Genomic DNA, 121,896 nt, shown 5'->3' on the forward strand with positions numbered 1-121,896 from the left:
GCATACACATAGTGGGACTTATGCCTTTGATGTCAGCAATGGACCATCCAATGACACTTTTGTATTGTCGTAGCACCCTCAAGAGACTTTCTTCCTCTGAATCAGTAAGGTTAGCAGCGACAATGACAGGTAATGCCTCTTTAGCACCAAGATAAGCATATTTCAAATGATCTGGAAGTTGCTTCAACTCTAGCTTTGGTGGAGATTCAATAGAACGAACCACTTTCGGAAGTAAAGGACCGAGAGCTTCAAATGTACGAATCCACCTATGATTCACTGGTTGTTGTGCCTGCAAATATGCACAAAATTCTGCAACTTCACCATCGTCTTCAAATTGCAGTTCAGGAAACGCAAGACAAGTTGCCAAATGGTCAATAGATTGATGCTCCAAAAATGAATCATAAATTGAGCCATCAAAAGCTTCAATGCTAAAACACTCCCCTGTATCAGAAGGGTGTCTAGTAGCTTCAAATAGATTAAATTCCACCGTTTGTCCTTGTACAGTCATGGACAAACAACCCTTTTGTACATCCACAATAGTTCCTGCAGTGGCCAAGAAAGGCCTCCCCAGAATAATTGGTATGTTTCTGTCTTCCTCCATATCAAGGATAATAAAATCTGCTGGAAGCAGAAATGTATCAACTTTGACAAGAACATCTTCTATGATACCGCGTGGAAATTTTATTGATCGATCTGCCAATTGCAAAGTAATTGAAGTTGGTTGTAATTCCTTTTCGAGACCGAGTTGCACAAAAACTGAATATGGCATCAGATTGATGCTAGCACCCAAGTCTAGAAAAGCTTTCTCGAAAGAGACTTGCCCAACAGTACAAGGGATAGTGAAACTCCCTGGATCCTTTAGCTTTGGTGGTAGCTTCTTGTTTAGAACGGCACTGCATTGTTCAGACAACATAATCTTCTCATATGGTGCCAGTTTCTTCTTTCTGGTGCAGACATCTTTGAGAAATTTTGCATAGGGAGGAATTTGTTGAATAGCGTCAAGAAGCGGAATGTTGATCTCAACTTTTCTGAATATATCCATCATTCGCCGCATCTGGTCAGTCTTCTTCTCATTCACCAACCGGCTAGGGAAAGGCACATGAGACTCATTCATCTGATGCTTTGATAAGTCAGTTGGCTTGGGCTGAATTTCATCATTAGGCTTTTTGGCCTTTTCACCATCATTCTCTAAAAATCCCACAGTTGTTCCGCGTCTGGTGGTAATAGCATTGATTTGTTCCTTGCCTTTTGGATTTACTTCTGGTTGACTCGGCAATCTGCCCAGCTCCCTTTCACTTAGTCGCTCAGCAATTTGACCAACTTGAACTTCAAGTTTCTGAATAGATCCATGTATGTTGCTGAATTGTTGGTCGTACCTGTTGTTTTGCTCCGTCGTTTTCTGAATAAAATTGTTGGTGTTGAGCGCTAGAAGAGCCATTTGCTCCTCCAAAGAAAGCTTCTTTGGTTCAATAGGGACTTGTTGTGTCATCTTCTGATTGTATTGCTTATGCTGGCCTTGTCCTCCCCAACTGAAATTTGGGTGATTTCTCCATCCTGGATTGTATGTATTTGAAAATGGATTGTTGTTGGGATGGAAGCCACCTTGTCCCACATAATTGGTATGTTCTTGTTCAGAGTTCGAAGACATAGGACATGTTTCCGTGGTGTGGTTAGATTGAGAACAAATAGCACACATCTCAACTTGGGTTGCTTGTTGGGAAGATGAAATTGCTTTCATTAACATGTCAATCTTCTTCTCCATGGCTTGCAACTGAGGTTGGTTTTCTACTCTGGTGTGGACTTCATATACACCTTTTGGAAGTTTTACCCCTTGCTTTACTCTAGATGAAAATTGTTGAGAATTTTCACTTAAAGTTTCAAATAAGTCAAAAGCCTCTTCGCTGCTTTTCTCCATTAATATGCCTCCACAAGCTGAGTCTACGATGCTTGTGTTTGTTGCGTCGAGTCCTTCATAAAAAGCTTGAACTTGATCATCTTGTGACAAGTTGTGATGTGGACATTTTAGCAGTAGCTGTTTAAAGTTATCCCAAGCTTCATAAAATAAGTCCCCATCTTTTTGCTGCCATGTTTGAATTTCCCTTCTTAATTGCTTCGTCTTCTGGGCTGGAAAAAATTTCTTCAAGAATTTTGTTGCCATTTGTTCCCATGTAGTGATCGATCCTGGGGTCAAAGAGTTGAACCACAGTTTCGCATTGTCTTTGAGAGAAAATGGAAACAACATGAGTCGTACTTCTTCTGACGTCAAGCCCTGAACAGATTGTGTCTTACAGAGTTCAAAGAATTCTCTGATATGTAGGTAAGGGTCATCAAATGTTGTGCCTCGGAAATGTGGGACTGCATTGAGTAGAACTGGAGAGAATGTGGCATTGCCTTGGACATTGGGTTGAAATGCTATGCTGGATGGCTGCTCCATATTCTGAGGTATGAATGAATTCTTCATTGGCCTCCGAGCAGGTGCATCGACTGGTGGATTTGCAATTCTAGCAAGAGCATTCTCAGGATTCCCTTCTGCCATATTTCCTCTTACTTCTCTTCTCAGTTGTGCAAGAGTTCGTTCAATCTCTGGATTGAATTTAAGAAGATTTGGATTTTGAGATCGACGTCCTTGCATAAAAGAAAATGTCAGTGATAATAACCCCTTTTTATTTTATTTTTTTTATTTTTTTATTTTTTTTAACAAAATTAAAAGAGTGGATATACACAAAATAAAAAAAATTAATATATAAAAAATAAAAATAAATAAATAAATAAAATGGGGCATAGAGGCCAACCATAAATACTAACAGAACTAAAAGGTTATCTTAGGCGGCTCAACCGACCATATAAGCATATCTATATATATATACAGGTGGGGCAGTGTAAAGCCAACCACAAATATAAATAATACTGTATAAATAAATAAATAAATAAATAAATGTTACTGTTAGTGGCAGAAATTTAAATGTTAATAAGTTAGTAAGTGTTAGTGACAGTTATTATAAACAGATATGGGCGGTAGCAGTAGAACCAGCCAATAATATATAGTTAGATGGGGCGGTTAAGCCATCCACAAATATAAAACTGAAAAACCTTCCATTAAGGAGGTGTATTATACTAATATTAATATATACATATATACATATATACAAGAGTTAGATAATAATATATTAAATCAGTCCCCGGCAACGGCGCCAAAAACTTGAAGTAGGGTTTATGACCCGCTAAAAGTATAGCGATTCCAAACCCAAATTATACTCGCAAGTGCACGAATCAATTGTAGTATAGAAGTGGCAAATACGAGTGTCGTACCCACAGGGACTGAATATAAAATATATGCAATTCCAACTCTTTGTAATTATCAATGGAAACAAAATAAATAAGGATTAACACAAATAAACAAAACTAGGGATCCAATTTCACCAACTCTATTGTATTTAAATTATTTAGCCGACAATTATCATTTCATTCATGCATGTCAAAAATCAAGTCCCCTAATTTTTGTAATAGTCATGGGCATCTGACTTACCACGCCTATTCTTAATTGCAACCAACCATGGGCATTTGGATTGGCTAAGACAATCAAGAATGCATTAGGATTTATGGTAACTTATGTAGTGATCACAAAGATCCTAGCATATGGCATTTATGTCTAGGTAACTTCGGTATTAATTGCAAGAAGCTTGTCTCAAATTGGACATGGGCATTTGCCTCAATTTGCATCATGGTAATCAAACCTAGATGGTAGCTAAGCATCAAGATTTGATTATCAATAAAGAATAGCTAATTAACACTTGACATAACATAAATAAACTAATAATTAATCAAACCAAATTTATTTAGACACAATAGAGTGGATCCATCATCACCCTAGTAAGAGGATTAGTTCCTCATACTAGGTTTACAAAACCAACAATTAATCTCACAAAATTCTAGAAAGAATATATGAGAGAATTGTTGTAAAAGAGAAAATAAAAACTCAAGAACTCACTCTCTAATTCTTCTTCTCCTCTTGTCTCCTTCTCTCCTCCTTCAATCTTGTTCTCTTTTCTTCCCCTAGCTCTCTATTTATAGGAATTTAGGAGCTATCCATCCATTGAATGACCAACCATGACAAAATAAGTGGAGTCACCATCATTGCATTTAAGTGGAATCTCCATCATTGCATTTAAGTGGAGTCTCCATCATTGCATTTAAGTGGAGTCTCCATCATTGAATGTCCAATTTGTACTATAATGATGGTGATGCATGGAATGATGTCAAATGATTTTGACAAATCATGTGGTGGCTTTCAAATGATAATCAAGAATTTGATCAAGATGGTAGTGGACAAAAGCATATGGGCTCTTCATGAAATGAGCTAGCAAATGTTGAACATTGATTGGTATGAATTGGGCCTGAAAATATAAAAATAAATACAAAGTGAGTGAAAATGATATTTGCATTTTAGTGGTGTAATAATCACTTTAAGCCCTAATTATGTGACAAATGCCTTAATAATTCATTATTAAAAGTGTATATTTTTGGCTCTTATCAGTGAGGGTAGTAAAAGGATTGAGTTTGGAGAATCCATGTTCGATATGTTTGGATGAATTTGAGATTTGGTGGGAAGCAACAAAGATGTCATGCAACCATGTCTTCATATCAAGTGCATTGTGACGTGGCTAGAGAACGGGGGCGGATCTAGGATTTTAAAAAAAGGAGAACAAAATAATATTGTGAGGCTTTAGGGGCAACGTTCGTGAACACCTGTTAAGATTATTTACAAGAATTTTTTTGTTGCGCAATATTGTTTTAACATGATTCATAGTTGATGTGATTTCTTTGCAATTCCCAAATTTGCAATTTCTTCTGTTTTTTTTTTCCCCTATTTAATACGTACCTTATTATAATCCCTTTTGTTAAAAAGACCCATGTGAAACAATATAAATATTGATGTTGACCGTGACAGTGATAGCTCTAGATTTGCTGTAGGATGTGTGGCTCGCGATTCTGGTGATCGGCTCATAGCTGCTTCGGCAGCACCAGTGGGGCTTTTTAAATTCCATTGAGAGCGCTGCGTTTTATACCATACATGAAGGGATCAAGCTAACATCTTATTGTAGCCTTACAAACGTGACGATTATTAGTGATTCCAAGGGAGCTGTGGATAAGATTCATTTAAAGAAGATCGGGCTAAATGAGGATGATAGTGTGATACGAGAAATTCAGAACTCCAGCGGGGTGTTACATAACCTCAGGTAGTCAGATTTTTGTTTCACCTAAGGAGCTCCAACAAGGTAGCTCAGTGTCTTGCTAAGTTTGCTTTAAGTTGTTCATGTCCATATGCATGCATCAAATGAGTCTTTTTGACTCTTCAGAAAGTTGTAATGGCAGATCTACTGTTGCATGATTCTTAATAAAATGTAGACTTTCCTTCAAAAAAATAAACGTAAAACAAATGGGCTGGGCTTTCAAAAGAACAAGATGCTCTAGATTGGGCCCAAGCCCAGACGAGACCAGAATCAGCAAGTGCTTTTGTTAGTTTAATAAAAAATTATTATATTTTTTAATGTTCAAAAAGCTATGTCTAATTTAAAAAATTAAAAACTCATTATAATACAAAAGAAAAGAGGGATTTAGAACTTAATAATGCTTTGATTCCTTCAAGATAGGGATCAGACTGGTTATGATGGGAGCGCCCAGTTGTCGTAACCAGGCAGGGCGGACGCCCATCCCGCATAGATACGCAAGAAATGACCACTCATCATATCCCCGTAAAACTTGACTGAAGGATCATAACTATCACTCCCTGTTTTCACCGTTTCTATAGTTAGCACGTCCACTCCAAGTTTCTTCTTAACCGATGTGGGATTATTGACAATGCAGTGTCAAAGCCAAAGGCATCAGCAGCAATACGGGACCCACAACAATGAGGAGAAAGTGCAGGTTGAGGTACAAGGAAAATTAATTATGACTAACGGTGGCAAATTCAGATTAGTTTAAATATAGGCAAATAAATTAGACAATAGCCTAATCTGAACTAGAATCTCTACTCTGAACTAAAATCCTAACAAAATTTATGTATTTAGATCCAAATCAGGTTTAAAACCGAACAAAAATTATGTTTAAACTCAAATTTAAGATATTTAATTTATGTTCAAACTTAATAGTTTGATCTAATCCAGATCAGACAAATTCGCACATTCCGACCAGACATGAATTTTGTCATCCCGAATAATTATGACTCGAAATATCGCGAAATGAATTAAAAGGGGGAAATGAGGTAGTCGACCAGGGTTGCAAAAGTACAGTAGAAATAATAAAAAAATTATCCAACGAAAGACGAGAAAACTGGAAACATAATCCAAAAGGAAAGGAATTCCTCAGTCATGAACCTCCACATGGAGGAATGAGGACAAAACATACAAAGTAATGAAAAGCAATGAGCAAAACCATTTCAAACTTCAAACAACTCAAGCTTTATTTTCCTGTCTCCATCGTAAATTCCACTAGAAGAGAGGAATATAATCTAATCCTACGCCTGAGAGAACACCACAACCTAATTTGCTCCGCAAAACATAAAACACAAACTGACCAAAAAAGCCGGCACTTCCTAGTATTTGTAGTCCGCAACATGTAGGCTTTCGGAGGCACCCTCACCAAGCTTGGCATCACCCTTGTAGGTACCAAGGGTTGCCTCAGAGTTGGCCTTGCACCTGGCAAGGAGCGCAGCTTGAGCCGCCTTCACATTCTCCTCCTTGCCAGCCCAAGCCTTGAGAGTGCTCTGCTGAAGGGCACGTCCAAATGAGAAGGAAAGACTAAATGGCTTCTTCCCCTTAAGCTTGTTCATGGCATTGAGGTTGATGGTAGCCTCTTCCTCACTCTGCCCACCAGACAAGAAAACAATAGCGGGAACTGCAGGAGGGACAGTGCGCTGTAGAGCCCGCACTGTGTGCTCAGCAATCACCTCAGGTGCAACCTTAGGGGCCTCTGATCCAGGGGTAACCATGTTGGGCTTCAACAGAGTACCCTCAAGCAGGACATGGTGATCATTCAAAGCCTTGTAACATGCAGCAAGCACACGCTCAGTCACATCAGCACACTTCTCAATGCTATGAGAACCATCAACCAGGATCTCAGGCTCAACAATAGGGACAAGACCATTCTCCTGGCAGATGATAGCATATCTAGCCAAACCATTGGCGTTCTCATTGATAGCCAACTGAGATGGCTCAGTTAGACCGATCTTCAACACAGCACGCCACTTGGCAAACCGGGCACCAGCTTCATAGTACTTCTGACAACGCTGAGCAAGGCCATCAAGACCTTGAGTTGTGGTCTCGCCATTGGTTCCAGCAAGCTCAACAGTGCCCTTGTCAACCTTAATACCCGGTAGCACTCCACCTTCCGTCAACACATCAACAAAGGGCTTGCCTACACATTATAATCAAGATTTTATCAAACTTAATTGAAGTTATTTAGGGAGAAGAAAAATTCTCTATAGACCATAAAACATTAGGTAAGCCTCCTGCCATCCACAAATAATGGGAAAGTTAAAAACAAAATCCGACAATACAATTCACATCCTATCAAAATACCTGCTGCAGTCTTCTGGTACAGGGTTTCCTCAAAGAGGATGACACCACTGAGGTATTGAAGGGCACCAGGGGCGGTGAATAGGAGCTCACGAAGAGCACGCCTGTTTGTTTCAACATTTTCAACGTTGATACTTGATAGACGCTTTCCGATTGTCCCAGTCGATTCATCAGCAGCAAGAATACCCTTACCAGGAGTGCCAATGTAGGCGGCATTGGCAATGAGCTCATCTTAAGAATGACAAAAATACATCAAACATAATAGGGGAAACAGAGCCCAGAAACAGAAAGATAAATATATTTAATTATTCTTTACGTTGAGAATTCACAAGATCGAGTGCAAAACAAAGGAGATGACAGCTAAAAACGTCACCGAGGGTATCAGATGAAATAAAACCATGATAAACTTCACAATACTCAAGAACTACAACACAAGCTAGAAAGAAAGCAAGGGAAAATAAGATAAAAGAAAAAGATCAACGCTCCGAATCACCCTAGCAACCCACCAAAAAATAAAAGATCTACATAAGAAATTTATCAGCTACTCAACATTCCACATCAATTCAAATTTCAACAAAGTAAAATATCAATAAGATTCTTTCATTATGAATCTAATCGAGCTAAAATGCTGAAAATACAGACAATGGATTTGAAGATAGTTTTACACCCGACGTAATATGATACAATAAGACAATATGAGAAGTGAGATCATTCAACCTAGACAAAATATGTTCAACTCAAGATAAAATAAGAGAATATCTCCGTTTAATTATAAGCATGTGCATTGTATAAAACTACCAGAAACAAAAAAAAACAAAAGAAAAAGAAACAGCAATTAGACAAGTAGTTCATTACCGCAAGAAAATATGAACACTATAAAACTATTTCCAGTCAAATATCTCTCCTTGTGATAATCCATGTCAAATAGACTAATTCCAGAAATGCATCGATCCATTCCAAATATTAAAATCACAATACCATTAAATCTCTTAAAATTGATCTAATAATGCACAAGTAGCATTTGTTTTACTGTAAAGCCGACTAAAATTCATTCAATTCAAGTCAGATCTAGCAAACTACGCTATCCGTTCAGATAGACGGATCTGGTTCAATAGATGGAGACAAACAAAATCGGATGTCAGACATTACATAAAACCGCTCACTGATGATACCAAAAGAAACAAAATCCCCACACATAATTTGATACCTTCAACAATTTACAAGTAAATGTAAAATCTGAAGTGACAAGTAACATCTGCAAGTAGAATAGACCAGTCGTAGCTCCTAGATTACAGATCTCATAAAGTAACATCTATTTGAAAGCAAAACCCCCAAAATTTCACAGATCTAAATACCAAAACCAGTATGCAAATGATAAAATCCAATCCAACAAAGAAGAAGAAGTGCTAAATCAAACACTTGCAAACCGAAATCAATACGATAAAAGACGTCAGGTAAAGAAGATTACCAGCGAATTTCCCCTTGAAGCAAGACATGGTAGACTGATTGAAGAGGAGGAGAGGAAAGTAAATGAGATTTCGAGAGAAAGAGAGACGAATACAGACGTGTTAGAGAGAGGTAGGTGCCTGGGGCTTATATCGTGGGTATTGCCTTGGAAGAACGGTAAGTGACTAGTCAGAGAGAGAGGAGGCTTCGAGATTGTCGCTAACACTTGGCTTTTTCGCACGTAACGTCGTAACGGCGTAATGACGTTGGACTTTGCGTTTCTCTCTGGGTTATTATTTTGACTTCTTTTACTCTTTTACCCCTACCTACCTTCTGTCTTTTAATGGGTCTCCTTCCTTAACGGCCCATTGGGCCTACAATTCATAAGAAATCTTTTAAAACCAAAAAAAACATTGAAATAAACACATTAATTCCTAAACAAATTTAGATCTTAATTCCTAAACACATTGAAATAAGTCTTTAGACTCAAATTCCGAACATACCACTTATGTCCAAACTTACTTTAATCTTAATTGGACAAATTTAATTATCCGGACCAAACAGAGTTTTACCACCTCTATTGACAATGCTCGCCTTTGGACTCCAACATCGTAATTAAAGAAAGGCTAAAATTGGAAATCCATAAATGAGGAGCATTTTCTAAAGCATATACCGTGAAAACGTGGGGCAGGATGGGTCAAATTGTCAATAAAAACTAGGTAAAAAAAGAAAAATATCAAGCAAATCATATCAATGTGGGGAGGAGGGAGACTGAATTTTGGCCCGAGAGCGACCCGACACCAGCGAATTAGGTCAGGGTTTTTAAATGTGCATGTCACAATTTACAGTCAAGGTGGTTGCTGGTGTGGTACACACTACTTTTCGCACACTTTGGTGTCATCTGCCTCTCCTCTCCTCTCCACCTACTCCGACTCATTACTCATGTCCTATTAATAAACTAAAACGTTTTGAGTTTCTACCTTAGGGGCCTGTTTGGTGGGGCGTTAGTTGGGGCTTAACAGTTAACATTGAAAATTAAGACAATCGCTCTGTCAAACAACCACTTGGTGAATTCCGTAGCAAACTGTTTTTTACCACATACACAATGCAAGAAAGAAACTAATAACTATATATAAGATGCTCACGATTTTCTCCTTAAAAGAATTTTCTTAGTTGATAAATTATATCAGTGGGTTATATTTAATTGATGTGATATACCGGAGGTATTAACACTACCCTGAATTTGTGCGTTCGATTATGTAAGACTCAACAAGTGGGCACAAGTAGTGGTATTTTAGGATCGAGTATTCGCATTGATATCATGTTATAAATCGTATACTCATGAAAGCACTGCATAGATTTAACCAAAACAACTTGACGAGGTATAGTCCTCTATGAGAATATTGTTTGCATTGTTTTGTCCTTAAAGGAGCTCTTTTGATCGAGAGCGAACATATAAATCAAGTTGGTGACTTACATAACCGGACGTGGGATACAAATTTTAACACTTACAACATAATTATTAAAAATGCATGCGATAGTAGTATTAGTGAAATCAAGTAAAATCTCCAATAATTAAATATGCATTGATTGAGTGACTCGAAATTGTCAACACGAAGGCAATAACAAAAAAAAGAGTTGAGAAAATATAGAAATACAATTTGTTTATATATTCATCATCATTCATGCTTCCTTCCATGACATCCACTAGCACGCAATATTAGAAGTCAATACTACTTCTTATATCTTTTAATTATTCTATTTACTCCGAACCAACAAACCTTGACTTCACTATCAATGGCATCATACTCGCCACATATTAACATGTATAGATAAATCCAGTTCTTTGCCATCAACAATGCGTTTTTCTGGAGTACAACATTTCGTAGTAACTCTACAATTAAACATGCTTCTGTGACAGCACTATCGGAATGGGTGACCTCCTAAGAAAGCAAAGTCGTGCGGGCTCCCGATGTATCCACGAGAGTCAGACCACCAAAAACGGATAGTATTGTTGATGTGTATATTGGGTTGGAAATTCGAATATGGTATCAGAGTCAGCTCCTCTAGTTTGGGTCTTTCTGATGTCTTTATGGACAGACCACTCACAGGTGAGAGGTATTTGTAGGACCTTTCGGATGTTCAATGGACGGACCACTCACAAATAATCCTAACTTGTACAGTGAACTTATTGGGTCTGGTATACCCAAGTCACAAGTGCGGGAGAGTGTTAGCATATATGAATAAATCAAGTTCCTTACCATCAATAATGCGTTTTCCTAAAATACAACATCCTATCCGTAGTAACTCTGCAGTTAAGCATGTTTCTGCCATAGCACTATTGGGATGAGTAACCTCATGAAAAGGCAAAGCCATGTAGGCTTGATATATCTACGGGAACTAGACAACTCAAAGCAAATAATATTAGGGAAATTTTATCTACACACCATAGAAATACTATCTTTACACCACTTTTTAAACATAATAAATTTACACCAAAAAATTATAAGTCTACCCACAAAATTATAGTGAAAGGACAAATTAGAGATTTATATATAGAGAATCTTTTATATAGACACATTTTACGGTCTTAAAATACAGAATTTCAGCTGTCCGATCTCATCAACAATCTAGATTAGTTAACAGAAAGCCCCTTTCTTCAAGAGCAACAGAGAGGACGACGTGAGACGTTCCAGCGAGGGCGATTGGAGTACGGTCTTGACGCTTGGGCTACGATTGTCGCGAAGATGTTGGCTGTAGTTCGCAAATCATCAGCGAGGGCGACGATCTTGGTTGGAGTTTGCAAATCTTGATTTTGAGCCGTAGTTTGCAAATTTTGATTTTGACCCTAGTTCGCAAATCGTCACCGTAATTCTCAAATCCTCACGCTGTATGGGTTCTAGTTTTGACTTACTATTAATTAAGAATTTTTGGGTTGATTTTACAACTCTATGTGGATTGAAACCTTTTCATTCTTTTTGCGGTGTGGTTAGTAAGAATTTTTTGTTACTTTTGAGCAGAGTTGTAAGGATTGAATGAGTTTGCTTTGTCTACATCATCCCACTCTTTCTCCCTAACAAAAACGTCTACCTGCAATCAATTACTATGGCTATCAAGAATATGCTTCTTATGTTGGCCCTTTGTTTGCTCGATTTCAAATGCAATTGCATCAAGGGAGCTGTATGTGCAGCCAGGAGAATCTGAGAGCGAGGCTGGAAGCAAGTGGTGGACTCGTTGGAAGAATAACAATATAGTCATATAGCATATTCTGGGGATTGGCTTTGAATCTTCAATCATGGATTTGGGGGCTAGGCCGCCTTGGCTATGTGGAAGAACAAGATTGCAAATTCTGTATGAGAGAAATGTTGTTTATATAATATATATATATATATATGATACTCAATTTAATATTTTTTTTTAATTAATGATTTAAAAGATTAAGGGTTAATATGTCATTGTATACAAAAATATTTATGTAAATTACAAAAATTTAAAAAGTGGTGTAAAGATAGTGTTTTTGTGATGTGTAGATAAAATTTCCCATAACATTATTGATGTATATATTAAGCCGTATTCTAAGTTCACAACCACAGACGCACTGCTACTGGCCTGGTAGAATTGGGCCTGTAAAACAATTGTCCCTTCAAAGTGTATCTAAATGGGCTTTAACTATTCTATTGTACGAATATTATATGTGGGCCGAATACGGTCTGGCGAGAAAAATCAATTCTAATCTAACAGGGCTTCCGCTCTCTACTATTGGGCTATTGCAAGTAAATTGTATCTGGGCTAAGAAAAAAGACATATGAAGTTATCAAGGCCCATGTAGTGGAACGCAGGATCTAAATGGCCGAAATTACATTTTCTTTTATTTAATATTTAAATAAAAGAAGAAAATATGTTGGGAGTGGATATAATCTACCAACCAAATACCAGCTGATGGTATTGGTACAAACTAAAGTGATTGAACAAGAAGATGTCTATTGACTTTGGACAATTAATTAATCCTTGTTCCTAATTCATGTATGTATTATTGGTTCCTTTGTATAAAGATTAGATACATACAAGTCACCGACCTATATATAGGGTCCGTTTATCACACAATTTTGAAAGTAATATATAGATGTTGATAGTATATATGCTTTTTGAAATATTGATAGTGTTTGGTTAAATTTTTCCCGATAGTTTAGCGAATTAGTGAACCCTAGGTTTTAAATAGGGTAATTTAGGTAATTCAATAAAAAGTGGAGGATAGTTTATAGATATTAAATGAGTGTTTCACAAGACAATATCATTTATGTTAATTCATATTGACGGGTTTTTTTTTTTTTTTTTCTGAAAAGAAGGTCATAAATCTCATTATATTAAGTTACCCAATAAATTAAATAACTAAGACCCGTAGGCACTTGAGGCTACCATAAAGGTGAATACATCCTAAGGATTATAAAAAAAGAATAAAATAATAAAACACAAATACTAAATCTGACATCGTCAGACATTGATGGACAACATCAGATTATTCTAGACATTGATGGGTTTTGTCTCCCTCTTAAGTTTATAATAATTACATTGTGTTGCCTAACTAGTGGAGAAGTCAACAGTAAAGAAAATACATGCCAAGACGAAAGAGACTTCAATTGTAGAGTAGAATGTTAACATATATAATTAATTTCAATTCTTAATCATTAACAACGCGTTTTTTTAGAGAAAAAATCACATAATAACTCTATAGTTAAACAGTGCTTATGTTAGAACACTCTTAGCTTTCGAGAACTGGATAACACAAAACGATGAGGGCAGGGCCCAATATATCAATGTGTATGAGTTGAAATTAATTGTATATGTTAGCATAGTAAACGTGCCTTTCTTTCTTTCTTAAAATTGTGGGTGTGATAAAACAATGATATAATCGGATAAGTGGGTGATAAAGACAAGTCTCCTTTTGTTCCATATCTATCACATAGACTTAATTTCCTGACATCGTTAGAAAACTTACACAAATAGGATTAATATAAGACCGAGTGGACGATGATGTTTTATACCAAATCCATTCAACAACCCCAACTCCACCATCTATTACTTATCACCAATCTTCTGAATATTATAAAAGCAAAATTGCAATGTGCATGTAGTCAAAATAGAATTAGATATGTGAAGACTAATATTCCACATCGGATTGAAATAACTCAATCGAGTAATATATATAAGCAAATGTTTTGTATCTCTTACACAAGAACGTGTTTTTTGGGTCTAAGAATCAATGACGACGGTATTATGCTAAAATTATCAATACCCACAAACAATAACACAAAATTGATTGACCAAATCAAATATCCAACCTAAGTTAAGTAGAGAATCAAGCAATCAATGAATAAGAGCGAATCAAAGCGATAAAGAGACAACACACAATGATATATGTGGTTCGACACACAAAGGCTTACGTCCACGAGCAGTAGAGAACCAATTTCACTATATGGAGAAGTTACAAACCACGAAAGACTACCAATACAAGTAGAATAAGCCCACTCTAGATGTTATATTGTTTCTACAAACTCTCTCAATAAGAAAATCAACAAAGGAAACAACAAAGACAAGAAACCCACTTACCCACAAAATAATCGAAACCCCAGGAGCTGCTCTTTCACTTATCTCTTGGATCCCTCCACTGTCTCTCAAGTGTTTTCCCTTTGTAAGTGTTTCTCTCTAAATGGCGCCACAAAACTAAGTTGAGTCGAAAACCCTACAAATCTCCTATTTATATAAGTTGTCAAAACAGTCTGGTCGGACAGACCCAAATCGATAGGCCCAAGGTCTCGATCTATCAGGAAACACCACTGTTTCCAAAATCTGACTCCTGGGCAAGAACCATTCAAACGGATCAGAGGTGTCCGGACAGTTAACCCAAAATCACCAAAAACAAGTCAAACTTCCTCAAACAGTCAAACAGTCTAGAGCGGACAATATTATTAATATGTTTGGGTTTGAATTTCCAATCAAACCAAGAGAGAGAGAGAATTGAAAATTGCAAGGTTCGTGTACTGAAACAAATTAAATGGTTCTATGAATCTAACTAATATTGGAACTCGGGAAAATCATGGAAACACTGTACGGGTGCCGTGGCAGTCAGCAGGGTTGACTACTTGGACACTTTTTGTTAGGCAAGGATGTATAAAGAGACCCCACGGGCTCACCTACTACAGCTAACACACTCACACGCATGCAATCATACGTGAGGCGCATTGCTTTCTCTCATCCTGACAGATCAATGACAACCACGGAGAAATAGTTAGGGGTTGAAAAAAAAAATCGGTTTCGGATCAGCTTCATGTTAGATAATAACACGTGTTTACGAAATATTTATGTGTTAGAACTCTAATTCGGATTGGATTTCAAACATACTTAATTGACCAAACCCGAATTGGTTTAAATCCGGACAATAACCTAATCGGGCTAGGGTCCGAACACGTAAATTGGACAAGATGTCAACGTTTGGATCCGGACTCGATTTTAAATCTGACAAAAATTTTGTGTTTGGATTCAGATTTCGGACATATAACTTATGTTCAAACTTGGTTTAATTCGGGTAGGACAAATTTGGTTATTTGGATCAAAGTTTTGTCACCTCTAGAAATAGTTGAGTTGGTTATATCTCTAAGTTTGAGACGTATGACGTTAATATTGGGAATTCGAACCAGTTGAGAGTATTTCCCTAAGATTTTTCCTGATTTCGTAGGTCTGCTCCAGAGCCGACCCTTGGGCAAAGCAGCCAAAGCTAGGGCTTTGGACACCAGGCCGGCCCAAGGCGACATATTTTTTAAAAAAATTTTACACCTAACTCAACCCAATTCAAAATCAGTCAAAAAAAAAAAAGAATGAGTATTGCTACAAACTCCCAAAATATAACCCCCATTTTATCCCAAAATCTATGTAGCATCTAAATAGTTATAATTATAAACACGTATGTAGAGTCCACTTAACATTCAACCCTTCACATTAACTAGGGGTAAAATATGAGTCATATTTTGGGAGTCTCAATGAGAACTTCAATCAATTCTCTCTTCTCTCTCCTCTCGCTCAGGCCTCAACACTCACGTAAACGACACGTGAGTACCGTCTCACTTTGCGAGATTTTTTTTTTGCGATAGGACACCACTTCACTGTGCCACTTTGGATACCAAAGTGAGTAAGGCATGCCCTGGTGCCCACTTCCGAGGAGGAGTTAGGAGTCCAATTTCTCCCACATGAGCTTCGGTCAAGCCTTAGCTGTAGTTATAGCACGGTGCGAGTTATTCTGAAGGTCCAAGATTTACGCTCACTCAACTATTCGAAAGGTATGCTAGGTTGGATGGTTCTTTTGTCACAAAAAAAAAAAAAAGTGACGGATCAATACCAAAACAATGACAACCGCACTAGTGCTTACTCTACTATCATGCCCATACCATACGCACGAATGCATCTGTGTATGTATTTGTTTTGTGCAATTGAAGACGCAGAAAAGGACAGAAACAATAGGGCGGATCCCACCAACTCTCTGTTGTAAGCTGTAACCGCCCTTCTTTCATTCATGTGTTATTTATACAACAAAACCCCCCAACAACATCCTCCCTCACAAGTATACCCAAAATCAAAGCTGAAGCTATGGAGAAGCAGAGTTCTCATCTGTTCCTAATCTCTCTCTTTCTTTTGCTTCTTGTCTCATCAACCTCTGCTCGTCTTCTGATACAAAAACTAGGTAACTGGTGTTTCTTATTTCTTTTTCTTCACTATTAATGAAGAAACCAGTTTGCAGTTTGCAAGATTGTGAATTTCCATTATTTTGTGCAGATCAGGAGACAAAGGCATATGAGATTAATAATCCCAGAGAGAGAGATATGGAACATCTCATGAATGTAAGAACACAAGTTGTTTAATTCTTGCTCTGGATTTCTTCACTTCAAGCTGTATAGATCATGATGATCTTGCCGATGTTTTATTAATTTTCTTCTTGATGATTTGTGTGGCAGGGGATGGGATCAGAAGAGTGTGGAGACAAAGATGAAGGGTGTCTGGAGAGAAGGATGATTGCAGAGGCTCACTTGGATTACATTTATACCCAACATCACAAGCCTTAAGACTTAGTTGTTCTAGCTCTCATGAAATAAATGTGTATTTCCATGTTAAGGTGTGGAATCATATGTAAATATGTAACTATTACATCATAGAATAAAAAAAAAAATTAACGAGAGTCGGCTTGGTTGACAATGAACAAAATTAACGAGAGTTAGCTTGCTTGACAATGAACTAGGTTCAGACATATGTAAGCCCAAAGTTCAATTCCAACCGCAAACATATTCTGATGTGAGAAAAATATTTGTAACATATACTATATGAATTAACGAAGAAATTATGGTTGTTTCCAAATTGTGGTATTAGTAATCATTTCCCAATTTGACTTTGACTTCCCATCAAAGTTAGACATGAGTAGGCATGAAGTTTCAAGGATTTTTCACTACTTATTTTCGGATATTTTTCTCTAGGTGTTGCAATCATCCAGTTCTCCAAGTCAACATACACTGAACCGTGAACCACTTGAACGAAAGTCTTATGGACTCCGAAGGGAAGTCCTAAATTCTATTCCCACTGGAGCAATATTCTTACGATCACCCGCTAATTTTTGAACCAACTTATCGTCTCACCATAGAGTGGAAAACTTATGTACACACATGCTTGATAACCCGAGTTTAGAGTTTAGACCCGTATCAAATGTTGAAAAGCACAAACTTATATGTTAAATTCTCAGTTTAAAAGAAAGGGTAGTGTTAATGAGTGGCTTAAGAACACTTGTTAAGGATTGACTACAACATATAACAATATATCATGTGTGATGAGCATTCCCTCACCTATTTTCATAAACTTAAAATACATCTTTTTCAAATTACAATACACATTTTTCATTATTATGAGTTATATCTTATACGCACACCTTATAACCAACTAACATGTATGTGATGATGAAGTCTCTTGGATTAAGTCCAATTTTTAACATAAAGGGGATATCCTCCAAGAGTCGAATGATCATCCACAGATTTGTACCCTGAAATAACCTGAAAGGTGTCTTGAGTTCTCTATACTGTGATTGCATAAAAAGCTTACTGTGTAACAACTCAAAACTGAGATGACATGTTTACCGATCACCCAAACATGGAACGTTGGTTATCAAAAAAAAAAAAAACATGGAGCAAGTGAGTTATTAGTTGAACGACAATCACATTGCAAGTAATGGCTCACCCACCCATTAGGTCATGAGTTCGAATCCTACCCCTCCCCAAACCAGTTTCAAAAAAAAATATGGAACGTTCTAACAACTTCAACCGTGCCAATGCAACCAAATGCATACACTGAAAATAAAGAAGTTACAGACGGCCCATATACCAAGCAATTCAAAGAAGAAGAATTAATCTCGGTAAAGCGATACGGCACACGTTGCAACCTCCTAACACCATTCAAGAAAAGGAAGGTAACAACTGATGCATGAAATTTATGCTTACAGGAGGGGGGAAAAAGAATGCGGATGAATAGTTCAAGTTATCTGCAAAACCAGAGGGGAAGGGGGTCCGATCACAAACTAGAAGTGTCAAGCAGAACATCGTATTACTTGCAAAAAACAGAAAAAAGTAAAACATTGTATTCAATAGAAGATTTAATTCCATGTCTATAACTGCAATCCAGAAGATATAGAAGGAAAAAAATGAACAACTGATGAACACAAGGAAACTTCATTACTATCTTAATGATAGATAGGCCTGCCATATGATAACTGTGGAGCCGAAATGGAATGCATCAACATTTCCTATCTTTTTGCAAGCAGCATTGGATGTTGATATCAATCGACCCAGAATTTTATGTTCCAGGATAAAAAGAAAAGATGACCCAAAGTTTTATGTTCCAGGATAAAAAGAAAAGATAACGGAACTCATCAACCAAATTAGCAAGAAAAGATGAAATGAACCGACACACCATATCAGCAACAAAAGTTGAGCTGCAAATTACCTGGCAATGGCATTAATATGTATTTTTCTTGAATACTACTACCATAAACCAAAATCTAAAACCAGCCAAAAAATAAAGGAAGAAACTACAAGAGAGCTGCCCATATCTTGGAGGCACCATAAAATTTGCATGAAGTAACCACTAATTAAGTGATGCACATGCACAGTAAACCTGGATTTCCTCTCTCAGTTTCTACCAATGGCGCCTGTATTATGTAGGATGTCTTGTCGCATTATGAATCTTTTTCCTAGCAAAAAATTAAGTGAGAAAGCAATCACTTATAAGCAAGAGGCAACATTACTCCAAAAAAAGCAGAAAAACAAAAAAAAACAGAGAGAGGAATGAGGGTGGCCCAACAGGTGAACTCAAGAAAAGAAAGATGGAGATAAAGAGCAGAAGGAAGGTGGCTTTGAGGAGGAAAGGGGCGCCGCCGTTCCAGGATGGCAATGAAAGAGTGGCATGTATACAGAGGATAATGCACAAGAGAGAAGGTACAGATATATTGGCAATGGATCAGGCAAAATACGGTAAAAATGAGCAAATAAACAAACTGGATCAAATTCAACTCAACAAAAGCATGTTCCCTGCAGGTTAAGGGCATGGATTTATTTTCATTTTAATTTTTGGGGTTTGGGTCACAAATTAGTGAAAAAGGCCTTACCATTTTGACATCCCTGATCAGTCCCAAGTCATGAACCGAAGTCTCTGACATACAGTCTGCATGCACAATGACGACATTGACATCCCTCTTATGTGCTGTTTCCATCTCATCATCTCCCAATGGACGAGTCAGATACACTGCTCCTTTAAACATCCATCCATTCCTTTCTTGACAAAAAAAATCTTCAAACATCCCACCACACAAAACACATACGCACTGATTTTCATCTGCAGGCACCATTGCTGCATTCCTGTCTGTTCCCTCCTCAGACTCTTTGACGGGAACTGCAGAATCAGAAACCAAGGGAAGTACTACCCGCCCATAAACCCAGTCGTCCACATTTGAATACCACCCCCTTGATACCCAACTTGAACAACTTGGCTCAGGTGCCTTAAGTGAAGCATGCCATACCAAATGTCTATCCAGTTGTTCTCTTAGTTTAAGTCGAAGGCCACATGAGCTGCAACAATGAGGAAGGTCATCGAATAGCCCATTGATCACATCTGGATTCATTTCTCGAATTACATCTGGCTTAAACTGTAAACCTATGATATTTTCTACCCGAATTTTGGAGGATTGAGCCAAGGAATCAGAGCTATTGCCAGTAGGTTCTGAAACAGAAGTTTCATCCACAATGGACAAATGAGAACCAACTAAGGAAGTCGGAACAGAAGTAATTGGAGTGGAGATAGGGGTAGCAGTGATTGAGTCCACAATCTTCAGTTGAGAGGGCATCTGAGATGACATGGTATTTGCAGTCTCTGTCTTTGATGAAGATATCAAACCCTTTGCAACTAAAGAGCTCAACAGATTTGAAATTGGATCGGGGGTCTTACTCACAGCATCAGAAGTTTGTGATAATGATGAAGGTGCTGGACCAAGTGACAATGGTGGCTGTTCCACCTTTGTCTCAGAAATATCTGAGGTAGCAGATGCTGGGGTAGGCCCTCTTGGCAGAGGAGGTTGAATAGTTGATTTTGACAGCAACTGTACAGTATCCAAAGAACCCCTATTAGGGGTCTTAACAGTAATTGCGTTGTTTGAGAAAATTCCACTTTTCATGACTTCTGCCAATAAACTACTCGTGCTCAATTGTCCTAATGTATCGGTAGCAAGAGGATCTGAATGTGGTGCAGAATTTCCAATGGTTGAGGGTGGCCTTTGAGTCTGATCTGAAGGAGATGGACCCCGTAAATCCTGAGGCTGTGACTTTTGCAGGTTACTGCATAGAATATCAGAAGAGAAGACTGTGGAAGGCTCTTTGGTGGATTGGTTACCAGCCAACTGCCCTCTATACTGAGAAGTTCTGAAGTCGGGATGAGGTGCTGGCTGCGCTAGTTGATGGTCTTGCTCAATGATATTTTGCAACTGTTGACGGCCATGGCGTGCTGAAAATGGAGGCGAGGAAGGACGCTGGTGAACGGGTGAGTGTCCAGATGGTGATGCACCTCCAATAGGCTGAAATCGTGGTTGCGCTAAGGTTTCAAGAGACCCAAAGCCTGAGGCTACCATATGAGATGAACCCATTTGCTGCTGATCTCCTACCCTGGATAAAGAACTTGAATTTGTCGGCAACCCACCAAAAGATGCAGAATGGCCTTGAGAATGATGAGAACTAATAATACGAGTCCCAGAACTGATAAGCCCATCCACTGAGTGTAACTCCGGTGATCTCCATGGTGAGAGCGTTTGATGGCCATATGTAGCATGTTCTTTCTGTTCATTAGGCAGTGAATCAGCTGAGTTTTCTCTCTCAAATTTTGACCCAATATCATGTACACTATGTGGTTTCCGGAGGTGGCTTTCATATCCCTGCACATGGATGATGAGTAAGAAGTCCATAAGAATCAATTAAATCTTTGGGAAACTAGATACAGAATTGATCAGCACCAATTCTCAAACTCTTATCCATGAACTTACTATAAGCATTGTTCATATGCATAAAATCAGAAAAGAAAATATTATACCCAATTCAATCCTTTCACAAAAGAACTTAATGAATGAGGAGTTTGGATGAACTTAAAAGAAAATATAACACAAGGGAGCATGTCTGTGAATGTGTAATCCTGTTAAGCTTGATTTTGCACAAAATAAACCAGAACAATAAACAATGGGATTCTGCCTTTTCTGAAAAATCCTGTTTCAAAAATTTTCGCTTCTTCAGTTCACCCAAACTCAGGTAACCACTAGAACACCAAACAGACATTTATAACCCACTCCAAGGCGGAAACAATGGGCTTATCTTACAATTACTTTCCAAGTTAGGGTCGCATCACAACGCACTTCCCAGAAACACAATTTTGGCGTGAGTATGCCACTACATAGAAGCAAAATCTTATTTCAAAATTCAAATACACTAAATCTGCAATCTAAAACAACTTTTAAGGCATCAAAGAAAATGCTGACTATGGAACACATCATAAAGATTGCCAGCAATCGGTCAATGACAAATGAAGAATCAAATAAAAGAATGAAGTACTAAATTTTAAGGGTATCATCCTGCAAGCTTACCAATTTTTCTGAATCATAAGGAGCCCAATGATCTTTCCTCAAGTTCGTGGAGAGACTAGATATGTCATGGTCTGCAACCCTAGAGTGCATTTCCCACATGAACTCCTCTTCCTCAGAATTCTTCCAGCTACTAGACAGTCCACTGCTGGACCTACTCACTATGCTTTGAGCTTGTTTTGGATGCGAATCAATATTTGCAGATTTAAGACTTGAATAACTGGGTAACCCATGCTTGGCATTGAAACCATTCCTTTGACCAGATATTGTCCCTGAAGCACTATTGCCAGATCCATACAAAGATTTGTCATGCCCCTGTTCCGTAACCCTACCATCGGTTCTTCCAATCACCAAACCTGGAGCTCTTGAAAGATCAGAGCCATACTCAAAGTCCCCATATGCAGCACTAATGCTCTTCTCACGAACAGAATCACTTATTGCATCTTTGCGAGAATGCTGGATATTCTGAAAGTGGCCACAGCATGAGAAAAAGAAATGGTAATTAGCATGTAATAAACAAAAACATAAAACAAGCATTCACATACCTGCATTTTGATCCGAGGATCCGCCCAGGGGCGAGAAGTAACAGCGGATGCTCTGTCTGACTTATCCATTCCTTCAGTTGTGCCAGAAATAGCCCCAGTGATGTCATTAGGCATTCCTTTGGCCTTCATCAGATAGAACCAGTCAGGCAGAAAGATAAATAGTACAATATTAAGTTCCAGTTGCGTTGAAAAACAGTGGCAGTCTCTCGAGCACACCATGAAACCCATCCAGCACCCAATTAGAAATTTCAGCCTCACAATTGTTGATACACCACAAGCAAAAAATTAAAAGTCTACCAGAAATCCACGTATGTATTTATGAGAATCAATTTGTGTAAGCTTTTTCCTCCTCAAGGAGAGACTGAGATTACACCATCAGAAAGGATCTTTTTAACTAGTTATTTTTTATGTAAAGATCAGAAAGTGAGGGAGCTACATGGATACACAAAACAATATCTTTACTGGTAAAAATTTGAAAAACCATCCCCTCAATCTCAAACAATTGAATAAGTGACTATGAACAACTTAAACTTCTAAATACAACAAGCACAACCTTATAAACACCTAGCACTTGAGACATTAAGAATTGGTGCAATTGTAAAACACCACTCACCCTGCTAGACTGCTGAAGGCGCTGCCTCTCCAAATACTTGGGATTTACATGAATGCTATGTGGTGGGCGTTGCGACTGTGAATCAGGTCTAGATACAGCTCCTGTAGATGAGCCATTAACTAAAGGAGTAAAGTCAAGTTCTTTCTCAATTATTTGAAGTGTCTGAGGAGGAAAAACCCCTTTCCATGTCCCAAATAAATGCCGCATACTTTGATGAACAGGAGGATCAACATTCCTGTACGCCTTGATGAACACCTAAAAAGGCAAAAAATATTGGCAAGATAGTTCTTGTGACTACAGGAAAAACAAATAGTGGATGATAATAGTATGAATGGAAAACACGACTAGCAAGGAATTATATGCATGTGATATGAAGCAGGTCCTCAATGAATGAAAACTACCAATGAGGATGGTCAAGATCATTGTGGTATGCAATTTACATGAACAAGATCCAATTTGAAACTCTATAGGATAGAATTCTCAAGAGTCTCTGGTGACACACAAAGTATCTATCCATATTTGTATGACTTATCAGATTTGCACAAATTACGAAAGCCCAAAATAAAGAAAGAACCTAACCTCAGGTAGTCTGGCAGCAAAATATTTGATGTAATCTCCCCCAATATTCTTCACAATGCTGTCCAAAAGATACAGGGATGGCAGCTTTTGCTCACTGGGAACCTGTAAATGTACTTCTAGGATCAGAATTCATAGTTAATGGTCAAATTGCTTCAGACATAAATGAAGAGGGATAAGTGATGGCTAATAAGCAGAACCACCTTGTCCCACCAACTCCAATCCATTCCCAAGTGAATGAAAGGATTTCACAGTTTGTATGAAACAATAGCAAATGACATCAAATAGTAACACTTTACAGCTACAAGTAAGCAAGTATGCTTTGATAGACCCATTCATTTTGCAATACACTAGAGCCACATAGGCACACAATCAGCAGAATGTGGTAAAATTACAATACAATAAAACTGAATCAAGTATTTAAGTTGCAGAGACCCATATCAAAGAACCAAAACTAAAGATTCTTCCCACTAACATTAACAATCACATGTTTCCAGCATCAGGAAATACGTCCCAGCCCCATCTCTAGCATATGCATTCTTACTTGGAGATTCTGATTCTTCCTTCTACTCAAGAACTTCCTTTTCAATGGTATCAATAATTTCATCAATGACTCCATTATAGATCGCTAGTTCTTTCATAAATTTCATTAGCTTCATCTCCTTCACGGAAATAAGTATCCACTGATGCTCTTCCAATCCCACCTAAGTCAAACTCTGAAGCATCATCATCATTTACAAGCTGACCTTCAACAATTCTCCAAGCAACCAAAAGCAAGTCCACACCCACAAAGGCGAAAGGAAGAAGAGACAGGCAAAAATGGGAAGGGGGGATCATTAGACACGCACATCACTGCACAACCTCCTGTTTTTAAGAGCTCAAACAACAACTTACAAGAGCATGTTTTGAGAAGCTCTTCTTCCAATTAGATGTTTGTCTTATGCTCAATCAGAGCTGCAACTTTTTTTCCCCGGAAGCACAAAGATTGATCAGAGTTCCCACCAGTATAAGTATAACAATGGCCATTTTAATAAAATACAAAAGTTCATAAAATATACACCGTAACATCACCTAAAATACGAAGAGAATCATCTCTGTAGAGGAATGGCACTGTGAATTCATACTCAAAGCTCCAAAAAATGGTGCCTAGGAACTCCTTGGTCTTCACTTTAACATCATAATAAATATATATTACAAGTTACGAGTAGCGGAAATACAAGTAAGTAGGCTTAGCCACACATATCGTCAAAATAAGTGGAAAGATCGCACAGGTTGGCCCATTGGATGCATTTGCAAGAAATAGTAGCCTCGTGTTTAAAAGATCACACATATCGTCAAAATAAGTGAAAAGATTGCACAGGTTAGCCCAATGGATGCATTTGCAACAAAAAGTAGCCGCATATTTAAACAGATTGAGGAATCCATCAATTTAGAACTGGCTCACATCACTCTCATAGCTTAAACTACTCGTTAAAGATAGATCCACCCATCACTAATCACTTTTAAGCGGCATTGGACCAATAACCACATCGCTATACACATATCAGCATTCCATGAACAAGGAAAATAAGGTGCAGACCATAAAAGACCAGAAATTACTCCAAAAAAAAAAAATTCCATTGCACTCTTACAATTTGAGTATTTGACCACTTTTTTCACGTGACACAAAGGCATAAATTATAACGCTATTTCACACACTCACTAACAAGTTTCATTCTTCTTTCTATAATACAATTACAACTTTTAATTCAAACAAGCAAGAAAAAGTGATACAGTGTAAAACTGGATTCACCTCAATAATATTGGCGCAAATAGTGGCAGCGACGGCCTTGGCTGCAAGGAGATTCTCGCCCGCTATAATAGTCAGGTTAGTAATTATAGGTTTGGAATTGAAAGTGAGTTCCGCAAGCGCAGTCTTGTACTGGGTCACAAGCTCCTGATATTGCTGCTGCTGTGGCCGCGGGTGGTACGCGTCTCCACGGCTCGAATCATTGCCATCCGAGTCTCTATCAGCAGACCTGTACCTAGACGTTGGTCCGGAAGCAGAAGTTACTGGTCTTTGCAAGAAGGGCCGGCCATGACCGTTAGGGTTCGACTCCTCAATTCTGGGTTTTTTGACGCCGAGCTCTCTCGATCTATCAAACGATCTACGTGAACTCTCCATTTCCATCAACGAACCCAACAATCAAAATCCTAACCCTAATTTCTAATCCCCCATCCAAATTATATTACAAAGTAATCATCAAAACAAAAAAAAAAACAACATAATTCAAAGACGGCTCCTAACAGCGGATTAATTCCATTATCCAAACACTAAAAAAATAAAAATAAAAAATCGAAAAGAAACTCGCAAATCCCTAAATCTGAATGTTACAAAATGAATCAGCTCAAGATAAAACCCTAGTCTGACCACCAATATAACAATGGACTATGGAATTGATACAACAATATCCAGCTATTAGGATTCGAGATCTTGAGAGCTGATGCAGAGTGAGGGAAGCTCGTTATGGAGAAATCCGAGACAACCGAGCGTTATTGCAGCGACGAAAAGGCACGTATAAAGGGGAGAAGTTTTAATGGTAATGTTTGAACGGTGAGTCTCGTTTTATAACGGTGGCTTGGTGCATTGTGGAAGTAGGTTCTTTTGATCTGGGCGGGGCCCGCAAAAGGAGTGGGAAAAAGAAAAGTTTAGACTTAGAGACATGGCCCGGCCCAGTTATGTGGTTTTGATATTGGGCGAGGCCCTGGCCTGACTTTAATTGGGTTTGGATTGGCGACAATTAGAGGTACCAATTTATGAAATTTTATCTACACACCACAAAAATACTATCTTTACACCACTTTTTCAACATGATAAGTTTACACAAAAAAATTATAAGTCTACACACAAAATTATAATGAAAAGACTAATTTACCCTTTAGTGGTAGAATATTAGAAAGAGAGGTGTTAAGTTTACACACATTAACAAACTCACATTCTTCATCGATTTTTGCACCCCATAGATATGGTTGATCGCTCAAAAAAGTAGACAAAGATAAAAGAAAAGAGGAGAAGAATCAGCAACAATAACCAGTGTTTTAAATGTCGAAACCGTATCATACCCATAGCCGATCGGCCGGTACACTAAAACTCCTCTTCATCGATTTTCGCATGAGGGAGATCGACGAGATACCAAGTGAGGGTGAGGGAGATCGGGGATGGGTTATTGCAGAGATGAGAGAACTAAGATGGAATTGTAAACTAGGTTTCTGTCTTTTTGATTTTTCATGTTTTATTTCTTTAAGTTTTAAATTTTTAATTGTAGGAGAGGATAGTCTTGTTAAAAGAGATGAGGTATTGTTGTAGGATAATTTTGGTGTAGATTTAGTATTTTTCAATTCAATATATAAATATAAATATATTTTTTATTTTTAGTTAAGCGTTAATATGTCATTTTAAACAATGATATTTATGTAAATTAAAAAAAATTAAAAATGATGTAAACTCAGTACATTAGTGGTGTACAAATAAAATTTTCCATATATAACCCTAAAAGGTCTATTTTTCATGCTTAATTTGATTTTTGTTTGAGTCAAAACAATACATCCTTACACTCATAAACCCGATCAAAACATATTCATACTTATTTTTTTCAATAATCCATATTTATCCTCCAAGTGATAAATGATTGATTACAACTATCTATAATCAGCTCAAGAACTGGTCTCTTTTGAAAATTAACAGGCATCAGAATGCCTTGACGGATGCTTCATCAAATGGGCCACTGTCTTGAGACTTTCAAGTAGCATTCCCAATTTTCGACTCCCAAAGATGTTTTATTGGTTGGATAATGAGTGTGATCCCCTGGATGATTGCTTTGGTCTGTCCTCAATGTAGCTTTGCCATACAAAAAAAAATCTATGATTTATATCCTTTATTTATAAAGGATCGAAAATACCTTGCTTACGAATCATTAAGTGCATTAGCATAAATAGGACAATAAGAAGAGGTACTAATACGAGTGTGTAAACTATAAAAACGAGTCAAAGTGGATTGGCCCAGGCTCACACTAGCACTTCCACGCAATAACTCTACTAAATAGTTTTGGTACACCTTTTACTATTTTTACTGTTCAATAGCCCATTTGGTCCAAGGTAAGAACTAAGGAATAACCGGTAATGCCAAAAGAGGAAAAAAAAATTTGCAGACTGGCTGTGCTGTTAATCTCTAAAGGGACATAGTATAAATGAGATGCCATTTGCTACATAAGATAAGAGCATATACCCTGAGAAACAGAAAGAGTGTCAAATGCTCCAATCCTGCTCTAAAACTCGCAGCCTTCTGTGTACTTGCATGAAGGTTGGCTGATTGAACTATATCAAAGAAGTGATGTTACCAACAAGACGAATCCCGCGCCAAGAAATCACCAGAATCAACACCTGGAATACATAATCTCAAGCAAGATAACTACGGTGCTCAGAATTGGTATTCAACAAATTTTCAGGGAAAAGAAAAGTATATAATGCAGCAATCCAACCAGAAAAGGCAGACTTGTACATGGATTTGCAGAATGCATGCAAAGACGTGAAATTCCTGGGCAATATTCAAATATAAATCACATTTCCCGACGATAACCTTGCTTTTGGGTTTCTTAACTGACCTGAGGTCCTCCTACTTAACAGACAAATCAGATATGATTTATGCTTGTAATGGAAATGGTCCCTCTCCAACCAAGTCAGTGAGATGCATTGATCTGATAAATCTTGAAAGGGATAAATTTGCAGGTGCATTTACATAATGCAAAAGCCACATGGAATCAGAGGCCCAATAGGCAATGGTAAGCCAATGCATTCTGACTCTTAAGAAACCCAAAACAGGATTAATCAATTGTAATATCTTACCAGAAGCTCTTACGATCGAACACATTGTAACATCCCACCGCTAAACTTTATCACTGAGCACCCAATGCGTCGGAACCCGAGTAGTATAATCCTTTTGTCTGATTGGGTACACCTGCAAGGATCACGACTTAAGAAGTATTTGTTAGCAAGAAAACTTTGCAACACTCGTTCAATTTGAACCTCATAAGATAGCATGGTTCACTCAACAACTGAAAGATGGATATATCACAAATTCTGCCAGTGAAAGTAATATGCTTTCAGATTTAGAAACAACACAATTTTATACTCAGAGAATAATCAAGCATATTCAAGCATATATTATAACAAACGTCCAGTTGATTGCTCCCATTAAATTAGAACAACTCAAATCCAAATGGGTCACAAGTGCCAAATTAAATGCTTCCTATGGATCTGTACTCTTGGATCAATCATATTTTTGCTGGCCATTATGGCTCTCAGGTTCATTGAAGGGGTTTTCAACAGCTAGCCATTGGTCAATGCCAGAACCTCCTGCTGGACCTAAATTCCAGATATCTGTTAGTCCACTAGTCAGTCCGAACTCAGGCGTATCGTAGCTGACAAGATTACCCCATAAGTCAGTGCTAGAATTAGACATAGCAGCACTGGTGTCAAAATCCAGTCTTCATACATCCTCTTGTTTAATGATGCTTTCAGTTCCAGGAGATGAGAATTCAGGAAAATGTTTCTCTGTTGCCAATTCCTCCAGAAAATTGACAAAAGACTCGGGAGAAAACTCTTGTTCTGAGCTCATCACATTCTTTCCTTCAAAATGTGGATCTTTAGTTCCAACACTTGACGCCCCTTCTTTGAAAGGTTCTTGGGTTCTCATAAATCCCTGTGGTACCTGCAACTCCCCTGGCAAGGCTAATTTATCTGATGCAATATTCTCAATTTGATATGGAATGTTTGCTAAACCAAAACCCATCCTATCGGTATCTTGTAAGTAAAATTCAGGTGATTCTTTGACAGTAAATGGATTGAAATCTGGGAGCATAGGAGACATGGGAAGGTTTCGCCCCTCAGTCTGCGCTTCCAAGAATGCATCTGATTGGCCTGGTTCATGTGGCTGGTGTTTTACAAGCTTCCTCCTCATTCTAGGAGAACCAAGACTTTCCTGTTCTTTCTTTGGACGAAGGCGGGCTAAGAAAGCTGGGTTCTGAAACAACTTTGCCAAGAATGAAAGCATCTGCTCCTGTCCCTGCTCTGCTGCCTGCAGCCTTTGATTCACTACTTCCGCATGTTGGACTGTCCCTTGGTTTTGCTGTTGCAGTTCTATAACCTCCTGCATCACCATACTCCTCCCCTTTCTCAGTCTCTCTAGATCCCCTTCCAATCCGAGCTTCTCTGCCTCCAAAGAATGCCCAAGATGGCTCCCCGCCTGCTGGGCCTGAGGTGACTTGCTCCTCTGCATGTTCTTCAGAAGATGCCTATTGCCACGTTGAAATGCTTCATTGGCAAACTCCCATCTATCCGTATCAGTCTTGCGGAACCCCTGATTACACAGCAGCCAAAATAATTTCAAAATGAACACTGTAGAAATAAATTATCCACTAACAGAAGACAAAGTTGACCATTAGTGCAATAAATGTGATCGTCGCACAAGGCAAACTCGAAGCCCGGTTTTTATGCGCAATAGGAGCGATCCACCATCTAAATAATCAGTTTAGTTGTAGACTAGATAAAGCAGCTAAATAATATCATGCTGTACTGGAACCTGAAATTCTAACTGCTGGAAATGCATCTCCCCACTCCACTACATAACCAGAGGGGAAGAACAGTTTTTTCTTGGCCGCGTGAAGAACCAAAACCACATTCTTAAATACCAGCAGGCAAACAAAGAAGCTTTTCTTTCTCTTAAGTGAACAGTATTAGATTACAAAAAGATTCAGACATGACCATTCTAGAGATCAATCCAACAAAAGATGAACGCATTACATCCAACAACAGAAAATCAGGACATATGATTAAACATTTAAACATCAACAGGAGCCAGTTAAATGATCACCTGTAAATCAATCCAAAATGAGACCAAAATCTGATAGAACTTCCAATCAAGGTGAGATAAACATTTGAAACAAACCCCTTTCAATACAAAAACCTTGTACAATAGGTTAGCAGCAATTACAGATTACATCAAGGATATGTTTACATTGTCCATTTTCTCAAAACTTGGCTCAGCTACAGATACAGATACAGGGTCAAGTTAATAAATCAATTACATGCCAACCTTCAATAAACAAAAGGAAAATCAATAACAAAAAACATTGCAAATACAAACAAAAATAAGAACAAACAGTATCTACATACAGATGACACAGCAGCCAGATACAGGCCGGCGCTGTGTGGTTACTGCAATACCCACATAAGTATTAAGCTGGCGCACAAAACTGGAAAAATTGTTGTGCTTGAAATTCCTTGGCAGTACAAGCCTAGCGAACTCCACAGAGTCCCAAACCACGAAGCTTTCTCCCGTAGTTCCCCAGGAGATTATCGGGTCCAAGGATCGATCCTCCACCAAATCGAACGTCTTAGACAGAAAACGCGGTATCGGGTTCCCCTGCAAGCATTCCAATGGCTGGGGCACCTCAGTGTTCTCCTCCGCCCCACCTATAGTTACCGGACACCGCTCGCCTCCCAATGGGCTCGTAGCGAACGCCTCGAATTCCATCAACGTAGAGTCAATAAATAGAGAACCCGTTAATGGCGGTGAAGAAAACGGTGCCGTTTTAGGAGGAGATTTGTCTCCAGGATTCATCTCGATTCGAAATGTTACAACAATCGAAATAGAGTTTTGGGTTTTTTGATCGGCAACTAAAAGCATAAGAACTAATCCGGAAGGAACGGTATTGGGGGTTTATATAAGCAGGCCTCGAAGTTTCGCCGACTAACTGTTCGAGGAAAAATCTGGAGACAGAGAGGCGGTGGGTCCTGTCTTCGTCTTCCATGGCCTCGGCAACAACGAGTCGTGGTTCGAGCCATTCGAGTCTGAACGTTCGCTGCAAGAATTACCAGGAAACATCCTAAATGCCTGCGTTTGCTTTGTGGATTGTGGTTCTCGCTAACGAGGAGACAGGTGGGGCAGGATTTCGCGCCAAATGTTTTTCAGTGGGCTTCTGTCTGATCTTTCTGTGGGCTTTAAAAATAGAAAAAAATTGCTATTGGCCTTTGAGTTCGAGTTAGAGCAACTTCAGTAGTGTAAATTTGTTAGCCCAGTAAAAATTTATATTGGGTCCCACTTTTATTACATAAAAAGTCAAAAAAAACACCTCTCTCAATACAACCACACCAACAAAACACATCTCCCGATATAACCACACCAACAAAACACATATTCCTATACATTTTCCTTCCCACCCAACATGGTGACCAACAAATTCTCATGCCCTTCATGTTGTCCCCAATATAACTACATCAAAACACAATCTTTCAATATAAAACACATCTCCCAATATAGCCACATCAGTAAAACATAAAACTCAATACAACCACATCAGCAAAACACAAAACCCCATATATATTTGTTGGTCCAGACAAAATAACACCATTACAAGTGTTCTTACTGTTCTGAGTCTCTTACTTTGACGAGCTTTATTAATAATGAGGGTGGGACGGTCATAATACTTGGTGGTTAAGGTAAGTCATTGTCCAATAAGAAAGCTCGATTTGAATTAGTATATTTGGATTTATTTTTTTTACAATTTGGATAATTAACTACTTGACTAGTAAATTCTAAGTCACATAGAAGTTCTTGCAATCTCCATAAATCAATTGAGACATGGGTCGATACCCAATGCACCCACCGAACAATTGACTAGAAAACTCTGAGCCACATAAAACACCCCGCAATCCCGATAAACCAATTGAGACCTGAGCCAATACTTAAAGCAAAAAGATAATGCAGGGTGACATTTATACACTCTGGGTTGAGTAATGGTCGATCATGCAGATGTAAAATTACAACAATGGAAACATTCATAAGACTTGAACTCACAATCTCCCACTTGAGCTAAGAGTTTCCGTGGTCGAGTTTATCATCTCCGCCAACTACCCATTGATAATCACTCCTGACCTAATACTCAATCGACACGAGGCAATCTTAGCAGATGTCGATGGATTTTTGTTGCAACTTCTAGAGTGTAAAATCTTAGACACAGATTAATAAAATCTTATGCTCCGGCCTAACTTCAACCGTGCTACCCCTAGCTCACATCCTTATCGTGACAATGTTAAAGACTTCTAAAATACGACTTCCAAAAGTTCCTTAAATCTATGTGATATTAAAATAGTCATTGATTAAAGACAAACTTGTAAAACCCACTTCACATCCAACATTTTATATTAAATGAAAGTCTTTTGAAGATATTTTTTTTGAAGTGTCGAGCATTATCCTCCTTATCGTGGCCTTTATTGCTTTAGCTAGAAAGAACTATTTTGTCTAAATCTTCTCCTCTATTTCGATTATATGGCCCTTCATTAATGATTAACTTTCACAATCAATACAATGCTCTGTCTGTTGTATTCTAAGGTTTGAGATGAATATGAGAAATTGAATGAGGTGAAAAACTTGTGTTATTAAAATAAATAAGAGAGGCTATATATATATAGTCATACACGTCCAGGTACATGAAAATGAACTAACACTCCTAATCAGATGGGATACACCCCAAAGACTCGTTCAAACCAACTACTACTTCAAATCCTAACAAACTTCCTAGACAACTAGGATTTATTTAATAATAATAAAGCATGACTTAACACTGTCAGTCCATGCTAAGTTGCGAACAGCCAGTTAGGTCAAGCAACTTCACATTAATCTATATCTTGTTAAAATTTGTACTTAGAGAACCATGGAGGAAGAATTCTATATAGCATTCCCATAATGACATTAAACATTACTTGGGTGTAATATTTCGTGGGCAGCAGGCAAATCAGTTCCTTGGTTTGTTCTGAGAGAATATATATATATACAACTCTCAGTTGGTAATGTCGTACAACAATAAGTCTGCAATGGTCAGATTATAATGAGGATTAGAATTATGAAGGAAAATGTTAATCTTCCATAGATATTTCGGTCCATAAAACTCCATAATCTACCCGGCTGTACACATTGGATGCCAGGTAGATATTTTATCAGACAAAGCCTGGCAGTTTCTTTTACTCCAACTCGTTTCTCCCGCTTCTTCCTCTCGGTACTCCCGCTTCTTTTGTGAGATATGTACGCTTTCTCTCTCTTTCTCCACTTTTCTCTCATGATCTCTCTCACGTTTTTCAAAATATTAACTTTTTTGATTTACTTTTTCTCTTTCATGTTTATCTTTATGTCAAATTTAATTTTCTATCTCATACTTTTTTCAACTCAATTTTACTTTTTTTCCTCTCTCCTACTAACTTATTTACAACTCAAATGTATATTTTTCTCTCTCCTTCATGAGAGTCATGCTAACACATAAATCAATGTGTCAGTATGACCATAATAATGTAATTAAAAATTATCAGTGTGTAATTCCAAATTTAAATAATGTAATTTATCCATTGGTGTTTGATAATCATCCAGATTGTTTATGAGATATAATTAAGGCAATATAATTATAAATTATAAATTTATCAAGTGTAATTGGACTTACAAACAATGTAATTACATATATATCAAGTGTAATTGGACTTGCAAACAATGTAATTACATATATATTGCCAAGTGCATCAAAAGAGAAGACAAATTAAATTCACATTCACATTCATATGTTTTGAACTCAGCCTTTTTTGATGATTCCATAAATTGTTATATAATTTTGAGAAAATAATTTATAACTATGACGTTAGAGCAATATATTGTGAACTATGTAAATATGATCACAATAATATAATTGAAAATATCAATGTGTAATTACGCATTGGAATAATGTCATTATTCATTTGTTTTGTAATTAAAAGTTATCAATATAATTACGCATTGAAATAATGTAACTATTTACTTTGAATAGAGATTTGAACGTTCAAAGAAATAGTTACATATATATTGTCAAGTGCGTCAAAGGATAAAACAAATTGGATTCACATGATATTTGTATGTTTTGAATTCAATATTTTTGATGATTCCATAGATTATTATATAATTTTGAGAAAAAAATTTCTAATTACTATGTTAGAGCAATATATTGTGAACTATGTAAGTATGATTACAATAATGTAATTGAAAATATCAATGTGTAATTATGCATTTGAATAATGTCATTATTCACTTGTTTTGTAATTAAAAGTTATCAGTGTAATTATGCATTGAAATAATGTATTTAAAACTATCAATGTATAACACATTAAAATAATGTAATTATTTAATAGAGATTTGAACGTCCAGTGAAAGAGGAGAACCCTCCAACTAGCTCTGAGGCAAAACCAAAGACAAATTAAACCCACAACATCAAATATTACAAACACCAAAGTCACAACATGAAAGACCCCAAACAAACAAACCCACAACACAGAATATCTCAAACAAACAAACCCATAACCAACGTAGAAAAAACAGCAGCGACCCACCAACCCAAACAAACCAAGCTGTGAAGATATACTGTCTCATTTTACACGGGTCCTAATTACATTGTTTCGGTTGATAATTACACAACATCTAGCCTTGATTACATTGTTTAGGTTGATAATTACACAATATCTGACCTCCAATTTACAAACTGATTCCCTAACAAAATCAAATTTTTGTCACAAAATCAAATTTTTGTCACAAAATCAAGATCTTACTCTACAAAATCAAATGTCTTCACTATTCTCAGTGATAATCCTAAACAAAATCAATTTTTTTGAAAATTTGACTCTCTTCCCTTGCTTTAAAAAGTCTCACCTTTATAGATCTTCAAGACCACCACCAACCTCCACTAGTGCTTCTCCATGGCTTCCTCATCACCATCTAACACTAGTGTCGTCGTCTTCCTCGTCACCAGATCTACAGCATCGTCTACACAAGATGAAGAGAGAGATTGAAGGTGAAGAGTGGTTGGAGAGGGAGAAATGTTGTAGATGGAGATTGGTTGAAAGAGAGAAGGGAAAGAGGGAGAGAAGTGAGAGAGACATGAGAGAAGTGAGAGAAATATATCTCTCTTTTTGATTTTTAGGGATTCTTTTGTATTGGATTTTGGTCCACCGCCTAATTTTTGTTTCAAATTTTTTATATTTTGAATTTGCCATGTCATCTGGCTTATGTGGCATGCCATGTGTATTAGGGATATTTAGGGATGTTTTATTATGTACATTTAGCACTATCGGAATCATGAAACAATGCTTGTAAAAGAAAAAGAATTATGAAACAAACAGACTGAAAATAAGATTAAGAAAATTCTTTTTTGCACAGTTCAGGGCATGTGAATTTAAAATCTGGCTAGCAACCTACGCTATAAACAGTCTTATGTATAATGGGGGCTCAAGGGGAGAAACTAACCATTCAACAGATCCCCAACCCCAACAACCCTAAAAAGGGAAGAATTAAAAGCCGCTTAAAGCTTGATTGGACGAGGCATTGGAAGGTTATTTAAAATTTTAAAGGTTTTTTTAAAGGTAGGCCGCTCACCAGGGTTGGAAGGAAGAAGGTGTTAATGAAGGGTTGTGTAACAAAACCTGTTTCAGAGAATCAAGAATCGAAGAATTTTTAAGAGAAGGGTTTCCCAAAACCTCCTGACACCCTAATTTAAGGTTTTGGAAAAAACATCACCTTCATCCCCCAATCCGGAGGTTTGGAGATTTCTAAGAGGTGTTTAAAGATTTCCCAAACCTGTCACACCTCATTTTGTTTCAAAGAGGCATTCGTTTCCAACCCCACCTCCAGGAATGGAGCGTCTCATAAAACCTTCATCCGATCAGAGCCTGTCCTGTTATATAAACTGCTAATCCGCACATAGAGCCAGTCCCAAAGCATATATGGCAAGATTAAAGTTCCATGTAATTCCATAATCTAGTAAAAATGTGTAAATTCGAACCATAAAGCCAGTTGAATTTGTTAGGCTAAGATTTGAAGTTTCATTTTTTCTATCAACTTTCATTTAAATCTCAAGGAATTTCTTGCCAAAATGAGATTGATGTCATAGTAAACATAGCTATAAGAACTTACCTGATTATTGATCACTTCCAGATATCCAGTCTCAAAAGAATGTCGTATAATGTGCACAAAGAGTAACCCTACGTCGTACCATCCCTTCATGTAAGCAATGGCATGTCTGCACGACCTGGCTGAGGCGTAGGAGGTTTAATTAATGGTCTTAAAGATTCCATGATACTGGCAAAGGAAGGACGTTTCCATGGCTCACTGCATCATAATTAGTTAATTAATTAGTAAAGTACTGAGCCAAGATTGTTGCTATGGAAATTGTCAGTTGTCACGTAAGATGAAACTTAAAACTAACTTAGCCCAGCAGGTCTCAATAATGGCAGAGACTTGGGGGTTCAAATTGCGTGGAATCTCAGGCCTCTTTCCCTTGAAACCAACCGCTGCTACGACCTGCAAAATCATCATAATACATATTTATCAAATTACAGAGCCAGTACATCTTCTTCATGGAGTTTATGTAGACAACAAGGAAAAGAGACTAGCAAAAACCCTGAAACAATAAGGGTGAAACAAATAGAAAATCCAACTTACAGTTATCCTCAAACCAAGGTGTATAAATAAATGCAAAGCAGCTGAATATGCGCATCAGAATTAAATAATTGGGGAGGCATAGACAGTGTATTACATGCACGTAATGTACATGAATACAAGTTCGAATCATTAATAGTTAACCACTGTTTGGGATAAAAGTAGATTGCGACTAATTATAGCAATAAATCTTTTCAAAGCGAAGCATTTTGCTCATAATAGTTCCATCTTCGATATTTCATGCAGATGTCTCTTCGTATCAGTTTTATCATCATCAAGATTAGTTACATTGTCATTCAACCCATTAAGTTAACTTGTTGATTAGTGGCGTTTCACCTCATTTATATATATATTCTAACACTCCCTTCACGTATGGGTTGGACAACTCCAACGACCCAACACGTCCACAACAAATGAGGCCCAACACCAGGGCTACTCTTATAAATGCCCCACACTTGGGGCAACAAGAAATGAGAATTTAAATTATGGAAACTAAGTTTTGAACCCAAGACCTCTTACTCAGATACCATATTAAGATTAGTTACTTTGTCATTCAACCCAATAAGTTAACTTGTTGATTTGTGACGTTTCCCATCATTTATATATATATTGTAACAATCATCATGACGAAAGTATATTCCTTTCATCGTCAGCATCCTTTTATTACCTGAATACATAATGCTTTGATCACAATTTTGCAAATATCAATTGTGTCAAAATTTTGCCACATCCCATTCAATTTTCAAGTACCTTTACCCTTAACAAGAGATGTTCAACAGCAGCAACATGATCATTTCACGTGTAACATACAAGATAGATAACCGACCTGTGCAGGATTTAAATTACCCCAGGGTTGTTGCAGCGTTGCGAGCTCCCACAATATCACACCAAAGCTGTATACATCTGACTTTTCATTGGATGGTTCATCACGGAGAACTTCTGGTGCCATCCATTCAGGCTAATGAATTGACAAAAGGAAAATATCATTAATGGTCAGGTGCAAAGGGTCCCCAACCACTCTAAACTACAAACTGGAGCCAATTGTCTAAGTTTAAAAGAACTCACAGTCCCTGCCGCTGACTTAGATGAAAGAAATGTGTTTGCCTTAAAGCGAGAAAGACCAAAATCGCAAACCTGAATGTACCGAACAATGTGAGCAAGGTTTGCAAAACAATGAGCACAGGAACCAAAGTAAAATGGAAAAATTACAAAGAGAGAGAACAAAAGTTCAAAGCAGCAAAACAATGTGCCCAGCGCACACTTAAAAAAAATCAACCCAAGGAGTCCTGTAAAATTTTCTCAGTAATTCATAAATTTGCTTCTCCAAATGCTAGTTTAAGAAACAACAGCCACGTCCTGCAGCAATTACCATGACAACGTAGCAGCATATATATCATGACATTCACAAAGAAGCCCAACAAATACCAACAATAAGATTTAAAAATTCCGTCTTTGCTATTTTCTTCACCAAGCAGAATGTGACAAGAAGGACAAATTGGCTTTTCGACAAAGAAAACAATGGTGGTGCATACATTGAACAAAAAACAAGGAATAGCAATATCCGTGAAAGAATAAAGCAGTGATAAGATGGTTTAAAGTCTAACAAAACACAGTTTTCAGGTTGAAAATGCAGAATTATCGGTCTGAACATGCCTCGTGTTAGACAAAGTGAACAAATAAACAAAGCCAACGGAAGGGAGCACAGTTTCCCAGTTGACACATTCAAGAACAGCTCAGTTTTACCTTCACTGTATATTTTTTGTCAACCAAAAGATTCGGTGATTTCAAATCTCTATGAACAATTGGGGGATTGCGTCTGTGAAGATAATTCAGGCCTTTAGCCTGTTCAAGAAAAAAATGTCAGTCAGGCTAAACGCATTAAGACTATGTAAAACCTTATGGAAATCCAACGAGTCGACAACAAATTAAAAATAGAAGAGGACAACAAATTTCAAGATAATTTTTTTCTAAATTATCAATGCATACCACATCATAGGCCATACTCAACCTCCGTCTTTCATCTAACACCTCTCTTGCACCAGATTTGTGCAAGAGCCGATACAAGCTACCTCTGCATTGCCAAACAATCATTAAAGATTAGAAGAAAAGAGTACTTTCATTATTTCTACTGTGCTATTTAAGAAAGTTTTTTTTTCCTGCCAGGGGAAAGGAAGGTGGGGTGTGAGATTTAAGACGACATAAAAACCTTGATAAATATTCTGTCACAATGGATAAATTTGGAGGCTGAGTCACGGCACCCATAAAGAGAACAATATTTGGATGCCTTAAGCGTTTCATAATTGCAACCTGACAAACAAAGTGAAAAGGGAGATAAAACCACGAAAAAATCAGATATTTGATTATTTTCTTGAGATTGGAGCACAATTAAAAGCCAAAAATAATGATCCTACCTCCCTTAAGAATTCCTTGAACCGTTCCGCATGGAAGTCTTGTTCCATTAGAATTTTCACAGCAACTTCCTGTAAGCGTACATGTCATTAGTATGAGAAAGTGATGACCCCAAATCCATTAATTCAAATATCATCACAGTAAAACTCTGAAACTCTAGAATTGCTCATGTTCAAAAAAGACTTTTGAGTTTGAGCACACTCATTGATAATTGCAAACACTTCCACAACCACCCAATTGAAGAAAATCAGTGTGCAAAGTGGGGATGCAAGGCATGGTAATTTGGAAGATTCACTTTCAATCAAAAAACAGAATCAAAATAGCATGTTGCAATTTGAAATATTGCCCCCAGAATATGAAATGCGTAAACTAGAAGAACTGCTGTATATATCAGTTGTTGTGACTACAAAATATGCATCAAGATTACAACATAGTCTGAACAGGAGATACTGCCAGAAGGGTCAAACTATTTGTCACTGCCTTATTCTTGTTAATGTAAGATAGAGGGCAAAGTAAAGTTGCAAGGATCACTTGCAACCCAAAATAGAATCAGAGACATGATTGCCATTTAAAAGAAATCTCCCCCTGTAGATGAAATGCTTGAAAACTATATGACCAACTACATATCCCCGCAAAAACAGTGTCCGAGGACTACATCATGTTCTGATAGAGTTCGTGTCTGGAGTCCGGACTATATGTTGCCAAACTATTCTAGCAAAGATGCACGAGTCTTTCACATGTAAAATTAAGTGTTAAATGTTACTTAAGCTGTCTGATTAGCCTATCTAAGTTGACATTGCAGGTTGTCAATAAGTTTTGACAACTCTAGCATTCACAATCAAACATAAATCAGCAATTACAGAGCTGGGTGTGATCTTCACTCTATTTATAACAATATAACCATGAAGAAAGAGATCCAATAGCTTACCGAGCCATGCCAATCGGCACGATGAACAGTTCCGAAAGAACCTGAAAACACAGTAACAAAGTTCAAGTACGTAAGAACCATCACCAGCGAGATCCTCACAAACAGGAAGATTCACTGTTTCTCTACAAACATAATCATGCCTCAGATGAAACTCTTAGAACAAGAGTGGATAAAATACCTGCTCCAATTCTCTCTTTCAAAACAAGATCACTCCATGGGATATCCAAATCCTCCACATCAAATGAAAGTTCTTTGCTGGGTCTACTAGAAACCAGTTGACTGCCTTCAGCAAACTTTAAATCTTTAGTCGCATCTACTCTCTGATCAGATGATGTTAAAATTGGTTGACCATCACAGTGAGCAGTAAGCTGGATAGGCTTTAAAGGGAAATCTTTAATCAGGTTCTTCAAGTTCAAGAGTCGGGAATCTGCAACTTGGTCACCTGGCAGACCAACTCTCACCGGCGGAGTTAGCTGAGAAATTTCATTGCCGTTTCTTGGGATTTGGACAACGTTATTTCTGTCTCTTCCCATCTTATCATACTGCTTAGGATACAAAGAGAATCCAGGATCTTCTTTATTTAGAGCAGTACCTGCAACAATAACCATCAGCAACTTTTGAATTTGAACCTTAAAGCTCAATAAATAACAAAAGTCTCATCAATGGGGGAGTCTAGTAAGAGATATATATGATATAGTAAATAAAAACAACTCCCACACACTAGAGATAAAATCAACTCCCATGCACAAGAAGAGGAAGCTCTCTCAAATATATCCAGTAAGACAAATAATCAAAAGATAAACATCAACCTAGTTAAATTGTATTCTTCATCTTAAATGTTTGCCATTGACTGGATTATCCAACTATATTTGCAAACCAATTAGGCTTCTAGGAAGGAATATCAACATTAATCATCGTAAAAAGTTGCCAGCAGCAGACATATCACACTTACCTGCTGATGCTGATGCTTCATCAAATACAAGGTTAAGTGACTGGCAATCTGAGAAATATGTTCTGGCCAGTGATCTGAAATCAATGGTAGGTTCAACTGATTGGAGTCTTGGAAAGCGCAATGGTGAAGAAATTGAGATGGAAGAAGGACCATTGAGCAAGGAATCAGGCTCCCATAAGTGACCTGGCTTTCCAATTAAATCAACTAGATACTCCCTGACATGTTAGAAATATACTTCATAAGTTTTTTGACACATTACTTATAAAAGATATACCTAACATTCTCCTTGTTAAGATTAGTTACTTTGCCATTCAACCCAATAAGTTAACTTGTTGGGTTTGAGCGTTTCACATCATTTATACCATATTCCAACACCCCCTCACATGTAGACAGGACAATCCAACGGGCCAACATGTGCATAACAAACGAGGCCCAACACCAGGGGCTTTTACAAAGGCCCACACTTGGGACAACAATAAATTGAGGGTTTAAATTGCGGAGGCTAAGGTTTGAACCCAAAACCTCATGCTCCATTACCATGTTAAGATTAGTTACTTTGCCATTCAAACCAATAACTTAACTTGTTGGGTTGGGGTGTTTCACATCATTTATACCATATTCCAACACTCCTAGAGTACATAATGTACATTAACATTTACAGAAACACTACTGAGTCAATTGCGTAACAAGTACAACACCAGAAGATACACAATAGCCAAGTCACAAGCAAAAGATGGCTGTCTTTCTTTTCTTGAATAGAAAACCCACAAAACATACCTGTCAAGCCCAAACCGAACAAGACAAGAGGAAGCATCAGCCCGCTTGCAATATTTGCAGCCCTTAGCGATTCGGCATGGTAAGTCAATTGTATCAGCAAGGACCTATCATATCACATGCAAAACATAAGACTGAATGACCTTTCAACAAACATATAAACTGAAAAAGACATCCTCTAATGAATAAGTAGTTAAGCTTATGTGTCAAAACCAAATTAAAATCAAGAATAACCTAGAAGTTGTGGTAACTGATTAAATAAGATTATTTGACATAAGCAACAAACATAATCATAATTATTGAACCAACTAATTAAAATGCAAAAAATTCGTGCTATATAAATATGGAAGAAAACACCATGAAAGACTGCAACCTTACTTTAAATAGTAAAGCTCGATGCCTGCAGAGTCCAACAGACAGGCTGCCTAAAGGAAGAACAATTGATCGTAGGCGATCTTTTAAATCATCAATGTTCTCTCTCCAGATGGAAATGAAGTCATGTTCTCCAGTTGTAACTGAACCCCTTGTAACAGCAACAAAGTTCAATTAGCTAATAGGAAACAAACAGAGTTATTTTGTTTCTTTGTACAAATAAAAATTGAGAACTCACCCCATATGATTGCAGACAAGTTTTGCCAGTTGATCAGCAACCTCTTGGGTGGTTATGCAGTTAGAAGAAATGCTAAGGACCCTATTTTGGAGTTCCTTCAAGCTTGAATCTGTATGGTGATCCATCAAAACCACTTCAATTGAAGTATCCATTCTAGGATCAATAGACTTTAGTGATTCAAGAGATGGAATACGACCATTCTCTTGCAAGTCAATACAAACCGTCCACACATATGGATCCATTCCATGTATTAGGTAAAATCCATCAGGAATTTTATCAAAGTATGACAAGCAGCCATTCACCTGATGCATAGGGTCAGAAAAAGTGTGATCTTTGGATTCTATGGACAAAAGAGAAAAACAAATGGACACACACACACACATATATGATTATTTTGCAGCAGCAGAAGATATCGCTCCCTCAAGATTTCAAAAATTACTGAAACAAAATGATGAGACCTAGAATATTTTCTAATTAGGTTTTTTCTGATAACCAAAAGGAACCATATGTTACCATTGAGCTTCTAATCACCATAAATGCGTGATAGAACCATAAATCCGTGATAGACGTAAGCTAATCTTTCAGCCAACCCCCTTCTTCTGCAAGCACAACTGAAGCAGGACGACAAACCAACCATTTCAAATGACCCCTACCTACTTTGGGAAACACACGAGGGCAAGACACTGTAATCTGCAATCAATTTGTAATCGTCGGATGAGGCCTATGACAATCCTGCAAGATCAAAGGTGGGATCGACAGTGAAGCTAGGTCATCGATGTGGTGCAGGCAGAAGAAGCTCTGACGGTCAAGTCAGTCAACGGTGGGAGATATTTTAATAAGAGAAGTGAATGGCTTTTAGAGAGAGAGAGTGAGTTACCAGGTAGTTGAGAGAGTAAATGAAGAGGAGTCCTCTATTTATAGTGTTCCAGATCACGTGGTCAGCACATGTTGACCGTACGGACGAGCTTCTTCATTGGGCCATGGTTGGACCTACGGCCCAATCTGGGACTTATTTGGTATTATAAGCCTTGGGCCTTAGGCCCTTCGAATTATGCTCAAGTATTTCAAGCGAACGGCTTTTGGCCCATACAGACACAACAAAGCATTTTTCATTTACAAAAGATGGCAACAAGGTGGCAAGACAGATAGCTGGATTCAAACTGAAACAGACACCAGCAAGTGAGTCTGTGTATGAAGACCGAAATTCTTAATTTCCTATCCCAATATATTTGGCAATTCTCTTAAAAACATAATTATCCAGAGCCAACTTAGATAACACATCAAAGGAGGCTCTGACCGAAGCATCCTTTAAGCAACAGTTGTTCCAATGCTCCTTGCTCTCCTTTACTTTCTCCATTTATTGTTAAGTGCACCTTGATATTATTATCCGGATAACTCATAGCTGATATCTACAGCCACAGAATCCACTTAGGATATCCACTCAACCAATCAGTTGAGAATGAGGAATAAATAACGACATCACCCACATTAAAAAATAATAAATAAAAAAAAGACATTAAAGATAACTGAGAAGTATGAAGAGCTCTTTTGCACAGACTTTCCTCAAAATTATCATAACACCCAGTCCTCTACATCTCCCAAGTCTTTTATTAACAGCCAATATAATACACAAACAGAACTGAACATAGGAACCCTCAAAACTCAAAAGCAAGTCACCTTTTACCACCTTGTTCGATATAAACAGCAGAGCAAAGTATATGACTCCATTGATAAAAAAAATGACATGCTAGGAATCATTTTTTCCTAAAAATAATTTGCAACTCTCTGGCATCCACCATCAGAAAATATGGTCTTCACTGGCAATGCACCTCACCTATTAAGGCTATAACCAGTGCACCAAATAATGAGTTTTTTTATAGAACCACAATAATTAGAGAAAGATAGTACTTTTGACTCTTGAATCTTAAGCTCGTCCATTGGATCTGAATAAGAAAGGAATTTGCTTCCCAAATTTTATCCAACAGCATAAATTAGTTGCAAACTCAAAGAATTCGGTTGTACCAAGAACAAGGAAAGACATAGTTGAATTTCATACCTTGACTATTTTCTATTTATTGCGATTTTGTTAAAAAATGATTACTTGGTGCACCGGTTGTAGGTCCAGACTCCTGATCCATGCTTCACTCACCGACTCAAAGTAAATATGCACCATAGCTTTGTATCCCAATTATGTGGATTAGTCGAGGAATGATCTTTTAGTATCCAGTTCTTCCTAGAACCATCTACTGAACTTTAATTATGAGCGACGAGATCTTTCCTTGGATCACTGATATCATCTTATGCATTTTTCATCACTGTCACCCTATCCACAAGCATACTAACAAAAGTCTCACAGGTGCTACCCTTATTCTTCGGTTCTTCCAGAATTGCTATTTCTATATCCTCAGAAGTACATCTGTTACTCTTCAACTCCAATCAAATCGTTCTTGCTGGTAAAATAAGCAGATTATAAATGCGGAAGACTGTATCAAGTCTGTAGTGCCCGCATCTGACAGCAGCTTACTGCCGTAATGATAAACTTACAATAAGATATCTCATTACAATGGAGAGTCTCATAGGTTTATAGTCGGAATTTCATGTGTATTACCATGGTCAATATGCCTCGAGCTAAATATACTAAAATTATTCAATAGAATATCTAAGCAGCCAGATTGAACTGTTTACAAGTTAGCAGCCTACAACATAGCATGCCATCAAAAAATCAACAGAGCTAGAATTGAAATGAAACCCTACCCAAAACCGATGAGACACAGCTTCGGCTGACCTCAAAGACAAGGATCGCACCGCGGACTCATCAGGCCCAGGATCCAAAAAATTAGGATCATCGGCGCAGGCGACGTCTGAAGATAGCCTCAACGCCAACTCCAACTGTATCTGGTAACTCTCCTCCGTCTGCTGAGCCCAGCTCTTCCCCGAGGATGACACTCCCGTCCCCGCAACCGCCTCTGGGAAGGCTTTTACTCTCAACTCCCCTCCTAGTCCTCCTCCGGCACCAACCCTCAACGCATCTTCATGCAAGTAACCGTACCCATCGATCTCATTAGTCGCTGAAGTTGAAAGAGTGGTCGGGACGTAGTAATCCCCCGAAAGCGAGCTTTCCCCAAAGCTGCTTCCACTTGATTGCCTCTGCAATCCGATCGATGAGTACAGGTTCCGATTCCCCTGCTGATTCACTCGATGATCGCCACTGGAGTCCCAATTGAATCCTCTCTCAACCTTCGGTTTATTGTTGTTGGACTCTCCGGAAAGCGACTCATAGTACGGAGCCGGCGTTCCTCCTCCGGCGCCAGAAAAATGGTCGTCAGGATATTGACTGAGGAGAGTATAGTTGGATCTACTACCGGGCATTTCCATTGGAGAATTAGTAGAACTGATGCCTCAAAAAACCCTAATAAGTATCATTGTCGAAGAAGTGAATTGCCTGTATCGCAAATCTTTCCATAGAATTTTGGATTTCAACTTGTTTTCTCTCAATAATTATTCAATTGTCGAAGAGAGAAAGGAATGGACGGTTTTTCAACCACAACCAGAGCTCTATCAACCATTAGATTTATTCATTCAATCTCAGCCAGAGTATTTAGAGAGAATGTTTGGGAGCGTACTTAAGAGAGTGTTTGAGAGGGAAGAATAGCTAATAGTTTGTGGAGAACCACTTTCTTAGGGATGAGAATTCCTCCCCAACCCGAAGTGCCCAATCTAACCCGCACGCAGGGCGGGGCCAGGATCAGAAAGTGGGTTGGGGTAGGGTTTATAACTGGGTCGAAGTAAATGGTCTCGACTCTCGAGTAGTTACAACGTAACGGCTATAACATTTCTAATGGCTCAATATCACGTACATAACGCCCGATGACCTCTTATATATGACACCTAGATTTAGAGTATATAAGCACTCAGATATCGACCTGATTTGTCTTTTTGTCGGGCTTCGTCGTAGATTTATCAAATTCTTTCTCCTCAAGCTCCGCTAATCCATGAGCAATATCTTTGTAGTTATGTGGATTTTGACTTAATTTATCATATTGTAAAGTGAAAAATTATTTTCCAATGACCTCTTATATATGCCCTAGATTTAAAGTATATCGACAATCATGGACCTTCGGGACCGGGATAGCGACTTGATTTGTCTTCTTGTCGGGCTTCATTGTAGACTTATCGAGTTATTTATCCTCAAGCTCTGCTAATCGACGAGCAATATCTTTGTAGTTATGTTGGATTTTGACTCAATTTATCATATTGTCAAGTGAAAAATTACTGTAAACTCTAATTTTCACCCATAAATCTTTTAATTACAATATTCTCTTATACGGACATCCACAATAAACGGTAAAAAAGAGAGAGCCTGAAATAGTGGGACTCACATGACTTGACTACTAGTTACCCTTGATTTATATGAAATGAGTAGAGTCCATAATATTTACGTATTTACGGATGTCTGCAACAAATGACTAAAACAAAGCGATTGAAACAGTGAGACCCGCATAACTTGACCACTAACCCTTGATACATGTGAAATGAGCGCCATAGTATTTACGGATGTTATGTGAGAAGTGCTCTATCATATATGCTTGTTAAGAGCATCCACAGGGGATAATGTAATCAAGCACTTCAAAATCATTCTCTTTCTTCTCATCTCTCCTATGTGGCACAATTTAATTAGGTGAGTGGGTCCCACAATGAACACTATTCATCAACACTCCATACATTCCAACACTCTATACCCATTTTTTTATATTTTCTCTCTCTTCATTTTCATCATCTCTCTCTTCCTTTCAATTTTATCTCTCTTTCTTTCCATCACCTCTCTCTTAATTTTCATGACCTCTCTCTTCCTATTCATAATCTCTCTCTTCACTATTTATCAAGTACTTGAAATACACTCCATTATACATATTGTGAACATCTAACACTTAACATTTAAAGTTCAAGTACTCTAAAATCATCCCATTGTGGATGCTCTAAGTTCTATCATAAATAAGAATGAAAATCAATAAATTAATAAGATTCAAGAGTAAAATATTTCAATGATAATTTTGAAAAAAATCAAGGGTTGGGGAGGGCAGGCTCGAATCCACACCCTAATGGATGGGTCGGTTTGGAGTCCATTCCAATGATAATTTATCTTTTCCTAATCGTAATTATTATATCAATGTCAATTATAAACTTAACTAAAATGCATGCATGCTCAGAATTCAAATCCACCCGCGCGTACTGAAATCGCCACGGGTGGCGCGTCTATAGGTAACACAATATATTAAAGCAGGACTCAAATTGGGAGGGAAAGAACTAAAGAAGATTTTTGGGTATGGCGGCAAAAGGCAAAAACTCTCTCATTTCCCTTTGTTTTCCCTCGTCTGGTCCTCGCACTCTCTCGCCATGGCCGTCGAACTAAATGAAAGGTGCGTTCTCACTTCTCTGTCTCAAACGTCCGCTTTAATTTCATATTGTTATTCAGTGAATTCGATCGATGATTTGTAGATTGTTTCCTGTGTTTTGGTGTCACATGTGCTGCCGTGGTTTAGACTATATCCAATACCTCTATTGCGATGAACATTTGCGTGAGTTGCTAATTAGTGTTTGTTTTCATGGCGGGAGTTCATAGCTCTGTTGATTTGTAGATCGAAGTGTCTTGCATTTGAATGAACTCACTATTTGGAAGTATTTGGGGATGTATTGAACTTTTTAAGCAGCAAACAAGATCTAATTTATGGATCTCTCTTCTTATAGAACTTTGAGTAGCATATTCCTACATGTTTACGCCATATAAATCTGCTGCACAAGGATGGATCTGGAATATTTGAAGTCATTGCTATGATCTAGAATATTCGAAGTTGTTTTTGCCAACAATAACGCCAATTCGCTTATTGTAGATCTGCCGGTGCAATTGGAAATCTCTCTCACCTACTTGGGAAGGCAAGAGCTTACAGAGACGATGCTTTGCGCAAAACCAATTACCGGAATATAGATCTTTGTGTGTATGTCATTGAAATCTATTTATGTTTATGTTTTCTTATATCAGTCACTGATCTAGAGTGTTTTGGAATTTGAACAATCGTGAGGGAAACGTTGTTATTTCTAAAGTCGTCAATGCAGAATGTAGGAACATTGCAATTTGCATCTTATTTACTGCATGATTGTTCTATGAGCTGACTTCTGAGTTGTCTGGTTCCGCAAAATTGAATTGCAGACACAGCTTTTTGAATTGCCTGATTAGAAAGAGGAGATTGAGGCATATCTCATTTGGAATTTAGGGTCATCTATTCTGATATTGGATTTGAATGATGTCTTTTTAGCGAATTGGATTATATAGTGTATATATGACAAAAAATTAGTTGTTATAGCTGATGACGTGATCAGATTTTGAGTATTTTCTTCGAATGAAAGAAAGTTAGGAATGCATCTTCCATCTCTCCTCTTATTCTGGTTGTATTTATATTTGTGTTTGCAGGCTGAGTTCTTGACATAGTTTTGCTAATGCGGTATTATCTAAATTTGAATGGTCAGCTGTCGTTGAAATCGGATTCCTCACGAACAGGTGACTGTTTTTGTATATCACTGCAATCTGGCTTACACATTTAGTTGCAAAAATGGGTATTGGTGATCTTTACTGAGTGCTTGTCCTGATCATTCAAAGTTGGTCATCTTTATTGTCGCCATTGTTTTAACATATGTGCACACAACATAGCCAGACTCACACTCTGTTCGCTTCACAAAAATGATCTTAGGGAGACTAATCTTTTCTTTAAGTACCCTCCAGATGCCCTAATTCAGATACCAATTTCAGTCGGTCTCTTTCAAATAGGCCAATCCCTCTCTTCTACTTCTCACTTTTGTTTGGGTTCTTATTTTTTTCGTGTGGATTTTTTTTTCCTGTGGATGATTGGCTGAATGGCCTCAGATACCATTTTTCTCAATACCAATTTTCTCAATTATCTGCACATTGAGTTCAGTTTTGCTTTACTATGTGTTACCATCAACGTGATGGAAATATTTTTTACTATTTCATTTGAATATTTAAAATAATCACAGAAATAGATATTCACCAAGAGGGGATTTTAAGCAAAATAAAGGAGTAAGAACGTTAGTTATGTAGCACATTTGCATTTGTCCATAGTGGATTCCTCGTCAAGTCAGTTTTGGGGGGTGGGGACACATGTATGCTGCCTCATTGTTTGGATATTCTCTAAGCCTAGCAGTCTCAGAATTTCTGCTCCGAACTCTTCTAGTTTCATTACTGACTATTTTGCTATGGGTCCTTCTTTCCGTCTGAAAAACTAGACCAACTTGTAGCATATGACGTCATGCTGACAAAATGCTGAGTTAGGAAAACTACACAATTTGAGCATGCATTAAATGGTTATAACCTAGTTAACCACATAATCGTTGATGCCCATGTATTGTGGGCTCATACAAGCATCTCTCACTTTCCTCGCTCAGTTACGCCCAACTCTGCTCTTGATTTGATGAATACCGTGCCACTAGTTGGTGGTGGATTTCTGAAGACTTCTAAGACAGGTTGTGATTATTACCAATGTGTTCTGATCTACCTATCATCCTCATCTGCTTTACCTTTTGCCTTCAACTTGCTGGCCGGAAAATGTAGCCTGGCCATCAGAGGACGGGGTGCTCGTGTTTTCTGGTCGAATCCTCTTACACAAACATATCCTGTAAATCATTTTCAGCAGATTTGTGAGGAGACAGAAAATTATTTACAATGAACTCTTTTAACACATGCAATTTAGTCAGGCACAATGGTTATGTTCCCAAATGTATTTGCTTTAGCAAAAGATCAAACCATGTGTGCTACTTTGCACGGTGGCTTATAGAATGGCCGTAGTTGGTGGCATAAATGGGAGGTCATTATAGGCCAAACAACTCATTGGATGCTGTTGTAGACTTGCATGACTATATGAATTTCATTATTACTTGTGGCAGTCTGCATATCCAAGGTGGTTGTACCTTGTGTAGCATATGTGTATCTTCCCCTCCCCAGTCCTCACACACAAATTTTTTTTTACTTGCCATTTAGAACTTTGAAGCTCCAATATTATTCCCTCTCCCCCTTCCTCCCCAGACACGTATAACTCTGGGCACTTGCTATTTAAACTCCGCAGCTCAATATTAGCAGTCTGCCTTCTACTCAAGGCTATCTCACATTTTTCATTTTCCCAGTTTATTTATTCAAAATTGCGGGTCTTTTTAATGCATGGCCATGTTGTGAAGTTTCTGCATGCTATCTTAGATTTCTCAGTAGAGCTGGGTGGGCGAAAATGATGATTTCCTTTTGCCACTAGACATGCAAATCCTATATTGCCTCTCTTTAGTGATGTATTTCAAGATGCATTGTGGCAAATTATAACCAAATGTATTCTGTAAATCAAGACATTTTTTCATTGTTCAACAAGGACAGGAATTCGAGTGCTTGCCCTTAGCTAGGATGGTTAGAAGTTTGATCACTTGAGCTAATGGTGCTACTCAGTTTCTTTGCAAAATGTACAGGTTACTTTAGGGATAAAATCTTTAGTGTTAAGTGCGGACAATCGTTAACGATGATTAGTCAGGAAAGGTGATAGTTGTGACTCTTGAGTGGTCTGGAATCACTTATGTGGTATGCCTAAAACTTCTCTGAAAGAAATTGAGTCGTAAGGAGTTCATGAAATCGCAGAATGCGCTTTGAGTTATGGTTGAAGTTTTTTCAAGACGAGTCTTAACTGCCATGAAGTAGGTTCTATATGGCATGTTTCTGGGCACAAAAAATTCTAGAGGTCCAAAATTTAGTTGATGCGAACCATTTTGGAATGGATTCTAACCCTTTGGAGTTGGGAAAAGTTTTTATTAGTTCTAGTCGAGTATAATGCACAAAAGAAGACTGGGGATCTAAGATTTTCTAGGTATCGGAATCAATTTCCAGGGTACAATTGCTTAGTGTCATGGAAAAAAGTGTGGCTTCATTGACATACAGAAAAGATATTTGCTGATCCCATGTAGGTAGCAACTGTAGTGTCCTTTTTCTGTTTGTATAGATGCGCATTTAGCATGAATCTTCAAAATGCTAAGAACTGAGTTAAAGATGAACTGATTCTGAAATGTTTCTAGCTTCTCAATCTATCTGGAAACTGGAGTTGGAAGGGGTAGGGCTCCAGGTTTCGATTTATGTATTTGTAGCTAAGGTACGGCCTATTGAGATGGTACTAAAAGGTGACATATTAAAGCAAGGATGACGTAAAACAGTAAATGGATTTTTCATTTACCTCTCCAAAAGCAGTGTTGAATTCCTTCTGTTGTTAGACCTGCCATATAGAAAACACAATGATTGTACTGTTGAACGTTATATTATTTATTATAAACATCATCAATGACAATATTATTACCTTTAAATATTGTTGGTATGGAGGTTCCAAAGTAAACAGTCCGCCTGGGTAGGTTCCATATCCAAGCTCTTGGAACATCAATTGGGTTCAAACTAGAATCATGGTCAGCAAAAACCTGCATAAGATATTTATTAGTAACCAAAAAAGGATTTGGCTTTTTCTTGCGGAAGGGGAGATGATGGGATGAGTTTCAGATAAGAATTTACCTCATTAACTTGAAAGTATGTACCGTTGAGGGGAAAGCTGCCTCTCATTGCTGTTCGACACGGTATCTGTGTATAATTAGTCATGTCAGCCAAGTTTGAGGTGCTTTCTTGTTAGGTATTTTAGATTATAATTGTCATATGCATGTTCTCACCAAAAGTGTTCCTCGAACGATTTGCGCATTGGCTTCTTTTGTGCTGTTGCATGAGAAACATGTATTATCATGGCACAATTGGCCATATTCTTGTGAAATGCACTTACTTTCAGGAGGTTGAAAGGAATTTGCTGTTTCACCTGAGGTAAGCATCCATGCATTTGGCGGAAAACTTGTCAATAAAGAAATTGCACTGTAAAAAAAGAATGAATAACTAGACCAACATGTATCAGCTTATTGCATTTTTGACATTATTGTTGTAAGGGAGAAGCCTCAGGTATTCCCAGCCATGTCATCTTAATATTGGAAAAGGTCTGCTTTCATGTTGTCTTATTACCTGGTGTCCATATGGCAAGAAGGTATGAGCATGGATCATCAGGTTGTCGTTTTTCTAACTGCGATGTAAAGAGTATAAATAATTAGACAAGACATCTGGAAATAGAAGGGCAATAAATTAAGTAGCCAAATAACTCACCCCTTCCAAAAGAGGGTGCAAATCTGGAAGTTCGTAGCTGCATGATAGTGAAAAAGCAGTTAGTACACAGTGCAAGCATTTTGCTTACTAGTGTTATCAACATGAAATTCCTGGAACTCTATATTCTTTCTAGGCTTTTGTGTGTATCTGTTGTTTCGTCTCTATCACATATCTTGTACTCTGGCAAAGCTTTGCAGTTTCTTCGCACACATTCATTGAGGCTCTGCAATTTTTCTTGAATATACAATACAGTTATCACATGCTTCAAAAATCAATGATTTCATTGATGCCTGTGAGTTGCTGCTTTTAATTAAATGTCCATTTTCATACGTGCATATTTATTTGAACCCTAGAAGAAACTACTTAATTTTGAAGGGCTCTAAAGTTAGCAAACATTGTGGTTGAGGATTATTTTAATTGTGCACCATTTTGTTAAAACTAAGTGTTACGACTTTTTGAACTTTTGCAGATGACATAAATGCCTACTTACACTTGGTGCTCTGTTCGTAGCCGATTCACGTTCTTAAGCTTAGGTGTAGGAATGGAAGCAGCCTCTGCAGTTAGAGCAACCAAGGCTTTTGATATATCTCCTTCTTGAAGTTCCATATTCTGTTGCATATAGTTCTGCAAATTTTGTGTGAACTCTTCAATGTTAAGTTTGATCATTGGAATTTCATCGGGATCTTCACAAAGAGTATCCTCGATATCATTTTCTGGATCTTGTGTGCATTCTGGTTCTGGTGTTGCAGGTTCTTCAATAATAGGCTCACAGTTGTTGACTCCAGTTACTGCTCCTGATAGCTGTTTTGATTCTGATTGTTCAGTTGCTTGGGCTAGATGCAGCATTTCCTGATTGATGACCCCGCTGGGAGTTTGGTAGTCTGTTCTGTTTTGAGTTGCAGCTACAATACTTTTCTCATCAGGTCCTGGCAGCGCAAGCCTTGCACTGCATTTCAAATTTTGTCAGTAAGTTGGCTAATCAAATATTGTGCATACTTTGCAACTTTAAGTGTCATTAATTAATTAAAATCTTAGTTAAGAAATGAATTGACCAAAAAAAAATAAATACAAACCTCGCAAAGGCACTTGCAAAATGTCTGCATTCTCCTCTCATGGGGCAGGCATTGCAATTAGGTTTGCTTTTTGTACAAAAGACCTGCATAATCCTCAATCATATTCCCCTATTTTAGTTCATCATGATTATTAAGCTAAGCAAACAGTGGAGTTTACGTGAGAATAAATATGAACACACCTTTCCGAAGGTTATCATTTGGTAATGTAGTTCATACCTGTTAGTGAATACTGAAATTGTTTAATGTAATTTTAAAGGAAAATAATATGCTAAAAATAAAAATTAATTGTGGAATGATTAAAAATGCTTTCATAAGTCAGCTACTAAGAGGATGGAACTTGATCTCACAGTGTTCGTTGATCAAGCTTGCACAAGCGAGGCCACAGATACTTCTGAATGGATTCCTGCACTGGGTACCTATGTATTGATAACTTCATTAGCAATGCCGTAGTAAAGCCCATATGTTTTAAAACAGCCATCTTTTAGTACATTATACTCACAGTTCTAGAAGATGCAATTGAAGTGACTCAGGCAGTGGTTGTAGGGGGACCCATCCTAGTCTAACAGCTATGCGTCCAACATTTGTATCAACCTAATATAATTATAGAAGCTGAGTTCCATTCAATCTGTAATGACATGTAGAAATAATTTTTGACTTACAGGAAATGCAAGATGATGAAGTGTCAGTAGTCGGACACACTCCACACTTTTCAGGCCCAATCCCCTTATGCTTAGCAGATACTCTCTACAAGAATTAATTGTCTGTAAGTATATTTCATTTCACTCTTCATATGAGAACACAAAATACTTTCTCATTTAGCATGTTTTATTATGAAGCAACAAAGGTGCGGTGTGTTTGTATGTGATGCATGCAATGTTTTAACAAATATTCAGCCTCTACTTTAATTGCAAAGAATTGGACTTCTTGTCTCACTTTGCTTTGTCTGGCGGAACATCCCTCAACCATTCTAGATCAATGTTACCATGTTCTCTAACCACTCGGTCAAGGAAGTCCTGCATGAATTTTCCAACAAACAGCCAAATGATAGTAAAAAAGAATTATCTGATGAATACAATTGTAGACACGAAACTTTTGATCTCGGAATGCTATCTTGTACCTTTATTCGTTCTGCAAGGATATTATTCATCCCCCTTTCTTTGATAGTTTGGGCAATCTCGTTCACATCTGCACACCTAACTGCTTCCCAATCCACAGAGTCCATTGTGTCTGCTGTTCTCTCTCTTTTCTTTCCACTAGCTTCCGCCAGTTTTCTCAAGTCGTCCCACTTGAAATCAATATTTATTTCTTTTCCAACCCTTCTACTTTTTGCTTTCATATTTGCAGCATTCTTCTTATCCTCCATACTTGTTGAATCAGCCTGCTTATTCATGTCTGGCTCTGTTGTTATCTGCTGTCTATTTCTCTGGTCACCAAATGTAGCAGTGCTTTCAGTGACATCCAGGGCCTCTGAAATGTTTGGTAAAGCTAGGCTACTTTGAGTATCATAGTTCTGTGCTTGTTCTTGTGCTTGTGCTTGTGCCTCAACAAACATTCTCCCTTCATTAATTAGCTCACTTTGAGGCTCAATAATCGACTTATTGTCTTCTTGAATGTTGTTGCATGATTGATCATGTCTGCCAGTATATTGTGGTGCTTCTGGAACATAAGCGGTCAGGATGGTCTGATTTACAGTTTGACTTGTCGATTCTGCTGTCAATGCACTCTTACTTGTGGTGTCATGTTCATCCTTCTTGGAAAGATCAGAAGACAATGCTCCTTCTTTGATCAACGCAAAGGAATCAACTTCCAACACTCCTGAGTTTGGGGTGAGATGCAAACGGTAACTACTGGATGGGGTCACCAGCATTCTTAAAGAGCTTCTAGGGCTGTCTAGATTCTCCATGTTTTGTCTTTGGTTGTCATGTGCAGCAGTTTTGGGTTGTATATATTCCTTTGAGTTCTCATTAGATATTTGATGACTATAAGTTTCATGTTGTCTTTTAGAGCCAGCCATCTGTAAAAGCTCCACAAAAGACGTAGACCCATTCAAAGACTTGTCGACCATGTTTTCTGCTTCTGTGCTGCTTTCTGCGAACGACTCTTTTCTTTCTGTATTTTGAGCAACTGGATAATCTACAGAATTACAGAATGAAACTGCAGAATCTTGAGACGAATGTATGTCATTTGGTGCAGTTCCATCTAGTCCTTCGTGAGATGTTGTCCTTGGCCCCATAATCTCATTGGTGATTCTGTTCATTGCTGAGTCACAGGGGACCTCTTGACAACTTTTCGAGGAATCAAAATTCTTGCCTTTTGGTTCATTTGTCAAACAAACAAAACTGCAGCTGCTTCCCAAGGACTCATTGCTGTTTGTGGCCTCCTTTTCTTCATTACACCTGTTCTCGTGGTGTGTCATGCAGTGCTTATCAGAAATTGGTTGGTTTGATATCTCATTCCACTGTATAGGTTCTTTAGGACTCAGTATGCATAGTGATGGTTCCTCACTTGCCGAGCTTGTCCCTTCTTCATAGCATGATCTGTAGTGGTCTTTTGGATTTTTGGGAAAATGGGAAGCCATTGACATAAATGCAGAGCTGCATCAAAGATTTACCAGACAGACTAAGAGCATTAATCTGTGCAGTTTATCTATAGCTTCTCTGTTAGATGTCATAGAAACTCTAGTTTACCTCGACAGATGGTCAGAGACATTCTGAGTAAGAAATACTCCAATCACTGAGTCCACGACCGATCCCTTCCATTGAGAAAACCGTCTATCACCTGTTGAAATTACATTGTGTGGTCTCAATTCTAACTTGTGACTTAATTTAATGAGAACAAAATAGAGCAATTTCTAGGCTATAAATATGCTTATATGCAGTTGAAGTCCCCTAACGCCTAAAGTGCAAAGATACATGTCTTAAAAATTAATGCCTTCATATTTCTAGTGAAATGAAAAAAAAAAAATCCTCATTTTCTTAAATATTTTCAGCAGATTATCTTTTAGTCTCCTTTTGAGTTGCATAATCTGAGGTGCACATAATAAGAGTATTTCCCTGTCATTTAGTTTCTCATGTGCTTTTATGACTAGATCACTTGATATTTGGGTTATCTTCAGTTTCATAACACAAAATTATAACATTCTTCCTGTTGCCAGTAGCAATACTGTCAGAGTTTATCTCGGCAGACTTCTACAAAATATTAGAGTGCTCCAGTTCGTTTTAATCCTTTGACGAGGCTTGGATTGTAATTTTTTTTGGTTCATGGATCAGTTGAGGCTTACACAGTATGTATACAGGTAAGAAATTTCTTTGACACAACTATAATCCTACAGGTTCTATGATCCCCCGTGTTCCTCCATAAAATGTGCTTAATGAATGTCTCCATGAAAAGCTTTACAGTTTCCAGTTGGGGAGTGCTCCAATGGTAGAGAGAGGTTTGTGGTTGGATATGAGGTTTCTCTACGGTCTTTGTTTATTGTAATTTGTGAGAGGGCAGAAGTGGATACGCAGTATGTATGTGAGCTAAAACCTAGCTAATACGAGGGCTCAACAGTACTTATGATAGTTAATTGTGAATGAATAGACATTGCCAAATCAAAGATATTTCTTGCCCGAAGTTCTTCCAGCTTCCCCACTCTCTAAACCAACATTCCCAAACTTTCATTGTACTTCTTTTCATTAAAAAAATCATCATAATACTTCTAATGCCTCATACTATATATGGCCTCTCTGTATCATTGTCTTCTCCTGCATCCATTCCTAAAATAAATAGACAGCAGGGAATCTCAAGTGAGAAGTACCCATGGCAAAAATGGAACCTTTTTTGACAATTGAGGTTTGCTACTATTCCAATTAAAAAGAAGACATAAGGGTGCAAATGCTCTTTAATGTGAACCATAAGGCTGATGAAACACTATAAAGATTTTTAAGGCAGGTTTGGTTGCAAAGGGAATCACTCTTACCAATGGGTGGGCTGATTACTAGGAAAGATTCACCGTAGAAGTCAGAATGGCTCTATTTGAGTTCTCTCCAGAAACAAATTTTGTATAGAACATATAACAACTAGATGTGTATATCTATAGAGATTTAGAAATTTCTGTGGTCTAGTGGTAAAGGGTGGTTACCAGTTACTGATGGTTCGTTGAATCCCTCATCCCTGGCATAAAAAACTACTTGGAAATTTCGTTTCCTCCCTGTCTCAGAATCTGGGTGGCGGTTTCGGGATAGCCGATGATTGAGTTATATTACTATCCTAATAGGTCTGCTGCATGTCAATCATGCATTTATGCAACAAAATAATCTGTCATCTATGTATTTCAGTAACGAGAGGTACCAAGCCAATTTTTGGAAAATTGTATTGTACCTTGTACAAGATGCATTCGTGCGATAAATGAGTCTGCACGTCCACGGAACACTCTCCTTTCTTCCTCCCACCATTTTTCCTTATCCTCGTCTGTACCATCAATGCCTTCACTGTTGATATCTTGCAAAAGAAGCTTCCATACTCTATTAGTTTCGTCATCCAGGTTGACCTTAGGCCGTGGCCGTCGTTTCTTGATGGGATCAAATGAACTGTCAAAGGGTACAATGGTTCCATCTCTTCTATAGAGAACAAGTGCATTCTGTTCTTGATTTCTGCGACCATAACTGAATAGGGCATTATGTTCTTGATTTCTGAGGCCATAAGGGACAAGTGCAGTCTGCTGTTGATGCTCAACATAGCTGCCTTCCCTGTTGATGTGTAAATGCCTCAATCGCTCAACAATTGCATCAATAGAAAGCATTTCTCGCCATAGTATAGGAGCACCTGCATAAGGAGGTTTTAATAAATTATATGCTCAAAGAATAAGATGATTCCTCAAACATCTGAGGATATTTAGTAAGTCAAAACTAATATTTCTTGCCTAATGATTGGTGCTGATTATATAAAGCGATCTTCTGGTACGGTTGCAGTTCAGGTGTAATGGAAAATGTTGAATTCAGAAATTTGTTTATCTTCTTTGTTCGCTTCTTTCTTGCCAAAGTTGCATGCATCTCTGCAACTAGGTCTTCTATACATGTACGAGGTCTGTGTGAGTTCACTTGTGGCCCATCGTGAACCATTGTTTCTTCTCTGACTGAGGAAGTTGGATACATCTTGAACTCCATAATTCTGGAAAGTGAAGCCAAGTCCAGGACTTGAGTGGGGCCTCTTGATCTCCCCTTTATTTTTTTCCCCATATGACTTGAAGTCATGATATGTTCAAGAGTATGCAGTTTATTTTGTTGAGCTCCTCCATATTTACCTTCACCCAAAACTTCTTCAGGGGCAATTGTCCAATTGTTGGCTTCTGTTGCAGTAGACATACCTTTGGCATCATTCACAGCCTGTTTCTCCATAGTCATGAAAGATGATGTGCAGGATGTGGTAGAATTTTGCTCCTTCTCACTCCTTTTTTTCTTGTGGATGTTGGGAAAATGCACCCAAAATTCCCTCTGGTATTCGTATACTGAATTACTGTGAATCCCTTCTAGATTTGTGCTACTGGATTCTGCTGGTTCAGTAGTTTTAGAGTACTTTCTTTTTGAGGCCCCTGCACTTCCTTCTTCATTACAAGTTGTCCTGGTGCTCCAGTTGGAGAAATTTGACGTTCCTGGTGGTGAGTGGGCTTGTGTTGGCAACATGGCGTCGGTGATATTTTTTGGTTCCTTGTTAGCCACAACTTGACCTTCTCTATCATTATTAATTGCCTCTGGAGTCCTGACATTTGTTTCTCTCCATGGGGTTTTTGTCTTTGCAGGAAGTGGTGTGCTAGGTGATTGCTTTTCTTGCAATGGTATGTAATCTTTCAGCATTTGAGACACAGAGCAGGTGAGATCGTAAGCAATGCCTGTTTCTGTGGTTCCGAGAACTATTTCAATGCCTTGGCCAAGGTTTACTGTCGATTTTGGTTGATTTCCCTCAGTAGAAACGCCGTGCGTCTGTGTTTCTGATTCTAGATTAACAGTTGACTTGCATGTAGGGCGTTTGCATTGAGGTTGTCCTTCTATGTCAAAATCTAATGATCTTCGGCATGACTTCTTAGTAGACTCCATATCTTTTGCATCAACAGGCTCTTCACACTTCTCTGCTGAGGCTTTGTTCAGTGGCTTCCTTCGCACATATTTTCTCTTACCTGTTGGACTTTCTTTACAGATATCCGGCTTTGGGATCATTGATTTCCGAGCCCTGGGTTTGCCTTCTTTGATTACCCTGGGCCTATGCTTTCTTCTTCTTGATTTCTGCCGCAGTGTTTCGCTCAGGTCAATATCATTGCCGCCTCCCTTGTCAGGGCTGTGATTCTCCTTCAATGGTGTGGAAACAGCAGCAATTGACAAATCTGTAACACTATTTGGGGTTTGCTTGTCACGTTGGACTTCATTATTTCCAACCCTGGCAATTGACATGGCATTCTCCTCATCTTCCTCATTTGTCATTTCCCTTGTGCATAAATTTTGTGCCTCGGGCAGATTCTTTCTTTCTACTCTAATGGCCTTCTCTGGCGTTGCAGGAGCAAATTGTGATGTGCTAATGCTAAACAAAGCATCCTCCATTCTAGCAGCAGGAGCAAAAGAAATATCAAAGCCGCGCTGGAGAGAATAGGGTAGTTTATCTGCACAAGTATTATCAATCGACTCAGATTATCAGTCGCTCAAAATAACATTCACGGGCAAGGTGTATAACTGATTATAAGAACATCTTATTTGTGTGTGTACAGTTACTTTCTAGATTGCCTACAAAAATGCTGGCGATAATTTAAAGTGTTACAAAATGCTGCTAAATCAAACAGGTATATGGTATGGTAAGGTACACACACTAGATATTACCAACTTGGAGGTTAATGTATCATCTTAGTTGCTGTTTCTGTAGTCTCCCGGATATCCGTTACATGTTTCCACACCTAGAGACAGTTAATTTTCTACCGATCCTTTCAACCTTACCTTTCATTATCTTCCATACCAAAAAAAAAAAAACAGTAGAAAGAAGTCCACTGCTTAAGGTAAAAAACAGAATTTTGATGATATGCGTACTCTGAATTCCTTCCTCCATGCTATTGCGATTTGTTGACGAGTTTGCTCCAATTTTGTTTGAGACCAATTTATTTGCTGGGTTGCAGTGTTCCTTATTCCCGACAACAGGAGAATTCAGAATGGAAAATGAACCTGCCGCATTATCTTTTCCTTGATCTGCAAGAGCCAGAAGATCTGTAAAAGAAAAATCATTCCAACTGGCAACTCCATCACTCAAACTCTCTCCTGGTGTTCCACTACCAATGCAGGATTCCTCAGGTAAAACTGCCTCTCTAACTTTAAAACCTCCATTTATTTCTGCTTGACTGGAATCATCAAAACATTGATCTTGTGAGAACCTCCCCAATCCCAACCAACTCCTTTGGGGTATTGGATTTCCTGTAAAGATCACTGGTGGTTTTTGTAGGATAGGCCTTGAAGGGGTTGCTGGTATCCACGAACTCTGATTTTTCAACTGTTTTTCTTCTGGTCTATCAACATCCATTGCTTAGCTTCAGAAACTTGTCAAAAATTTACACCTTTCTTTCCAGACCTGCAAAAATTTCCCAGATTTCATGGCAAATTATAATCTTCCCATTCAAAGAACCATTTCGTGTCAATTGTGGTGCTGAACTTTCACAAAGCCCCATGAAACCATCCTGCCAGAGAGGGGAAATGAGGGATATGCCAAAAAATTATTTCTTCGAACAAATAAAAAAAAAAAAAAAAGGCAAGAGAATCCACTTCAAGCTAGAACAAAAGAGAAATGAGATCTTGTTTCAAATTGCAGATCTCCAATAGGACTCCTCTCTAATCACTTATTGAACCCAGGGGGAGACTTAGAACATGATCATAGAATGAGAAAACTGGATTACCATTGATTTCAGCAGTAATTGAAGTTTTATCTGGATAAGCTAAAGACAGCAACCGCAGGAAATAAAATTTCTTTCAAATTCTCAGTAATCTTCACAGATACCGTAGTTTAGTCCTCTCTTGTTTTTAGACGAATTTGATACAAGGAAAGTGAAATAATATTAAAATACATTATAAATAAAAGAAAACTATGAAGGTTCTTATATACTAGTCACCTGACTACCGAGTCAATGCCGGAGAGGCGGAGATCTGATTCTTGAGAGTCGAGGAGACGATAACAGTCTTTCTCAGATGAGAGAGAAAGCAGAGAGAGAAACCAAACAGGAAACCAGAGCTTCGCTATCTGTACAGCTCTTCTAATTGCTAACTGCTTTTACCAGGTAAATCAGCTTCGTTGCATATATTATCTCGCGGTCGCATATTTGTGAATATTTGTGAGCGTTGTGTTGTTGCATGTGTGTACGTGAGTGTGCAATGCATGCAAAAATGATAAAGATTCCAACAGTTTCGTATTTTAGTTATTTCTGTTGGACTCCTTGTTATTTGAATTGGACACACATGATTAAATAAATTCGTGAATTCTATATGTCTCACATCATACACATGGAATCTTTATACACAACATAGCAGCAATTGAGATTCTCTATCATTACTGGTGATGCATGTGTGAGTTACAGGTGGCATAAAAAAGAAAAAAAAAATATTATTTTTTTAATGTTTCCCAATTGTGTTTTTTCGTTGGATATTATGGGACCCTTTTTAACGTTAAATTTTATACACACCCCCTTATAATTTTGATGATCGTTTGTGATTTAAGTCATTTCTAGATGCATTCTCTATAGTTTAAATTTTTTAATAAATACTTTATGTACTTAGATTTATCTCTTGTGAGGTCTTTTCATTTATCTCTTGTTAAACTAATTAATGTGATACTCTTCCGTCTCATTTTGATTGTCCTTTTTATTATGGATTGTCTCAAAATTAGTCATTTTTCTTCATTGATTAACAATTTTGTTGTTATATTTCAAAATTACTTTTATTATTTTAGTTATCTTTTTTTCAAGGAAAAAAATACCGTCATAAATAAGGATAAATTTGAAATATCATTGTTATTTTGTGTAGTTGAATTGTATTACATCATATCTCATTAAGAAATTGAATTTTCAAAGGGTGACAACAAATTGGGATAGAGAAAGTAAACATTGTTGTTTTTGCTTTGTCTAAAGAAGGTAGTTGGATATTATCAATAGTGAAATTTTAGTTTTTAACGACAATATAATGTTCAAACATGTTGAGTAGACAAGAAAAATCACATCAACAGTGTGTTTGGATTGATGTATTTGGAGGGAATGAAAGAGAAAGGAAAGGGAGTTTCCTTCCAATTTCTTTGTTTGGATAATTTAGAAAAAATTAAGAGGAATGATTTGGAATTAATTAAAAGGAAGATTTCATTAAATTTTTGTCAAAATTCTTCTTCTCCAAAATGGAGTCATTTGGAGGGAATTGATGATTTATTAAGTTATAAATATGTTAAAAACTTATTTTATTCTTGTAAATAACACTCTCATATTAAAAAATAATGATAAATTAGTAAATTAAACTAATTTTCTATTCATTCTTTTTTTATCTATCCAAACATGATAGAGGAAAAACTATTATTTCTTCTCTCCCCTCCCCTCCCCTCTCCTTCTCTTCTCTCCTATCCCCTTCTCTTCTCTCCAAATCTCTTAATCCAAACACACTCTTAAAGAAAGTGAATGAATAGACCCTAAACTACGGGAGACTTACCTAGAAATGACTTAAATTACAGGAATTTTGTTTAGCCATAAAACGGGGCAATGGGGGCGTTATTGTCCACCAGAGCTGGCCAATGACCGCGGCGTGTGAAGCGTCAAGGTAGGACCAAAACACGTGACCAAACTGAAAAACGAATGAGCTTATGTGGCGAACGAGTCTTGACACTTGGCGCGGGTGAGCGTATCAAAAAATTATTAGGGTTAGGTTTAGACGCCGTCTATGGGCAGTTAGGGCCGGCGTTATCACCGATATGTCTGCATCTGTTGATTTCCAAAGTTTTGACGCTTCCGTTAGTGGTCCCCTCAGGGATGAAATTGTACATGATTTACTAATGTAGTGGTCGGTGGTATTAAATGAGATTTGCTGCGTAGATTACAATGGATTTTGTGTTTCTTATGCTTTTTAAAAAAAAATAAAAATTGAATGGGTTTCTGATGGTGTGATGCAATGGAGAATGAACTAATAATCATTCAGTAGTTTGACTATTATATCCCTATGGCGGCATCCGATAAAATTGGAATGATACAATAATTTAACAATGATACCTGGGAGCCCGACAAATCCCGTTGTCAACATCTTCAGAGACCATTTTTTTAAAATCATAAATTTATAGTATTCGGTCTAACAAATTTAAAAATATATCTTTTCTTTGAAATGAAAAATCAAATTCAACACTCTATCCTCTCTTCACCACAGGGTAATTTATTTCTTGTTTACACTTCATCTTTTCTTACACGTAATAAATTACTCTGAAGTGAAAGAACATGTATTTGTTTGATTAATAATTACAAATTTACAATGGTTTATGGAGCTATAAGACTTTTTGGCTCATTAAAAAAAGAGAGTAGATCTGGTGGTTTCACAAGCTAAGCTACAACGGCACATGACCGAATCTTACGTAAAAAAGAAGCGTAACCGGCCCGCGGACGCACTTAAAACGCACCGCTCGTTAAACACATTGACCGTACAGATTTGTCGGCCCCTCGGGACTCTCGCCCCCGAAAGGGAATCTTAAGCCAACCTCTTTTTGCGCTTTGTTCTGTTCTTGGTGTTTGTTACACTCACTGATTGCTTCATTTGTTTTCTATGCTACAAAATTTAGGTTGAGACACGTGTAAGATAGTTGCATGTACTGCATTTGTCTCATTGGGTGTGGTTCACTTGAGATATCTTAAGTGCGAGTTTGTTGAGCCATCGAACCTATTTTATGACTTTTGTCGTGTAAGGAATAAGGAGAGTGATGCACTTTAGAAGGCTACCTTTTGTGTAATTTCTTATAAATTTGAGTTGGTGTGGATTTAGATAGTGTTGAATTGTTTTTTATTTAACGAGAAACTCATCTAAAACATTGTGTCAGATCTCGTTTAGTATAGTAAATAACGGAAACATGTGTCCTCTGTATCACATGTAGTGGGTAATCATATGACTTGTAGCCTACGGAGGTAGCTCCAAAGAAAATTTTTGGGTGTGCGAGTTGAACGTAAAATCTTTTACTTTTGACAAAGTCGATCCTAACAATTTACCATCCAACCAATTTTTCTCGGAGTTCTAATTTTGTATTGTCGTGCCATGTAGATGTACTCTTAGGTACTAAATTACAGCTCATTCAAAAATATTAGGCCCAAGTAGGACTCACTCACGTTGACATACAAAGTAGATGCATTTCTATGTGATCTTCATTGAATTTTTTTTTTCAAAAGTATTGGGCAATTCTTAATGAACTTTGGGAAGTTATTCTCTTGATGCTTATTTGTTTCGAATTCGAAAATATAAGTGGGTCCCATATAGTTGGACCCACTTATTTTTACAGTTATAATCTTTTTACTAAAATATTTATCGAACCTCGAAGTTTGTAATGGTACGAGGTTTTGGGATGGATGCCAACCTCAAAATTTTGTAAGGGTATCCATGTGGCAATGCATAGATTTGTTAAAATGGGGTATGACACTTGAGATTATGTAATGATGGTGGTGGTGGTGACAATATTTACTGTTTAGAAAAGGTGATATTTGTTTGCATTGTAACCTTCCGTGTCATCATCAAAGTTTTTATCCTACCTACATTTTCCCAATCGTAAAGTAGAATCACCGCTCAAGTGGCCCATTTTAGGTTACATACATACATATATATATATATATATATATTTTTTTTTTTTGCATAATGAATCTAACAATATATTTTTTGTCAGTAACAAAAATTACATACATATAGAAAAAGACTGGACAAATTTTGAGTTCAAATCCAACGATTCAGAGTTCTTTTTGTCTTTATTTGTATAAACATTACGACAAAAAATATTTCGTTAAATTCGTTATACAGTACTACGAACCTATATACTTTTGGACATATGATGAGATAGAGGATCATTGCATTCATAATTGGGTGAAATGGTGGGACCACAAATGCACTAAATTGTTGGTGTGGGTGACACACATATCTAGGCGTGTGAAGAGGTCTGAGTTGTTTTTTGTTCATTTGAATTTTGACATATCATTAAGGTTGTCTCCTTGTCTAAGCCACCAATGAGCATCTCGCCATCTCCGACCGTCCCCCAAAATAGGAGATATATCCCCTTTTATTTTAACCAAAAAGTTATTTTACGGAGTTTATATTTTAATACCACTCCAATCAAAAACACACATCAAATCATATCTAATATTTTAATATTTTTAAACAATTACTTTTAGCTAATTTTAATTTTAAATTAGTATTTTTTTAAAAAAAAAAGGAGATATATGAGAGATGATGTTAAATAAATTAATATTTTTATAATTTGAGAGATTTTTAAGCGATCTCCAAATTTGAGGGAAAGATAATGCTCTCCCTCATTCTAGAGTACTATATAGAGTATCCATTGGAGTAATAAAAATAATAAAAAGTGATATCAAAATAAGATTTCTCTCATTTTGGAGATGATTGAAGATGCTCTCAAAGGAGATATTGATATGCGTCAAATTCTACTCATTGGGCTAGATCGACTAACCTAATATTTGGAGAACATTGAGAGATTAAAACATATGAGAGTTTATGTTAAAATAAGAATCCAAAATATTATCATATAAAATTATAAGAAGTCTATATATATATATATATATATATATAATATTTGGAGAACATTGAGAGATTAAAACATATGAGAGTTTATGTTAAAATAAGAATCCAAAATATTATCATATAAAATTATAAGAAGTCTATATATATATATATATATATATATACTCCTCTTGTCTTCACTATTACATTATTTTCATGAGGTGTACACGCTCTAAATGGTATCAAAGTAGACCATGTGCCAAAATCTTAATGTTGGATATTTCATTTTTTAGGTTGTTAATTCACTTGTTGGGTCTCGAATAGTCGAGTCCAGTCTAAGTATGCAAGGGAGAGCATATCCCTTGGCTACTAAGCCTCACTTATGACATTAGAATATTTTCTCGAACGCTACACTAACTTTGAATGGATATTTCTAACTTTCATAGTTAGCCCATGAGCCCATTTATGTTTATTTTCATGATTGTAACACGTAATAATTATCGATGAACTTAAACCTCAAACCTTCTTTTTTTTTTTTTTTTAAAGAGCAATGCTATAGATTCTGAATTTACAACTCACATTGTATCTTCAATACATGTGGCAAATGTGATGGTCATTGATTATAAACACACATGTATAGTTAACAAAAATTGTATGACCCCCATTGGGCCACTTAGTTACAAGCCCAAGTTCAATGTACCCACTTCATAGGCTCGACTGGCACTTAGGCCCATGCTAGGGCCTATGTGAAACCCTCGGAGTTCCATCCGTGAACACCCCGGTCACGTGATCGTGAACAGTTCATCTGACGCCACATCTGACAATAGCGACTAACGTCACATCTGATATCAGCTTTACTGTTGGCAGTGACATCATAGTCTAACAGGATCTCCTACCTTTCCAGTGACACCACGACCACGGAGGCCCCAAGCCGACATACATATACCCTCCTTCTGGAAAGTATATCCAACCCGGTTCACACTTACACCCTTGGACCTGACAGGTAAGTATTTCCATGTATGATCTTTCAGCCTTATGATGTCAATTCATTTATGGTCGCTCACTCCGATCCTCCACTTCGTGGCCAACACGTGTCCAACCCCATCATATGTCCTGACACTCCCATCTTACTTTTTCATCTACCAACCCTAACATACTCACTATGCTTGACTTTATACCTTGGGTTATACCAAAAAAGGACAGAAGTTGGTCACACGACTTTCGAGGCAATCCTCACTCTCATACAAATACTCTTCTCCTACCTTGGAGAAGAGGATTCAGACATAAAAAACCAGAGATAGGCATTTCTCCTACCTTTCACCGAAGATTCAATTAAAAACACTCTAGTCATCGTCGATCTTCCATCTCCGATCACCACTAACTTGATCGTCGGAGCCTCTACGATCGGCACCCCCAATTCGGTCTAAGAGCCTTCACCGTTGTTCTTGTTGCGATATTTGCAAGATTCAAAGGTACAAACGAGCCTCCACGTAATCAAAGTTGACCTTTCAATGATTGTAGAAATTGCACTTACAGAGGGTAAAATGGAGATTATAAATTGAGATTCTCAATTATTTTTATTTTGTAAAGCATCATTCCTCTTAGACGCACAAATATTGATCAAGGCACTCTTCTATATTTTTTTTCATAAAAAGGTAGGGAAAACATCAACAATGTTGAACTTCACAATAATTGAACGTCCAACATTTGTTTGAACTGTTTGATGTTAGACTAATATTTGTTGTTAGATGCTTTCGCAAGAAATGTAATATAATAGTATATTTGCAATGGTGTAACTTAGAAATCGCATGTTCAATTTCTGAAAACAACCACTTTACATATTATGTGAGGATAAAATTTTCGTACATGTATGTCCTCGATCCTGTTCATTACGGGAGTCTTGTGCAAGAGAGTTGTGCTTTCGCAAAGAAATAAAAATTGAAGGAATCAATTCTTAGCCTTATGGTTAGGGGGAGCCATTTTTCCAAACATTAAATCTTCAATACATGCATAAATGTGAGAAGAATCACAATGGTATGGTTTGTTGGGGTCAACAAAATGTATTGGGGGATGTGATTTGCTGATGTGGTTGGGCTAACAAAATATATTAGTACAATGGTGTAGATTTGTTGGCTTGATTTTTGGTTTGATAGAGGCGGAGCTCATCATTGATTTTTGTGTAATTGTGAGTGTGGTACTTGAGTGGGTCCCATATGAAGTCGTACAATGGTGTGGATTTATTGGCTTGATTTTTGGTGTAATAGATATGGGGCCCAACATTGATTTTTGTGTAATTGTGAATATAGTAATTGAGTGGGCCTTGTATGAAGCCAACAAGAGAGCAAGCCAAAGATCACGCGCCTTTGCTTGATCGATTAAAAAAGGGCCAACAAACTTGTATTGTTGTAGCCAAAATAAAAATCATGGCCCAACAAATTAATCACTTTTACCATCGATGGATCAATAGATTTCTACCATTGCAATTGCTCCTGCCTCCGAGGGTCATGTTTTGAATTGGGTTGCGCTTGATAGGTTTACGTTCTCCACTGGACTTTAAAAAAGTCATATTTTGACTTTTGATTGTAGTCCACAAATTTTTTTTACATGAGAATTTGAAGTCATCATTTCTTTTTAGATGCGTACTAGATAAATTTATGAGTTTGTGTGAATTATTCGCATCAAAAAAATAATAAAATATTCATTTACGTCTTGATAAAAATCAAACCTATAATTTTCAAAGAGGAAAAACTCTCTTGATCGTTAGGTTTGATTTTGTCAAAGTTCATTTTTATTTGATGATTAAAAGAATAAATTTTATTTTCTTGATTATTTAGGCTGGGCTCGTGGAGTGATAGGTTGGGCGTGGGCCTCCCCTTCTCCTCACAAGGTTTGGACCCTTAATATGGATTCATACGTAAAAATGCGTTAGGACTTTGTGATGTGATGTTGTTGGTATCCCACATCGGTTAGAATAGTTATTTTTTGTAACCTTATAAGGTTAGCAAATAATTCCAATTAATCGGCCCGTTTTCAATTGCGAGCCCACTAATTTATACTGTCTCCATCATTGGTGTTTTCATTTAGAATATTCGTCTTCAGTTGCGAGCCCACTAATTTATATTATCTCCATCGTTGGTGTTTTCATTTAGAATATCCTTAGGAACATTGTAGAGGGGTGATCTCAACCATCCACATGGATTAATCTCCACACTTGGATAGTGTGAGACTTGTATATAAGGAGGGTGTTCCTCCCTCATTTGTATCCATCAAGTTATCTTCCTTTCATCAGATTGGAATGCAGGCCGAAGCTATTTTTTTTTCACTCGGCTCATCTTTTCGGTCATATCAAATTCCCCTTCTACCCTTTCATAGAAGAGTAAAGACGGGTGAAAGCTTGCAGTCTCTCTCTCTCTCCAGTGGGGTTCATCATAGTTGCCTTGGAAATTAAGTATATATATGCTCTCCATCGTGAATCTTCTGTCATTTTTTTGACAACTGAGAATGATTCGGTCCAGTGTGCTCGTCAGACAGTTGGATAGGCCTAAATTCAAGCCGTCAAACCAACGCAAAACACGTTGATGACAGTTTAGATTGGGCCGAAACCCATGTGCATAAGCCCCAAAATTGAGACAAGCCCACTATATGAATACCACTAAGAAAATATCCAATATCGAATGTCAGTTATGACTGGACCAAAATCCATGCGCGCTGTAAACCCCAAAGATGAGATAAACCCATGATAGAAAAATATCCCAAGAGAATTTCAAACGCCATACGCCTGCACATACGAAACGCCTAATAACGAGATAACCAACCAGAACACTTCAATTTCCATTGGACAGTGAAGTATGTGAGTAATCCAAGTTAGTAATTATTTGGAGAAGGAGCAAGTTGCAGGCCACAATCAATGACTCCACATGAAAATGAAACCCATCAATCCATCCAATCTTTTAGTTTAAAATGGTACAAGTGAATGGGGCCACTCAATACATTGAACCATGACCAGCTACCAAAACCTGCTGGATGCCTTATTCCCTCTCTCTCTTATCTCTAATGCATACACGTCTACATATAGTGCAAAAGCATTATAGGAAAAAAGAGAGGTTGAATGATAAAAGACAAGAAAAGCATTGATAAGAGTGAGGAACACAGAGCACAAGGACCACCATCTCTCCTCTCTGCTTTTTTTCTTCATTGTGTTGGGGTCCATTTGACTATAACTGAGCAAGACAATGCACTAATTTTAAGGTTTTCTCACCCACCGATCTACCACCACAACTAGAAAAAGAAAGTTGGTAAGAGACTAGGAAGAGAGTGCTTGGTAGTTGGTATTCAGCTAACTTTTTATTACTTCCATTGATTAATGAGTTGGTAAGGATATTAAAACCAACGTAACTCCAAAGTGAAACTTACCTCTATACTTGAAGAGGTGAAAAAAAACTTACATGTATAAGGCTTAATTAAAGGGTTTTTGGGATTGCATGTAAGTTTATGGGTCTTATATTCAAATTTCTCGTTAATATTTTGGGACCATACCTCTTCGTAAAAATGCATGCGATTTGCAATGCAGTATTAATAAGGATCTTAACAGTTGGTATCTTAATTATCCAACTAATTAGTTGTACACATAGGATTTCATGTGCGATATGTGAAACCTACGAATTCATTTAAATCTTATCTGTCCAACTCAATAGTTGAGATAATTAGAACATCAATTGCGGGAATCTTTATCATTTTCGTTTACGATGATTCCGTGTAAGGAAACTTCTGAGAATACGATGTATGGATCTGACACAATCTTCTGAGAGTACGATGTATGATCCGTCGGAGTGGGTCTAAAAGACCATGCCTTAAAGAGATTTACACCATGCACCCAAATACAAAGGCCACCTTGGAAGTGCAAATATTTGAGTAACCTTCTTGTCTCATCTAGTATACTTATCCACTTTGGACTGAATCTGAATCACAAAAAATCTATAAAGATCAAAAGATTTCAAAATTTTGAGTTTGGATTTTTGGAAAAAGTTCACTAGAAGGTCCACAAAACAACATACCACAGAATGTTGTTATATTGTAAGGCCCAACTGTGTTGAGTTATTGGTCCTGCTGCCATTGTAGGGAGCTAGTTTTGAAGTTGGGTGGTTTGGAGAGGAGACAAGGAAAGAAACTAGGATCTTTAATTCTTTATGGGACTGGAAGAGGAACTTAAGCAGATTAGATAACATTTTCCCATTTGAATCCTTCATAATTCTGGCACCCAACACTGTATCTTGCATAAGTCACTAGCTGTTCAGGCTACCAAGACAAAACAAATTAAAAATAAAGCTTTTAAGGGCTTAAATTAGTTGTAGATTGAAAGAATTCAAGAATGTCATGGCAGTGTATTCCAGAAGATCTGGAGCTAATATAAGTATGGTACTATTCTCCATGGAACAAGTCTGCAGTAATCTGCCCATATTTCTTTGTATTTCTGGGCACAACGAGCTTCGTCCCTTCTTTCCCTCCATATTAGCAGAATAAGAAGATAAATGGGGTAGAAGTATGGAATAGGAGAACTGCAGCATGAAACATCAGAGTGGAAGTTAATGTATTTATGAATGATGAATAGTTACCATATATAGAACAGAAGGTGTTGGAAAATTACCTTATTCCACATGGTAGACTAAAGGAAAGTGCTAGCAGCAAGTCCCCAAGGTAATTACAATGTCTAGCTGTTCCCCTGCAACAAAATAATCATACTTGTATGTATGAGAGAGACAATTAGAACAGATTGCCAATTGACACAAGTTAATCCAGCATCACTTTCTCATTGAGCAAACCAAAATGAAAGTAATATCATCATGATCAAAGCCATTATCGAGAACAACGTCAGGGTATGCTCCATGAATACAAGTGAGAAAGTAGTGATGATCATTACTTGAATCTCCTTCACCATTCAATCTTATCCAAAGCTATATCTTGATTAATCCTATAGAGTCTATATACGTTCTTATTACTTCCATCTATATCTCTTTGGGCCTTCTTCTCCTTTTAGCATCTCCCACATGAATTTCAATACTTCATCCTGCTCTGTGAAGATTCTCTTGTTTTTTCTCAACTAGTAAGTGATAAAAGAATGGCCAGTAACTTCCACGCTATAATCTCGGAAGGCAGATTACGCCTCACAACCCGGCTGATACCAAATTGGCTGTTATAATCTATTTAGTTAATACTTTCCGAAAACAAAGTCAATAACAGGAGCTTTGAAAAGAGAGTGACAGCCATTGCAAATAGTGAAAGGAACATGGGCCTATTTAGACAGTGCAGTCATCAATTCATACCTAGACCTTTTGGGCTGATGCTCAAAAACAGAGTTGATACATAGGAATGTAACCTCAGAAAATGCGATATCGGTGTTCATGTCAGTTCTAAATGGTTCTCATATTTAAATCACGCATCCAAAATTCATCTACTCCACATCCATGTCTCCATTTTCACGTTTTGATTGGCCCTTGTTAATTGCAAAGTAACTGTTTAGAATTTAGATCTTCTCATGAATTTCCCAAGTACATGATGTAATAGAAATATAGTATAGAAATAACAATGACCAGATCAGAAATCAACAGAACAAAGAATATGTTCAAATGGAAATCTTACCAATAACCAGAAGCAAGTAGCTTTCCACCAATAACCTTCGGTGGCCTACCCCATATATGTGCTTTAGGATTTTTTTTGAACATATGCTTCTGCTTATTAGCTCCTCGAAAAACCATATACCTGCCGAGTTTTATTTTGCAAAGCTTTCAATTTTAGTCGCTTCCCATAAAGAACTCATACTATTGATGGCTGGTGACATCTATAAATAGCTAGAAATTACCCAATCAGAAAAACAAAGCAATTTGCTATAGTAGCAGCTGTTGTTATCTCCACCTTGTTACCCAAGAGCCACCAACCCTAAAAAAGAGTTTTACAATGATCAATCAGCATGAATGAAAAAACATAATGGTATCCTGTGCAGGAAGAGGGGTATTTAAAAAACGATCGTAGGACATATATGTGTAAGTGTGCTTAGACCATATATTTTATTCCCATTTTCAAGCTTCTCAGCAAAATTGAACCAGCCATCAGAAGCACAAAGAAAAAAAAAACTGCTTATGAGTCTGAGTGATAGTTACAACCAAGGAAAAATTATACTGATAGCAAATCATATTTTCTAGAAACCCAAATATGCAGCCATAAAAGGTCCCTTAAGTTTAAATTTCACCTTTGTCACCAAGCATCAGTGGAACAAACCGAAATCTATGCTTATTGAAACTCAAGAGCTTGAGGAGTGTGGGTGCCCTCATTTAGAAACATTTCACATTATGATTGTATTAAGAACTAGGCCAGGTGCGCGCCCCATACACACACCCAGCAGACCCATACATTCCTTAACCAACCACACAAGCCCAACCATTACCTACATATGGGCTGGTTGTAACCAACAAGCCCAATAGACCACGACCTAGAAAACTAGTTGGCTGATTGAGGAAGGCATTTGCCCTCCTTATCAATAGATCACAAGTCCCCTATCTAAGCAATGTGGGACATTCGTATCAATACCCCCGCTTGTCCCCAATCTAAGCAATGTGGGACATTCGTATCATATTGTATACAAGAATAACAATTCCAACATTTGGTGCAAGTTCTTGTGCATTGTGCCACAGAACAGAGACTCTTTTGCCATCTTTTTAAAGCTACAGTTCATGATTACTTACCTGGATACTGAAAGTGAAAGGGATCCATACTAGATCTCCAAAAACCAACATGAAACCCAATCTCTCTGCTATTATGTCCCATCTGTAAGAGAATGCAGGACATATATATATATATGAACTACTCAACCAATCTTTTTAAAGTTCAGTTTGAAATTGAGCTTAAAAATTTGAGATGTTCGAAGGAAAGATAATAGAAATAACAATCACAGATAACTTTAAGGAAATGAACACTCAACTACAGATGAATGAGAAAATATAAATACTACTAATGTGCAAGACCAAATTACAAATAAGCAGACAGAACATACAAGTTTGCCTATATATGCCATCTTAGTTCTAAAATTGTAGCACAATTAGGTCAGAACCAAAGTAATAGAAGAAGTTGCGGTCATGGTTGAAGTGACTGAACAAACAATTAACTATCCGAGACAAGCAGTTATCAGCTCAAGCTTTGCTGAGCTTGCACCTGATCTTGAACTAAGGGATTATGTTTGAACTCAGCCTGTATTCATCTAAGGAAGAGTTACATTTAGCAATTAGCATCCATTATATTAGCTGTGAGCCCGTGAACATTGTGACATTTCAAAGTTATGCCATACCTTGAAAATTTGGCTAAAGATTCTTGCCTCTACAAGGATTAGGCAAAATCAGGAGAGCCTGCCCTATCTATACGTAACCAAGTTTCAAACAAAATTTTCAAAACATATGAACCATTCAATGCATCATATCATATCATTTTTAAGTAGCATTACTTATACTGGATCCTACCTATAAGACACTGGTGAATCAGCCATTTTCGACTTCAAAGTTGCTACCTATTTGCACTGCCCATGTCAAACAATACCACCTAGGAAATGCAGTTTACAGCTTATCTCCAAGCAACTATCAAGCTAATGATACAATATTCGAAGAGTGGTTCAGAGGAAGACTGTAAAATAGTTCTCATGGGATATAGAAGAAATCCACTTAAGTAGAAGTCATATATTCCTCATGGTAAAAGTAGTCCAGGATGTATAACTGCAACAAAGATGTGACATAGATAGTATTCACAAATTTTGTACAAAAGAAGAAAAATCAGAAAAACTCAAACCTGTATCAGTCAGCATCACCAGATTACCGCACAGAACAGCTGGTAGAGGATCATTGAACAGCTCAGCATTTGAAAGCTTTTTGCTAGGATTGAAAGATTGATAATTAACCATCCCATCATTCCAGCTCTAATGAAGAACCTATAGAAGAGAACTCAATGATCTTTATACACACCATAACAAGCCACGTTCAAGGAATGAAGTTTCAAAATCATTGCTCAAATGCACTGGTTAACAATAACATATATCAAATGGCTTCTTGAGAAGCATGCCAAATAATTACAGACCATGTCACTTACTTGAGGTCAATGCCTGCAAACTGAGGATTCAGTTGTATTCCAAACCACCTATTTGAGAGACAAACAAGGTAACCACATCAAACTGTATCTAGAAGACTAGAAGAAAAACCATTCAGCAAGAAAATTAATCACACAACATAGGTAATAAGCATTTTGTTTTCATAAGCAACGTTCAACCGTATTCTTAGATGTCATCAGAGGTACATTGAATAGTCATTGATTGTGATGCTGCAGTGAAGGTGAAGGCAAGGCTAAGTTTTGGGCTTCTTGTCTAGCCAAAGAGAAGGGTTTGTTTACGCAAATCGCCCATCCATGTTCCTCTAAGAAGATAAAAAAAAACCCCTAGGTTATGGCCAGACCTAGACATCAATCTCATCCATCTCAAAGATGAAGCATAGATTTTCCTTTATAATGGCCAAAAATGAAGCCAACAGTTCATTTCAATTCAAAAGAACTAGGGCGCAACTATATGTATCTATAGGGATTATGCTTGAATTCAAAAGAAAATACAGTTTGGGCGAGTGTGCCAGACTGCCAGTTTAAGCACTTAAGGGCTAGCATGCATGTGTCTAAAAGTTATTGCATGCCCATTGAGTACTAAACTGAAAGGAAAACTTCATTTAATGGTGCATGGATTTGAAAAGCGTGGGCAGGAACATGCTTTTATAATAACTTGCAGAAACATCAGCTCTAAATACTTCTAATTTATCTAGTCACTTTTCATGCTATGGCAAAATTTCACCAAAAGAGGCTCTGGTGGAAGTATGTTAGGGATATTTGATGACGCTACCAGTCGCTAATTAGGTTTCCTGTGATATGAACCTTTAGGGAAGAACTCTGACTGCTTGAATTGCAACCAGCAGCATAGAGAAAAAATGTCACCTGGAAAGAAGATATAACAAACATGAAGAGACAGAATGTCAAATCAGAAAACAAGAAACATAATAGCTAATGAACTAAAAGAAAATATTTTCCGAAAAGACACTAAGAACAATGACAAACTGCTAGTATATTGCACAACATGCAAACTGGGTAACAAAAATAATATACTATTTTTTATCTCATAGAGTAGTGTAGCCGACCCCAAACGTTTGGGATAAAGGCTCGGATGATGATGATCAAGCACCAGATAAGAGAGATGTTTTCAACAAGTTATTAATTGTGTGACTGCTCTAATTATTGATTGTATGCTCACGCTGTATTACTTTAATTGTAGCGAGAATTTTCGAAACACTATCAATTCAGTAGTCTGATGTTTCATTTACATTCATGAAGTAAGGATATAGACAGGTAAGATCATGCATGATTGAGATTTGAGAGGGTCTAACATTTAGGTCTGTAAGGAGAATCACGTGGATGAAGCGGAAACAATAACAAAAAACCAGAGACTTAAAAAAACCACATCAGAATCTCTTTACAATGCTGGCTGCAATGAGGGACATTGTTATAAAGATGCACTCCAAGATAGAGGCATGCTTCCACTGATACAATTTCACCAAGTTCGTATATGAAAAAAGTTCATCAAGGCAGAATTTAATTTCAACTTACTAGAAAACTGAATATAAAAGTTGCAGAAAGTAGCTCTAGTCCTCTGTCTGATATGACCTGCAGAAATTATTGAAATAACAATATTTGTAAGCTTGCCCCACTATACACATTAGATACACACACCTGCATGTGCAAGCAACCTGTGAAAGTGGTTAGAACTAGTTTAAATATTTATATACCTCTCAAGAGTCAAGATGTTATCCATTCGTGATCATATCATATAACTGCAATGCCAGAGGGGCCTCGGCTAGGAAATACTTAAAATTTATCCCTAGATTCATATCAACAAAACTGCTAAACAACAAAGAGCAAAACTGATAAACCTCCACTTATTCTCCGTGGACCAAGTTGAAATCTTTAATTTCCAGGATGGGTTTTGGGCGAAGGTGCAATCTAAATGGGTTTTGACAGTAGTCTGTATTTAATCTTCTTGAAAATTTCACACAGCTCTCTCTCTCCTTCTTCAAGTTCTATGTTACTCTAGCCCAACAGCATACACGTTAAAGACTTTGCCTTTCCAGCATAGACAATCATTCAGCTTCATTCTTTGGAGCTTAAAATAACAAGTAATCTTAAGGATTTATGTTAAATACCAAGAAAGCTTCACGAGCTGAAATGGTCAAAGTATCAATATTTGCAAACTAATAAGTTCAATATGCAGAGGTGAAGGAACAATCAGATTTTAAAGAACATTTAGCAATAAGAAAAGGCAAATACAATCGAATCATACAGTGGGCGATAGGAGATTCATCTTAGCACCAAACCCAAGTAGCGAAACCAGCAAAAGAAGCAATAACATCCCTATCGGAAGGCAAAGAGAAACAAATAGTACATATAAGCACAAAAACATATTGAACCCGAAAATATTGAATTAAACGAAATGCTGTGAAAAATAATATCAGAAGAAAACAGCACCATTGCAGCGATAATGGAGTCGACTGCCATCTTGTAAGATTACCCCGGGAACAACTTTACCAGGTAGAATGGATCCAGCAATCGCCAAATAAATGAAAAATACCACCAGTATAATAGCCTAACAAATTCCCCAAAAAACTGAAATTAACAAGCCATTCCAGAAAATAAAAGTAGTAGGGTGCGAGAGTACTGACGGAGGTCCATGAAGAAGGAATCAGGGAATGTAGAAGAAATTCCAAATCCATTCAAATGAAGAAGCAGATTCGGATCAGTTATTCACTGCCCCTGTATATGTTCTCGACTCTCTCCGACCCCCCACACTCTGCTCTGCCCACTAGGATCCCATTGGAGACGGGCTGTAAAACACTGCCGCTCAATTTATTTTTGTTCTTTATTTATTCTGATTTATCATTTGTGGGGTATTTTAAATTAAAATTTTCTTAACTGCGGGATTCGATTGGACAATTATTTATTAATTCGAATTCCTACTGAATTTCTTTTAACCGACAATCATTGCTCTTGATAATCACACGGCATAAATGATAAATTAGGTCAATGCGTGACAACAAGAGTAATATTCTCAATTAACAACAAAACTTATGATCTTCTGAATTCATGCTAAATCAAATTCAAAATCTTCTGAATAATATTCTCAATGAACAACGAATAACAACGAAACTCATGATCTTCTAAATTCAAGCTAAATCAAATTCAAAATCTTCCGAATCCATACGATACGTCCTGAATTATAACCCAACCATTGGTGTTATCACATTCAAAATTTCAAATGATGGATTGGAGGTGTGGATTTGAGTTTTGGCCCAGTGGGCCTGCTCAATTTATTTATTCGAATGGACTTCAAGTATTTAGCCCAATATCTAATCCGTCAATTACCTATTGAGCACTCTATGTTTAGTGATTAATTGAATTACAGATTGAAAATCAATTCCAGACAAGCTGCATATTTAATTTAAAACCTCATAGTAGCAAGGATAGAATTAACACATCCAAATAGAAAAAAAACATAGAGAGTGCAGTTCCTGACAAAAGGGGTAAGGGGGAGTAGTAGGGGAAAAAAGTCTTCCAAACCAACAGAGTTGAATTGCTGGCTGCTTTTCAGTACTCTTTATCTGAACGATTTCACCAAGTTAAGTGTTCTTCAGCTAATTTCCCTGTCGGAGCTTCCTCAACATTTCCACTACATTACATCAAAGTCCTGCAAATATGCTCTGCATACGATATCCAACCTGTATATAAATATCAAGGTGAGCAGACATAAAAAGTTGAGGCCCGATCCATGAAAGCAATAAAGCCTGAACCTGCAAAACTCGTGAAGTCCGTAAGATCACAACTACCAAAGAAAATTGACCAAGAATAACCTCTCCATATCTACCAGGAGACAGAAAAGGTGCTCCATCTCAATGAAAATTCCTCAACATTTCATGCAAACTAAGAGACAAGAATGCTAGTAACAAATTCACAATGGAAACAGCCTTTTTGCATGGTAAATTTTTTGTTAAAGTACCAACAAGGTGCAAACATAGACTACAAATAGGCTAAACTAAGCTAAGAGCCCCAAAATGATTGTTACAAGAAAGAGGGAGACAAAGCTGAAGCCAACTAAAAGAAGAAAAATTCGAAGGAAGCATCTCTGCCATAGGAAATTCACTAAAATTCCAACAATGAAGAATTTTCATAAGACAAAAAATTCCTATAGGATTAAATATTGGTGAAAAGACTGGTGAAATAATGTAATTTAATAGTCGTAAAAGCACATATTCAAGGACCTACCATAGTACAATACAAAAGGCACCAATTTTGGGAGTTCTCTTTCCTTGGCTTCAATAGCCAATGAAACAGGTGAAGTATGCCCCTGAGGTAACCATTTTTACGAAGTGGACCACTATATATGCCTAATATGGTTTTTCACAAAGCAATAGATATCACCTATCAATTACCACAAATAATTTCTAAAAAAAGACAACAATGAGGAAAACTCGCAGTCTACTAAGGAAAAGAAAGCATTATAGCAGCCAAATCCTAAATGCTTTCCCCTTAATTAAGGGAATGATGGAGAAATAAGAGGCATAAAACAGAGTTTTACTATCAATAACACGACAGTGGACCTGTACTCCACCTGCACAGTGGAAATCCCCAGTAAGCTATGCATTCTAAATGGGCTGTCTTAGCAAATTTAAAGATGTATCATCTTTAATTCCAGGAAAAACAAATTCCAGTATCAGTTCAGTAGAGGAATCAGGAACAAACCATAGAATTCTGATCATGCCAGTACGAGTATCGCAATGCTGCTATTGCTGCGTAGGATTATCAACAAAACCACCATTCCTTGCAAACTCGCTGCCATTCGGGTCATTATCATCGTAAGTATCGTCAATTTTATCAGCAGGTTCTGGTTGCTCCCTTTCCCTGTTCCATTGCTCAATCTTGGCCCTTCTTTCCTCACTATTCTCCCTAATTGGACTCCTATTCCTCCTTGCCCCAGGGCTTCTGCTTCGTCTACCCCTATGTCCTGGACTCCGGCTTCTTGGCCTCCTACCTTTCTCATGGTACCTATTATCTCTGTAATCATCTCTTCGACCATATCCACGGCCACCACGGCCACGGTCCATATAACCACGGTGCCTATGTGGACTATTGCTTCTACTACGAGACCTGCTGCGTCTTCGCCTGTTTCTCCCAAATAACTGTGTCCTCAGTTCCCTAAAAGCCACCAAAAAAGGAACTGCTTAAGCCACAGAATGATAAGAAATTATTCGGACATAACATAGGGTGTTGAGAAAAATCAGCTCACCTGCTAATCTTCTTCAGATGCATGAAGTTGCATAGGCCACCACGATTGCATACATTCTCCTCGTATTGTCTACATGTGGCTTCACGAAAATCTGTAACTGGAGAGAAGTCCACAATGATTGGACGCCCTACCCATTTAATAGGTGACAAAAATGTCAGTGTAACAGAAATGCATGACCAATGCTATAACTACAACTACTACTATTAGGAAGCACGATGAAAAAGTTTTGTAGCTAAAATCACACAAGATCATTGTCAACCTGTCATTACGGGAGCCTTACACAATGGCCAACCAACAACTATACAAGAAAGTACAAAATTTTCACTTCAAATATATAATCACAGCTGTTAAAGACAGAACATGTATGCTTCCATTGCATGGCTAGCCCAATGAAATTTATATAACTAATTTCAACTGAAGGAAACAATTTTTAAATTAAAGCAAGAACTTTGCCCAAACTTCACGGGCAATAAAATCTAGTTCGAAATGGAGCCAGGAGAATTAAAACCCATGTTTGTGACTAATGAAATGGGAGGGAATTCAAATAGGGAAAGAGTGAACGAGGTCAATAGTAACCCCTACTATAATTCATCACTGCCAGCCTCAAAGAAGATTTCTTCCATTAACATTTAAAAATCAAAAGGAAAAGAACATAGTGTTGTGTCTTGAGTTTCTACAGCCTCCACATACTTGAAATTTTCCATAAAACTAGTCAAGAATAAAGACATGGACTGATGAAAGTTAAAGCAACAGCACATAAAGTTTAGAGACTTCAAATAGGAGATGCCCAGTAAAGAGAGAAACTATGAAAGACACCGATGGAACTCCCAAGAAATTGGACAGGACACACAAGGAGTGGCGGAGTGTGTAACTCTATATCAAAGCGAAAGAAGGATTAGAACCACGTAATGAAACTCCAAACTAGCTTTGACAGCAAATTAATCTAGCAGGCCTAAATATTTGGCACTCGCTAATCTATCATCCAACAACAAGCAGCTTGTCTGAGGGAAAATAATATTAAAAACCAAACAATTACCTGCATAGAACCTTCCACTCAAATTTTGAAGAGCGCTTGCAGCATGGTCTTCCTCACGAAACTGGACATAAACATTCCCAACCTTCTCAAGCAGAAACATAAACAACACAATTAGTGAGAGATAAAAAATAAAAATAAAAAAAACTGTAAATTAGGTTTAAAATTTATAAACAAATTCTAGTACCATGTGGTCAGACAAATTATCACAGATGTTCAAACTCTCAATGTCACCATACTTTCTCAGCTCCTCAAACAAATCCTCATAGAAATCCTGTACCCAAATAATCAAAAAGAGTTGAAAAATAGTTTAATAAAATCAGGGGAAAAAAAAAGAACAAACACGTGTATGAGCTTAGATCCGGTGCTAGGGTTAGGGACTGGACCTCGAAGTGATCCTGGATCTTGCGGGGATCGAGGTTGGTCTGTGCCTGGGGATCGATTGTGCCAGATGCAAGCATATCGGGACGCTGATACATGTTGGAGAGGAGAAGGGTGGGGCTGATGGTAGGTTTCGTGTGAAGCCGTGAGCAGCGATCGCCATGCCTGCAGGCCCCGATCTTGAAGTAGAAAGGGCAATTGACTCTGTCCTTCTCTGTACCGAATATAGATGCCAAGTGTTCCGCCATGGATTCTCTTTTGCCTTGCCGTCACCGACTGACTGGATTAGATCAAATCTAGGGTTTTGTAATAATTATATAGTTCAGAAGTAGTAGAGGTAAGCCTGGTTTATGATTTATAATCCATATCGAAGTGGATGACCAGTGTAGTTTGATGAGCCCAAAACCAGCGTATTTTATTTTTGGGCTCGGCCAGAGTTTTTCCAGATTTTGGGCCAATTGAATTTGTAATGGGCTCTGCTTGAGTTCTGGAAAAGCAAAATAGACAATTTTATAATTGGGGCCAGGTGCCATTTTTGGTTTGGGGGTGCCGGGTAACTGCCATAAGAGTAACCACAATAGTGTAGTTTTGTTGTGATCAATAAAATGCATTGGAGAATATGTTTTGTTGATCTATTTAAGTATTTTGATGATCTGGTTGGGTCAACAAAATATATTGATACAATAATGTAAATTTGTTGGCTTTATCAAATATTACTTTTTGTGCATTCATGCCCCCTTAAAATACAACCATTGCAATTGCTCTAATAAGGTCCCGTTGTAATCCCCCTTTTAGACATCAAAATTTTTTATTTTTTTTAAATCATAAATTTGTTGTATTGATCATAACGAATCCGACAATATCTTTTTTATCCGAAATAAAAATCAATTCATCGCGATCAAACATATTGAATATTTTGAGTTTATATCCGACGGTTTAAAATTGTCATTTTTTTTATATTGAATTTGATTTTTGTTTCGCACAAAGATTATATCGTTGGATTCGTTAAGATAAATATTATACATTTGTCTTTTTAAAATAAAAGTAAAAATTTTTGGTGATTAAATATTAGTGGTCATATTAATTATGTTTTTAACTTCAAATTACGTAATTCTCGATTCATGACCCTTATTTTATCCCCATCCATGATTATAATTTATAGACACACAAGTATGATCCTCTTAGAGTAGAAAATAAATAACTAGTAAGTTGTGACTCTTCAACCTCTCTCTCGTTTCAAAATTCATACAACTTCTCAAAACTCCTCTGGATCTGTTTGGAGGAGGAGGTGGAGATCCATGTTCTCCACTTCTTCCTCCTCTATTACTGTTTCTGATCTCTTTCTTTATGCACTTTTTTCATGTTTTGAGTTTGAATAAGGTTTGATTCTAGTGTATTCCGATTATATATATTTGAATCATATGACTCCCAAATTTGAGAGAGATCGACTTCTAAAGGAGAAGTCAAGATCCTTGATCTAGAACCATGATATAGTTTGTTTGATTATTTATTTTCTGTTTAATTTATATAACCCAACATAGTACGGTGTTGTCGGATACTCTCAACGATGACCATTATTTTTATTTTTTTATTTAATTCTCTTGTAATTCAACTAAATGGTGATTCGAGTGTTTAGGACCTCAAATTCTCTTACCCTTTGGATAAATGAATACAATCCAGCTCATAACATTTTTCAAAAAGTAGGAACTTAACTTAGGTAAAAATAATTGGGGTCTTAAACATTGTTCTTATGTAAACCATAATCATCCAACCCTGTAATATCGCACTAACAAAATTGGCAAATCCTGTTTATGGCGGCCTAGCATTCCAAACATTTTCATCCTGTTTATGATGGTATTCCACTTCACAATAATCACACTAAGCAAAATATTTTGTCACAAATGAGTCCAGTTAAATCGACAACCCCCTATCATGGCATCATTGTTCCAACCTCTCTACTCTACTGCCTCATCCCAAACAGAACAGAATAGTAAGCTCAACAAAGGAAACTATTGATAAAATGTTCTTGAAGAGTCTTACAATGCTATTCTAACTCCCAGAATACAAAATTTATTATTGAAAAGTTGTATTGGGTAAGAACCCTATTTAGGCAAAAAGGAATCCCAACCTGCACACAAAGTCCGGCAAATATGCTGTGGCATAGGACATCCAACCTGTATACAAATATCAAGGTGAGCTGACATAAAAGGTCGAGGCCCGATCCATGAAGGTAATAAATCCTGAACCTGCAAAACTCGCAAAGTCCACAAGATCAAAACTACCAAAGGAAATTGACAAAAAGAAAAAGAAAATTATAAATTCCTGTGACTTCATTCATCCTCGCTGCCCTCGTCATGAACACATGAAAATATGAGTTCGTAAAGCCTCTCCATCTCTGCTGGGAAAAGCTGTATAATACTATAATCTTTAATTCCAGAAAAAAAAAATATTCCAGTATCAGTTCAATAAAAGAATCAGAAATGGACCATAGAATTCTGATCATGCCGGTAGATGTACAGCAACACCACTATTGCTGCGGAGGATTATCAACAAAACCCCCATTCATTGCAAATTCGCTGCCATTCGCGTCATTGTCATCGTAAGTACTATCAATTTGATCAGCAGATTCTGGTTGCTCCGTTTCCCTGTTCCATTAAAGCCACGAAAAAAGGAACTGCTTAAGCCACCAAGCCACCAAATGAAAACAAATGATCAGACGTAACATATGGTGCTGAGAAAAATCAGCTCACCTGCTAACTTTCTTCAGATGGATAAGTTGCAGTAGCCACCACGACTGCATGCGTTCTCCTCATATTTTCTACACATAGCTTCATGAAAATCCGTAATTGGAGAGAAGTCTACAATGATTGGACGCCCTACCCATTTAATAGGTGACAAAAATGTCAGTGCAAGAGAAATGCATGACCAATGCTACAACTACAACTGCTACTATTAGGAAGCACGATGAAAAAGCTTGTGGCTAAAATCACACAAGATCATTATCAACCTGTCATTACGGGAGCCCACACAATGACCAACCAACAACTATAGAAGAAAGTACGAATTTTTCACTTCAAATATATAATCACAGCTGTTAAAGCTGTTAAAGACAGAAGATGTAATCTTCCATGGCATGCGTACCTCAATGAAATGTATTAAACAACTAATTAAGCCATGAGGAACATTTCAACAGAAGGCAACAATTTTTAAATTAAAGCAAGAACTTTGCCCACACTCCACGGGCATTGAAATCTAGCTCGAAATGGAGGCAGGCGAATTACAACCCATGTTTTTGACTGATGAAATGAGAGGGAGTTCAAATAGGGAAAGAGTGAGCGAAGTCGACAGTGATCCCAAATTCATCACTGACAAGCCTCAAAGAAGATTTCTTTCATTTTAACGTTTAAAAATCAAAAAGAAAAGAACATGGTGTCGTATCTTGAGTTCCTACATCCTCCACATACTTAAAATTTTCGATAAAACTAGTCAAGAATGAAGACATGAAAGTTACAGCAACAGCAAATATATTTTAGAGACTTCAAAAGAGAAACTATGAATAACACGGATGGAACTCACAAGAAATAGGACTGGACACACAAGGAGTGGCAGAGTGTGTAACTTTGTTAAATCTAAAGAAGGATAAGAACCACATAGCGAAACACCAAATTAATCTAGCTGGCCCAAATACTTTGGCAATCTCTTATCTATAAATTAATTGAAATAAGTCCCATCCACCAACAAGAAGCTTGCCTGAGGGAAAATTTTGATCAGTCAGAGTGATAAATAAATAATATAAAAAAACAAAACAATTACCTGCATAGAACCTTCCACTCAAATTTTGAAGAGCGTATGCAGCATGGTCTTCCTCACGAAACTGGACATAAACATTCCCAACCTTCTCACACAGAAACATAAACAACAAAATTAGTGAGAGATGAAAACTGTAAACTAGGTTTAAAATTCATAAACAAATTCTAGCAGGCAAAGAAAATACCATGTGGTCAGCCAAATTATCACAGATATTCAAACTCTCAATGTCACCATACTGGCTCAGCTCCTCAAACAAATCCTCATAGAAATCCTGTACCCAAGTAATCAAAAATAGTTGACAAATAGTTTAATAAAATCAGGGGGGGGGGGGAACAAACATGTGTATGAGCTTAAGATCAGGGGCTAGGGTTACCTCGAAGTGATCCTGCATCTCGCGGGGGTCGAGGTTGCTCTGGGGATCGATTGTGCCAGAGGCGAGCATGTCGGGACGCTGATACATGTTGGAGAGAAGAAGGGTTGGGCTGATGGTAGGTTTCGTGTGAAGCCGTGTGCAGCGATCGCCATGCCTGCAGGCCCCGATCTTGAAGTAGAAAGGGCAGTTCACTCTGTCCTCTGTACCGAATATAGATACCAAGTGTTCCGCCATGGATTCTCTATTGCCTTGCCTTCACCGACTGACGGGATTAGATCAACTTAAGAGTTTTGACCGATTTTGATTTGTTCTATACAGTTTATATACTAGTAGTGGTAGTAGTAGAGGTAAACCCGGTCTCCTTATCGTAACTGGTTTAGATTTATTCTATCAAAGTTGATTAAGGACTGGTTATTTTTTGGTGGGATTGGCTGATTTACCCATTATACATTCTTTTCTTATATTAACATACGTTAATACAAATAAGCCCTATGCTTAGGTTAGGTTTGGAAAAAAAATCGGTTCCGACTTCGTTCCAAGTAAGATAACATATATATATATATTTACAGATAACATCACATGTTTACGAAATATTTATCTGTTTAAACCCGAATCCCGATTAAATTTCAAAAGTAATTAAATGATCAAACCCAAATTGATTTAAATTTAGATAAAAATCTAATCCGAATTAAGATCAGAACAAGTAAACTAAAGAAAAAATTATGTGTTTAGACCCGAACACAATTTTAAACCAAATAAAAATTTTGCTTCCAGATCTAAATTTCATACATAACTCATTTTCAAACTTCATTTAATTTGAGTCGAACAAGTTCAATCATCCCGAACATGACATAATTTTACCAACCCTACTTACGCTCCTATTTTATTTTTGGGCTCGCCCGAGTTTTTCTGGATTTTGGGCTAATCGGATTTGTATTGAGCTCTCCCTCGTCACAATCAGAGGAATAAGCTCAACAAAGGCCACTTTTGATAAAATGTTCAAGAACTTATTTCACAGAGGCAAAAAAGGGAGATCCGAAATCAGAACAAACTATCATCCAACTCTCAAAATTCTAGTAGAGTTCAACAGGCTTGCAAACTATCATCCAACTCTCAAAACTCTAGTAGGGTTCAACGGGCTTGCGGAAGCTTGCTCCAGCATAAACTGCTTCTGCGCCAAGCTCTTCCTCAATTCGAAGGAGCTACATACAAGTACGTACAGTTATTTAGATAATCACGCCCAAAACGTCTTGTAGACACCAAAAGTATTGTCGGTAACTAATTCATTAGATCCTTGTTCATTTTATTAAAGCTAATGCAGAGAGGTATGATGATAACCTGATTATATTTTGCAAGACGCTCCGACCTGCATGGTGCTCCAGTTTTAATTTGACCCTGGTGAAAAGAAAAACAATGAACTTATGTGAGTATGATTAAATAATAGATAAAAAAAAATGGCTTTAACAATTTACTAGGTTCAGTCCATATTCCAGAGAAGTAAATACCGTGGCCAAACCCACTGAGAGATCAGCAATAAAAGTATCCTCAGTCTCACCACTGCAACCGAAAAGGACGAAATTAGTGATAAAACACACTTTTCTTTGAACGGGTAAATTAGTGACTAGAACTTTCAATCACAATTAAAAAATATTATTTTCACGTCTGATTGCACTTTGAAATCAACTTTCAAACCTGCGATGACTAGCCATGACACCCCATCCTGCTCTCTTGGACATTTTTACGGCCTCAATACTCTCAGTTACTGATCCAATTTGATTAACCTGTTCATGACACAGGCCGGTAAGTTGCAAATTGTCAACAGAAAGAAACACGAGTACAAAAGTTTAGAGAAGCCATGAAAGAAAAATAACCCCACAGAACCTTGAGGAGAAGCGCATTGCAAGATTTCTCTTTGATGGCCTTCTCAACCCTCTGAACAAAAATAGGACACATAGTGATATGTTAGTCAAAACAGAGAATCAAATATCAATCACTGGCTCTCTTTTATCACTCAATAAATCTATAAAGCTAACTATTCAAATTGTAAACTGAGAATATGTACATCATTAAAATATTATATATTTATAAACACACATAACAATGCATGCTAACCTTGGGGTTGGTGACCAAAAGATCATCTCCCACAATTTGTACTTTTTCACCAATTTCAGCAGTTAGCTTGGCATAGTGCTCCCAATCATCTTGGTCGAAAGGATCTTCAATAGAAACAATTGGGTACTCAGAGACAAAAGACTTGTACAAATCCTTGAGAGCATCTCCGGATAACTTTTGCGAACCATCATTGTTCTGCTCCAAAAAAAAAGAAACACAAAAGATATAGGTAAAAACCAGGGGTGGGGTGGGAGTACTTGAATATAGGAAATTAGGACCTCAGATATAGTCCCTAATCTCTCCTTATTTTTGCTTCTCTTTCTAGAAGCTTCACCAAAGTCTAAACTAACATGACCTGAGTGCCAGTTTCAGTTAACTTTACAAGTTCTCATTTTATCTTTTCACAACTTTTGTCTTCTAAACCTTTTTAAAAACAAATTCTCAAGAACTAAACACATGCATTTAAACCCAGCTCCAGTCTTATTGTACTCTTTATTATAAGATGGCCTTCAAACCAATTCACAAAACTGCAATTCATCAAAGTTACCATTCAATGGATAACTCACCTCTTCCTTGAAGTTCAGGTCGTATGTTTTATCTGATCCATAAAATTCAGATGCAGCAACATCCATTCCAATAAAAACCTAACAAATGGGAGCAATTATCAGTCTCTGGTGCCTATTCTGGTGAATAGTATCAAAACACAAAACTTCATAACGAATACGAAGGGTACACTCACTTCGTTAGTGTAACCCGCTTTAGCAATAGCTGTTTTGAGCAATTCAAGTCCTTCCTTGTTCTCCTGGAATCGCATAAAATGACATCACAAAGATGTTAGTCACAACTGATGAGAACTGGAAAATTTATATTATTTCAAGATGATTGAATTCAAACTATCAGTGGAAAAGCAAAAGGTGCCAGATGGTTGATAAAGCTAAGGTCAACCTGAATATTCGGAGCAAAGCCACCTTCGTCACCAACATTTGTTGCATCTTGGCCATACTTCTTTTTAATAACGGCCTGTAATATTAAGTAAAGGTAAAACCCCCCAAAAAGGCAGTGCAGTTAGAATAAGTATAAGAGAGACAAGGAAGCCGAGATTACATAAAATCCAAATAAAATAATTAAACAACATTCACATTACCAAGTAGATAACACACATACAATACCCTGTGAAGGATGAAATAAGTTCCCAAAATAACTTATAAAGGCAAATTATAATGTCTCCAGCAACAAAACTAATACACAAATTCCAAAATGAAAAATGAAAAAACTTCTTTTGCCATGCATTTGATCTCGTATATCACCAGTATAGAATGATTAGTTAATTATAAAAGATATGTTAGGACCATTAGTCATCAACTTATGAAAAACAACAGTTGTAAACTCACTTTCAAATGGTGGTATACTTCTACACCCATCTTCATGGCTTCTTTGAAAGAGGAAGCTCCTACAGGAAGAATCATGAACTCCTGCATGCATAAATGAATCAGAACCTCAATAGAAAGGAACATTCTTGAAAATAGTCACAGAAAACATTGGGAGGCATGCCTGCATGGCAAGTTTGTTTCCTGCATGGGATCCACCATTGATGACATTAAAGGCAGGAACTGGTAGAACCAACTTCTTGTTTCCAGAAATGTTGGCAATGTGCTGCATCAAGAATATTGAGGTATGATCAAACCTCCCAAGAAACGACAAAAAAATCATAAAAGGTATAGCTATCCATCCCATCATTAGAGCCTATACAGATGCCTAAATCAATTTGTGTCAACTGATTACTTTTTACGTCTTCAAGCATCTCTTATATCTAATTTGTTATATAACTCGGTATATGTTTTGTGGCGTCTCACCCATGCATGCATCAATTACTATAATACCTTGTACAGAGGAACTTTCTTGACATGAGCCCCAGCTTTGCAGACAGCAAGAGATACAGCCAGAATAGCATTTGCTCCAAGCTGGGAAAAAAATTGATGCTCCAGTTAACATGAATCATAGTAAATTAATGAAAGTGAATAGGATCAATTAGGTAAGTACCTTTTGTTTACACCAACCCCACTCATTCACAGTTCCATCAAGTTGTTGAACCATGAAATTGTCAATAGCAGTCTGCTCCGTTGGGTCCTGCAGATAGCGAAACAAAACTGTTGTTAAGATGCAGGGAACGATATCAATTTTCAAAACCACATTTCTATGATATCAATCATTGATTCCAGTGAATTCATGGATCAATTAATTATTATTATTAGTGATAATTAGCATTCAGAAAACATGGACGTCTACTTTAGAAAAAACAATCTTTGACCTACCTTGCCAATCAATGCAGGGCCAATAATGTTGTTGACATTTCCAACGGCCTACATACATAAAAACATAGAAACAGCATTACGAGTATTGCCAGATCAAAACAAGGTAAAATTATCAAATTCTTGATAGATGGGATGGAAGGGAAAAAACAAAACCTACCTTTGATACACCTTTGCCAAGGTAGTCTGAGCCTCCATCCCTAAGCTCAAGGGCCTCATAGATGCCTTAAAAAGCAAGCAAATAGTTTAGTACAAATGAAATTTCCCCTAAATGTATGAATAGCATTCAAAGCGTGAGTTAAGAATATACCAGTGGATGCACCACTTGGAACTGCAGCTCTCGCAACATAACCATCTGACACTGTCACTTCAACCTATAACAAAGTAATAAACCACATTTATTGACATAAATCAACACTGGAGCACTCAAAACGAAAATACACATTAGATACAATTGATTTATCGGAGATTAGCGGTATCAATGATTAGTAGTTAATAGAGTTAACGCTCTGTAACACTGTCTATCTTGATAGCTCAATGATTGACAACTCGCCGAGCTTGATTATGCTAGGCGAGCCGCGAGCTATCAATCTGAACGAAAACGAGAGCAAAGGCAACCAGAACCTACAAATCTCAAACTCTAACAGGCAAAAATAGAAATCACCGTTTCCACTGATACTACACACAGAGAGTGACTTCGAGAGTATCGAGAAATTAGAATCAGAGAGAAATCCAGTCTAGATTCAAACCTCGACGGTTGGATTTCCACGGCTGTCAAAGATCTGTCTTCCCTTGACGGCTACGATGGTTGCCATAGCTAGCTGAAAGGCTTAGATCTGGATTTGGAGAAGAGGCAATTGAGGTTTATGAGAAAGTACGAGAAAGATTAGCTGCGAGGCCCAGAAGGAAAGCTCGAGGTTTATGTAGAGGAGCAAGAACGTTTTAATCGTGACCGTACGATTATAAGATATTATTATGATGCCCATTTGGTTTAACCGCAATCAGGTCATATGTAAGGATCACTCACCCATTAAGATGTGAATTCGAATCATATCCCCTACTCAAACTCTTATTTCAAAAAAAAAAAAATGTTATCTCAGCTTTTATACTTTCATGTGCATCATGTGAGATACATCGAACATCTTAAAAATATATCCCACATCAATTAAACAAGTGTACAAGTGTCTATCGAGTGATATATATGTGCAAGCCCACCTACAAACTATCAACGAGACATTTTCCTAAACTTAGTGTGTTAGGGCTTAACTCAATTGCTAGGCCTTGGTTATCATTTTCAAGAATTTTTTAAAAAAATATCATCTTTTGAAATAAAAATCAGTCAATCGCGTTGCATCGTAACTCCTTACAACTTCAACATTGAACTCTTTGAAATAAAAAAATGCTATAAATCACATTGCGTCGAGTGTAAAAGTAACTTACTACTCCTTAGAGCATCCACAATAGTGCTATATTTAACATTGTTAACAATACTTTTTGGATAAATATAGTGTTATACCATCACAATGGGTATAATGGTGTGTATTTCAAGTACTTGAAATGTTTTTTTTTTTGATAAATAAAGCGCTACATGCACACAATGGGTGAAAAATGACACTTGAAAATTTAGTTGTGGAAAAATGATACTTAAGAGTTGAAGTATATATATAGTTGATGAATAGTGAAGAGAGAGATGATGAAAATGAAGAGAGAAGTGATGAAAATGAAGAAAGAGAAGATTAAAAGAAAGAGAGAGTTGATGAAAAAAAAGAGAGAGAAGATGAAAAGAAAAGGAGAGATGATGAAAAGGAAGAGAGAGAAAATAGAGAAAATGAATATAGAGTGTTGAAATTTATGGAGTGTTGATGAATAGTGTTTATTATGGGACCCACTCATCCAATTAAATTGTGCCACATAGGAAAGAGGAGAAGAGAGAATGATTTTGAAGTGCTGTATTATATTACTACTACTGTGGATGCTCTTACAGGTTCAACATTAAACTATTTGAAATAAAAAAATGTGGTCAATCGCATTACATTGAGTGTAAAAAAAAACTCCCTACAACTTCAACATTGCTAAACTCACAGCAGTTAAGTGATAAGGTAGTCGGGTGTGGCCGTAACTCCTTACGACTTGAACATTGAACTCTTTGAAATAAAAAATGCGGTCAATCGCATTGCATCGGGTGTAAAAATAACTCCCTACAGCTTCAACAGTACTGAACTCATAGCAATTAAGTGATAAGATAACATACTGCTCGATCAAACATTTTTTGTCCCAAATCGATGCGTTCAAGCCAAAGATGGTGTGTTTGGCAGGTAAAAACACACTATCTTGGAATAGAAGTTATTTTAGACTGCCAAACATAGCATAAGGTACACAGAAACAATTAAAACAGAATTCTCATGGCAAGTAAAATAGACAAACAAAAACTGTTTAAATTTGGCAGAAACATTTTAACTATCCATAATTATATGTCAATCATCCAGATCAGTGCCTTGGCTTAAGAATGTCTAATGCCATGGTAAAAAAGAATTAACAGCGTCTAACTATCAGGCAGAAGTGCAAGAATATCTCAGTAAATAGATTCTAAAGGCTACAACAACAATGCAATAAAATAATGTTGATCAGTAGTAGTCCTGTCAGCCTTCAAATAACCTGAAATGAAAATTGGACTGTTATTGAAGCAATAAATTTTCTCCAAACCATAAACAAATAAAGAGCCAAGTAGCATACCTTGTACATCTAATTCCCTAATCACTGGGCAAAGACACATTGATGTCAGGAGATGGCCTCTGGCTTGGCAAGGGCTCTACACCATTCCAGCCCGCGCTATAGGAAGACGCCACATTGGGTATAAGCTTATCACTAGCTTTATCATCCGCTTCAACATGTCTTTGTTCTGATAATAGAGATGTTGCAAAGGATTCGTAAACTGGTTTTGCTTGTGAGATTTGTGTTGCTGCAGTTGCTGTATCTCCTGGGGAAATGGTTGTAGCCGCCGTTGCATTCTCACGATAGTGCCTCCTCTTATGAGCCTTGTAACCATTCGGCGTGAAGCTTCCAAGAACAATCTAGCAAATAATGTGAAGTGAACGTATATCACACAAAAGAAGTGGTTAATGATCTTGAAATCGGGTTTGCTTCCCTTTCCAATGGACTATAATCAACGAGAGTTTAATTACCGAAAAATCAGTTCAAAATTTTTTGGATTAAACCCATTTTACTTGCTGATTTGACGAGTCTTATCAGCATCGAACCCAGAAACAGCTACAAAGGTTCCATCAATGTGTTTTGAGGTAAAATAAAAGACTACAGATTTGGAATTGAGTCACTGTGTTAAAACAGAAATGAGCAGTGTCATGGTAAACAGTAACACTATAGAGAAATCTGTAATCATGAATTTGCCAGTAACTTAAACGGGCCAAAATGCAAAGAGAGGACTTACTTGGATAGGGCTAGCAGCCATCAGTGAACCAGCAATACCACCTCCAACCACGCGGCCATCAGGACCAGCCAATGAAACACTCAATCCACCCGTCCTACTTTTCACATTGCTGGAATCAGTGATTGTGTATGACCCTGATAAGGACAAAATCTCAAAGCGTCCCTGCAAAGAGAGTTCGATTTCATATTCAAGACAATTCCAACAAAAATAAACAATGTCTTTATGACATCATCAACCCTACTATTAAGTTTAAGATCACTGTAAGCAAAAACTTCATACAGCATTTACATGCTTCATTATAGGCCTGTTTTAGAATGCAATTGGATAACCTACACTCTGATTTTAACATATTTTGCAGCTAAAAGAAATGTTCAACAAGTGTCAATCTCTATGAATCATAAACGAAAGGAAGGAAACTAACACCCAAGTCACAATGGCAAGAGAGATCGTGCGGTCAAGAGGACAAATTTATGCCTTTTTCTTGGTTTGATGTGTTGCCTAAATGGTGGATTGAGGACAAATTTATGCCAATGATTGGAAAATCATCATTACCACCGCATAAAAGAGTACCAAAAGTACATCCAACCACTACGGTGTCTGCTGAATCTACTCATACACATCAAGGGAGAGGAGAAATCCAAGCGCAGCGCACTCAAAACAAAAACGAAATGTAGACAGAAAATGAAGAGAAATCAAACTAAACAAAGTAACAAACATAAGAACGTGCCTCATATGTCAAGATACCGCCTGAGGAACCAGGTTGGCGAATAGTAACATTGGAAACAGCTCCATTGGCAGAGAGAACACAGATTCCTCGAGGACCTCTCTTCGCAAATGATAGGATATTCCCAGCAACATCCTGCAAGCAACCCCCATCAAGCACTTCTCAGTTACAAACAATCCATTAGAATAAGGTTTCAGTGCATATAACTAATTATCAGTTTCTCAAGCAGAATGAGATGCATATAAATTACCTCCCCGGTATTTACGGTCACCACATTAGCCGTGAAGTCCGCTCCTGCAGTACTGGTGAACAATTCTCCTTCACAGACAAAAATTCACATCTAAGAAAATTACAGCTAAACACAAAGAAAACTAGCACAAATGTTCAAATCAAAGAGAAATGCAGATGCCATCTTTCATAATTCATCCTACGACATTAAATTATCACGCAATTTTCTAGGTCATGTCCAGTCTAGATCATAGATGTTAGCTGTTTTGTTGATGAGAAAACTACGGAGAAATTTTCTGCCTAAAGAAATAATTACAGATTCTCTTTTCACAGTTAGTTGGGTGAATTCAATCCATGATTATAGCTAAAGACCGAGACTAGTTTTCCTATCATTTTCTCACCAACCAAACAGTGAACATAAAAAGTCCTAAACAGTCCCCTATTTCTATTTTGAGTGGGTAATTCCTTCCTAACTCACCTAAAGACGCTAAAACCTGCCAGGTACCAGAGCCAGAAGGCCTGCCTCGCCCTCGCTTGGAAGCTAACTCCGGAGCCGAAGATGGAGACAAAGAAAAACCCGATGGCGGCGAAACAGGTGGCGCTGCCGCCTTGTAGGGCACTCTCAGGTTCCCATCCGCGTCGTACTTTCTCGGCCTCCCTCTCTTCTTCCTCCCAAACAAATCAACACTGCCGGTACCACTCCCTTGCAAAGCCCCTCCTCCTCCTGACGTTGTTGTTGTTGTGGTGGTGGTGGTGTTCAATTGTGGCGGAGGCTGCAGCAGTGGTGTGGTGGTGTTGGTTGTCACACCGCCAAGGCAACTCTCCATGCTCATATTCATATTCATGTCCAAGTTCATGTGTGGCGGTGGCACTACGCCGCTGCTCACCGGCGGTGGTGACTCGGACTCCGAGTTTAGCGGCGACAAAGAAACCGTGCTTTCTTTCTCCTCCATGCCCAACTCAGCAAGGCAAAGCGACGAATACACTGTTCTGTCTTGTTTCTAGAAAAATTTTGAACTGAGAAGATCGAGTGCAAATGGCGCCAGAAGTAGAAACTGTGATGCGTAGCTTTTTTAACTTTGGTTGCTGAGAGAGACTTTTACAAACTTCCCTCCATTAATGGTGTTTAGAAAGAAAAAAAATACAGAAACTTTTTCTCTACTCTACTGCAAACTTCGAAGTCACGAGGAAAATTACCGTTATACCAGCGTGTTTTAGATGCCGAAGCTACCCTTCCTCTGCAATTTTTTTTTTTCCCCTACTTGTCAATTTTGAGCTTAAATATTTTAATAAGCAAGCGTTAAATTTTCAATTTTTTACTTTTTTTTGGGTTGCCGATATTTAGATTTAGCAATATCAAAGATTCAAAATAATAGAAATAGACATTATTTCCATACTAGTATTATTTTTTAAGTAAACAAGCAAGGGGTGGTGGGGTTTGAATATTTGTCATACAAATGAAAAGTGAAATAATGTGATAGACGTCAAAAATAGCTCGGTTTTTGGTGACTTATTAGATGGTCAGGATAGTTGTTCTTGACTTACAGTAAATTAGAAAATACGAGTTACAAGGGATCTAAGTTCGTTCTCAGAGGATCTCTTCGAAACTCAAATCAGTTCGCGATGCTTTTGTTGGAGACTCTTTGGAGCTCTCTCTCTCTCAAGTCTATCAATCAAGAGTTCAGGGTTCAAGGTCATTTACATGGCACTCGAGGCTCCCTTTTTATGTGAGTTTTGGGAATTTTAATTTTGATAGGAGTAAATTTCTTTCTGCACTATTCTTGCACAGATTTTGAATATGGTAAATCTCACCTTGATTCATTTCTTAATTGAAGTCAGTTTTCTTTAGGACTCTCGATTTCCCTTAGTATTTGGTCATTGTTTTCTGAGGTGATGCTGCTCGGTTTAGTATTGAAATGTCTTCTCAACTCATCCACACAACTCAGGTGTCGTTAGTTCGACTCATCACGTTGGCTCTACCTTGAGATCAGTGGCTCGGGGTGAGCCTGTTTGGCACCTTGCTCAATGTGTCAACTCGGCCTATCCGTGTCACGTGCCCGACCCTCGTGCCACAGGCATTATTCATTCTATCATCACAATGTATCATTAAATACAATCTGAATTTGACAAATACATTGGATAATGATCAACATTGAAGGGCAATGTAGGAAATACAGTGAAGTATTGTCCTCTGTTTTAAATTTTATTACTTTTATAAGACCCAAGTCAATAAAAGATTGTTTTAGAAATCTGCAAAAACTTGTTTGGATTAGCAAATACAGTCAAACGATTGCTTCGCTGTTAAAGCAATCAACCCGCGCCATAAAATAATGCCTTCTTTTTAACCTTCTTTTTTTTTTTTGCACCCAAAAAAAAAGTGGACTCCAATTTTAAATTTTTTTTTACATTTATTATTTCCATAAAATTTTCTCTAATTTTATAATTTTCAATCATTTATAAGGGGGCATGGATGATATAAAAGTGGGTTTTGATGGGCCAATAAAAAACATGATGCTACAATGACACATATTTAATTCGTCAATTGGTATGGCATGGGAGTTGTCATGCCTATATATTGGGTTGTCTGGGTCTCATTTTACTTTACAACAACACATTTACACCAAAATTAATATTGAGTCCTATTTCTATTACACAAAAAGTAAAATCAGTACATTTTGTTGGCCCAATTACATCAACAAAACACATCATTCAATATAATCATATCATCAAAACACAAATCTCTATACATTACCTATGCCTCAATAAAAAATCACCATTATGATTGCTCTTACTACTACAATTTTTTTTTACAGAAATAAATTGTTGTTATTCCATTTTCAAAAATATATTAATTGCTCTTTTATATTTATTCACAAATACGAGCGTGAAAAGACAGCAAGAGAAAAATAAATATTAAAAAAATAAAAACGAGTTCTAAAACTTTGAAAAAGCGAGCATTGACGTCGACACAAGAGCTGCATTTTCAGACCGTAGATTGGCCGGACCAAACACGCAAACTTTCTTTTCTTCAATTAACAGTAAAAAAATGCAGTTATGATTCTCTGCTTCATGAAACAGCGTTCGAATTCTTATTCCCTCTTCCTGGTTGCATGATCTGGAATCTGATGCTCATCGGACGGACTGGAGATCATCAGAAATTCAAAATCACGTGATACTCTTGATCTGAACGATTTGGGACCAAATTGCATCGTCACTATATTACAGGGTACAAATAACTCCACTAAATAATATAAGCATTAAAATTCATTCATTCAATATGTTACGTTCACTACAAATCAGCCCATTAAAAAATTTAAATATTATATTATTCACTCATTAAATAATATAAGAATTAAAATTCACTCATTCATGTAATATATAAGTAACAATAAAATAATAGTAAATTCATATTTTAATAATGTAAAGATTTAAATTAGAGATTCTGATACAGTTGTTGTTGAATAAATAATTTATAAATTGTCAAAAATGATATTTAAATAGATAAAATAGAGAATCTGTTAAGAAACACAATGTGAATACTCTTAAAATGTTTCATTTTCATTTTGATTATTCAAAAAATGACTATATAGCAAGAAATTTAAACATTTAGAATACCAAATTACAGGTGAATTAAAAAATCGGGCCGTCATGATCGTATCCATATATAGCTCGTTTTTTTTTATAAACAAGTCAAATTTGCACTTAACTTTTGTTACAAGTTTGTGTTTGCTTATCTCGTAATTTGGCAATGCATGGGGAAGGACGCTTGATCCTTCTTGGGTTGATTGCCTATTGTGATTGATTTAGGGGGTAAATTCGAGAAAACCTTAGACTCAAAGCCCAAGTTTGGGAATAATAAACTTAATTTGGATGCCTTTCTTCAATAGGAGGGAGCAGTTTTAGGAAAATTAACTTAAAACTGAATAATTAACGGCAGTAATAAATGTAATAAAATTATAATACTAAATATTATCGTGCCTGAGCCATGCAAGTGCAACTCATAACGACTTTTTATATTTTGAGGTCAAACTGTCGAAGGGAAGGGGATTTGAAATCATAACCTCCTTGAATCATAAGTTATAAAGTAGGATATTCGTGAGAGCATTGTATAAATTAAATAAAAAACAACTCGAAAATGTATTATCTGTTTCGAGCCTAAGCCAACACGATTTTGTCCATTAAATATATCTTTTTGGTTGAGAGAGATTGGGTCTTTACTCATAAATCACGTTAGCGGTTTACACATAACCGATGTGGAATACAAAACTGAACACCCTCGCACTTGTGAGTTCGGTTATGCAATGCGCAACAAGTGGATACTGGTAGAGGTCTTTTAGAATCAAGCATTCGCTCTTATACCATGTGTATATCGGATACTCGTGAGAGCATATCATAACCCAAACCCTAACAACTCGAAGATGTATTGTCTACTCTCGGTATAAGGCCCGCATATTTTGTCCTTTAAAAAGGTGTTATTTGTTGAGAAGGATTTAAACATTACTTATAAACATCATTGATAAATTACAGCTAATAAATGTGAGATATAAGTTTTAACATTTGTAAAGTTGAAACTACAATTAGAGTTATAGTTTTAACTTTTAAGTAAGAACTCACGAACGACAAACAAAAAAGAAAACACCCCAAGAACAACTTAATTAGTTTAATAAAGTGGACATAATTAGAGTTACATTTGTGAGATTTGTTGTCTAAATAAGTAAATTAAGCAGCTATTTTGTATTTTTTTGAATTGGAAAGGGGATTCGAATCCTGGAATATATATACCGTCCTTACCATTTTAACTGATGATTCGAGTGTACAGCTACTTTGTCTTGTTGCACTGTCTTCCACGTTTTTGTTAATTTTGGACTTGGATTCGGAAAAAACATTCATACTCGGACGTCCTGCACCTGCTGGCACAACGGACAAGATAGATAAAAACAAAAAGAAAAAAAAAAAAGAAGAAAGGGAGAAGTGAATTGAAATTGAAGATTTCATCATCATGATAATTTTATTTTATTATATATATATATATATATGAAAATTATCAAATCAGGGATTCTCACTTTACTTCCTCACACGTGATGGAATCAGTGCATGAATGACATTAGATGGATCCCTCATTTTAAATAAAGTGTGGAATCCTACATAAAAGAAGCCTTATATATATATATATATATAAAATTTCTGCTTCTTCTTTTACACGGCATGGTTAAACGAAACGATTTACTTTATCGAGTAATTTTAAATAATCAAACTATAAAACAGAGAAAGAGTAGTTTTAGGGAAATTGTGATGGCCATGTGAGAGAAAGAAAGAGAGTTCCAACTTCCAACTATCAAGGCTCTTTAAAATTTAATTTAATTTTATTTTTTTGTCCTTCATTGAGGATAAAAAAATCCAAAAAAAAAAAATTATTTTGTTTTCCAATAACCCTTGATAGACAAAGAAAAAGGAAAAAAAAAATTTCCAGAAAGAAAGATTTTAAAATAACTTTTTTTTTTCTCTTGAGGAAGCTGGGGGATGGGGACCAGCCTATATTTGGTTAATTATAAAAATAAAAAATAAACATTTAATGTTAATGTAAATAAAGCTGCCAAAGTTATAATTATTAAGGTGTGGAAAAGCTGTAAATACATTGAATCAGACTTTTATTTGGCTTCTCTGCATGTGCGTTGATTATTATTTTTTTTCTTCATTTGTAATCAATAATCAAACTTTAAAAAAAAATAAAACTTTCAATCAATTCGTATTAACATCAAGAGATGTGTTAATATATATAGTTTTGAAAACGTAGCCTCGGTCTCACCAAGATCCCCTATATTGTTATAATTTGAAGAAAAAAAATTGAGACATGAGAAATAGAATAAAGATGTGAGATAGATTTGAGCGCAATTTATTTGAGTTATTGTCCATAGAGGCACAGGTGACTTTGTCTTTTAAAGGGGCGAAGCCATAACGTAATACGAGGGGGTAGCCATCAACCGTCAAGGATAGACAAACAATTTCATATTAGGGTGGGTAAAGTTAAGCGAGGGTAATGATTGTTACATGTCTTCATGTATTAACAATTCAAGCATGATTTTTTTTTTTTTTGCAATAGAGGGTCTAAATTGACCCCTCACTAAAGCGTGGATTCGTCACTGTTTGAGGTTGATATCACACATATGAATCATATCGTTGACTTACACCAAATCAATGTGAGATATTTTATAGGTCTTAACATTCTCCTGTAATTATGGATTTGGTTGAAATATATAGGAGGTCATTGAGATCGAGTATATTAAAATGACATTATCGACATATGTAAAACTTAGGGTCCTAGATTCCATTCCAAATATCGTTTTCGCATGCCAAACACGTAAGTAAATATGGTCAACATCAGAAAGAAGCGTAGCATATAAAATCATATTTTCTGATCGCACGAGGAAAACAAGAGACAAATAATAAACAGATCAAAATCATGCCAATGGGCAATGTCATCAATGATTGTCTATGCACACAATTTATTGGAGTTTTACGTCTTACGGTTGGCCTAAGATCACCCAGTAAAATCCGAGCAAATGAGCTTTTGTTGGGGTGTTAGGGATAAATGGGCTGGCCCAGCTTCTTACTTTATCCAATGAGACCCATCCATTCATCAATAAAGGCCCACTGTCTAGAAAAAGAAAAAAATAATGAAAAAAAAGAGTCTCTCTAATTTGAATCTCATAAATATTTTATTTACATAGGAACGGTCGCATCAATTGGATGAATTTGTTTTGATAAATTTTTTTACACCGTTAAATATGAATTTCAGATTGCCGAATTACAGAGTTTCCTTACTTCCTTCATCCACACATATAAATTAAGCCCAATTCAACAAAGCCCACAATAATGCGCGTCTTCGGGAAGTGCAGTTTTTGCTTTATGGGAATTCAGAGGATTCGCTTTGGAGAAGAGTGGAGTCCCTCCGCAAGAGCTGATAGCAAGTTTGCGCTCACTTGCTCTCAGCTCTGCAATCAGTCAGGCTGTTGTGCCGACGCAGAGTGCTAACCCTGTAAGTTCCTTTTTTTTTTCTTTCTATGTTAATTTTCGGTGGCATTGTGATGGTTGTTACTTATTAGGATTTTTGACGTTGCCGTTGTTAATCTGCTTTTGTACTGGAAGTAACTCTTATATTGCTCTGTTTGTTTAATGAAGCCAGCGTTTGTGGAGTATTTGTTGTTTTGAATGTTGCCTTTTAAGTTTTGCATTTGTAGTGTTTGTTTTAATTCCTCTGTGAACTACATCAGCTGAGAAATTTGTTGCGTTTGAACATAGTATGTGTGATGTTTGAAAGTCGAAACAATGACTAGACTCACCACATCGTTATCGATGTGTTCTCAATTCCCTTGCGTCAGGATACATGCTATGACTTGTCACTTGTGTCCCATATCGGTTAGATTGTTAGGTGTAAGCCACCGACGTAGTTTATAAGCCATTCTTCTCAATCAACCAAGAGGACTCTTTTAAGGACAAAATTGTGCGGGAAGACAATATCTCCTCACATTGTTTGAGTTGGATTTATGCGATTCTTTCACGAGTATCTGATGTCTAACATGGTATCGGAGCGAAAACTCGATCCTAAAGGATCTATACCCGTATCCCTTTGTTGGACCTCTTATAACTGAGCCTACAAGTATGGGGAGTATCATACTTGTACTTCACATCGGCTAGGAGTAAACCATCAATGTGGTTTATAAGTAAGGATCCAATCCCAAGAAATGGCAAGACAATCTTTTATTAATTCATAAAATATTGAAACACAAAATCTAAATTTACCTCTAATGGTGATCATATATGTTCGGCTGACATATTTCTTGACGACTGTCGTACTCACATGAATCGTTTTCTGGGTATTGCTTTCAAAGGAATGAGCTTTCTGGACGTTATCCCTCCCCTCTCTGTCATGTCTATTGTTTCAGGACTGGAATTGCTACTGAGCTCCCAGTCAAAATCATGAACCAAGGTTCCCAGAACAAGAGGAACCACTTGTTGAGCCAATGACATGCCAACACAAATTCGTCTCCCAGAACCAAATGGAATCAACTCAAAATGTTGCCCCTTGTAATCAATGTTGGAGCCTAAAAATCTCTCGGGCTTGAAACACTGTGGATCTTCCCAAGAATCCGGGTCTCTCCCAATTGCCCATGCATTGACAAATACTTGTGTATCTTTAGGTATTTGATACCCCATATAGTTTGTATCTCTCAATGAGTTTCTTGGAAGGAGTAAAGGAATTACAGGATACAACCTTAGTGTTTCTTTCACCACTGCCTGCAAATATGGTAATTGGTCAATGTCGTTCTCCTCAACCCTTCTATTCGGTCCAACGACTAGATCCAACTCTTCCTTGACGTTCGCCATTAACCGGGGGTTACGGAATAGTTCTGCCATACCCCATTCAATGGTGCTGCTCGTAGTTTCTGTCCCGGCTAAGAACATTTCCTGAGGCATTGCTAGAAAATTTTCAATATCTTGTAAAAAGCTAATCTTGTGTGTTAGAACTTAGAAGTTTTAGAAAGAAAAAAAAAATGTTGTTTTACAATATGCGGATGTACTTACCAGTACAAGTATGATGAGATTGTGATGGGAGATCTTGTCTATCCCATCTTTTCCATCTCCTTCATTCTCTAGCAATATATCCAAGAAATCCTGCTTCTTCTTTTCTCTGCCTGATTTATATTCCTCAATTCTTTCCTCAACAAATGCTTCTACTATTTTTATAACCCGTCCGAAATGTTGTTCCGCATTCTTCATGATCTTCTGTGGATCCAGCCATTTCAGGAACGGTAGGAAATCTGCCAAGTTTGGCTTCCCCAACGTTTCCATGACCTCGTTCATGGCATTGAAGAACGCATGCCCTTCTTTCGACCTTGAATTCACGAGATCACGTGACAACACAAGGTTGCCAATAAGGTTGAATGACGTGAGAAACAAGAAGTGAGCCAAATCCACCTCCCCTGATTCTCCTTGTGCTTGTGCCATTGTTGCATCCTCCACAATGTTTTGCATCATGTCATCGATGCACTTTCGTCTGAGGTGAGCTGTCTCGTTGATTCTTTTGTTAGCAAGTAAGTCCATTTTGCATATACGGCGAAGCATGCTCCAATAAGGCCCGTGCTGGCCGAGTGCTAGTGATCCTCGATTGTAGTTATGAGCTGTAAATCCAGCAAGACACTTGCGATCACAAAATGTTTGGTCATGATTTTTGAATAGCTCTGCAGCTGCTTTGGCTGATTGTATGACCATGGTGTTCATTGACCCGAGTTTTAACCAAACGACGGGTCCATACTTGAATCGGAGCTTGTACAATGCCTTGTGAGGTATGGCTCCGAGATCAAAAATATTCCCAAAGACGGGCCATCCTGGCGGCCCTGGTGGTGTTTGTTTAGTACCACGCCTGGATCGTTTTTGGCACAGCAGCATAATCAAAACTGCTGATAAGAGAATGCTTGATAAAACAAGCCAACTACGAGTGTAAACCATCTCTTAGTGCTTGAGGTTTCTTCTTACTCCTCCTTCAGTTTATGTAGACAAATTTATCACCTTTATGGAGTGGTTTTCAGTCACAAAATTTTGAAAAAATTGAACAATTATTGAAGTGGGGTAATCAAACCCGTGACCATGGAGATGCATCAGTGGTGGCACGGTGGGATATCATTCATTATCCAAGGGGCTTACCCTGCCGTATCGGTGTTGGGTATGCATGACACGGGTGGAACTCTTCACTTTACTTTGCCTCCCTCTATGACAGCTTTCAATTTGAAGAAACAGACACGCGGGTATGTACCCATACCCAACACCCGGACCCACGTCCAGGTATCATAATGAATTATTGGTAAGGTGATGTCACAATCGTTCACCTTGATAACCGACATTGCCCTTCCACTTATGGCCAAGGCATCGCTGAGTCTCTGGATTTCATCACTACTCTTGATCATGTTAGTTGTATGATTAGACAAGCTTGCGGGTGGGTTGTAATGTCCCTTGTGTTCTCTTTCTGGAGTTGCATCAGGCCATAAAATATACATTATATGTTTTAGTTTGCACTGCTATTATCATAAAGTCTTTGGGGTTGTGGTGAAGATAGCTAAATTCCCCTATCCATCCACAATACGAGTTCTGTTACTGATTTTCTGTACATCATTGGTATTCCATTTTGCAGGTATTAGATTGTGCAGGAGAACAAATAAGAAAATTATCCGGTGGATTATTGGGTGAGCTTCACGTTAACAAAAAAAAAAAAAGAAGCTTAGAGTGTGTTTCACGTTTCAGTATTAGAAATCCCACGTTACCACTTTCTCCCTTTTCATTGACATGGGGCGACTAGTGGTACAATTATTGGTGGGAGAGACCCCAATTATTATTTTCCTTATCATAATTGATTGTTGGTAGGTTTTGGACAAAAACAGTACCTATCTTATCTCCAGTAAGACAGGCCCATGGCTTACGAGATTTCAACAGGTGCACGGCCTGGGCAGTCTACATCACTGGCCCACGGCCTATGAGAGCCACACAAGCCTACGGTCTGGGCATATAACATTACAGGCCAACAACCGTCTCAAGAGCCCAATAGGCCCACAACCCTGGATATTATTGTGTTTCACATGAGAGTCTCACGCAAATATTAGGGTATTGAGTTCAAAAGAAGATGGTTAAGACATTTTGGAAAAAAATTTGAGTACAATCTTATTTGATGATGGTTAGTTTTTTTTTTTAGCTAGCAAATCTCAAGCCACATGGAAGACCTCACAACCTCCCATAGACTCTTGAGACCTAAGTTGAGACTCAAAGCAGGAAGATAACGCAGGGTGAGTAAGGACCTATATCGTAAAATTGCGATAAATGTAAACCCCTATGAGACTGGAACTCACGATCTCCTGTTTACCTGAAGAGTTATTGGCTTACTGCAATCAAATTTACCATCTCAACCAACAACCTGTTGTTATTGGTCAGTAGTTGCTAGATCAATAGCCAACAAATTAAACATTTTAACTTAACTAACCATGATCATTGAATTCATCAATTTGCTCGTATAATATCCATAACATCCAACATGTTTACTTACTGCTTGTCGAAAATAGCACAAGCTATTTAGTCCGCCATGTCCATGTACCAACAACTCAAAATTTAAACAAAAAGTACAATTTCCTCTTATGTGTAAACCAAGTAGTTACGGAATTTATTGTAATCCATCAATACAAATTCCAGGAAACCATAACTTTTCCTTGATAAGTAATAGAAAAGATGGAAAAAAGAAGAAAAACAAGAGAAAAATCTTGGAATGTTACAACTTCTATTTGCTAACCAACTCTAGATAGCTTCAACCAACCATCATCATAATGGAACGACGTCCCTATCCCACAAAACAGAGACACAGAAATATTGTTAGCATCAAAGCAGAGTAGTTGAACATAATTTTTGTGGTAAGTCGAAAATGCTAAGGATCTCAGTATTTTTCTTCTCATTTATTTCAAATGTTGGGACAAATGCATATGATCCATATGAAATCGTGTGGATCCATCTCAACATTTGAGATAGTTGGGACAAAAAATATTGGAATCCGCAAGACTGTTGGTGGTTAGTTTTACTTACATTACTGGTTTCCGGTGGGTCACCATCCTGCAGGCGCAGCAGGAGTGAGCAAATAAAATCTCCTGATAAGAGGAAACCTGACCAGACAAGCATCGCTATCTCCTTCATGGTTTGAGTTTTCTTCACTCTTCTTCTTCTCTTTAATTTTGCCAACTACTTCAAAGCTTGCACTTTAATATATATATACATAAACCCTCATTCAGTGCATTTATTTGGGTAGGTGCACCGCCGTGTACGTCCATACTCAACAATCCATTGCATTGATTAGTTTCGACTTTCGAAGTGATTCATGGATGTTTTTGTATCCCAAATTGATAAAATATTTAATAACTTCGACAACTTGCCTTAATTGAAGCGAAATTATTACATAATATTACCAAGTAAGCATGGCATATTAAAAATCCACACCCCTAAACAATTAATTATATTGTTCATTTTAGGGTATCGGATTGCTCTCACGGGTTTGTTTCTCTTAAGCACAGCAAGTGACCTAGCTCAACTCATCAAGCTTTGTGAAAAGGCCTAATTGTTTTTTAGGGGTGGACTTTGTCAATATAAACTCATTGGTAGAATTGTGTCTAACCAATGTGAGACTTTTATGTTCTTAACATCGGTCATGATTAATTTATAGCTTTCCTTCCTCGGAACATCTAAGCTTGCAGTGTCTATATACGTGTAATGTTATAATTTGAAGAAATTGAGAGCGATGAGAAGAAGGAGGTGATAAGGTTTGGTTCAATTCAATCCATTTGAGGTATTGTCCACTCTAGGCTCAAGGTTGAGGTTGGGAATCGGGATTCATCTTCTAAACCGCAATGCTTAGTGAGTGTTACTTTTAATCTTCACATTCATCCACATTTATGAGTTCGGTTACATGATTCATGGTTTTGTCTTGTATCCCAAATTGATGCTCTAATAAAATATTCAATAAGTTGCACAACTTGCCTTGATTGAATACAATACTACCAAGTAATAATAGTCGGTTTGATTAACTAAACATCTTTTCTTAACTTTCCTCTTGGATTTAGTGCTTTGTTAGTTAGTTTCCATAGAATCTGCCACTTTTTTTCCTGGTTTTGCTGTCCACTTGCTCTGTTATTGTTTTTTTTTTTAAGAGTATAATTTCTGTCTAGTATAGGTCACCTCCATTGATGAGCTAATTCCTTGTTTGTTTGCTCAAAAGCATGAAGTGGTGGGAGGCGGTTCACAACGAACCGGAATCTGATAAACCCTAAACCGGTCGTTTAGTTAGACTGTCTTGAAATCTCTATTTGACCCATATTTTTGTCAACAACTATGATTTGAGTTGAAAATATGGACCTAAAGTCTAGGTTAGACACTTCGAAAAATTGGGCTTATAACATTGGTTCGGAACCCTCCAACTCAAAAGCTTAAACTCATGAGTCTGGGTCTAACCACTTGTGTTATAAAACCATCTCATTTTCCATTTCTTTTAGACGTGACACATTTGGGGTGGGTTTCTTCAACAATGTTGAAAATATGGACCTAAAGTCTACCCTTTCAAATCTGTGTGACCACTTTGGGCCGACATCAAATATGTGTAGTCTCGACTCCACAGTTCTTCGAGTTGATTTTATAGGGGTTGCTCATCCCTGACTCTGCAGTTCTAGTTAGTTCTTTTTTTCACAAAAAAAAATAAAATGAAAGGTGTAGTCACATTAGGCTTGCCAAATCTGCTCACTTTTGGGCTTCTTTCCCATAAAATAGGCCTCTTTGTTGGGCCTCTTTCCACATATCCGTTAAGAATTAGGTTTTGGGGAAATTTTATCAACAATGCTAGGTAGCCCAAAATATAGGAGCCCAAAAGAGCCCAAATCTAGGTGACAATATGACTCAGCTGATGATTGTACAAGTAAGAGAAAATTGAAATTCACAAACTTTCATTCTCTTATCTCATAGATAGTCAGAGACGGAGAGACCCCTACTTTCTCTCTCTCCTTCCATCTCTCTTATTTTCACGATGAAAACAAAAATCAATCATCCGACCATCGATCATGGCTGTCGACACACTGATCTGATTTTTTTTTTCAATATGAACTAAGAACAATGAAATTAATAATTCTGCTGATTTATATCAACAAAATAACTTATTCCATTGATTTTATCAATGAATTTGGGCTATTCCATTGATAAAATTAATGGATTGGGGATATTCCATTGATTTTATCAGAGAAGCAAATTGAATATTTTAGAGGAAAACAAAATAAATTCAAAAAAATAGAATGAGAAAGAATTGTTTATTTGGTATGGCTCCTTCATCGTACAAAGATCCTCCTGCAACCAAACCCACACATAGCACACAATGGATTCTCACCCATACCCTTGACCCATTCAAGTGGATTAGTTAGGAAGAACTCATCTCTGCTTTAGAGTTTGCTGTGGCGCATGTGAGCAACAACAAACTCTCTTTCCCCTTCTTTCTTCTCTCCCCGCTTCCACCACTGACCGATGAAAACTCTGACGTCCGGCGACGTTTGGTGTCGGTGTTGGTCCCAAAATGATCAGACAATAATCAAGAACACAATCCAACCCTCATCAACCGGATATAGTTGCAAGATTGACCAGAAAATCCAAAGGAATTTGCCATGGAGCCGGACCTTCGAACGTCAGATCCGGTCGCCTCCGACGCTGCCTTTGCAAACGGGCACCACGACTGGACTCCCCTCATTGAGGAGCACCTAGCCTAGCCATCTATCGGTAGGAACAGTCACCGGAGGTGCTTGACCCATGTTGTGACCCAGCCACCGACAGTGAGAGGAAGAGAAAGAAGAGAGAGAGAGTGTGTGTGTGTGTGAGGGAAAGGGGAGAGAGTGAATATTTGTGTAAAATTTTCAAATTTCAAATTTTATCCACATAGGATGCTGATATGGACATGCCAACTAGATTTGAGTTTTTTTGGGCTATGAAATTTTGGGCTCTTTGTCATTTTCTAAATTTTATTTACATACCATTAAAATACTAATTTTACACCATGTTTAAAATTTTTATATTTTACATTAATATCCTTATTTAAAATGACATATTAACCCTTAAATTAAAAATAAAAAGTAAATTCATATTTATATATTGAATTAAAAAGTACTAAGTTTACACCAAAATTCTCAAATTGACACATGCCATGTTTGAAAGACCCAATTGTGCTGGCAAAGCACATGTGAGATAATTCTTGGCCAAGTTCAACAACAAAATTTTGCAAAACCCCAACTGAGGTGGTATTGAACCGGTGAAGCTATTGAAAGGATGGTTGAGATTTCCCCACTTAAATTGTTGGAAGAGAGAATCAAGACCTCCAACTTAGAGAGAGCTCTCCAATTTTCATAAGAAGAGACCCTGAAAGCTTATTCATGGTAAAATCTATCCAACTTAAGTTCCGATAATGTGCGATTTCTTTTGGGATAGAACCTTGGAAATTATTCATTGTAAGCATACGAGCATGAATTTTTGCAATAGGAATTGAACCAGTGAACGTATTGAAGCTAAGATTCCAACTTTTCAACCCTGACAATCCATTCAACTGAGATTCTATACTTCCACTCAAGAGATTGTATGTCAAATCCAACACTTCCAACTGGAGAAAGTCAATGAAAGTAGGTAAAGAACCATTCAAACCGTTCTTATTGAAATTTAACATCTTCAACACATGCCATGGAAAAATCGACACATGCCATGGTTTTTTATAAGAAAAATTGACGGAGGCTGTCGTTTTTTTTGGAAAAAAACCTCACGACCTTTCCATTTTCTCGTGACATAATTGGACCTGGTTTGTTGATCAAAAAATTGAACAAATTATCACACAAACCGCACATGGATAACAACTATAGACACTGACAAATACAATGTAACAATGACTTGACCGACCTTATTCGAGAAATTATCACAAATACATACCGAAAAATAAGGTATACAATTTTGAGGAAATTTTCAAACTAAAAACGAACATATATCCACTCAAATATGGTTAGTAGTGGGTTGAAATGTCGATTTTGCAGTGGCTGGAATGCAACGCTGATCTTGCAGGGGTTGAAAAGCCCCTCTCTGTCGTCCGGAAGTATTTGAAACGGTAAAGAGAGGCTAAGGGTTGTGGGTTTTGTTTATGGGTGTAAGCTTAACAATTTCCAATCTAATATTTTACAAGTAAAGGTCATTTTAGTCTATTCATTAGTTTTTTTTGGTGTAAACTGATATTGTTGATTTAGTGGTGTAAACATTTAGTATTTTAGTGGTTTGCAAATAAATTTTCCCTAGGCTTTGATATCATATTAAAAGTATGAAACTAAAAGTCTAGCCTCTACACTTGGGGAAATTGGGCTTATATAACGCGAGTTTGGAAACATTCAACTCAAAAGCTTGAACTCGTAAGTCCAGACCTAACTACTATTATAAACCACTCTCCTTTTTTCATTTCTTTTCGATGTGGGACATTTGACGTAGATTTCTCCAACAATAACATCAATCAATTTATATGTAGGACTTATATCTAGCAACCAAGTCTTTGTGTGATGGTATCTTCATCTGAGAAATTTCAATTTAATATTTTATCTTTTTTGCTGCGTAAGATTGTCTAAGTTAGCACCACAAGCTAATCTACCATGATGAAGATTATTGAAGAAAGAAAAGAAAGGACCGTAGGTCATATCTGATATAGTGTAAGACAAATGAAAGTCTCTGAATTAATATACTCAAACCACACACTTCTTGGGCACAGCTAGAAGTGGCTCAGACTTGCGTACTGTAACACCCATCTTATCTTTCGTGTCTAGAGTCTCTGGTGTCACACTGCTGTCAAGCTCCCAGTCAAATTGGTGAATCAACGAACCCAATAGAAGGTGAAGCATTCGATGAGCCAAAGGCACCCCTGCACACATTCTTCGCCCCGCTCCGAAAGGAAGGTACTCATAGTTTTGCCCTTTAAAGTCCAGTTTCGAGCCAATAAATCTCTCTGGCTTGAACCTCGAGGGATCATCCCAGACATCAGGGTCTCTTCCGATCGCCCAAACATCGACGAAAACTTGTGTATTTTTCGGTATGTGATAGCCCATGAAGGTGGTGTCTTGGATTGCTTTCCGCGGAACGAGGAATGGAATCGGAGGGTGTAATCGGAGGTTTTCTTTGACTACGGCTTGTAGATAAGGAAGGTGTTCAATGTCACTCTCTTCTAGCTTTCTGTTTGGTCCAACGACTAGATTGAGCTCAGCTTTGGCCTTGGTCATTGATTCTGGGTTCAATAGTAGCTCAGTCAGTGCCCATTCAGTGGAACTGCTGGTTGTTTCTGCTCCGGCCATAAATACTTCCTGCGCCACAACCATTCAATTGCAAGCAAGTAAAACTTCTAAGGTAACTTAACAAAGCCAAACACCGAAGACCACAAGACACACAGATTTATGCAATCTTTTGACGATAGTTTAGTTGGTTATCTCTCTAAACTTAGTAGGTACGGTACCCAAGGTTGGGACCACTCAGTTTAGGGGCGGCAACAAATCGGTTACATATCAGACAACATCACGTGTTTTATGAAATATTTATATGTTCGACCGTAAACTCATATTGGATTTTGGATATACTTAATTAATTAAACTCGGATTGGTTTAAATACGTATAAGTAAGACAGATAAGATTTATGTGTGTGGATCCGAACTCAGTTTTAAACCAGAGAAACTTAGTTTAATCAGAGTCGGACAAATTCGGTCGTAGTTTTAAACCAGAGAAACTTAGTTTAATCCGAGTCGGACAAATTCGGTTGTTCGAACTAGACAAAGTTTTTTGCCACCCCTAATTCAGCTTCCGAAGGATATACTGGGCTAAGTGATTTCTAGTTGCCAAAAAAACAAGATTTATGGGCAAATTAGACTCACCAGTATAAAAATGTTGAGATCCCTATCTGAAATTTTAGTTGGCTCATCCTTACCGCTGCCTTCAAACTCAAGCAACACATCCAAGAAATCCTTCTTGAGATCTCCACCCCTCGAATCCTCCTCGTTCTTCTTCTTCTTCTTCTTCGCTTCCACTCTCTCCTTCACAAACTCCGACGCAATCTCCAGAGCCTTACCGAGATCTCTCTTCATCCTCCTCTGTAGTCCCTGCGGGTCTAACCACTTCAACCATGGAAACAAATCGGCCAAATTCGCGTGCCCTGTCCACTCCAGCAGCCCCATCATCGAACCAAAAAACTCCGAACCATCCTTCGATTCCGGATCCCACAGATCTCTCGACAGCATCAGATTCCCGAGCAAATTAAACGTCGAGAGAAACACAAATCGCGCCACATGAACTCCATTCCCGACTCCCAATTTCCCCGCCTCCTCTTCGATCCACTCCAGCATTTTATTGACGCATTTGGCACGAATCGGGACTGTTTCGTTGATGCGTTTGCTTACGATCATCTCCACGGTGACTAACCGCCTGAGCGCCCGCCAGTGAGAGCCGTACGGGGCTAGGGCTAATGATCCTTGGTCGTAGCCGTGAACGCGCATTGTTTCGGTGACGGTGCGTTCGGCGAATTCGAGGTCGTGGTTTTTGAAGAAATCGGTTGAGGCTTTTGTTGAAAGGATGACCATCGTGTTAATTGCGCCGAGTCTTAGCCAAATCACGTCGCCGTATTTGGCTCTGAAGTCTGTTAAGGATCGGTGGGGCATTGAACCGAGGTCGAACAAGTTGCCAATTATTGGCCATCCTGGTGGTCCGGGAGGGAAGCGCCGCCGGTTTGAGCCTGAATGACGGAGGAGGAGGAAGACTAAGGACGATATTATGAAGCTGATGAGGTAGAAAACAAAAGCTGAACTCCACTCCATATGGGTTTTCTCTGCAATTGAGCTCTTATATCAACAACATCGATGAATTAGAACGAAGAAATAATGGCTACCCACAAATTTTTTTCTTGCTTGGAATCTATTACTATACTATTGTAGATATATATAGAGAAATCTGCAGTCCAAATATTCCCAAGAGCAAGGAGCTTAGTCATAACTTCTAGAATTGGTTGAAATTAATATTATCTAGTGGTAGTAGTTGTAAATGAAAGATGCCGACGGCCAAGAAAAACAGAAGTTGCTGTATCAACAGATGCTACTCTATACATATGAGCATCTTTGATAGATAAATGGGGACAATAGCACTTTTAGTTACTCTACAATTTGATCCCGTTCAATTTGAGAATCCATTTTTCAAACGTTTCAATTTGTGGAACAATTTTAAAATTTCGATATTAAACTTGAAACATTTGAAAAATAGATTTTCGAGTGGAACTGGATCACATTATTGAGCGACAAAAATGCTATTATCCCTGAATAAATGAGATTTTTTTGAGAAGCAGAGAAAGTCAGCAAGAATAGGCTGGCTGTGTAAATTATTCGGAACCTCAACAGCTGTTGATCATAAGACTGGCCATGTTTGTCTCTTTCAATACAACTTTAGCTATGAATATAATTATATAAATGATTCGGCCGTTTGCCACGTGACCACAGGTGAGAGGAGTGTCATGACGTCAAAATTCTAGTTATAATAATTGTTGAGTTGGACGCATAAAATTCTAGTGAATTTATGGCTTCCACATATTTCATATAATATTGAAATCATATATATAAAACTTAGCAGTTGAGATAACTGGAATATCAATTGATTAAGATTTCTATCATGATTCATGACTGTTGTTTCAAAGAACTTTTCAAATCGGTTGAAGGCCCGATTATTTATTCCAATTAGTATCCGAGTTGGATCCTAAGCCCAAAATGAAGTGCGTAAAAGGCTTCGAGTTGAAGGGCTCAAATCCAATGGCAAGCCCATCCGTGCTGTCACAACTCACAAGTGCTTTTGGTCAGTGATTTTGTCCAGCCTCATCGGCCTAGATTAGATAAGGTGGCCCAATACACCTCAAAATCTACTATCGAAGCCCAAATTCTACATAAAGCAAGATAAAATTTGTCCAGCCCATCTGCACTGTGACAAGCTAACGGTCACAGCTACTCCTACTAGTGTCCAGCCTCATTGGCCTGGATTGGTTTGAGCAAGGCCCAATCTAGTTTTTATTTTTTATGATTGTATTTTATAGTTCAAAATCCGCTAGCCAAGCCCAAATTCTAAGTAAAGCAAGACAAAATTTGTTTATTGAAGCCCTTGATATGGTTTCAGTGATTAGCTTGATAATTGAACATAGAGACCTAGCCAAAATAAAATCCAAAGCAGCAAGAATCAGTTAGTACGAGTGTATGACTAATTGTGCATATATGATTTGACAATCATCCATATTATTTAACGACTCGAATAATAATGCAATTGATGAATCTCTCTTAGGTCAAACCGTATGGATTCGGGAAGTCCTGAGTTCGATTCTCAATGTGAACAATACTCTTGTGGCCACATGCTGGGTTTTGACACAACTTACACAATCATCAAGTGTGAAACTTTTGTAGTGCTGGGTCTTACAGGCCAAGTTTATGCCCATATTGGATTGGATGTCCAAAAAGTAAATTTATATGAAATCGTTTTTGGTTGTCATAAGGAAAAACAAGATGCTCCCTCTATACAAGAGAGAGAGATAAACAAGATTGAATTACACTTTTGGGTACATCTATAAGCTTTTAAAGGGGGAACACACTAATTATTAGCATCATTCAGTTGCATATTAACATCGACAATAACAAAGATTATTATAAAACATTTGTTTATGCAGAGACTGAAATCTGAATTAACCCTGAAATGCTCTGCAGTAAGGCACTGGTATAGCCTTCAATGGGACAGCTTTTCTTAGTGTTATTCCCATCCTTTCACTCATGTCCATGTCTTCAGGCTTAACTCCATCTGCCAAACCCCAATCAAACGAGCGCAAGAGCGACCCTAAAGCCAGCGGAAGCACGCGGGAAGCCAACGGCATGGCAGGGCACATTCTCCGGCCAGAGCCAAATGGTATGAACTCAAAATGATGTCCCTTGTAATCCACCATATTGTTTGGCTCCAAGAACCGCTCTGGCTTGAACACCAACGGATCCTCCCACACCTTTGGGTCTCGTCCGATTGCCCAGACATTTACCAGAATCTGAGTCTCTTTGGGTATGTAGTAGCCTAACATGTTGCAGGAGTCCATTGCCATGTGTGGGACTAAGAAAGGTAGTGGTGGGTGAAGCCTTAGAGTCTCCTTGATTACTGCTTTTAGGTATGGTAGGTTTTGGACATCCTTCTCTTCAAGCTTCTTTCCTGGAGTTATGTTGCTTCTTAGCTCCTCCTGGACTTTCTTCAGTGTTTTTGGGCTGTGAATTAGCTCTGCCATTGCCCATTCTATTGTGCTTGTTGTTGTGTCGGTCCCGGCCGTAAACATTTCCTGCAAAAGAAAATCTGTCAGAAAATCCAACTCAAACACTAGAAATCAATATGGTCCATTTTAGGCCAAAGACCAATATGACTTGTTTCTCTTGGGCAGTCGTCATTGATTTTTAAGCCCAGAAAACACGTCGTTGTGTGAGAGGGAAAAGACATATTTGCTTATATATCACTCGGACTTGGGTTATACCAATCCGATGTGTGATAATGTCCATTTCCGGATCAAGTAAAATTTTAAAGTATGTGTAGAACTTACAAAGACAATAACGTTGATGGTTCTAGAAGAGAACCTAGAGGGCTCCTCAACACCATCACCTCGAAACCCTAGAAGCACATCCAAGAAGTCCTTTCTATTCTCTGTAGTACTATTCTTCCCTTCCATACTCTCCATTCTTTCTTGAATGAACTCTCCGGCGATATCGAAAGCTCCGTTCACATTTGATTGAGTATTTCTCCTAATACCTTGCGGATCAAGCCATCTTAAAAATGGTAAAAAATCTGCAATGTTCGGCTGCCCTGCCAACTCCATGACTTTCCCTGCATAGTGAAAAAACTTGGCTCCTCTCTCCGATTTCGGATCCAGTAAATCCTTGGAGAACATGAGATTTCCAATCAAATTAAACGCCATCAAGAAAATGTATCTCCCAACATCAATTTCAACATTGGTTCCGCTAGAGATGTCGTTTTGGATGAAATCGATCATTCGATCAATGCACCTCTGACGCACCCCGAGCATGGCGTCCAGACGACTGGTCACGAAGAACTCTGTGGTGCTCAGTCGCCTCAGCATACGCCAGTGCGGCCCATACTGTGATGTAATTAGCGATCCCTCGTGGCCAAAATCGCCTTTCATGGCCTCGTAGATTTTCCTGCCCGCTAGTACCACGTCGTGGTTCTTGAACATGTCTCGAGCCACCTCGCTTGATGAGACCAGCACGGTCCCCATTGAACCGAGCCATAGTGTCATGATAGGACCATGTTTAGTAGCTAAATCGGCAAATGATTCGTGAGCGGGTCCCAAGCCTAATTGAAAAAGGTTGCCAACCACCGGCCATGGCCTAGGTCCTGGCGGTAGTTGGTTGCGTTTTTCAGATCGGCGGTGGCGGCGATCGGTCACGATTGCCCATACAAGCCATAGTAGAAGGGAGAGTGTTGTTATTCCTACAACTTCGTAATCCATTTCTTCTCTCTTGGGTCTGAATTAGTAGGTAGAGGTGTTTGTGCTATTAAGAGATGGATTGGAATATATATATATATATATATATGTACATACATACATGTATATATATAGAGAGAGAGAGACTAACATGACAAATAAATGCTATTAATTGTCTTTATTTGAAGAAAGTTTGCCTAATAATTTGATTATGTACACGTAATTTGGAATAGACTACATTCCTTTTATTGTTTTTTTTCTCTTTATTGTTGTAAGTAGTTGGACCACTAAAACATTTTCTTGTATCAATAAAAAAGTCCTCACTCATATCAACCCTAAATTTATTTTATATTTTTTTTAAACCTATATGAGACCCAATGATGCGGAGTTTTAATCTTAGCAGTTGGTTAGATCCAACGACTGAGAAGAAAAAATCTGTAAACACAAAGTTTGCGAACGTCCGCATGTGAGTTTATTTTATTTGATCCTAGCACCAACTTTGATATATACACACACTAATTGAAGTGGTAAAAATGGTGTGTATCACCCTGATGATCAGGATTCAAATCCTCCCTCTCATGTTTCAAAAAATATATATCATATCGACCTGGACCATATGGAAGGGGAGGAGGTCCACATGAACTTTGTACTAATTAGTCATCTAGTTATGCTATAAATTCAGCCTAATCATTACATAAGATCAATAATGCAAGAAACTAATTCACTAGTTTAAGACCATGCCACTCTCTCCGCTATATATAATAGTATAATATATTAATCTTGTGGATTAATTAATTAAATAGATGGCCCTACTGGGACTTCTTTGAGGTCACAAAATTGTTCCTTTATGGTCCTTTATATATATATATATATAGGTAGGATAGGTGATCATGCGTAATTATATTGCATAATTGGTCCTTGTCTTTAAGACCACCTCAACATGACAACATATATACAAACCAATTATGAGGCTTAAACAACAATTGATTGACAACCACTTGGGTAATACCTTAGAGTGAATTTTTTCGGAGTCAAATTGTATAGATTCGGAAGGTATTGAGTTCGATTCTCACTAATAGAAATATTTTTGTGATCAAACATTGGATTTTAGCCTCTGTCATTAGGTAGAAAACTTTTGTACATGCGATGGAAAACTTTTGTACATGCGAGTTTTGAGTTTAGGGGCAATGATTGACAAAAAAAAAGAAAAAGTGGAACTGCTCTTTTTTTTTCTATATTTATTTTAATTTGCTGTTATTTCTTTATTTTGTATTCAAGAATGGATACATTATATAAGACAAAAATTAGTCGGCAAATATATGATGGGACCATAAACACACACACACACACATATATATATATGTAATATGTGCCATTCTTTGTCATTTTTATATGATTATGCTCTTCTTTATCATTTATTCTACAATTTCCTCGAATATTCCATATAATGGTTTTTTCTTTGGTTAGCTGGTGAACATAAAATATTGATGTAATACGAAAGAATCTCCCTTGACCTTGACGTTGATTATTCTCTTACTGGATCAGATTACAACATTATTAAATTAAACGACATTGATTATGATCTGCTACACAAACATTGAAAACGATCAATTTATAATTTTCTGCTTGTTCTTATATAATAACTAATTTATTTTCCTCTTGCGAGTTACAATTGTGTTTTCAATTAAGGTAATATGTACATAAAACATTGTACATGATATAAGATTATGAAGAATCAGTATATATAAAGTATTAACACCCTGGAATCACCACTGCATCTGCATTGTAAGCCTATGCTACATTCTGTTTGGGATTTATTTCTTTTATTTCGTACTCTTTGGTTTCCATTGTGAGATTAGGAGATTCACAGGTTTAATGATTAAAGAAGGGAGAGAGAAAGAACTCAAAGAAGGAAGGAAACTCGCCGGGGCCATTACTGTGTAATTTAATTTGATTTGTATTGATCAAAAATAATTTGCATAGATTCTTTTACGAAAGGGTTTGAGAAATTATAATTTTCTTTTTTCTTTATGCAGTGAAGTTATAAAGGATCGGCTGCCAAGTAGTGTCATATATCAGGTAGTTCTTTTGGGTTCCTTGTTCGGATTGGTTCAGCTTTCAGATGAATGTTTGACTGTTTTTTGTGAATTTCGATCTCCAATCAGTCTGATCGGCAATATATCTAGAAACATTTTGTGGTGTAAGATTAGTATAGACAGAGTCTTGTTGGCTCAACAGGTTGTATTAACTGCTTTTCATTCCCTGCAGGACTGGATATCTCTACAATGATAATTGTATAATTGTGCTCTGATATACATGCATATTTCATTAGCAGTTAAAGATTTTGTTATCGATTGAAGTGGAGCTTGGCCACTGCTTTTGTCACATTTATATTTAACTGAAAACATGTGGCATTCTCATTGAAATAATTGTATTGGTAACTGGACCAGTTTGCCCTATTGGAAACCTTCTTTGCCATTGAGGTTTTCCTTGCATATTGGAAGCCAAGTGCAATCATATTAGTGGAGAGTGAGCTGTGGCCAAATCTCATTATTAACGCAATAACGCTTCAAGAATGGGCGTAGGTGTAACTTTATTTGTTCCTGTTTATTGAACTTTTTCACCATTATTTTCACTATGTGTATCTGCAGTGACCACATAGCCATTTAAATATCTGCCTGTATACCTTTTTTGAATAATGTCTGCCCCCCACCCCACTCATTGATGCTGAAGTTCTGGAAGCACGTTGTACGGCAGCAAAAGAAGCTGTTCATTCTCCATCAAATGGTGTCAATGCCAATGTGTGGAATTTACTAGATGTCCATTTGTTTCGGAAAGGCTTTGTTCCATGAAGTAAATGCTGGCATTTTAAAAAAAGGGTGAGACTGAGACATGCGATTTCCTTCAAGATTGAGGGAAACGAAAATGGCATATGTTAGATCCTATGACTTTAGACTTATCAGCCCATGCACACTAGAATCATGTTTCTATTCTCACGAAATCCCTTCCGCGATCACGCTTCTCTGCTATCAGGTTCAAGATCAGCATCCGTGATGGATCCTTGATCTTGCGGGGGCGTAAAGAGAATACTCATTCTCAGTCCAAGTCAAACACAATGGAGCCCATTCACAACAGCTAGCTATCATTTGTAATCATTTATCAATGGAGCCGCTAGCTATCATTTGTAATCATTTGTTATTTGTAATCATTTGTTTATTTGTTACCGTTGTAGTTCTTTTCTGTACATATACTCAAACCTTGCTCTATTGTAAAGTAGCAAAAGCAATCAATTCTAAACTCTTTTATGGTATCGGAGCAGGACAACTCTCCAGAAACCAATTCTTTTTTTTTCTCCATGGCATCAGAAACAAACCGCTCACATGGAGATGGATCTGCGATAATCGCAGCAAATGGCAAACCTGTGGTAGCCATTAATGCAAATTCCCAGCTTGCCCAAAAGCTGAAGCCCACCAATTTCACTTTGTGGAGAGTTCAGCTTGTTACAGTGCTGCGAGGATACCGACTTATGGGTTTTGTAGATGGAAGCATTCTCTGTCCACCCAAATCAGACTTTGCTGAGTTTGACTATTGGGATCGTCAAGACAGTCTCCTTCTCAATGCCATTGTAGCTTCTCTTCATGAGACTGTCTCACCGCTCTTGGGTGATGTATCCACAAGTGCTGAAGCTTGGAAGAAGCTTCACCAACTTTATGCTAATCAATCCAGATCCAGAAAGATCCAGCTACGACAACAGCTTCATAATCTTCAACGAGGCAACCGAACAATGGAA

At 37.5% G+C, this 121,896-nt stretch overlaps 15 protein-coding genes, 4 long non-coding RNA genes and 1 other non-coding gene across 23 annotated transcripts; 4 read left to right on the top strand and 16 right to left on the bottom strand.

The window, feature by feature from the left end:
* Positions 1-5,650: 5,650 nt before the first annotated feature.
* LOC119999190 lies at positions 5,651-5,752 on the bottom strand. The gene has a single exon (XR_005468364.1). It is a non-coding gene; the product is annotated as a small nucleolar RNA Z279/snoR105/snoR108 (small nucleolar RNA).
* Positions 5,753-6,276: 524 nt separating this feature from the next.
* LOC119998698 (fructose-bisphosphate aldolase 8, cytosolic-like) lies at positions 6,277-9,199 on the bottom strand. Its single transcript, XM_038846071.1, has 3 exons — positions 9,043-9,199; positions 7,578-7,805; positions 6,277-7,413 (listed from the first exon to the last, which is right to left on the bottom strand). The coding sequence occupies exons 1-3, from the start codon at positions 9,068-9,070 to the stop codon at positions 6,593-6,595; spliced, it is 1,077 nt and encodes a 358-aa protein (XP_038701999.1). The 5' UTR covers positions 9,071-9,199; the 3' UTR covers positions 6,277-6,592.
* Positions 9,200-16,532: 7,333 nt separating this feature from the next.
* On the top strand, positions 16,533-17,270 carry LOC119998914 (putative phytosulfokines 6). Its single transcript, XM_038846388.1, has 3 exons — positions 16,533-16,752; positions 16,845-16,909; positions 17,024-17,270. Exons 1-3 carry the CDS (start codon positions 16,659-16,661, stop codon positions 17,129-17,131), a joined length of 267 nt encoding a protein of 88 aa, XP_038702316.1. The 5' UTR covers positions 16,533-16,658; the 3' UTR covers positions 17,132-17,270.
* A 1,380-nt stretch (positions 17,271-18,650) lies between these two features.
* LOC119998493 (polyadenylation and cleavage factor homolog 4-like) lies at positions 18,651-26,535 on the bottom strand. The gene is made up of 7 exons (XM_038845844.1): positions 25,745-26,535; positions 23,956-24,057; positions 23,377-23,631; positions 22,764-22,886; positions 22,222-22,683; positions 19,711-21,522; positions 18,651-19,296 (listed from the first exon to the last, which is right to left on the bottom strand). Exons 1-7 carry the CDS (start codon positions 26,120-26,122, stop codon positions 19,282-19,284), a joined length of 3,147 nt encoding a protein of 1,048 aa, XP_038701772.1. The 5' UTR covers positions 26,123-26,535; the 3' UTR covers positions 18,651-19,281.
* Positions 26,536-28,152: 1,617 nt separating this feature from the next.
* On the bottom strand, positions 28,153-31,926 carry LOC119998851 (heat stress transcription factor A-3-like). Its single transcript, XM_038846312.1, has 3 exons — positions 31,217-31,926; positions 28,834-30,346; positions 28,153-28,371 (listed from the first exon to the last, which is right to left on the bottom strand). The coding sequence occupies exons 1-2, from the start codon at positions 31,673-31,675 to the stop codon at positions 29,477-29,479; spliced, it is 1,329 nt and encodes a 442-aa protein (XP_038702240.1). The 5' UTR covers positions 31,676-31,926; the 3' UTR covers positions 28,153-28,371; positions 28,834-29,476.
* Positions 31,927-35,356: 3,430 nt separating this feature from the next.
* On the bottom strand, positions 35,357-46,898 carry LOC119998783 (serine/threonine-protein kinase CTR1-like). Its single transcript, XM_038846212.1, has 16 exons — positions 45,920-46,898; positions 43,166-43,467; positions 42,934-43,078; positions 42,559-42,662; positions 41,782-41,996; positions 41,008-41,421; positions 40,830-40,870; positions 39,904-39,972; positions 39,699-39,799; positions 39,479-39,563; positions 39,236-39,334; positions 38,558-38,626; positions 38,319-38,450; positions 37,260-37,354; positions 36,968-37,162; positions 35,357-35,821 (listed from the first exon to the last, which is right to left on the bottom strand). Exons 1-15 carry the CDS (start codon positions 46,538-46,540, stop codon positions 37,054-37,056), a joined length of 2,601 nt encoding a protein of 866 aa, XP_038702140.1. The 5' UTR covers positions 46,541-46,898; the 3' UTR covers positions 35,357-35,821; positions 36,968-37,053.
* Positions 46,899-48,453: 1,555 nt separating this feature from the next.
* Positions 48,454-53,992, top strand: LOC119998335. The gene is made up of 4 exons (XR_005468222.1): positions 48,454-48,582; positions 49,054-49,158; positions 49,632-49,718; positions 53,857-53,992. It is a non-coding gene; the product is annotated as an uncharacterized LOC119998335 (long non-coding RNA).
* On the bottom strand, positions 50,388-62,890 carry LOC119998334 (transcriptional activator DEMETER-like). Of its 2 annotated transcripts, none has more exons than XM_038845638.1 (20): positions 62,577-62,890; positions 61,510-62,041; positions 59,364-61,091; positions 58,823-59,266; positions 57,148-57,238; positions 55,578-57,054; positions 55,394-55,473; positions 55,120-55,204; positions 54,960-55,051; positions 54,808-54,876; positions 54,640-54,676; positions 54,461-54,543; positions 53,878-54,333; positions 53,388-53,424; positions 53,250-53,307; positions 52,913-53,052; positions 52,761-52,826; positions 52,555-52,669; positions 52,435-52,473; positions 50,388-50,848 (listed from the first exon to the last, which is right to left on the bottom strand). In XM_038845638.1, exons 2-20 carry the CDS (start codon positions 61,991-61,993, stop codon positions 50,727-50,729), a joined length of 5,703 nt encoding a protein of 1,900 aa, XP_038701566.1. In that variant the 5' UTR covers positions 61,994-62,041; positions 62,577-62,890; the 3' UTR covers positions 50,388-50,726. The 2 variants fall into 2 exon arrangements, with proteins under 2 accessions (XP_038701566.1, XP_038701565.1); XM_038845637.1 differs by having other exon boundaries at positions 61,510-62,147; positions 62,577-62,889.
* On the top strand, positions 54,222-58,816 carry LOC119998336. The gene is made up of 3 exons (XR_005468223.1): positions 54,222-54,353; positions 55,122-55,223; positions 57,615-58,816. It is a non-coding gene; the product is annotated as an uncharacterized LOC119998336 (long non-coding RNA).
* Positions 62,891-72,391: 9,501 nt separating the features above from the next.
* On the bottom strand, positions 72,392-79,318 carry LOC119998471 (delta(14)-sterol reductase-like). The gene is made up of 13 exons (XM_038845811.1): positions 78,972-79,318; positions 78,778-78,895; positions 78,593-78,663; positions 77,863-77,919; positions 77,105-77,196; positions 76,315-76,362; positions 76,045-76,156; positions 75,898-75,944; positions 74,928-75,009; positions 74,048-74,124; positions 73,828-73,947; positions 72,836-72,910; positions 72,392-72,746 (listed from the first exon to the last, which is right to left on the bottom strand). Exons 1-13 carry the CDS (start codon positions 79,020-79,022, stop codon positions 72,593-72,595), a joined length of 1,104 nt encoding a protein of 367 aa, XP_038701739.1. The 5' UTR covers positions 79,023-79,318; the 3' UTR covers positions 72,392-72,592.
* A 394-nt stretch (positions 79,319-79,712) lies between these two features.
* LOC119998472 (splicing factor U2af small subunit B-like) lies at positions 79,713-83,328 on the bottom strand. 2 transcript variants are annotated; one of them, XM_038845812.1, is made up of 6 exons: positions 83,009-83,328; positions 82,810-82,896; positions 82,626-82,707; positions 81,590-81,716; positions 81,046-81,498; positions 79,713-80,024 (listed from the first exon to the last, which is right to left on the bottom strand). In XM_038845812.1, the coding sequence occupies exons 1-5, from the start codon at positions 83,249-83,251 to the stop codon at positions 81,087-81,089; spliced, it is 951 nt and encodes a 316-aa protein (XP_038701740.1). In that variant the 5' UTR covers positions 83,252-83,328; the 3' UTR covers positions 79,713-80,024; positions 81,046-81,086. The 2 variants fall into 2 exon arrangements, with proteins under 2 accessions (XP_038701740.1, XP_038701741.1); XM_038845813.1 differs by having other exon boundaries at positions 79,713-80,914.
* A 1,552-nt stretch (positions 83,329-84,880) lies between these two features.
* On the bottom strand, positions 84,881-87,587 carry LOC119998331 (splicing factor U2af small subunit B-like). Of its 2 annotated transcripts, XR_005468221.1 has the most exons (6): positions 87,187-87,587; positions 86,998-87,084; positions 86,817-86,898; positions 85,754-85,879; positions 85,490-85,648; positions 84,881-85,411 (listed from the first exon to the last, which is right to left on the bottom strand). XR_005468221.1 is itself a non-coding variant. In XM_038845633.1 (5 exons), the coding sequence occupies exons 1-4, from the start codon at positions 87,418-87,420 to the stop codon at positions 85,767-85,769; spliced, it is 516 nt and encodes a 171-aa protein (XP_038701561.1). In that variant the 5' UTR covers positions 87,421-87,587; the 3' UTR covers positions 84,881-85,648; positions 85,754-85,766. The 2 variants fall into 2 exon arrangements, 1 of the variants encoding a protein (XP_038701561.1); XM_038845633.1 differs by having other exon boundaries at positions 84,881-85,648.
* Positions 87,588-87,983: 396 nt separating this feature from the next.
* Positions 87,984-92,576, bottom strand: LOC119998144 (enolase). Its single transcript, XM_038845373.1, has 17 exons — positions 92,357-92,576; positions 91,918-91,981; positions 91,768-91,832; positions 91,611-91,658; positions 91,339-91,425; positions 91,179-91,259; positions 90,850-90,951; positions 90,690-90,770; positions 90,244-90,318; positions 90,038-90,100; positions 89,865-89,942; positions 89,299-89,493; positions 89,068-89,118; positions 88,879-88,967; positions 88,692-88,743; positions 88,525-88,581; positions 87,984-88,388 (listed from the first exon to the last, which is right to left on the bottom strand). Exons 1-17 carry the CDS (start codon positions 92,420-92,422, stop codon positions 88,308-88,310), a joined length of 1,335 nt encoding a protein of 444 aa, XP_038701301.1. The 5' UTR covers positions 92,423-92,576; the 3' UTR covers positions 87,984-88,307.
* Positions 92,577-94,017: 1,441 nt separating this feature from the next.
* Positions 94,018-97,249, bottom strand: LOC119998442 (AT-hook motif nuclear-localized protein 1-like). The gene is made up of 6 exons (XM_038845774.1): positions 96,483-97,249; positions 96,027-96,094; positions 95,780-95,911; positions 95,053-95,214; positions 94,341-94,678; positions 94,018-94,262 (listed from the first exon to the last, which is right to left on the bottom strand). Exons 1-5 carry the CDS (start codon positions 96,955-96,957, stop codon positions 94,358-94,360), a joined length of 1,158 nt encoding a protein of 385 aa, XP_038701702.1. The 5' UTR covers positions 96,958-97,249; the 3' UTR covers positions 94,018-94,262; positions 94,341-94,357.
* A 5,512-nt stretch (positions 97,250-102,761) lies between these two features.
* On the top strand, positions 102,762-106,258 carry LOC119998429. Its single transcript, XR_005468245.1, has 2 exons — positions 102,762-103,040; positions 106,191-106,258. It is a non-coding gene; the product is annotated as an uncharacterized LOC119998429 (long non-coding RNA).
* Positions 103,061-106,058, bottom strand: LOC119998428 (iridoid oxidase-like). The gene is made up of 2 exons (XM_038845758.1): positions 104,588-106,058; positions 103,061-104,470 (listed from the first exon to the last, which is right to left on the bottom strand). The coding sequence occupies exons 1-2, from the start codon at positions 105,509-105,511 to the stop codon at positions 103,859-103,861; spliced, it is 1,536 nt and encodes a 511-aa protein (XP_038701686.1). The 5' UTR covers positions 105,512-106,058; the 3' UTR covers positions 103,061-103,858.
* An 880-nt stretch (positions 106,259-107,138) lies between the features above and the next one.
* LOC119999118 lies at positions 107,139-107,804 on the bottom strand. The gene is made up of 2 exons (XR_005468343.1): positions 107,621-107,804; positions 107,139-107,381 (listed from the first exon to the last, which is right to left on the bottom strand). It is a non-coding gene; the product is annotated as an uncharacterized LOC119999118 (long non-coding RNA).
* A 3,117-nt stretch (positions 107,805-110,921) lies between these two features.
* Positions 110,922-111,447, bottom strand: LOC119998626 (receptor like protein 29-like). The gene is made up of 2 exons (XM_038845963.1): positions 111,370-111,447; positions 110,922-111,272 (listed from the first exon to the last, which is right to left on the bottom strand). The coding sequence occupies exons 1-2, from the start codon at positions 111,445-111,447 to the stop codon at positions 110,922-110,924; spliced, it is 429 nt and encodes a 142-aa protein (XP_038701891.1).
* A 779-nt stretch (positions 111,448-112,226) lies between these two features.
* On the bottom strand, positions 112,227-114,733 carry LOC119998888 (cytochrome P450 76A2-like). Its single transcript, XM_038846361.1, has 2 exons — positions 113,494-114,733; positions 112,227-112,932 (listed from the first exon to the last, which is right to left on the bottom strand). The coding sequence occupies exons 1-2, from the start codon at positions 114,427-114,429 to the stop codon at positions 112,321-112,323; spliced, it is 1,548 nt and encodes a 515-aa protein (XP_038702289.1). The 5' UTR covers positions 114,430-114,733; the 3' UTR covers positions 112,227-112,320.
* Positions 114,734-116,129: 1,396 nt separating this feature from the next.
* On the bottom strand, positions 116,130-118,171 carry LOC119998951 (iridoid oxidase-like). Its single transcript, XM_038846432.1, has 2 exons — positions 117,207-118,171; positions 116,130-116,951 (listed from the first exon to the last, which is right to left on the bottom strand). Exons 1-2 carry the CDS (start codon positions 118,128-118,130, stop codon positions 116,322-116,324), a joined length of 1,554 nt encoding a protein of 517 aa, XP_038702360.1. The 5' UTR covers positions 118,131-118,171; the 3' UTR covers positions 116,130-116,321.
* Between the last annotated feature and the right edge of the window lie 3,725 nt (positions 118,172-121,896).

The sequence above is a fragment of the Tripterygium wilfordii genome, chromosome 5 (assembly GCF_013401445.1).
Source record: "Tripterygium wilfordii isolate XIE 37 chromosome 5, ASM1340144v1, whole genome shotgun sequence".
Lineage (NCBI taxonomy): Eukaryota > Viridiplantae > Streptophyta > Magnoliopsida > Celastrales > Celastraceae > Tripterygium > Tripterygium wilfordii.

Coding starts and splice junctions, on each gene's coding strand:
- LOC119998471 (XM_038845811.1), bottom strand. CDS start 79,022: ATGGATTTGGAATTTCTTCTACATTCCCTGATTCCTTCTTCATGGACC. Junction 76,157..76,314: donor TTTGCAGGCATTGACCTCAA/GTAAGTGACATG, acceptor TCTCTTCTATAG/GTTCTTCATTAGAGCTGGAA. Junction 73,948..74,047: donor TGCTTTGTTTTTCTGATTGG/GTAATTTCTAGC, acceptor AAAACTCGGCAG/GTATATGGTTTTTCGAGGAG.
- LOC119998626 (XM_038845963.1), bottom strand. CDS start 111,447: ATGTGCGGTTTGTGTGATAATTTGTTCAATTTTTTGATCAACAAACCA. Junction 111,273..111,369: donor TGTCACGAGAAAATGGAAAG/GTCGTGAGGTTT, acceptor CATGTGTTGAAG/ATGTTAAATTTCAATAAGAA.
- LOC119998914 (XM_038846388.1), top strand. CDS start 16,659: ATGGAGAAGCAGAGTTCTCATCTGTTCCTAATCTCTCTCTTTCTTTTG. Junction 16,753..16,844: donor TCTTCTGATACAAAAACTAG/GTAACTGGTGTT, acceptor TATTTTGTGCAG/ATCAGGAGACAAAGGCATAT. Junction 16,910..17,023: donor ATATGGAACATCTCATGAAT/GTAAGAACACAA, acceptor TTTGTGTGGCAG/GGGATGGGATCAGAAGAGTG.
- LOC119998144 (XM_038845373.1), bottom strand. CDS start 92,422: ATGGCAACCATCGTAGCCGTCAAGGGAAGACAGATCTTTGACAGCCGT. Junction 91,833..91,917: donor TCCAAGTGGTGCATCCACTG/GTATATTCTTAA, acceptor TTGCTTTTTAAG/GCATCTATGAGGCCCTTGAG. Junction 90,771..90,849: donor GAAACAAACTTGCCATGCAG/GCATGCCTCCCA, acceptor TTATGCATGCAG/GAGTTCATGATTCTTCCTGT.
- LOC119998334 (XM_038845638.1), bottom strand. CDS start 61,993: ATGGATGTTGATAGACCAGAAGAAAAACAGTTGAAAAATCAGAGTTCG. Junction 61,092..61,509: donor CATGGAGGAAGGAATTCAGA/GTACGCATATCA, acceptor ATACTTGTGCAG/ATAAACTACCCTATTCTCTC. Junction 54,544..54,639: donor AAATGATAACCTTCGGAAAG/GTGTGTTCATAT, acceptor AGGATTATGCAG/GTCTTTTGTACAAAAAGCAA.
- LOC119998331 (XM_038845633.1), bottom strand. CDS start 87,420: ATGGCGGAACACTTGGTATCTATATTCGGTACAGAGGACAGAGTGAAC. Junction 86,899..86,997: donor ATAATTTGGCTGACCACATG/GTATTTTCTTTG, acceptor CTGTGTGAGAAG/GTTGGGAATGTTTATGTCCA. Junction 85,880..86,816: donor GAGTGGAAGGTTCTATGCAG/GTAATTGTTTTG, acceptor TTAAATGGGTAG/GGCGTCCAATCATTGTAGAC.
- LOC119998851 (XM_038846312.1), bottom strand. CDS start 31,675: ATGCTTTTAGTTGCCGATCAAAAAACCCAAAACTCTATTTCGATTGTT. Junction 30,347..31,216: donor TGCGCCAGCTTAATACTTAT/GTGGGTATTGCA, acceptor CTGTGTAATCAG/GGGTTCCGCAAGACTGATAC.
- LOC119998888 (XM_038846361.1), bottom strand. CDS start 114,429: ATGGAGTGGAGTTCAGCTTTTGTTTTCTACCTCATCAGCTTCATAATA. Junction 112,933..113,493: donor ATCTCAACATTTTTATACTG/GTGAGTCTAATT, acceptor GTTGTGGCGCAG/GAAGTATTTATGGCCGGAGC.
- LOC119998951 (XM_038846432.1), bottom strand. CDS start 118,130: ATGGATTACGAAGTTGTAGGAATAACAACACTCTCCCTTCTACTATGG. Junction 116,952..117,206: donor CCATCAACGTTATTGTCTTT/GTAAGTTCTACA, acceptor TTTCTTTTGCAG/GAAATGTTTACGGCCGGGAC.
- LOC119998472 (XM_038845812.1), bottom strand. CDS start 83,251: ATGGCGGAACACTTGGCATCTATATTCGGTACAGAGAAGGACAGAGTC. Junction 82,897..83,008: donor AGATCCAGGATCACTTCGAG/GTCCAGTCCCTA, acceptor ATTTGGGTACAG/GATTTCTATGAGGATTTGTT. Junction 81,499..81,589: donor CATCTGAAGAAGATTAGCAG/GTGAGCTGATTT, acceptor GGTGGCTTTTAG/GGAACTGAGGACACAGTTAT.
- LOC119998698 (XM_038846071.1), bottom strand. CDS start 9,070: ATGTCTTGCTTCAAGGGGAAATTCGCTG. Junction 7,806..9,042: donor CTTCAAGGGGAAATTCGCTG/GTAATCTTCTTT, acceptor GTCATTCTTAAG/ATGAGCTCATTGCCAATGCC. Junction 7,414..7,577: donor GTACCAGAAGACTGCAGCAG/GTATTTTGATAG, acceptor TATAATGTGTAG/GCAAGCCCTTTGTTGATGTG.
- LOC119998783 (XM_038846212.1), bottom strand. CDS start 46,540: ATGGAAATGCCCGGTAGTAGATCCAACTATACTCTCCTCAGTCAATAT. Junction 38,627..39,235: donor ACAAAAAATATACAGTGAAG/GTAAAACTGAGC, acceptor CGGTACATTCAG/GTTTGCGATTTTGGTCTTTC. Junction 37,355..38,318: donor GTAATTTAAATCCTGCACAG/GTCGGTTATCTA, acceptor ATGATTTTGCAG/GTCGTAGCAGCGGTTGGTTT.
- LOC119998493 (XM_038845844.1), bottom strand. CDS start 26,122: ATGGAAATGGAGAGTTCACGTAGATCGTTTGATAGATCGAGAGAGCTC. Junction 24,058..25,744: donor TTTGCGCCAATATTATTGAG/GTGAATCCAGTT, acceptor GTACATTTACAG/GTTCCCAGTGAGCAAAAGCT. Junction 21,523..22,221: donor CTTATGATTCAGAAAAATTG/GTAAGCTTGCAG, acceptor ATCCATGTGCAG/GGATATGAAAGCCACCTCCG.
- LOC119998442 (XM_038845774.1), bottom strand. CDS start 96,957: ATGGAGGAGAAAGAAAGCACGGTTTCTTTGTCGCCGCTAAACTCGGAG. Junction 96,095..96,482: donor GCAGGTTTTAGCGTCTTTAG/GTGAGTTAGGAA, acceptor TTGTCTGTGAAG/GAGAATTGTTCACCAGTACT. Junction 95,215..95,779: donor GCGGTATCTTGACATATGAG/GCACGTTCTTAT, acceptor CTCTCTTTGCAG/GGACGCTTTGAGATTTTGTC.
- LOC119998428 (XM_038845758.1), bottom strand. CDS start 105,511: ATGGTTTACACTCGTAGTTGGCTTGTTTTATCAAGCATTCTCTTATCA. Junction 104,471..104,587: donor ATCTCATCATACTTGTACTG/GTAAGTACATCC, acceptor GCAATGCCTCAG/GAAATGTTCTTAGCCGGGAC.